General features: G+C 41.6%; 1 protein-coding gene across 3 annotated transcripts; it reads left to right on the plus strand.

Annotated features, from left to right (window-relative positions):
• Nucleotides 1–7,288: 7,288 nt before the first annotated feature.
• On the plus strand, nt 7,289–88,101 carry TBC1D30 (TBC1 domain family member 30; the record flags this gene model as incomplete). Of its 3 annotated transcripts, XM_082667000.1 has the most annotated exons (13): nt 7,289–7,727; nt 12,329–12,493; nt 43,121–43,182; nt 43,709–43,774; nt 46,242–46,367; nt 48,225–48,410; nt 59,424–59,592; nt 61,528–61,696; nt 66,053–66,158; nt 79,241–79,353; nt 81,145–81,284; nt 83,686–83,892; nt 87,121–88,101. In XM_082667000.1, 13 exons carry the CDS (start codon nt 7,289–7,291, stop codon nt 87,906–87,908), a joined length of 2,736 nt encoding a protein of 911 aa, XP_082523126.1. In that variant the 3' UTR covers nt 87,909–88,101. The 3 variants fall into 3 exon arrangements, with proteins under 3 accessions (XP_082523126.1, XP_082523127.1, XP_082523128.1); XM_082667001.1 differs by lacking the exons at nt 7,289–7,727; nt 12,329–12,493 and adding an exon at nt 39,940–40,126; XM_082667002.1 differs by lacking the exons at nt 7,289–7,727; nt 12,329–12,493 and adding an exon at nt 39,940–40,126 and having other exon boundaries at nt 87,193–88,101.
• Between the last annotated feature and the right edge of the window lie 30,492 nt (nt 88,102–118,593).

The following is a 118,593-nucleotide window of genomic DNA, read 5'->3' on the forward strand; positions in this document are numbered from 1 at the left end:
CTATTATAACCATATGTCGTAATAGAGTTTAAACAGATCTGGACATCCTGCAGAACATCATATCCATCCATTACATTGATGACATCATGCTGATCAGGCAGGATGAACGAGAGGTATCTAACATGCTGGAATCTTTCATATGACACGTGCTCCAGAGGGTAGGAGAGAGACCCTATAAAAATTCAGGGACTTGGCACTTCAGTAGAGGATCTTAGGGGTCCAGTGTTATGTCAGGACATTGCCTCCAAAGTGAAAACAAATCGCTGCTTCTTGCATTTCTTATTGCAGAAACGGAGGCACAGTGCTTGGTAGACCTTTCGGTATTCATAAGCAACCCATTCTACCTAGGACTATTGCTCCAGCCCATATACTGAGTGACAGGAAAGGATACCAGATTTGAGTGGAGCCTGGAGCAGAAAAGCACTCTGTAGCAGACAGGCCTGGTTACATAATCTGTAGGGCCCTGTGTGAAATAAAAATGTGGGGCCCTTTGTTAAAAAAGCAGGAAAAAAGTGCCACTGAAAGTGGTAAAATATAAAGTTTTTCATTAAAAAATATTGAATTACTTACAAAATGCAATGGGTGTTATAGTGATACATGAATAACACTGTAATCTTACAAACTGCAGAGAAACTTTTGGTGTTATAATTTATGTAATACAATAAATAATGATTATTAATGTGATATCTTGATTGATTATATGATTTTTCTGGCTTGCTTTCCTATTAATTCATTTTGTAGGCCTATAAATTCACAATTTCCTACAAATTCATTTCAAAATCAGAATGTGTATTTTTAGCAACTTCATTTTCAATTGATATAACTAAAAGTGATCTCGTGACTCTCAGCAAATGCCTGATTGCAAATAATTTTTGATAATTTTTAATTTTGAGGAGGATCTTCTGATATAACTGTTACTGGAGCTGTTAAGAGTATTTTATAGGGTGTATAACAGTGGGATAAACTTTTGACAGATTATTTCAAAATACAAATTTCAGCACAGGTAGAGCTGATGATTGTGGAACAGTTTTTCTAAAAACATTTAAATCTCTCTACAGATCAGTTTTATTTAGATATGAATTTAATTTCAATGTAAATCATAAATTATTATAATTTTGCAATTGTAAAATTGTAACTGGTGTAATAGTTACATTGTAATATTTCCTCCAACATTTCCTGTAACTTGTGAAGGGCCTACAAGAAACTTCAGATGGCTTCAAGTTTTTATATAATTCGGAGTGCCTGTTTTTGCATTCTAACACTGCATCTTCAATTATAAGAAAAAGTTAAAATTTTAAGTTGTTTTCATCATTACTAATTGGTTTATCTGGAGCTACATTTAAAAACAGTGTTCTTTTCCATCAAATGCATTGATCTTTAATTTCTTTCTAAGACTGTGGAAATTTGATTTGCCGCATTGCAGAAGTTTTCAAAACCAGAGACTCAACTCAGTGAAGAATTCTAATAATTTTCTGATATGCTTTATTTCAATATCCATATGTGTGCTTATATTTTATAATAATTTACTGACAAAATGTAATGCCTGAAAACTGGCAGTTCCTGTCCCAGATCTCAAAGATTTGTGCAAATGTCACAAAGATGGCATTCAGGAAACAGATGGGCAAGCTGGATCCCCACAGCAGGTCCCAGCACCAGTTTTAAATAGAAAACCTTTCTTTCTTACTGCTGTTGGCCACCACTGCTGCTTTTCCACTACTCTCTCTACAGTTGCTGCCACCAAGCTGGGTTCTGGTCTCTGCCTGCCCACCTGGGGGCCCTGAGGCTCCCTGGACTGCCTGGAGGTACGCACATGTGACAATTTCTCAGTGCTTGGCTGCTGCCTGCTCTACCCCCCAGTCCTGGCTCATCTCTACTGCTCCTGCACACCTTCCATTGTCCCACTGGACTTCACTTACAAAACACAAGTTCAAAGAAAATGTTGTTAATAATTTCAAGATGATGACAACAAAGCATTAGGCCAAGTGTGGTGACATTCTGAAAGTGCAGCTCTGTACAAGTGCAGAGGTCACATCTTGAAGTCCATCCTGGTGGCAGGTCCAACCTGTGATGCAGGTAGCCCTGCTGCTTGGGGCATACCTGCAAGCAGACCCTATGGCATTCCAGATGTCAGTGGTGGGAACAGATGCCATGTCAAACACACTCCAATAGGAAAAAATCACAACACAGACCCCTGTGGTTTTGGAGCAAGGTCATGATACCTATAGCAGGAATCATGCATCTTTTGAAAAACAGCTCCTAATGTACTGAACCCTGAGAAAGATGGGACTCTCGACCATGAGGCACTAAACGATGATGCTACCTGAATTATCCATCACCAGTTGGGTCCTCTAGGATTCCCAAGTCATAAAGTTGGTCAGGATCAGCAGTAGTTCTATAGAAGATGAAACGGTACACCTGGAACCAAGCATGAAGAAGACCAGAGGGCACAAGCAAGTGCATGAAGAGATAGCCCAGACTCCCATATCACTCATCATGGTTGCCCCTTACTCCTATCTCAGCTCACACCTGGGAGGCTATAGACCAGCTGAAAGAGGAGGAGAAAGTCTGAGCTTTGTTTAAGGATAGAACAGCTTGGTATATGGGTGCAAAGTGGAAGTGGTTGATGGTTGCATTACAGCCTCACTCAGCTTGGCCTTGAATGACAGTGGTGAGAGAAAACCATCTTAATGGGCAGAGCTTTGAGTGATGCACCTGACCATCCAGTTTGTGTAGAAAGAAGTGACCTGAGATTAGAATATATATGGACTCACTGGCAGTGGTGAATGGCCTCTGCTGGCTGGTCATGACCCTGGAAGGAAAATGACTGGGAGATTGGAGATGGGGAGTTCTGGTGTGGAGGCACAGGGATAGACATGTAGGAATAGGCACAAAGTGTGAAGATCTTAGTATGATGTGTATACGTCCACCAGAAAGCATTCACATGGAAGAGGCACTAAACAATGAATTAGACCAAGCAGTTGAGGCCATCGATGTTAGTCAGCCCTTGTCAGTGGCTACGTAAGACACCTCACTTACTCTCAAAGAATATCACTTGAATATGGGTGAGAGATCAGAAGTTCAGTTCCCAGCTGATATGCATTGAGCAATCACAACTATTTCTACTCTTGCAAAGGAAAGGTTATATAATCTGTCACTTTGAAATATAGTATAATAATTAATTATTAAGCAGTAGTCAAATGAGATCTCCAAAGTTCTTCTAAGCACTCAAATTTTGTGACTTAAATGTCATTCAACATTAATAGCTCTTTTTTTTTTTTTTTTTGGGTTGCTGTACGCAGGCCTCTCACTGCTGTGGCCTCTCCCGTTGCCGAGCACAGGCTCTGGACGCACAGGCATGTGGGATCTTCCCGGGCCGGGGCACGAACCCGTGTCCCCTGCATCGGCAGGCGGACTCTCAACCACTGCGCCACCAGGGAAGCCCCAATAGCTCTTATTTATTGACTGTCTACTATGGATTACTATGTATTTCCCAAGGTCTAAGGTTTGGTGGCTTTTTAAAGTATGAAAATCCCCTTTTTACCTCTTATCCCAACTTTTGGGATTGAAAAATATGATTCTTCACGTATAGTTATTAAATTGAAAATAGAGATTGTATTGCATTCCAAGGATATAAATAAATTGTAACCAGCAATTAATTTTGAGAGTGGGCTTCTATGAGAAGCTGAAACCCAGCAATGACCTTGTGCATTTCTCCTGTGACTCGAGAATGAGTAATCCCTGAAAGATTAGAGTAAAAGGTTAACTGCTAGATTTTACAAATCAGCCATTCCAAGAATAGTCATAACTTTCATCATAGCAATTTCGTCTTTATGTGTGTTTGCACACGCTGAAAAAAATTATCAATAATGTTGAGAGTCTTAAGGTAGTTTTATTTTTTTAAATAGAATATCATTTATTAAATGGGATAGTAGGGAAAATACTCATAATAAAATGTTGAGCAAGAAAACAATATACAAAATCCATCTTATATAGGTTAAGGTAGTTTTAAATGACAGGTGACAGAAGGTTATTGGCAAGACCCTGATACAGGTTTGGAAATAATTGAAATGTTCATGGTCTGTATCTTGTACACAGATTTATATAAATTATATTCTACAGATTATAGTAAATTGTACTCAACTTAGAGATAGATGCTTCTTAGCTCCTTGTAAATATAATGCAATATTGGACCATATATCTGATACAAAGAATTAATAATTATTTAAATATTAAAACTAAAGTTCCAAACAAATTAAAATGCTGATTATTATTAGTAGCATAGTTAACCATAGTAAATTTACTTTAAGCTATTAATTAGTCGTGATCAGTTTGAAATCATATTCTGTCAGGCCAATGGTTCCCTCTCATATCCAATTAGTTGGCTTCAGACCTCTAGGGAACTCATTGGGGACCATCCCATCACCGGGCAGCAGTAATGTAGGGTACAAAAATGGGCTGCTCTTTGCCAACACCTCTTCTAGGACTCTGTTTAATGGAACTCACTTTTCTTAGGAAAGTAGGTAATTGGTTGATCTTTTCTCTAGTTTTCATATTATTCATTCAGTTAATTAATTCAACAAATATTTATTGAGTACATATAATGTGCTAGCATCTGTTCTAGGTGGTGGGCATACATCAGTGAACAAAGGAGACAAAAATTCCTGCCTTCAGGAGTTTATATTTTAGTGGAAGAAGACAGAGAATAAAATAAGTCCATAGATGGCATAATATGTTGGAAGGTGGTGAGTGTTATGGAAGAAAAGAGAACAAGGAGGGGGAAGAAGGGAATACTGGGGGTTAGGGAGCTACAATTTTAAATAGGGCGGTTAGGAAGGATCCACTGAGAAGATGACATTTTATTTTATTTTTTTAAATTTATTTATTTATTGGCTGAGTTGGGTCTTTGTTGCTGCGCGCAGGCTTTCTCTAGTTGCAGCAAGGGGGGGCTACTCTTCATTGTGGTGCGTGGGCTTCTCATTGCAGTGGCTTCTCTTGTTGTAGAGCACGGGTTCAGTAGTTGTGGCGCACGGGCTTAGTTGCTCCGCGGCATGTGGGATCTTCCCAGACCAGGACTCAAACCCATGTCCCCTGCATTGGCAGGCGGATTCTTAACCACTGCGCCACCAGGGAAGTCCTGAAGATGACATTTAAACAGAGACCTCAGCTGGTGAGAGGAGTCACGTGGATATCTGGGCCAAGATCGTTCCAACAAGGGCAAAGGACTTTGAATCTGCTTTCCTTGTTAGTTTTTATTTTGCCAATTTTCTGTCGTCAGGTGATTTGGTAATGATGGGTAACAGGAGATGATTTTGGAGTTTGATTAATTTAGAAATGTTGACTGTCAATGACCTACTGTTTTTCCTGGCCTCTTTCACCATTCATTTCAGCTAACTTTGAGTTTCTTTATAGGTCCTGATAGTGATACCCGAGATATGAATTGTGCTGAAGACTAGTAGTTATCACATCTCTTACTGGAGATAGAGAGAAAGAGCTGGGAAGTCAACTAAGAAAAGAGATCCAATTTCAGCGTTTCCCTTTGTTTAAGTCCTGCTTGTTGCAAAGTTTGACATCTGAAGGAAAGACTTCAGGACTGTATTCAATGCTGGTGACAACAGAAAAAAAAAACCAAACCTCAAAAAACAAAACAACAATAAAATAACAAATAATTCCATTCCTTCTACTGCATACATTTTAAAGTTAAATGGATACAGTAGTAGTTAACACAGTTACAAAACCATAGAATACTATTTCTAGTATAATTTTAAATTCTGGATACATAAAGGAAAAGTTATAAAACTTCTGCTTCCCTTATAGTAACTTCAGTTTCTGAAAGGGTCCTATTGGTCTCACTCTACGTTTACATGTATTTTGGTGGTGATGCCAAGGGACACCAGGTTTCTACAGGCTCTATTATGAAAGTGCCTTGAAAAGTAAAAAGTGTGTTGAACAAAAAGTACCACCATTGTTCACTAGGTGCTCTGCTGTTCCTTTAAAAAATATGTCAAGTATTTAATAGCATTAGGAGATAGACAAATATATACGCATCTGTACTAAAACCAAACACTTTAAGCTTTAAAGAAAGTTTACTTTATTCTTTGTAAATTGGCAGTTATTCAGCCTCTCTGTGCTCCAGCCCCCTCATCTGAAAAGTGAGGAAAAAATAGTACTTACCTTTGTAACTATATGGTGACATATGTGAGCTAGACATATTGTGGTGATCATTTTGCAACATATACAAATATCGAATCATTATGTTGTACTCCTGAGACTAATATAATGTTATAGGTCAATTATGCCTCAATAAAAAAATAGTGCTTACTGCTTTATAGGGTTAAAGTGAGAATTAAATGAGATAATTCATGCAAAGAACTCAGAACAGTGCCTGGCACACAAAAAGTGCTCAAAAACATTGACAATTATTACTAAATTCACAAAAATATCTACAGTGGAGGGGCACCCAGTTCTTCCATTGAGGTGCAGGGTAAAGATACATCTCTTAGGAGATCAGGTAAACTTTGATTTTACTGATAGAATCAGCTGCATCAATTTATTAGTTTTGCCTTCTCATGACACGTATTAAATCCTCATTCTCTGTTAGGTCTTGCGTCAGGGCATTAGTTGATTTTAATCCAGTACTTGATCTGTCACCGAAGGAAAAAAGTTCACAGCGTTATTAAATCTCAAGTATATGCCAGGTCTTCAGAAAAGTTATTGTCAGAAACTAAACTAAGAAAGCCTTTAAAGGCGCCCAGATCAGGTGGGAAGGTGAGAAGGGCTGGGCATTGTGCCCGGAGTAGGTGAAGGAGGGAGCTCCCGGCCTCGGCCTATTGATGGGCGCTTAGAACCGGCACTATTTCGAGCCGGTGGCTGAATAGGATGCTACAGCTGCCCTCTTTTTGAGTTAATCACGTTCATAAACGTGAAGGTGGCAGCAGCCAGAGCGACCTTCCCCCTCCGGGCTAAAAGCTTCATCCTGATTCGTTCTGGCCACATCCTGCTCCTGGACGCTCTTCAGAGATCGCTCCCGGGCGTAGGCTGGGCTCACCTGCTGCAGGTGTCCCCAGTTATCGAGCGGCGTGGCCGCCGCCCTATCCTCCCCGCCCGGGGCCGAAGGGCGGCGCCGCGCGTACAGACCCGGGGGGAGGTCGGGCGCTTGGGGTATCCGGAGGCCGCTGGCGCTGCGCCCGGCCCAGGACACCCCCGGTGGGGCTGAGGCCGCGCCTCCTCCCGGAACTGGCCGGCGCGGCGTGGCGCCGCGGGAGGAACGGCGGGAGGAGCGGCGGGAGCCATGGAGGTCCTGCCCGCCGGCGGGGGCCGGACGGGGCTCCCGCAGCCTGAGGTGAGGCTGGAGGACGCGGGCCCCAGAGCGCCCCTGGTTGTAAACCTGCGAGGGGCGCCCCCGGCGGAGCGAGCGCGGGGCTCCAGGGACTCCTGGGAAGGCGAGGAGGACCCGGAGCCCGGCGAGCCCCGGGGCAGCTGCACGGCGTCCCTGGTGAGCGGGTTGCTCACCGAGCTGTACAGCTGCACGGAGGAGGAGGAGGCGGCCGGCGGGGGCCGCGGGCCCTGGGGCCGCCAGCGGCGCCGAGACAGCCTCGACAGCTCCACGGAGGCCTCGGGCTCCGACGTGTTCGTGGGCGGCCGCGGCGGCGCCGGCGACTCCCGTGTGCTACAGGAGCTGCAGGAGCGGCCGAGTCAGCGGCACCAGATGCAGTACCTGTGGCAGAAAGGTGAGGACCGGGGGAGGGGGTTCCCGGGAAGCTTCCCGGAGCCGCGCCCCCGCTGGGACAGTCCGCGCTCTCCGGCTCACCAGCGCGCACCTGTGCTGATGGGCCTTGCGCCCAGATGTTAAGTTTGGGACGTCTCTTTTGACCTGGCACGGCTGGCCACAGTGTCACGGATTCATGACTGAGTTCTTATTGTACCCCCATCCCTTCTCGAGTTGTCGAGTGAAGCATCAGTTATCGGAATGGTACCAACGGGCCTCCCCCTCCCCCCGTCCCCCATCCTCCTTGTGTTTGTGGAGGCCCAAGGGGAGAGGCAGTCCAGGTTCTAATTTCACCAGAACAGCTGTTAAGACAGGTTTGGAGTTTCCGATTTGTCTATCTGAAGTTATCTAGAGGGCCCTGGGAGAATAGAGGCGACTCTTGGGGCTGGTTTAAAAAAAAAAACAAAATCCACTTTTTAAAAATTTTATTTTACATCCACCTTCCTTGGCCACACCACTGGGAGAGTGTTTAACTAGTGAGGCAGAATAATTCAGTAATGCAGTTTCTAAGCAGAACGTGTGAAATCCATTTCGCAGAACGTCTGGTTTCAAGAAGCTCACTAGGTGGATTTTTTTTCCCCCTTGGATGGAGGATTAGTGGAGGGCCCTAGGGCGTTGTCATTATCACAGCATTTAACTACCAGTACCTTCAGTTGGAGAGGTCGATCCCAAAAGGGCCTTGGCTTTGGGGGGAGAGGCTAATTTGGTTTCTTTTGTTATCAGACTCTGATGCTCTGTCCTAATTGAGATTTTTTTTTCCTCAGCTGTTCATAATAGATTTCCTTTCAGGCACTGACACAGTTATTACAGTTGTCTTTTTGTATAGATATATCAAGACCTCAATTTACAAAATGAAGTCAGGTGTGGAAAAACATGCTAAGCCACCATAACGTTTCTTGAGTTAATGTCCTTGTGGTAAATTACCAGGAAAGGGAGGAACAAGACTACTATGGATGGGTCTCCTGTCTCCTATTTGTAAAGTCAGTCCAGCTGGTGCGGGGATGGGGTGGGGGTGGGGGTGGGGTGGAACCTAACTAGAAAAGGAATAAATTTCCCTGCTTTCTGAAATCTGTGTAAACAGCTTTCAGCTTCCTCTTTTGGCTTCCTGGTGAGGATTTTTTCCCCAGCTGATTGTTACAAATGGCTTCCACCCCCCCCCCCCACGCCCCACCTGGGACTTTAGCTGGAGTTGTGCTGTTTAATTTTATACAATTATTTGGCTGTTCTCAGGGTGTTTATGCCAAGAGTTCTGCAGGGTAATAGTTCTTTCAGAATCAGTTTTGAAGACTTATGATTTGGCTTTCTGTTTTTTACAAGGTTATTTACTTTTCATTACGGAGAGAATTTTGTGGATTAGTGATTTCCTTTTGGAAGAGGAAATTTGGCAAGCTAAAGTTTAGGGAAGACGTCACAGTACAGCTTTGGAAATACAGATTTCAAATAAGCGACCACTCTACTAATCATTCATAAGACCTGTAAGAGTCAGTTTTGCCCAAGTCTCAGTCTTTCTGCATGGTTAGCTATCTGCTGATCTCTTCTTTCCTTGTAGTCGACCCTATTAGAATGTACATGATGCCATATTATGATAGCCCTACACACGCAAACACACACATATATCCCTTTTCCTTCATCGATAAACATCATTAGAGTACTAAGAATAAGGAATCAGGTAATGGAAACAGCTGTCTACTTAAATTATTTTACAGCTTATTAGGTTATTTGATTGTTTTCAGGGTCAAAAAAATATCCCTCCTAACATAATATGTAGTTAAGACTCTATAATGTAGATAACCTGTGTATTAATTTGCTCTTCCCTCTGATACGGATTTTGTTGTAGCACCTATTTAGATATTCAGCATGCGTGGGTTGTTTATTTATGTGAGGCACCAAAATGGTTTCTCAGGAAATCTAGGCACTCTTTTCACTGTTGTCATTAAGGGCCTGAACTTTGGAGTTAGCTTGAGTTAATATCCTGCCGCTGTTCCTTACTAATTGTGTGACCTTGGGCAAGCTCTTTAACCTCTCTGAGTCTCATTTTCCTCACCTACAAATAGGGATAATAATACTACTACTTCATAGTCAGGCAGAGGAAAAAAAATATTATGTCACTTATATGTGGAATCTAAAAAAATAATACAAATAAATTTATTTACAAAAGAGTAACAGACACACACAGAAAACAAACTGATGGTTACCAAAGGGGAAAGGGGGTGGGGAGGGATAAATTAAGAGTATGGGATTAACAGATAGGCACTACTATATATAAAATAGATAAACAGCAAGGATTTACTCTATAGCACAGGGAACTATATTCAGTATCTTGTAATAACCTATAATGGAAAAGAATCTAAAAATATATATAACTGAACCACTTTGCTGTATACCTGAAACTAATACAATATTGTATTACAATACAATACAATATTACAATTACAATACAATATTGTAAATCAGCTATACTTCAGTAAAAGAAAATGCTACTACTTCATAGGGCTGTAGTGAGAATTATGTAAGTTAATGGGTGTGAAGTGCTCAGTAAATGTTAGATATTGTTTTTATTATTATATACACTGGAATTCCTTAAAGAGGAAATTGTTCAGTTTGTCAGTTGATGATCTCATTTTTCCTCATTTATTGAACACTGTGTTAGGAGCTATGGCTGATGCTGTGGGACATAATAAAGATAAAGCAGACCTTATTTCTGTCTTCCAGATATTTATATACCAGCACATGTTGCTGTAAAAGACATTTTCAAGTTCAACTCTGAAGATTTTTCCTACATTGGACAGTACATATCATTCAGAAAATCATAGAGCTCTAGGTATCTGAAGAGTCACCGAAAATGACTCTTTTGTGGAAGGAAAGTGTAATTTGAATATAAGATGATGATATCCCTGTCCCTTTTGTTTCTGTTAATAGAGGGAAAAACTTTAAACATTCGAATTTGCTCTATTTGAAGGAATCTGGGATTGAAGGGTCTCTGGTGTCTTCTTGTTGCTCGATTCCACCTTTAATCATCCTCAGAACCCAACTGTTTTCAATTAACCTAAGTGTGTTCTTACTTCTCATTATATCTCACCACATTTGAACTCAAGGTGAGAGAAATAGCTGGCTGTTTTTTTCTTCCTAACAGTAATTACTTATTCTTACTTTAGTGCTCTTTATATTAATGTTTATAAAGGCTATTCACATCTGTTTTTCAGAATAATCTTGTAGAATTTGAGACTTGGAGCACTGCCTTGCCTGAGATCACACAGATAAGTGGATTGATCCAAAGGCAATTCTTTTTAACTCAAGGTCAAATGCATTTTCCATAATGAGGTCAATCCAGTATGACGGCTGTTAAAGCAACCCTCACCCACTTCTCTGACACAGACCCCGACAGTTCACTTCCTGTGATCTCTGGAATGTTTTTCTTACTTTTGCACACTTCTTTTGTTCTCTTCTGATCCTCTCTAGTTTCTCCAAATCCCTTTCAAAATGAGTAGATCCAAACCCCACACAGGACCCCTAATGAGGGCCTAGCCTGTGCCACGCCAAGTGGAAGGCTTTGCCTGCCTGACAGGTCACAGTATGGTGACTAATGAAGTGCGACATTAGTCATACTAATATGCAGTATGACAAACAAAACTCCCCAATTGTAATGATTATTCATATAGATGTTGTGGTCACTTCTGATTCCCAAGTCTTTTTTCATTTGTAGAAAAACTGCTGTTGAGAATATTAGTTTTATAGATGCGAACTGTCTTTTACTTATCTGTTTGAAGGACATATTTTCTACCATATTTGAAAATGAAATGTTGTACTCAATGTCAAGCTATGGGAAGGCTGTATATTTAAAACAAAACCATTATCACTACATTTATCTATATTAGAAAATGTGGTAATATTACTTTGATCATTTACAAAAGTGAGTGCTTTTAAAAAACATTTGTTATCAGCTGTTAGATTTATCATTGATTTAACAGACTAAAGATTCTTTTTCTGTAAGCTTACCGTCTGAGCACTTTAATGATAGAAAAAAATACATGCCGGGCTTCCCTGGTGGCGCAGTGGTTGAGAGTCCGCCTGCCGATGCAGGGGACACGGGTTCGTTCCCCGGTCTGGTAAGATCCCACATGCCGCGGAGCGGCTGGGCCCGTGAGCCATGGCCGCTGAGCCTGCGCGTCCGGAGCCTGTGTTCCGCGAAGGGAGAGGCCACAACAGTGAGAGGCCCACGTACCGAAAAAAAAAAAAAAAAAAAATGCCAATTTTAAGGCAATGAAACAAATTTGAAACCAGAGCTGGATATCATAAGAGTCTTTGCTTACATGTTACAAGTAGCCTCAAGAATAAAATTATCTTACAGTCTTTGCATGGACAGGGCAAGAAATATTAACAGATGAGTGACTTATTTCATCAGAATCTTTCAGCTGAATGTTTACATGTAATCCTGGCTGAGAATCCAGGATTACTTGGTTTAAATGGTTGTTCCAGAGATTTTTCTCATGATTGGTATCACATTGGAATTTGTATTCCTCTCAGGGTATTTATTGTTCTATTTTCCTTTTTCTTTACTGATAGACACAAATGAACTGAAGATGATCCTTCGAGAGCTAAAGTACAGGATTGGCATTCAGTCGGCGAAATTACTTCGGCAGCTGAAGCAGAAAGATAGGCTTGTGCACAAAGTACAGAGGAACTGCGATGTTGTGACGGCGTGCTTGCAGGCTGTGTCTCAGAAGAGAAGTAAGTGCTGGATTGGGGTAAGCCCTTTTGCCACGTGGGACCGGAATGTTAGTGAAGCCACGTCAGTAGTCATTATGCTTTTGAATATATGTATTGAGAAGTTTTAAATGGAAGTCTATACCTTCAGAACTAAGAACGATGAACAACTCAGACAGCTTCCTGTATTTTTCAGTTAAAATGTATATTACATGTCTGATGTTACAATGTAGTTAGTTTTATTATTATAGATTTGAGGTAGCACTTCACTTTGACAATGGTTATTTTTGCCTGATGCTACATAATGACTAAAATCTTTACTTTTAAAACAGCAGCAAAGAGACACAACCTAAAAGGCATGTCTCTACTTTCTTATGCTGTGTTGCTCTAATAAGTGAATTAAACAATTGATTTAAAAGAAGGAGACTCTTGGAACAGGATCTTACAACTTGCTCTGAAATCCGAAAAGGACAACATAGTTTAACAAATTAAACCTGTCTCGTGGGTAATCCATTCATAAGTAAGAGATGCATGGTTTATTAACTGAGTTAAAAACAAAATATTAACTTACTAATCCATGTTAGATACTGGATATAAAAGCTTGTGAATTGATTTTTTAATTCTCCATGCAAGAGTTTTATGTTTTATTCTGCTAATGTTTCCCTATTTTTGTTTTTTATTTTTTATTAACATGCAGCGTGGCAGAACAGGTATGGTAAACAGAGGCACGATAATGTGTTTTGACAGAATGCCCGTGGCAGCTTTTTAGGTGCATGTGAAAGTTGCCTTTTCTTTTTCCTTTACCCTGTCACATTTTGTATGTAAAGTGACACTTACTAGAGTTTTTTTTTTTTTAATTCCAAATGAAGATGTGTCTGTTTTCATAAAACAATTTTTAGGGCTTGATTAGCTTCAGATAATAAAATTAATGACTTAAATTCCATTCTTACGTTTGTTATTAAAAGAAAATACTGTTTGCTTCCTCTCCTTTTATTATATCACTGTTATCCCCAAATTATTATTATGCTGTTTACTGAGGAAGGTTTCAACCTAATGTGTATTAAACGGAATACTTCTTATTGTTATAATGATGTAATAGTCCATACAAGAAGCAGGAATATAATTGAGTAGACTGGTTTTGAATAGGGTTTTCTGCAGAGCCAGACACTTGTCTGAAATAGGTAGAGAAGGAGGGTAGAGATATATAGATATACGTGTACATATATAGATATACATGTATAGCATATAGTACATGTATATCTATATATGTGTATGTATACAAAAAGTTGTCGTGTGTTATAAGTATTTGATATTTTTCCATGGATTCTGGTTGATTTCACTAGCGTCCAGTAAAAATGGTATTATTTTCCCTTTTTATTTTGAAATGTTTTGATTTTTCTCTTCTCAACTGTGTTTTCATCTTCCCATTATTATTGTTTGTACCAGAAGTTAAAAGCACAAAGTGGTAAATGCATGGATTTGGATGTGTGGGAAAGTATAAGGGGGGGCGTTGGAGCCAGTGTCAGGAGACAGAGAGGAGTGTCAGGCTAGCACAGGATCACAGGCTGGTAAGTACCAGAGACTGATAATCGTTTAGAGTTTCACTTTGCTTGACTGATGAAAGGACTGGCTTTTATGTCTTTTTAGAAAAATGTGTCCACACGCCCCCAATTTAATTTGTGGATTTGTGGGTGCAGCATTCCTATGTATTTTAGATTTTTGTCTCTTTAAGTCCAGAGTTTTGCATGTCAGAGAATATGGGGGTTAATGGCTCCTTTCCTTGGATTTCAGTTTTCACCTGGGTAATAAGACTCTATTAAATGGAACAGAATTTTTTGTTGAATTAAGAAATAACAGTGTATTAGAATTATCATTCTCATCATGTGATAAAGTATTATGATGTAGACATTGTTAGAAATTTGACTAAATGGTTATTTATCCATTTGAGAACTCCAGAGGTTAGATTTTAAAAAAAATTAATTAATTTTTGGCTGCATTGGGTCTTCGTTGTTGCGCGTGGGCTTTCTGTAGTTGTGGCGAGCTGGGGCTACTCTTCGATGCGGTGCACGGGCTTCTCATTTTCGTGGCTTCTTTTGTTGCAGAGCACGGGCTCTAGGCACGTGGGCTTCAGCAGTTGTGGCACATGGGCTCAGTAGTTGTGGCTCGCGGGCTCTAGCACGCAGGCTCAGTAGTTGTGGCACGGGCTTAGTTGCTCCACGGCATGTGAGACCTTCCCGGACCAGGTCTCGAACCCGTGTCCCCTGCATTGGCAGGCGGATTCTTAACCACTACACCACCAGAGAAGCCCCAGAGGTTAGATGTTTAGTGACTAAATGCCTGATTCCAGTACTTACCCATTTGTCCTCTTTCCTCAGTCAACTAATAACAAATATGTTTAATTAGATTAGTCACTGAACTTTCAGTTTAGTAGTGACTGTCAGTGATGCATTGCAATACAGCATATGTGTTGAATTGTTTGCATTTAATGTGCAAAAGTCAGATAACCCCTGTTTTCCCCTCCATATGGATTCAGTGCTTATGATTCTTTCTATAAGTGACTTTTTCCCTTTTATAACACGCTGTAGAATTAAACAATTTTTTTTACATATACATGAAATATTTTTATTGTTGTTAGGTTTACAAAAACAGGGTCATATTATAGAATTAAACAATTTTAATCTTTTATTAAAATGGATTATTTCCTGTTGATACCCCGAAGGGGATATATTAATTTTGAAATAAGAATCACAAGTGGATGATGATTCAGAAAGTGTGAAACAAAATGACTAGATCATTTCTATTTCTAACACAGGTGATGTAACTGCTTAGACTTTTTGATTTTCTACACCAAGCCTTACGGCAGAATCCCTTTATTTTCAAACGGGTGAGAATAAGAGCAGGATCAATATTTGCCTTATAGCACAGCAGATTTTTCCCGTAAATTTTACCGTTTATCTAAGGGTAACCATAGTATAACCACTTCAATATTAATCTTAAAATGAATAATAAGAATAGTATCAGCAGCTACTCTTCACTAAGTATGTGCTTTATGCGAAAGTGTTGGTTTTATCTCTCATAGCAATTCCCAAAGTATATTGTCTTTAGGCACATTTTATTGGGAAATTGAGATTCAGAAAGTTGAGGTAATTTGCCTAGTGGTTGAGAAGGAATTTGAAGATAGGTATCTCAAAACTTCACTCTTTAGACCGTAAACATAAGAGGGGTCTGCTTTTTCTTAGCAATTAGATTGATACTTCTCTAATACTGGATTACTGTTGGAGCAATAAGAAATTTGTAACATACGAAGGATGTAATACAGAGTTTCAGGTTTATTAGAATATACTGCTTTAGCTCAGTTGGCACGTGAAGTAAATATCTTTTCTTGGCCATCTGGATTATGGAACAAATGTAGTGTGGTGTGCAGGAAAATCTACCCAAAGGCATTAAGATGATGGGAAGAATAAGGTGAATATTTGGCCGGGAGTTTGATTCTGATGATAAGATTTTTAAGTAGTTTGCTTATCCCGTGGTGTAGCTATTTTTCCTGAAAACAGAAGGGAGGCCATCTTAATGATCAGCGTTGCCTAGTTCTACAGTTTTCTGCATTGGTGTATTAAATGTTTGTTCTGCTGGTTGAGTTTGTGAAAGGTGTTATAGATCAAGTGATTGATCTAGATGATTCCAATCTAGTGGTGATTGGAAAACTGTGAAAAGAGAAAAGCATGAAAAAAACGTGAATGTAAATGGAAGTATTATCTTTATTTTAGTCTGGTCTCTAAGTACAGGAATTTTAGGCAGCTTATAGACTCATTTTATTAATGTGTTCACCCTGGCATCCTGATAATGTAATTAAATCTTGCTATCATAAATGCCTGGAAGAGACTGATACTTTTGTCAAACAGTGAGTGGCCTTTGTTCTTCTTTTTCTATGGGTCTCTTCTCTACAGTAGTACCTTGTCCTCTGCGGCAGAAGAAGGAATTTGTGTGATGCTGAGTTTGGTATCACTGGCATTCAACATTTTCCACTAAGAAACAATTCTCATTGTTTTTTAAAAAATTATAAAAAGTAATGCACCTAACCAGCCATCTACTCCTAGGTATTTACCCAAGAGAATTGGAGATGTATATCCCCACAAAAATGGGTACATGAATGTTCATAGCAGTTTTTTTTTATAATAGCCAAAAAATGGTAACAACCTGAATGTCTGTCAATGGATGAATGGATAAACAAATGTGATACATCCATATGATGGAATATTATTCAGCCATAAACAGGAATGAAGTTACTAATTCATGTTACAACATGGATGACCCTTGAAAACATGATGCTAAGCACAAAAGTCCACATACTGTATGATTCTATTTGAAATGTTCAGAATAGACAAATCCATAGAAACAGAAAGTAAATTAGTCATTGCCAGGGCTTGCGGGTAGGGAGAATAGGAAATGACTGCTAACGGCATGGGTTTCTTGCTGGGGTGATGAAAATGTTGTGCTGTCAGATAGTGGTGATGTGCACAATTCTGTGAATGTACTAAAAGTCACTAAATTGTACAGTTTAAAAGGGTGAATTTTATGGTATGTGAATAATATCTCAACAAAAAATGTTAAAATATAATAGTAAGGAAACTTTGGAAAATACAGAAGTGTAAAAAGAAGAGGAAAAACCATTTTCTAAAGACAGTCTCTTAATGTTTTTGAATTTTTATTCAAGTGGTTTTTTTTTTTTTTTTTTTTTTTTTTTTTTTTGCGGTATGTGGGCCTCCCACTGTTGTGGCCTCTCCCGTTGCGGAGCACAGGCTCCAGACACGCAGGCTCAGCGGCCATGGCTCACGGGCCCAGCCGCTCCGCAGCATGTGGGATCCTCCCGGACCGGGGCACGAACCCGTGTCCCCTGCAATGGCAGGCGGACGCTCAACCACTGCGCCACCAGGGAAGCCCTCAAGTGGTTTTTTAATATGAAGTTTTTCCAAAGTCGGTGTACTGTATAATATTTCTGTATCCTGCCTTTTTCATGTAACATATTATAAGCTGGTGCCATTGGCATAAATTATCATAAACATAATTTTGAATGATTAATGCACTACTTTTCAGTCTACCATTTTATTTTGTCACCACATTGTAATAGTGATGAATCTCCTTTCAGTTGTGAGTACAGAAACACAACTCAAACTGATTTAAGCAATAAAGGAAGTTGATGGGCTTACATAATTAAAAGTCCAAGGATGTGCCTTCAGGTGTAGCTAAATCAGGTAAATACAGGTGCTCAGAGAGTATCTTTAAGAATATGACTTCATCTCTTAGCTGTGCTTTCCTCTGTATTGGACAACACCAAAATGGCCAACAGCAGCTCCGAATCAGCAAACGTACCAGAAAGAACATCTTTTTCCGTAGCTCCAGAAAGTCCCATAATTTACTTTCCTCGACCTAGTTGGGTCACGTGCTTACTAAGACTCAACCCTTTTTTAAATGTATGTAAGAAGGGGTTAAGGTGATAAGTGCCATGGGGAAAAAAAAACCAACAGGAAAAGGCAGATTTGGAGTGGCCAACAATTGGTGTTTGTGTTGTCCTTTAAATTTTAACTCTTCTAGTGAGTGTTTTAGTGGCTGCGTGATTTTCATTTTCATTTTGCTGATTACTAACGTGGTTCAGCACCTCTTCATGTGTTTAATGACTAATTGTCTCCTAAGAAAAGGATTGTCTCCTTTTTCTTATAGATTTGTAGGAATTCTTTATGTATTCTGAATATGAGTCTTTGTCAGATACATGTGATGCAAATACTTTCTCCCACTTTTTTGGCTTGCATTTTCACTCTCTTAAGAGTGTCATCTAGAGGGCATCTATGAACATTCCATTGGGAGTCATCCTTTCCTATCAGGCATCTCACCTGCGGCTTTGTATGTTTGGTCAGACTTCTGGCATGTTTCGTTTCCTGTTGTTTAGTAAAGGTGCTGTTCCTGGGATGTACTAAACCAGGTGATTTTTCTTTTTTTTGATTTTTTCCTTTTGATTTAATATACTGAGAAAGAATTGGGGCTGTTAAGATCAATTATAGGAGTGGTGTGTGTATTAAATAGTTATTCATTCTGGAACACAAGGACAGGATTGTAATAAAAGGAGATGGAACAGTTTTAAAAAAAAAGAGTGTCATTTGATGAACAAGAATTCTTAGTTTTTATTTAGTCCAATTTACTAGTCTTTTAGCTTCTTGCAGGGCCAGCTTCACGGGCATGTGATCTGTGCAGTCACTTGGGGCCCATGCTCATCAGGGCCCTACAATTGGTTTAATGCTCTGCTGTTGCTTTTCTTAGTGATTTTTGAACAAGGGGTCCCACAGGTTAGGTAACCAGTCCTGCCTTTATAGCTGGTGCTTTCTGTTCTCCCATTATATTTTCAGGAAGCTTTATTGTTTTGTTTTCAGATCAAAAGCCACCTAAAATTGATTCATTTTGTTCACATGAAATGAGAAAGGAGTCAAATTTCATTTTTGTCCAGAAAAAAAAAATTCATTTTTGTCCATGTGGACATCTAATTGAATCAGCACGGTTTATCAGAGACCATCCTTTTACCACTGCTCTGTGGTGAGATTTTTATATAAATTTCTATATGTGTGTGGGTCTATTTGGGGTCTCTTATCCTATTTTATTGTTTTATTTGTCTATCCTTGAGCCAGTGCAACACTGTCTTAATTACTGCACTGTTTTGGTTTTTTTTTTTTTTTTTTTTTTGCGGTACGCGGGCCTCTCACTGTTGTGGCCTCTCCCGTGGCGGAGCACAGGCCCCGGACGCGCAGGCTCAGCGGCCGTGGCTCACGGGCCTAGCCGCTCCGCGGCATGTGGGATCTTCCCGGACCGGGGCACGAACCTGTGTCCCCTGCATCGGCAGGCGGACTCTCAACCACTGCGCCACCAGGGAAGCCCTAATTACTGCACTTTATAATAACTCTTACTCTCTGATAGTGTAGGTTCTTACATCTTGTTCTTCTTCAGGACTGTTTTGCTTATTATTGGCTTTTAGGGGAGAATTGACAACTTTACAATGTTGGGTCCTCCAATCCATAACTATGGTATTTAAAATTATTATTCAAATTTATTTGAATAATATTTTACAGTTTTCTATGCAGAGGTCTTACATATCTTTTTACTATATTCTTAGGTAATTGAGTTTTCTTGATGCTATTTTAAATTGGTATCTTTTAAGAAATTCATTTTCTATTTGTTTCTAGTACATAGAAGTATGATTGTTATCTGCATATTGGTACTATATCCAGTAATCTTACTTTTCCTTTTCTTGATTCTAATAATTTATCTGTAAAATCATTTGTTTTTTCTAAGTATATAATCTTTATCATCTGTGAATACTGTCAGTTTTATGGATTTCTTTACCATCCTTTCGTTTATTTTTCTCGTCTTATGTACTGGCTAGGACCTCCGGTTTAATCTTGAATAGAAGTAGTGAAAATAAGATGAGAATTTTTGTCTCGTGTACAACCTCAGAAGGAAAGTTTTCTTTTTATCATTTCACCATTAAGTACAATGTTTGCTGAAAGTTTTCTGTAGAAATCCTTTATCAAATTAAGAAAATTCTCTTGTTCAATTTGCTAAGATGCTGAATTTTATCACATACTTTATTGCTATATTGAGATAATATGTTGAATTTTATATTTTTGTTGAATTTTAAAACAACTTTGTATTCTTGAAAAAAATCCTACCTAGGTCATTATATATATTTATATATGTATATATATATATACACACACACATATAATATACACATGAATATATACACATATATACACACACACAATATGTATATGTACATACATATATACATTGCTAGATTTGATTTGCTAATATTTTGTTTATGATTTTTTATGGCTATGTTCATGAGTGAGATTAGCTTATAATTTCCCTTTCTTGTAATGCTCTTGTCAAGTTTTGGGAGTCTCATAAAAGAAGTTACAGAGTACCCTCTTTTTCCATTCTTTGGAAGAGATTGTATAAGACTGGAATTATTTCTTTCATAAAAGTTTGGTAGAATTTACTGGTAAAATATTTGGGCCTGAAGTTTCCTTCATAGGAAGGTTTTAAATTATGACAACTTAAAAAATTATAGGATTATTTGTATTTTCTATTTCTTTTTATATCAGCTTTGGTAAATTACATACAATTTGCCCATTTCACGTAAACTTTCACATTTATAGGCATAAAAATTTTAAGAATATTTCTTTGGTTCCTTTAGTGTTCCACAATATTAAAACAATATCACTGATTTAAATAGAAATTCACTTACTATTTAAGATATCTATTATAGAATGCATCACCATAAAGAAGAGTATTCTAATACATGTATATATATTAAAAATAAGCAAAATCTATGTATGATATCTACCTATGAAGATTGAGTAATAAATATTACTGGCACATTAGAAGCCCTTGTGTGTTCCTCCCTGGCTGAAATCTCCTTTCTCCCCTGCGTTTGTGTTAATTATTCCCTCGCTTCTCTTTATAGTTTTTCTGCCTCTTGTACATATCCCTAAACAACATATAGTTTTGAAAAGCTGAGTAGCAAACCCATGCCTAGTTGTGTAGGGAAAGGGTAATGTTGCTGCCTCTGTTAGAGAAAAGCTCTCAAAAGGTAAGCCAAACCGTTTCTGGGTCACAGTCTGATGTTGGGTTCCTCAGAGAATTCACAGGAGCCCCTTCTGGGGGAGTCAGAGGGCAGGTCCTGTGGCATCTGCCAGGGCTGTGTTTTGGACTAGTTGATGAATGATCAGCTAAGCTGGAGGAGTGGACTGCTGCTTATTTTTGATTTGAAGCTCGCCAACATGGCCTTGCTCTTTCTCTCAGAAGTAGGTCCAAGCAGAACACTTTTGTGGGCATGGAGGGGAGTGGAGAACAGGCACTTTATCAGCACACTGTGAGATAAACAAGCACAGATGAGAATCTGGACCAGCTCACCTGGGCATTCTCACTTCGAGTTAGAAAAAGGGTCCAGTAGCAGGAAGCATCTTGTGTTGACTGCAGTCAACACAACTGTTGCCGGTTGTGCCCTGTCTGATGCACACCCGTGATCTTGGGATCTCTCTTCACTCTCAGCCTGGAGGCTCTGTTTTTCTCCTGTGTTGGATCTGTTACTTCCTGTGTCCTGTGTTTTCTTTCTTTCTTTTTTTGAAAATATCATTGCCCATATCTCCTTGAGGAAGGGCGCCTGTGAGGTAAATTTTTGGAAATTGTGCAGGAATGAAAATATCTTTATTATATCCTTGCTTTAATTGGCATTTCTACACCTGTTTTATCGCCTTGTTTTATTGCTTTCATTGTTGGTCTAGAGAAGTCTAGAGTCTTATTCCTTATCCTTTGTACTGGACTGTTTGTTTTTCCTCTTTGAAAGCTTGTGGGATCTTTCTTTGTTCTTGGTCTTCTGGAATTCACGATCATGTTGCTTGGTGTGGGTCTATTTTCACCCACTGTGCCTGGGTCTAGACGGGCTCTTTTGATCAGGCAACTATGTCTTTCAGCTCTGAAAAATTTATGTGAATTAATTCTTTGATGCTTTTCCTCTCTCCTTTTATTTTTTCATTTTTCCTCTTTCTGGAATTCTATTGTTTGGCTGTCAGAACGTCTGGACTAGTTCTGTAATAGTCTTGTCTTATTTTCTATATCTGTTGTTTATTTTCTTGTTTTTGCTTTACTTACTCAGAGATTATCGCAACTTTATTTCCCACTCCTGTTACTGAGACCTTTTTTTTAAGTTGTTAGTTGACTATTTCATGCATATATATGGTATTCTGTTCTTATTTCATAGATGCAATCTATTTCCTTGTTGCTCTAAGGATATTAATGATAGAGACTAAAACAGACAAACAGAAAATAACAATTTGGAGGAAATAGATTATCCAGGGAGGAAAGAAACCTTCAAAATGCTGTTATACTTCAAGTCTTTCCCCGGATATCCGGTGATCCTTGACTGTCTGCTCATAAGTGTGAGAATCTAAAAGAATGAGTTGAACTCTGAGCTCGCCCAGTAGAGCTTGTGGACTTTGAGCTTTACTGGAGTGTCATCTGGATGGGCCCTTTCTTATAGGGCCCCCAGGTCAGTGTCTCCAGGTTTTTCTTGTGGAGCTGGTCAGAGTCCTCAGGGAAGAGTCCTCTGACTTCCTGCCCGGATGGTGAAGGTCTATGGAGCTAAGAGCTGGGTCTCTGCATTCAGTATTCAGTGTGCATATGGTCACTGGATTCCCTCTGTTTTAGGTAAGGTTCCCGCCCTCAGCTGGTTGTCCAGCCAACTCTCTGTTTTACCCCTTTTCAGAAATGAAACCTTCAGTCTTTGGCAGGGATGGAAGAGGAGTAATTGTCCAGCCTCATGAAGTAGGGGAGAGGATATAGGGATCCAACTGCTTCTCAACAGCTGTCTCCCAATTCTCCTTATGAAGCCTGGCCGCCTGTCTCTGAGTCTTTTGTGGAATATGTGGTGTAATAGAGGTTGGATTTCCACTTTCCCGTGCGGTTTTGGGATTTGGCTTTCTAGGATCTGCTGAGTCAATTTCTACTTGTCCATATGTTTTTTCATCTTCAAAATTCTATTGCTGTTGTCTCTGATGCTTTTTTTTTTTTTTACTTCTTGGTCCTTGTGGGTTATGATAAACAAAAATCTCTTAACTGTATTTTTCAGTGTGATTTTAGTGGGGACCAAAATTCGATGGAATTTTTTTTGAATCTTCCTTCTTAACCCAGATGTATGTATTCCTTTTTCATAAGCTCATTTGTTTTGCTGGATGGAAAGTATTTTTTCAGCTTTATTGAGATATCATTGACATATAAACAAGTTAGCATTTAGATTAAGGTGGATGTGCCTTAACTTTGGAACTTGGTTGCAGAGTTGGGACTTTTGGTATAAATTTGTTAATATTGATAATCGATTTAGGTTTGTTTTGATATATAATTAGCAGCGTGGTCTGCCCTAAAGTAAGACTATGACTAGGTGAAAGAAATTGGGTTCTTATTGCTTACAACATATTTTAGCAACAGTTTCCTCTCATTTCCTTTAAACTTTTAGTGTCTTGCAGCTGAGTTTTTTTTTAATTTTGTCATAATTTACTTATTCTTATCCTCACTGCAAATTTGTGAAATATTTGAAAGTACTGTATAGCTTTTGAACCTCTAACTTCCGAGAGATTCTTTTTTTTTTTTAAATACATTTATTTATTTATTTTTGGCTGCATTGGGTCTTCGTTGCTGCGCGCCGGCTTTCTCTAGTTGCAGCGAGTGGGGCTACTCTTTGTTGCAGTGCGCGGGCTTCTCATTGTGGTGGCTTCTTTTGTTGCGGAGCATGGGTTCTAGGTACACAGGCTTCAGTAGTTGTGGCACGTGGGCTCAGTAGCTGTGGCTTACGGGCTCTAGAGTGCAGGCTCAGTAGTTGTGGCACTTGGGGCTTAGTTGCTCCATGGCATGTGGGATCTTCCCAGACCAGGGCTGGAACCTGTGTCCCCTGCATTGGCAGGTGGATTCTCAACCACTGCGCCACCAGGGAAGCCCCTGAGAGATTCTTGTGGCTTTGGAAAACAACAAAACAGTAGCTGTTTCTTGTGCACATTACAGAGAGAACTGGTTTTTAGAGAAAAACATCTGAATCTCAAAGTCATGGTAATTTAGAGCTAGAAGAGAACTTAAATCTGATTTCTGTTTACTCCCAACCTTAGGGCTGGGCAAAGTGAGGTGGAAGAGTTAAGAGTGTTGCCGAATATAATCTGCAAAACAAAAAACGAAAAACTGAATCACTATGATGTACACCTAAATCTAACCCAGTATTGTAAACCAACTATACTTCAGTTAAAAACAAAACATTGCGGGAACTCACTCTACTGGTTGGTGACTCAGTCAGGGCTCCCCTGGTTGGTGGTGCCCTTGCTATCAGTTGTGACAAAAGAAAACTGTATATACAGCCAGCAGGGGGAGTTCTCTTTCTCTTTTAAGCTTTCCTAAGAACTGTGTTAAATTTACATTCTCTGTATTGTCACAGCTTGAATCCTGGTTCTGCCACTTCCTCAAGGTGCAGTCTCATGTAAGTTCTTTGACATCCCTGGGCTTCATTTTTCTCATCAGTTAAAAAAGGGACATGGGGGCTTCCCTGGTGGCGCAGTGGTTGAGAGTCCGCCTGCCGATGCAGGGGACACGGGCTCGTGCCCCGGTCCGGGAAGATCCCACCTGCTGCGGAGCGGCTGGGCCTGTGAGCCATGACTGCTGAGCCTGCGCGTCCGGAGCCTGTGCTCCGCAACGGGAGAGGCCACAGCGGTGAGAGGCCCGTGTACCACAAAAAAAAAAAAAAAAAAAAAAGGGACATGATGATAATACCCATGGTTATGAGAACTGAGTGAAATTATATAAAATGCTTATAGAACAGTGTCTGGCCATATTACTTACTATTATTGCCATTATTTCTGCTGTGGGGAGGTTTAGAGGCTGCCTTTTCTACCAGCATTTGGATACTACTAGCATTTGAAGGCAATTGAGAAGGTTGGAGTTGGGGTTCCTCACATTTAAAAAAATTGATGGGATGGGATTGTTGGAGGAGGAGATATTAGATGATCATAATTAGGGATTTTAGACTTCTTTAGCTCTTTGGGAAAGGATGGCTTACTCTTGTCCAATAACATGCAAGGAGATTGCTCCTCTTTTATGTGATTCAGTTGAAAAGATGACAAGTAAACACATTATATCTGAAAGTAGGCAACTGCCTGTGTGTACAAGGACAGTAGGGTCCAAGGTGAGAATCACCCAAATCGTCCTTGAAGCACTTCAAAAAAGAACTAGAATGAGAAGAATGACAGGAATGTGCTACGTAGCTAAGGGTAGGTGGGCTGGGGCAATATTCCAGGCAGAGATAATGGCGCAGAGGCTGCGAGGACATCAGGTACTTAGGATACTTTTAGTAATCTAGTATTTCTGGATATAAAATTAGAGCTAGAGGGAACCTCAGAATTCATCTGGTGTAACTGCCTCTTGAACATAGAACACTAGTGTCTGGGAACTGCCTTCTCAACTAGATTGAAAGCTGTTTGAGGATATGGCTATTTGACAATAACTACTTGATAAGTGAACATTTAGTACATAATACTAACCGATAATGAGAGTGCAGCCTTATCTCTACGTGAGGATGAAGTGAGTAGGGAAAATTAGATGATATCACTCTCGTTAGAAAGAAAGTTTGAAAATGTATATACCAGGCAGCAGGAAAATAGCAGAGACAGATAGTTCAGCTGTGTTGTCTTTATAGAATATGTCCTTAACGGCGTTGTAAAATTGTACCTACTCAGTTCTAAATATGGATCTGACCTATCTCCCTCCCCAGACTGCAGGAGCTTTGTTTTCCTACCTGCTTCTTGGCATTTCTGTCATGATTTTACTTTCGAGGTCATTGAACAATAATGTAATATTTTTTTCTGGGGAGGGCATGAACAAGTAGATGTTTATAATGGACTCTGTATAGAAATATATTTTAATATCTTATGTTGGAAGAGAATTGTTTCTAATGAATGCTCATCGTTGCCCATGCCTAGTCTTTTAGATGGAGCTCTTTTTCGGTCTCATCCAGTATTGCCTTCTCAACACCATTTGCAAAAAGGAATGTTCCAGGACATGGTTACTAAGGCAACATCAAAGTTTGCTCTTTGGCCTGCGATGTCTTCCATAAGGTTTCTGCTGTGTATGAAAGTTGCTGTAGCTGGGTGTCTTGGTTTTTTTGTGTGTCTAGTTCCTCCAGCTAAAGGTGGAGATCATCTCCTCACATCTTACTGCCACTACCCAGGATTGCCAGCAGAGGGCAGGCTTGCTCCTTTCCCTGATCTGGGACCTGCACTGCCTTCTTCCGGCCCAGTCTGTCGCCTCTGATATCCAGCAGTTTTCTGATTTGTCAGATCACACAGTTTCTAGAATCAGTTATAATATAATTAAAAACTAGTGGAAAAGGGACACAAACGTCATTCTTGTTTTCTCCATACATCTTGATTCTTTGGGGCAGATGTCTTTTAGCCCACGTTGGTGGCCCTCTCTGAGCTTTTTCTGCCCATATTCTCCCAGGATGACGCACGAAAGGTATAAGGGACTCAACCCTCAACGCTTGTAATGTGAGGAGGTTGTGGTCTTCATGTTGTTGTGGCCTCTCCCGTTGCGGAGCACAGGCTCTGGACGCGCAGGCTCAGCGGTCATGGCTCACGGGCCCAGCCGCTCCACGGCATGTGGGATCTTCTCGGACCGGGGCACGAACCCGTGTCCCCTGTATCGGCAGGCGGACTCTCAACCACTGCGCCACCAGGGAAGCCCTGGAGGAGGATTCTTAATAGGTCGTTAAGGAGGTTTCTCAAGTTTGATTCCCACATCGAGGTCCACAATGTTGCAGCGTTCCTACAAAAAGACACAGATTTACATGGAGCTAAAGTCTGTACACATCCATATTAATAGATTTTTTTGTTGTTATTCATGGAAAGATGTGATAATAATAATTCTCCTTTTTAGAGGAGGAACTAAATTTGCAAACAGTATTGGGCTGTGAGTTCGAGAGTCCTGGATTCTGTTTTTGATGTTTCTGGATTTTCTGCAAATCATCTTGCTAGCCTTTGTTCACCAGTTTGTAAAAACAGTATTCTTCTTGGGAACTTACTGGTGACTTTTCTTCAGGGTGTCTCATTGAAGAAAATACATTTTCTCTTTCAAGTTTTAGCCATTGTATTTGAGAGTGGGGAGGATTCACCCCACATCAGAAAAACATGACAAGTTTCCCAGGGAAATGACCATCTCTCTCTGCCCTCCCAGCCTGACCATTAAAAAAAAATTTAGTTGCAATCAATTCATCCCTTTATATGAGTGAAAGTGAAAGTTGAACAATGAGTAGAAGGCGTCCTCATTACAGTTGTTGCTAATAATTAACCCACCTGTGGGAAGACCCGTGGCATGTGAAATTTGCTCCACTTGTGTCGACCAGTCGCCTTCAGCATCCAGTGGTATCCGTGTCCTTGCCACGGATGGCTGGGACCAGCCTCTCTTAAACTTTCCCATTAAGTTAATGCTCTTTGCACTTGAATTTCAGTCTGTGTTTTACTTGAAACCACATCCAGAGGGGTGTCAGTGATGTGACTATAGTTAGGGAATGTGAGCCTCAGAATGAGTAAATGACCTGAGTTTTCCCAGTAAATCAACCTAATTCTCCTCTCAATTCATAGAATCATGAAACTTGAGCTCCTTGGGGATCATCTAGTCCAACACACTCCTTTTACAGATGAGGAAATTGGAGGCTCAGAAGCGCTAATAAGATGGTTGTAACTACCTCACATCCATTAGGATGGCTGCTATTAAAAAAAAAAAACCCAGAAAATAAGTGTTGGCAAGAATGTGTGAAAAATTGAAACCTGTGTACACTTTTGGAGGGAAAGTAAAATGGTGCTGCTGCTATGGAAAATGGTATGACTGTTCCCCCCCAAATTAAAAATAGAATTACCATGAGATCCAGCATTCTTCTGGGTGTACAGTCGTCTCTAGGTGTCTGCAGCATATGGTTCCAGGACCGGCTGTGGACACCAAAATCCACGGATGCTCAAGTTTCTCTGTATCTACAGCTCCACATCTGTGGAATCAATCAACTGCAGATCGTGTAGAACTGTAGTATTCATTGAAAAAATCTGTGTATAAGTGGACCAGCACAGTTCAAACCCATGTTGTTCAAGGGTCAACTGTATACTGCAAAGAATTGAAAATAGGGTCTGGAAAAGGTATCTGTACATCCACGTTTATACCAACATTATTCGCGATAGCCAAAAGGTGGAAGCACCCCAAGTGTCTATTGATGGATGAATGGATAAACAAAATGTGGTTTACACATATGGTGGAATCTTTTTTAAAAATTTTATTTATTTTTGGCTGGAGTATAGTTGCTTTACACTGCTGTGTCAGTTTCTCCTGTACAGCAAAGTGAATCAGCCATACATATACATATATCCCCTCTTTTTTTGGATTTCCTTCCCATTTAGGTCACCATAGAGCACCGAGTAGAGTTCCCTCTGCTGTACGGTAGGTTCTCATTAGTTATCTGTTTTATACATAGTAGTGTATATATGTCACCCAATCTCCCAATTCATCCATACGTTTGAGAGTGGTATCCATACATTTGTTCTCTACGTCTGTGTCTCTATTTCTGCTTTGCAAATAAGTACATCTATACCATTTTTCTAGATTCCACATATATGCGTTAATATACATTTTTTTCTCTTTCTGACTTACTTCACTCTGTATGACAGTCTCTAGGTCCATCCATGTCTCTGCAGATGATACAATTTCATTCCTTTTTATGGCTGAGTAATATTCCTTTGTATATATGTACCACATCTTCTTTATCCATTCCATTCCATGTTGACGGACATTTAGGTTGCTTCCATGTCCTGGCTATTGAAAATAGTGCTGCAGTGAACATTGGTGCGCATGTATCTTTTTGAATTATGCTTTTCTCAGGCATTCTCCTTATGCCCAGGAGTGGGATTGCTGGGTCATATGGTAGTTCTAGTTTTAGATTTTTAAGGAACCTCCATATTGTTCTCCATAATGGCTGTATCAATTTACATTCCCACCAATAGTGTAAGAGGGTTCCCATTTCTCCACACCCTCTCCAGCATCTATTGTTTGTAGATTTTTTGATGATGGCCATTCTGAGTGGTGTGAGGTGATACCTCACTGTAGCTTTCTTTTTTTGATTGTTCACATTTATTTTATTTGGCCTCACCCATTTCTCAACATTTAGGACTAGGGTTTTGTTTTTTTTCAATTAATTTTTTTTAGAGTATGGTTGCCTCATTGTAGTTTTGATTTGCATTTCTCTAATAATTAGTGATGTTGAGCAGCTTTTCATGTGCTTCTTGGCCATCTGTATGTCTTCTTTGGAGAAGTGTCTATTTAGGTCTTTTGCCCATTTTTGGATTGGGTTGTTTGTTCTTTTGATATTGAGCTGCATGAGCTGCTTGTATATTTTGGAGATTAATCCCTCGTCAGTTGCTTCATTTGCAAATATTTTCTCCCATTCTCAGGGTTGTCTTTTCATCTTGTTTATGGGTTCCTTTGCTGTGCAAAAGCTTTTAAGTTTCATTAGGTCCCATGTGTTTATTTTTGTTTTTATTTTCATTACTCTAGGAGGTGGATCAAAAAAGACCTTGCTGCAATTTATGTCAAAGGGTGTTCTGCCTATGTTTTCCTCTAAGAGTTTTATAGTGTCTGGTCTTACATTTAGGTCTTTAATCCATGTTGAGTTTATTTTTGTGTGTGGTGTTAAGGAGTGTTCTAATTTCAATCTGTTACATGTAACCATCCAGTTTTCCCAGCACCACTTATTGAAGAGACTGTCTTTTCTCCATTGTATATTCTTGACATAGGGTAGAATCTTATTCCTCCTCGAAGGAAGGAAATTCTGACATGCTACAACGTGGATGAACCTTGAGGGCAGTATGCTAAGTGAAATAATCCAGTCACAAAAAGACAGATAGGTACCCCTTATATGAGGCACCTAGAATCGTGAAATTCATAGAGACGGAAAGTAGAATGGTGGTTGCCAGGGGCTTGGAGGAGGGAGGATGGGGAATTGTATAATGGATGACAGAGTTTCAGTTTGGGAAGATGAAGGTTCTGGAGACTGGTTGCACGACAGTTCAACGCTACTGGACTACACGCTAAAAATGGTTAAGATGGTAAATTTTATGATACGTGTATTTTACCCCCCGCCCCCCCCGCCCCTCACCAGAAGAGCTTATGTCCACATGGATAGTTGGCGTTTCATTTACTCTCAACTGTTCTGTGCTTGTCCTAAAATGCCATTAATGATATTCTTTCCACAAAATTAATCATGGATCGGACGCTAAAGCATCCTTCCCCCAACCGGTTTGTCACTGCCCAGAAAAATAATTTTCACTGTTGATGTGTGGATGCTGTTTGACTCTCCATCCTCCTCTCTTCAGATCACACCTTCCCACTCTGTGCTCCAGGCAGGATGCATTACAGGTGGTACTTAAAGTTCACCGCATTCTCTCTCGCCACATGCTCTTTGCTTTGGTACTCTTTTCTCTGCTATATGGTAACTTCTACTTTTAGGATTCAGCTGAGGCATCATTCCTTCTGGAAAGTACTTTTGACCCCAGAGTCTGAATTTGGTGCTTCCTCTGGTCAGGCTTGTCCTGGCCACGTGGAATTGTCCTGCTCTGTTTCCCGGTCTGCATCTCACGCCGGACTGTGTCTTACTTACTCGATGTTCCCAGTGTCTAGCACACCGCTTGCACAGGGTAGGGGCTCAAAAACCTTTGCCAGAAGATGAACTGTGTCTTGGAAGATACTGCTGTAAGAGAGACATATTCAGAACTGCCCAACACCAGTCGCTGATCTGCAACTCTCCGGCTTTTTTTAGAAGTTCATTTTGAATCATTGTGGTAAAATACATGCAACATAAACTTTGCCATCTTAACCATGTTTAAGAGCTTAGTTCATTGGTATTAAGTAGAGTCATATTGCTGTGCAACCGTCACCACCATCCATCTCCAGAAGTCTTCATCTTGCAAAACGGAAACTCTGCACCCCTTAAACAATGACTCCCCATTCCTCTCTCCCCTCAGTCCCTGGCAACCACCATTGGGTATGTGTCCTTTTGTGACGTGCTTATTTCATTCAGCATAATGTCCTCAAGGTTCATCTATGTAGTAGTAGCATGTGTCAGAATTGCCTTCATTTTTAAGGCTGAATAACATGCCACCATATGTATGTACCACATTTATGCATTCATCCATTGATGGACACTTGGGTTGCTTCCACCCTTTGGCTATTGTGAATGATGCTGCTGTGAACATGGGGTAGCTCTGACTTCTTAAGCATGACAGGTCTGTCTTTGTGCCGTCCATACAGCACCACATAAAAAACACACCTTTTAGACCCTGAATTCTTACATCCTCCATCCTGAACCATTTTTCTCCATCCATCTGCTTTCTGTCCTCTTCCAGTCTCCCCAGCGTTGACCTTGTGACTTATTTTCTTCACTTAGAACTGCGTCTGTGGTTTCAGTCTGGGTTCATACACAACCCCTTGTCTGTGGTTTCGGATCAGTCATGTTACAGGTCCAGTCAGAAGACTTGCTTCTCTACCTCGTGGAGTTTGGGATCTCTTGACAGAATGTCTCCCCCTCCTCCTACCCCTCTACTTTCTCCACCCCACCAGGCTTTTCTCTTCCGCTTTGCCACCTATTCCCATTGGAGAAGGGAGGCTCCACTGGCAGCAGCCCTCCCATGCTCTGTTCGGCGTGAAGCCCCCCTTCCTTACCCTTGGCCCCTACTGCTCCCCCTTCCCCCATTTCCCATGATTGCAAGGCCTTGGAGAAATGAAAAGTGACCTCTTGAACTAAAGACAATTGCAAAATATAGCCACCACTCCCAACAGCCCTTGTTAGTAGATTGGGTGGGAGAGTGGCTAGTTTCACATCTGTCCTGACTGGGGCCATCCTGCTTCTCCTCTGTCATGTGCTGTCTGTCCCTGCAGCACTGTCTTTTTTTAAAAAAAATTTTTGTTGGAGTATAGTTGATTTGCAATGTTGTGTTAGTTTCAGGTGTACAGCTAAGTGAATTAGTTATACATATAGCCACTCTTTTTTAGATTATTTCCCCATAAGGGCCATTACACAGTGTTGCGTAGAGTTCCTTGTGCTATACAGCAGGTTCTTATTAGTTATCTATTTTATATATAGTAATGTGGATGGACCTAGAGATTGTCATACTGAGTGAAGTAAGTGAGACACAGAAAGACAAATATCATATGATACCACTTATATGTGGAATCTAAAAAAGGGTACAAATGAACTTATTTACAAAACAGAAGTAGAGTCACGGATGTAAAAAACAAACTTATGGTTACCAGGGGATAAGGGGGGAGGGATAAATTGGGGGATTGGGACTGACATATAAGCACTGTCTTTTCACTCTAAACCTGAACACTTAGGTTGCTTCCATTGGAGTGCGTGTATTTTTTGCGAATTAGTGTTTTTGTTTTATTCAGATATATACCCAGGAGTGGAATTGCTGAGTCATATGGTAGTTCTATTTTTAGTTTTTTGAGAATCCTCCACAGTGGCTGCACCCGCTTACATTACCACCAACAGTGTACGAGGGTTCCCTTTTCTCCAGATCCTTGCCAACATTTGTTATTTGTGTTCTTTTTGATGATAGCCATTCTGACCAGTTGTACACCAAATTTTGTAAAGCAACTGTTGGACATACAGCAAGGAAGCATCTGAAGCATTGAGTCACTGCATCAAATCTTTAACATCAGTGAGTGGTTAATGAGAATTTTCTGCTGTCTGTGATATTGTGCAAGAGTTTTCAAACACTTTTAAAAAAATTAAAAAAAATTTTTTTATTTTTGCAGTACGCGGGCCTCTCACTGTTGTGGCCTCTCCTGTTGCGGAGCACGGGCTCCAGACGCGCAGGCTTAGCGGCATGGCTCACGGGCCCAGCCGCTCCGCGTCATGTGGGATCTTCCCGGACCGGGGCACGAACCTGCGTCCCTTGCATTGGCAGGCGGACTCTCAACCACTGCGCCACTAGGGAAGCCCTCAAACACATTTTTAAAAGTCTGGGCAACTTAGTTTGAATCATCTTGAATGTTATCCTAACTCTGAGATACAGTGATTGTGACAACTGGCCCCTGCACAAGAGGGAACACAACAATGGCACAAAAATTATTTGAGACTGATTATACCCCAAGTCCTCATCATTTAACATTTTCTCTCTATGGAGAGGGTCTTTGGTTTGTTGCTTTCTCAAATAATGAACCAGCTTCCTGTCTCCTGAAAATTATTTTCAGAGACAAATCATATCTGCAGTCTCTTGGGGGAACTTCAAGGTGGCCCAGATTTTTCCTGGATGAGTTATAGGGTGGGTTGATGCAGAAAGAATTGCCCCATGAGGTCTCCACCAAGCCCCATCTCGCTGTGGGTTCTAATGAACTCCTGCATGCCCTGCCACGTATCCTATAGGACACAGCTGGTCTTCTGTAATCCTCACCTAAGAGCTTCACTCATTTGCTCTGGCATCATGGAATCTTTCTGTTTACCTGGCAGTGCTGGGCTGACCCTGTTGATGCTGCTCCTCAATCATCTCTACCAGTATCTTGTTTGTTTTAGTAGGTAAATAATAAGAGGGGAGTTTGAGGAAATTATGGATGTTTCATTCACTTGGTAACATCAATGAGACTGTGAACAAGTCTCCTTCCAGAACTTCCAAAGTGTTTTTGATCCTGCTCAGATCAAAAATACCTGGCTATATTTTATTGGTTTGGTGTGGCTTTGCAGTGAGATAGACCTGGGTTCAAATCCCAACTCCACCACTTATTAGTTATATGGCCTTGGGAAACTTATTTAACCTCTTTGTTTTTTCCTTCTTTTTTTCCTTCCTTCCTTCAGGAATAAAAAAAAAAATCAGAAAAGTACAAGGAAAAATACAATAAATTCCCATACTCCCACCACTCAGAATTAACTATTTATATTTGAATATATCTTCTTGCCCTCCCCCACCCCCATGCTTAGGAAAAAATTACCCTGATAATATAGGTGTACACTCTCCTTTTACTCCCCATTTCTTGGGGAATAATGTTTACCTTGTTGGGTTAAAATGAGATAAGATACTTAAACACCTAGCCCAGTGCCTGATCCACAGCAGACAGCTGGTACAGGTAGTTGTTACTTATTTTTCTCCTCCCATGCTTACTTTTCTCCTGGTGCATCTCCATTAGAAAATTTAGTACTGGAACATTGACAAACTTAGAAAAATTATTTTTTTGACAAACTCTTTCTCCTTCTAGGGTGTATTTGTAACCCCCCCCAACCCCAACTCGAGGAATTGATGTTGATGCATGTAGAAATGGATAGAATACACCATACAACTTATTTATATGGCAAATAATAAAAATACATTGAGGGCTTCCCTGGTGGCGCAGTGGTGGAGAGTCCGTCTGCCGATGCAGGGGACATGGGTTCGTGCCCCGGTCCGGGAAGATCCCACGTGCCGCGGAGCGGCTGGGCCCGTGAGCCATGGCCGCTGAGCCTGCGCGTCCGGAGCCTGTGTTCCGCAACGGGAGAGGCCACAACAGTGAGAGGCCCGTGTACCACAAAAAAAAAAAGAGAAAAAAAAAAAACACAACGATTTTACTGTTAAACGAAAGTAACATCATTAGGAAACCACAGGAATCCCAGACCTGATTCCCTTCTGGAAGCCCTGTGGGACATAGCTTTTATTTATGCTGGACTTGCTTTTTCTTCTGGCTTGTCCCCTTTCTCCATTAAAGGAATAGTTTGCTCTCAAGGAAGCCTCACTGCCAGCACATAAGCCTGAAGATGCAGGGGTAGCTGAATGACCCCTACTTCCTTGTTTTGGCCTGGGAGCTTAGATCTCTAGGGATGTCCCATGGGTATTGGACTCTCTGAGACATTCAGAGTATTTCCTCAAAGCACTCATTTTCTTTAGCAAGCCAGTAACAGATTCTCATCCGATGTGAAGTTTTCCTTTTCCCAAACTCAGCTTAAATCATAACTGCTCTGGACCATGCCAAGGTACGATTTGCCCAAATGTGAATTCATTGATATTATTTGATTAGTAAAAATCACTCAGTGAAGAGTGATGGTAAGTTGGCTTTGGCTGGAAATCTCACCAGCTGAGATCCTCAAGCAGAGCTCATGCTGGCATTGTTTCCTCTGCAGGTTGACTTCAGATGACTTCTTTTGCGTTTGGAAAACAATATTCCAGACACGAATAAGAAACTATGAGTCATACAGTAAATATAATGCTAGGCTTGTGCCATGGCTGTTTTTAGAGCATTGTATTTTAGTGCTTAATTATCTGTTTGCTACGAAAGTTGGCAGTCTTGGCTTTCCTCTCCAATGTAAACAAAATAATATTATTTAATTCCTTCATTATGTATTGCTTTAATAGTAGAAACTTAAATTTTTTTGTGTGAGTTTCAACTTCTATGTAGTTTAGCATGGGAAGTTTTCAAGAAAGCATTTTTTTTTTAAGTCAGTTTTTCCTTGTAATAAATCTGAGTGAAAGAGAATTTTTATCTTGAAAGTAAACAAGCCCCTGTCACTAATAGTAAGAAAAATGCTGTAACTGAAGAATTTCAGAGACAGGCCTTTTTGTCAGCCGTGACACATCTGGGTGGGTTGGCAATCTAGGGTCTACGCTTCAGCTTTGGCGGCCCAGAAATTTGATTTCTTCAGCTCACTGAGAGTTGAGCAAACTCAGGGATATTGACCGCTGTTAACTGGTCAGCGTGTCCTCTCCTCAGCGGCAAAGTCTCTATGGGAAGCCAAATGACAATCAAAAGTTTGCTTGGTGAGCAGGGAGTCCGAGCCAAAGGGTGTGGGATGGTCTGAGTGGTGGATGTCAGCCAGGCCTGTACGTCCTCCTTTCTACCCCAGAGGCAGTGTTGTAAAGCAGAGCCCATTGCTCCTCCTCTTGGCCGGCGAGGCTGTCTTTCCTGCTGGCCCACTGCTAAAACTGAGCATGAACAGCCTTTTTGTTAAAAGAGAACATGAACCCTCTATAGTTTGAGAAGGTGAGAGCTCTGGAAGACGATACTGTGCATGCACTTACCACCTTGGTCTGGATTTTCCCTCTCCTTCCAGTTTTCTTCCTTTAACTATGGGTGTTCATCACCATCTTCACCCAGGGGTCTGTGTTGCCCTCTAAAAAACTGTCCAAAGCCAAACAACAGATATCTTTCAGTTATCGTTCTCAGGCCAGAGCAGTCAAGGGACATCTTAATAAAATTAAGAGAAAGCTGAAGGAGAACAAACATGTACTGAAACTATAAGCATCGGGCTGAATAAGTGTAGATTTCTGTACCTGAGATTGGTGTGAAATGTTGGGAAATCTAAGCTAAACAGTTCATCACAACCAGGCTCAATAATGATTTTATCTTCTAAAGTGATGAGGCAGGCTACTGCCTGTTTCAAGGCATCTTTATCTCAGTCAGGTGGGCATAACTGAATAGCTTCTATATCCCTATCAGCTGGCTTTACTTTTGCAGATGACCAGTGTCATTTTAACAGATTTTTATATGTGAAATGTATATTTCATGCTTAGTGTTATATCATTTCTGACATTGTCCTCAAATTCTGAGGGCAATTCACAAAGTCCAGAATGTGCTGATTACAAAATAAGTGTGCCAGAGTTGTGTGAAGGACTTCTTTTTTAGTTCTTTCAGAATATCATAAGAAATGCATTTTTTAAAAAGTTAATACTTTCAATCAATAGCAGCCATTGTTTTTTTAAAAGTTATTTATTTATATGTAAGTATAGTTGATTTACAATGTTGCATTAGTTTCTGGTGTACAACAAAGTAATTCAGTTATAAATATATATATAAAATATTCTTTTTCATATTTTCTATTATGGTTTATTACAGGATATTGATTATAGTTCCCTGTGCTATACAGTAGGACCTTATTGTTTATCTGTTTTATATATAATAGTTTGTATCTGCTAATCCCAAACTCCTAATTTATCCCTCCCCTACCTCCTTTTCCCTTTGGTAACCATAAGTTTGTTTTCTTCCTTTTCCCTCTGGTAACCATAAGTTTGTTTTCTATGTCTGTGAGTCTGTTTCATAAATAAGTTCATAAGTTCATTTGTGTCATGTTTTAGATTCCACATATAAATGATATCATATGATATTTGTCTTTCTCTTTCTGACTTACTTCACTTAGCATGATAGTCTGTAGGTCCATCCATGTTGCTGCAAATGGCAAAAATTTCATTCTTTTTTATGGATGAATAGTATTCCATTGTATATATGTCACATCTTCTTTATCCATTCATCTGTCGATTAGCAGTCATTGTTTTTGATGCTCAAAGTGTTCCCTCTTTGGCCAATAGTATCCTATTTGTGTGGCTCTCATGTCTTTTTTTTGGTACGCGGGCCTCTCACTGTTATGGCCTCTCCCGTTGCGGAGCACAGGCTCTGGACGCGCAGGCTCAGCGGCCATGGCTCACGGGCCCAGCCGCTCTGCGGCATGTGGGATCCTCCTGGACCGGGGCACGAACCCGTGTCCCCTGCATCGGCAGGCGGACTCTCAACCACTGAGCCACCAGGGAAGCCCCTCTCATGTCTTTTTGACATGACCCCATTAGTCTTGGAGCACATCCTTCCTTCCTGAATTCATCAATATATTTCAGGCTCATCTTGTACTTTTTCTGGCCCAGAACTGGAATCAGTTGCACCTCAAAGGAGCCCTGGTTCCTTTTAGTGCGGAACGGTTTTTAGAGACCACATCCTGAGTGATGGGGGTGTTCACTGCTGCTGGGTTGTCTTTAGTTCTATACCTATTCAGTAGCTTTATATGTATTTTTGAAAAGAAAAAAGGATGAGTTCATACAATTATTTCCATTTAAAATATACTATTGCAGGAATAAAAAAAACTTAATTTCTTTGGTTGCACACCTGTATTTTCTGTTACACTGAAAACATCTTGGTTTCTTTTGACCTTAACATATTTATTTATTTTTTCATTAAGAAAACATGTAGACTTTAATATTCGAGTAAGAAATTCACAGAAAATATCATATAACTGCTTAGTTAACATACCAAAAAAAGTTCAACTGCACTACTAATAAAAAAATGCCAATAAAAACAACAAAAATGACAGTTCTCTTTATCAAAGCAGCAAGTGTTTAAATGATAATACTGAGAGCTGTTGAAGATGGAGGATGAAAATGTGTCAATCAGACTAAACTGGTATAATCCTTTAAGATTTAATTTAGCAATATATGTCATATAGATGATTATGCCTTTAGATCCAATAACCCCACTGTGGAAATTCATTTTAGGTGTTCAAAAATCTAGTAAAGCTTAGTCAACAAAGATATCCATCACAACATTACTTAGTGAAACATTTAAAATCACCCCAAATTAGCAGACTGATTATGATGTTAACATAATTATTTATTTAGGTTATCCTATAGTGTACATAAGAATTAAGAAATAACACCAATATTATTAATAACAGTAATGCTACTGAATGACATTTAAGATTTCTTTGCAGCTCTTTTTGCCCTTGGAGTCTATACCACCATTGATACGCAGGCATAACACTACACTCTAAAACAACTTACTCATCTTTTCTGTGTTCTTATGCCATCAACAGGATTTCTAGTTAGGTTCATTTGTTTCCATTCATTTTCAAATTTTAGGGTTTTCTTTTTGCTTGATTTATTAATATTATTAATATAAGATGTTATTCCAGAGTCAAAACTACATAAGGCACATCTAGAGAAATCTGTTTTCTATTCCTTTCTCTTCTACACTGTTCCCTTCCACATAAATACTTTTTAGTTGTTTTTAATCCATCTGGTGTTCCTTCTCTAAATATTAGCATATACAAATATCTTTGTATTTCCCTCCATATGCTTTCCTTTCTTATGACTTATTCATCTTTATGATATCCACTGGTGAATGTCATAATGTCGTAGTTTAAGAATGATTTAGAAAAAAAGTAATTATCACTAACCATTCTGCCGGCTGAAGTCTCTGGCTGGAGAGACGGGGGAAGCACTTAAAAAAAAAAAACTCTGCTTTTAATGGAACACTTTTATCTTGAAGTCTACTCTTCCAAAAGAAACAACCATTATAATAATAATAATTATATTATAGATTTAATGTACAAAGTATATATTAATAGTAATATATAATAATAATTTTAACGTGCTTCCTATGCCTCTCTAAGATGCCAAGAAAAAGAGTTTAACACAATTTGGGATGAAGCTGGTGCTTCACCTTCCACCAACGTTCCCGCCGCGCTGCTAGATTCTTCCTGCGGTCTGTTGACCGACTCTTGCAAGACTGCTCCGATGAGGTGGGCACTTGCATCTCGCTGGCGTTCTGCACCTGAGACTCGCTCCCTTGGGTGCTCCCTCCTGCACCTCCCAGATCTTGGGAGAGGCACGGAAATCTGTCACTGCTTCTGGTCCCCGGGCGCAGTTGCTCAGCCCCCCGCTCCTGGGCTCCGGGTCTCTGCGGCTGCCCAGTGCAGGTGCCGCGAGCTGGCGGGGCGCTCGGGAGCTAAGGCAGCCCCGCCTGCGCACGGTGATGCCGGGATTGGGGGCGGGAGCGTTGCCTCCGTCTCCGCGCGCTCGCTCGCTCGCTCGCTCCCGCCCTCCTCCCCGCCCCAAGTCCTCTCCTGCCTCAGCCTTGCAGGCTCCGCACTGCAGATCCCTGCCGGCCGCCCCGCGCTTGGCGGCTCTCGCGGTGCTCCGCAGGGTCCCTTGACCCCCGAGCACTTTTGCTGCTTTCGAGAGACCCTTGACTAACCGGTCTTGCCGAGCCCCACGCGTGCGAAGCCGCTGCGCCGGCGGGACAGCGAGGACCCAGGCGGACGGCGGCCGCACGGGAGCCCAGGGCGCTCTCGGATGCGGCAGGACAAGCTGACCGGCTCCCTTAGGCGCGGAGGGAGATGCCTGAAACGGCAGGGCGGCGGCGGCGGCAGCGGCGGCGGCAGCGGTGGCGGCGGCGTGGGCACCATCCTGAGCAATGTGCTCAAGAAACGCAGCTGCATTTCCCGGACCGCGCCCCGGCTGCTCTGCACCCTGGAGCCGGGTGAGGACCCGGGGAGGCAGATGGGGCACTGGAAAGTAGCGTGGCGCCCCCGGAGCTGGTGCCTCTGCCTCAGCCGAACTCCGCGTAGGCCAGCGAACAGCCGCCGGCCGCCCGGTGCTGGGTACCGCGGCTGGGCACAGGCGGGGCTGGGTCGGCCTGGGAGGGAAGAGCGCGGACCGAGGCCTGGGCGGGGGCAGCGGCCTCCCACGGCGCGGAGGACCGGCTGCTCCCGCCGGCTGCCCGTGCGCCCCCATCCCACCGCCTGTGTGCGGTCCAGCCCTGCTTGTGCCGGGAGCTGCTGGCGAGCGATGCGCTCGGTTTTCTCCGAGTGGTGGGAAAGTGTTGGCGGCTACCCGGGCTATCAGAGGCCGAGCAACCAGTTGTGTTTCGGACCCACAAGAAGCCACACCTTGAAAGAGGTGTGTGAGGCAGGAGAAAGGCACAGGTCTGATGCTTGTTGTCAGAGGAGGAGGCAGTGACCGCGAAGGAAAAAATAGGGTGCATTTTCTTGAGGGTCCCTGCTTCGTGAGTGCCGGGATCGTCTCACCTGGAGCCTCTAATTTGTGTGTCCGGGTGGAGAGCGGGCAGGAAACACTCCTGCAAAGTAGAGATTCTTTCTATAGGTAAAGACTCAGAGTTCTCCTGGCTGTGCTAGGCTAGGCCCTTTCTGCTGTCAGCCTGTGTTTACACATCCCTGCTTCTCCAGGCTGCATAACTCCGCGCTTGCTCCACCACCCGGCATCCCTCCGCAGGGTTTTATGAGGCCGGCCCTGGCGCGCGGGCCCCTGGACATAAGGCTTTCCGGCTAGGGGTGGCCGCAGAGGGAGCCGGCTGTACTCGTACCCGTGCGTAGCGCACACTTGTCCCTGGAGTGGCACCAGCTGGCTTCCAGGTGGGTTTGTCCTCCCCCAACCCCACCCCATCCCGCCTCCCAGCGCCTTTGGGGACCTGCTGTCCTGAGGCTGCAGGGGAGAATCTGTCGAGGCACCGAGCCTCAAAGGGTGGAACACGTCGCTGCCTTTCCGAACCTCGTGGTTTCTTTGTTTTTCTCCCCAAGGAAGTGTCTAGTTGCAGAGACTGTAGTAGTTATTCACCGTCTTCCTTTAGCCTTAAAAAAAGAAACCTCCCTCCCACGTTAAAAGTGTTTTGTATTTCTGAATCCGGAACAGCCAGTGATTACCAGATGAAACATAAACCTTCTCCCCTCCCTTATTCAATTAGAAGAAAATAGGTGGAAATGACCTGATTTCAGCTTTTGCCTGCAGGCAGCGAATGATCAATTCCAGTTAAATCCTGTGACTCATTTTTGATAGTGAGAAAATAGTTGTGATTTTGACTAACCCTAGCCGGGTTTCAGCTCGGCAAGGCGATCGGCATCGTGCCCAGCAGGTACTTCTGAAAAAAGTCAAGGGAGCATATTCGATCGTACATGCAAGGAATCCGAGGCTTTTAGGTCGGTTGAAATAGGAGCGTGGGACCGAATTTCCTGGTCTTTGTTATAATAAAGCAAACGTCATGACTATACGCTCCTCCATTCAGCACCCTGTGTATGGACAGCAACCTCACAAAGAGGTCCGTTTTATCGTGTCTTAAATCATGCGCGCCAGCTGGAGGCACTCTTGTGGTCTTTGTATCATTGTGCTGCACTGAGGCAGGACTTAATTTAAACCATCTCAGAGAATTGGGAATCCGTCGGGGTACTTAATATACCTTCGAAGAAGGAAATCTTATCTATCTAGGCAGAGTATGGTTTTGGCCCTGAAGCTCTGAAGAGAATGATCAGGGCATTGGTTGGATGCCTGGGATTCTCTATCACACACAACTTGACTTTAGAAATCTAGGACCCAACTCATGTATACACAGTATTCTTCTAGGACTCCAAGAAGGACATCTTCATACTGTCACGGGCCTGGGCAAATCAGACACATCTCTTTTCAGCTTCTTGACTCCATATATGTTTTTTAAAAGACACCTGCATAGCACAGGGAGATCAGCTCGGTGCTTTGTGACCACCTAGAGGGGTGGGATAAGGAGGGTGGGAGGGGAGGGAGACACAAGAGGGAAGAGATATGAGGATATATGTATATGTATAGCTGATTCACTTTGTTATAAAGCAGAAACTAAGACACCATTGTAAAGCAATTATACTCCAATAAAGATGTTAAAAAAATTGTCATGGAATTTCACCTCAATAATAAAAAAGCCCAATATGAATATAGCGTATAATCTTTATATATTCTCCTATTTGGGATTTGAGTCAAAGAAGTTTAAAGTTGTAGATAACTTGGAATTAGAGTTCAGTTATATTTTTAGCTTGGAGCCTATAATTAAATGTGTAAACTTATCTTTAATGAATAAGTCTATCATGACAGAATTTAAAAATACATGAAAATTGCTAAATAGTCTTGTTAAAATGGATTATTCCACAAGTGGGAAGGCAGTGACATTATTTTTATAACTTTTGATATTTCACTGAAGTTTCCTTAATAGACTTAGTCCATGCAAGTGTCCTAGAAAACAAATTCTGTAAGTAGAGAATTCTCTTCCTAAGTTTCATAAATATTAATTATACTGTGCTAAGTGATTTACAGTTAATTATTGCAACAACTAACTGAGATAGACGTTATCCTCATTTTAAGGATAAAGAATTGAGACTGAGACAAGTTAAATAATTTGTTTGACTCTAGGAACCAAAGGTGAATTAAAGTGTGCATGACTCCAAGCCTGTGGTGTTATTTTTTTGTTTTTGCACTACTCCAGACAGCGGTGAAACCACCATTCTATGTGATAAGCTTCATTCTATTACCACAGGACATTTTTCTATCTTAATAATCAGTATTCTTTTTCTTTTAACAAAATTGACTACAATTTAGTAAAAATAAATGTTTTAAAAATTTTATGATGACTCAGTAGAATCAGGTTAATTTTTACTTTTATTTTTGATGTAACGTATTTTTCCCCCAAATAACAGTTATTTATGTATTTTTCTTTTAGGAGTTGACACAAAGTTGAAGTTCACTCTTGAGCCATCTTTAGGTCAAAATGGTTTTCAGCAGGTAATTTTATTTTTGGTTTTGAAAATACCTTTATTTTGGGGTACCTACAGGGTACACTGAGGTATATTCTCAAAGTGGGAAAATTAACATGTGCTTGGATATGCCTAAGAAGATGAGTCAGTTTTAAAAATTATAGATAAAATAACTTGTGAAGCTATAAGTGACTTGGATTTATACTTGCAGTGAAAATTTTTGCACTTTTTTTTAATGGTTCAAGTGTGAAAAAATTTAAAAACCAAATGCCGTTATTCCGAATCCGTAACACATGTTTTGATTTCAGAGTTCCCAGCCTTTGTGTGTGTACTGCAGTTGGATCACGGGTGTGTTAAGCGTACCTAAGTGGGGGACCTTGGGTCAGTCATAGCCCTTAGACCAGTCATGTCTGGCTGAAGGAAGCTCTGAATGTTTACCCCAGTGTTCTGTATACATTTTCTCATGCTCTACGAACGTCAAGATGGGGAAAAGTTGACAAGTGCTTAACCAGGTCAGTATTATCACTTTGACAGCTTTTCTTCTTTGTTTCTAGTGGTATGATGCGCTCAAAGCGGTTGCCAGACTATCGACCGGAATACCAAAGGAATGGAGGAGAAAGGTGAGGCGGATTTGTATGGCTAAAGTACAAAAGGACCATCACTTTGTCCCTCTTGAAAGTGTCTGGAATGTCAGAAAGGATATTCTAGATTTAGTCATTTGAAATCTGTCTCTCTTCATTATTCATTAATTCAGTAAGTATTTAATGATTATCTATGCTATGCCAGGTACTGTTCTGCCGGGTAATGGGGATACAGCAGTGGAAAAAAAAAAACAGCAGACCAAAATTTTTGTCCTCATGGAGTTTACAATGCATATAATATAAAGTAGGTCAGATGATGCTAAGTGCCATGCATAAAAATAAAGCAGAGAAAGGAATCAAGAGAGAGGGGAGTGGAGGTAAGGAGGTAGCATTTTAAATGGTAAGGTGACATTTGAATAGGGCCCTTAAAGAGGTGAGCCATTGACCACGTAGCTACCTGGTGGGAGAGTACTCCAAACAGGAAACACCCTCAGGTGAGAGCATCACTGAGGAGTATGCAAGCAAAAGCAAGAGGCCAGGGTGGCTGAAGCACAGTGAATAAAAGGGAAAGCAATGGGGGGGAGGGTCATAGAGGTAATGTGATGACCTTAGGGGAATGGCAGCTCATATAGGACCTTACAGGTCATAGTAGGACTTTTGCCCAATGTGAGATGAGAAGCATTGGGAAGTTTTGAGGAGGAGGATAACATGATATGACTTATATTTTAAATGGACCACTCTGGCTACTAACTTGAGAATATGAAGGACAAGGGCAGCAGCGGAGCGACCAGTAGGAGACTTGAGATAATTCAGGCAAGAGATGGATCAGGGTTGTGGTAGTGTAGATGGAGAGAAGGTCAGATTCTAGATATATTTTGAAGGCTGGGTTGACTTGAATTCCTACTGGATTGAATAAAAAGTGTAAGAGGGATGTCAATGACTTCAAGATTGATCTGAGCTACTGGAAGTGTAGAGTTACTGTTTTCCCAGAGAGGGGACAAGCAGGTGTGTGTGTTTGTGTGTATGTCTGTATAGTTGGGGTGGCGGTGGATTAGACAGTTGGTTTTGGTTATGTTAAGGTTGAGATGCCTATTAGATGTCTAAGTTGAAGATGTCAAGTGAGCATTTTGACATATGATCCTGATGCTTAAGAGAGAAGTATGGCTGGAGATATTAATCAGTGTTATTCCTGCTAAATTATGTTCAAATACCAAAACTTGGATTGCCATCTTATTAATTCATAAACGTAGTCTTTGTTTCCTTTTTTAAAAAATTTTATTGAAGTATAGTTGATTTTCAATGTTGTGTTAATTACTGCTATACAGCAAAGTGATTCAGTTATACATATACATATATATACATTCTTTTTTATATTCTTTTCCATTACGCTTTATCACAGAATATTGAATATAGTTCCCTGTGCTATACAGTAGGACCTTGTTGTTTATCCATTCTATATGTAATAGCTTGCATCTACTAATCCCAAACTCCTAATCTGTCCTTCCTCCACCCCCTTCCTTTTTGGCAACAACAATTCCCATTCCTTTTTTTAAATTTAATTTTTATTATATATTGGGGTATAGTTAATTTACAATGCTGTGTTAGCTTCAGGTGTACAGCAAAGTGATTCAGTTATACATATACATATAGCCATTCCATTTCAGATTCTCTTCCCATGTAGGTCACCACAGAATATTGAGTAGAGTTCCTTGTGCTACACAGTAGGTCCTTATTGATTATGTATTTTACATATAGTAGTGTGTATATGTTAATCCCAAACTCCTAATTTATCCCCCCACCCCACATTTCCCCTTTGGTAACCGTAAGTTTGTTTTCGAAGTCTGTGAGTCTCTTTCTGTTTTGTAAATAAATTCATTTGTATTATAAACCAGGTCTTAATACTCCTAGAATCTGAACATTTTGGTTCCTCAAAATGCACATTAGAAATAGCATTATGAAACAGCTTTTCCAGATAAGGTAATGAAAGGAGTAAAAATATCCAGTGATTCCTTTAAAAAAGTTATTCATTATAGGAACCCATCTGTCAGTTTTTTGTGTGTGTGAGAGAGGGATGATTTAAAGGCAGAAGCCACTTTATGGTAAAAACAGGCCCATACTCCACGGATGACCAGGGAGCTCTTGCCCAAGCACAGAGCGCCATCCAGAGCCAGGTATAACAAGCTCATCAGCTAATTTAGCTATTCCAATGAACTGAAATAAAATTTGAAATGTTTTCCTTTTCTTAACAATATCCCTAATGGCTGGATCATTGCTTGGTACATAGTAGGAACTCAACAATATTAATTGAAAGAATAAACGAAAGCCCCTAATTGGTACAGTTTAGTACAGCAAACTTTTCAGTGAGGTTCTTAGAGATTTCTACATGTAGGCTATATCTGTTCTAGTAACAGCTCTCATTTTCTTATTGGACGCAATCATTATCTCCTGATAAAGAAAGATGAAATTATGTATTTTACTTTAGCATTCTTTTTTATTAATATTTTAGGTTTGGTTGACCTTGGCAGATCATTATTTGCACAGTATAGCCATTGATTGGGACAAAACCATGCGCTTCACTTTCAATGAAAGGAGTAATCCTGATGATGACTCGATGGGAATTCAGATAGTCAAGGTAATGCCCCTAAGTTTGGCTTATTGTCCTAATTTAGAAGAAAGATTCTAAGAGCCATATGTTTCCTGGACAGAGGATCAAGCCTTATGGATTGAATGTCCGTGTATTTCCTGCTTCCTAATTTCATTAGTTAACAGCCTTTTTTTTTTTTTTTTTTTTTTTTTTTGGCGGTACGCGGGCCTCTCACTGTTGGGGCCCCTCCCGTCGCGGAGCACAGGCTCCGGACCCGCAGGCCCAGCGGCCACGGCCCGAGGGCCCAGCCGCTACGCGGCCCGCGGGATCCTCCCGGACCAGGGCACGAACCCATGTTCCCTGCATCGGCAGGTGGACTCCCAACCACTGCGCCACCAGGGAAGCCCAGTTAACAGCTTTTTAATGGGGAACTTGATGATGCCTTGTCCTCATAAATTTGTATGTTACTAGTAAGAAGAAAATGTTTCCATTCGTATTCAACTTATTTATTTTGCTCACATGATAGGAAATTGAAATTCCTTTTTTCTTTAGCATGGGTCAGTGCTTTTAACTGGATTTTAATGTAAAAGTCACTGAGAAATTTAAAGTTAAATCTATTTCATATTAGAATAATTGGGTACTTATTAGGATTTTGATAATTTCTTAACTGTCATTTTATGAAGATAGTTAGATTGACTGATGGGTTTACTTTAAACCAGATGGTCAAATGCTCAAGCCAGCTGTGGTTCACCTACCTGGATTATTACAGTTGATTAGAGCCTGGCACCGAAAGCCAAGGATGCTGATTTGATTTAATTCCATTATTCTTCTCTTACATAAGCCTCTAGCACATGCTTTTTATTTTATATGAGTACATTACGTGTGATGCTAAACTGAGGTTTTAAAAGGAAAGTTGTTTCATCTAAATTTCGGTCACCAGAAGTTGGCTAATGTTTTGGCAGATTTGAAGATATGTTTTTCAGGAGGAGGTCCTAACTAAAATGAGCTATTTTCTCATCTAACTTGGTCTGTTTCAAGCATATAATATAAAAAAGGAACTTTTATATTGTATGCTTGAAAAGCCTTTGCATGGTCCACACTTGAGCTGTTTATTTGGAATTTAGGTGTATGTTTCCCAGAGATGAAGTATTCCATATTTGAAATACTTTCTTTCTATTTAAGTTGTGAATTAAGGCAATGCACATTTTATAACTATCATGTTATTAAGAGAAGTTTTTTTCTCATTGAAATGAATGATATGTCAGTAAAATGACTTCAGCTCCTGAAAATCATAGTCTCTGTTGGGTAATTAAATTATAGATATTGCCCTCATTAAATATTAAAGCACAGTAAATGTTTCTGCCTCTTTTATACAAATTTATAAAACAACTTGGAGAGAATGGTTTTTCTGTCTCTTTACAGTACCGGTTACATTTTTTTATTCTTTTCATTTGGCTCCTTAATACTATTTGGAGTTTTGATAGCTAAATATTATATCATTTTTTATAGAAAGAAATAATGTTAACATCTATCATACATATGTTAAAATGACTTGTTTTATTTGAGATGTATGATTAAAATAAACTGTCAATTTATTTGGAATTATAATGCAATATTAATTCTGAGTCCCTTTCTGTGTTAACTCTGGAAATACTTTTGGTAGAAAGTTTGCCTGACTGAAATTCCTCTTGAAAATGCCTCAGCGTATTAGAAAACTAAAAAAAAAAAAAAAAAAAAAAAAAAGTTTTGGTTCATGTGTTTAAGTTGCATATACATTTTTGAAAACTAAAATCCATGTTGATACTCTGACTCTACTGAATGCTGAGGCAGAGAAAAAACTAAAGTTTTTTTTTTTAGAGAGCTTAAGGAGGTATTTTAAAAAATGTTGTTTCCCTGTCATTTTAGGATCTTCACCGCACAGGCTGCAGTTCTTACTGTGGCCAGGAGGCTGAGCAGGACAGGGTTGTGTTGAAGCGGGTTCTGCTGGCCTACGCCCGATGGAACAAGAATGTCGGGTATTGCCAAGGCTTTAACATCCTGGCTGCACTAATTCTGGAAGTGGTGGAAGGCAACGAAGGCGATGCTCTGAAAGTGAGTATCAGGCTCTGAAGAAGGCAACTAAAATTCTTCAGAGAGTGAAATACTGGAGCTATAACTTCTCTTCCCTGGTGCTCCACCTCCTTCCAGGGTTTGACTACATCTTTCTTATTATCCATGACACCATTTCTCCCAGGTTAAAGCCTAGTCACATGACAGACTTACGTAGCTGCCAAATTTGAGGAGAATGATTATGTTTTTAGTCTCACTTATGAGACATCATATTTTTTTAAATTTAATTTTATCCTTTTAACATCTTTATTGGGGTATAATTGCTTTACAATGGTGTGTTAGTTTCTGCTGTATAACAAAGTGAATCAGCTATACATATACATATATCCCCATATCTCCTCCCTCTTGCGTCTCCCTCCCACCCTCCCTAGGTCCCACCCCTCTAGGTTGTCACAAAGCACCGAGCTGATCTCCCTGTGCTATGTGGCTGCTTCCCACTAGCTATCTGTTTTACACTTGGTAGTGTATATATGTCCATGCCACTCTCTCACTTCATCCCAGCTTACCCTTTCCCCTCCCCGTGTCCTCAAGTCCATTCTCTACGTCTGCGTCTTTATTCCTTTCCTGCCCCTAGGTTCTTCAGAACCATTTTATTTTAATTCCATGTATATGTGTTAGCATACGGTATTTGTTTTTCTCTTTCTGACTTACTTCACTCTGTATGACAGATTCTAGGTCCATCCACCTCACTACAACTAACTCAATTTCATTTCTTTTTAGAGACGTCATATTTAAAGCAAGCTAAATACTAACTGTACTGATTTTCCAGAGATGCCTAACAAATTAGTTGCTTCAAACAGCCAACGTGTATTACCTCACAGGTTCTTTGAGTCAGGAATCTGGGTGCAGCTTAGCTGGCTCAGAGTCACATTGTGGATTCAAACTCTCGGCTGGGGCTTTAGTCTCATCCAAAGGCTCGATTGAGTAGGGAGAGCACACACTTTCAAGTTCATTCATGTGGTTGTTGGTAGGATTTCATTCATCACAGATTGTTGGACTGAGAGCCTCAGTTTTTCTGCTGGCTGTTGTTCTTTGCTATGTGGACCTCTCCATTGTACAACGTGGTGGCCGGCGTCCCTCAGAATGAACGAGAGAGTAAAAGAGAACTGCAAGTCAGAAGAGATTACATTACAGATCTGTAGCCTAATATCAGAAGCGACATTCCATCATTTTTGCGATTTTTTTTAACATCTTTATTGGAGTATAATTGCTTTACAATGGTGTGTTAGTTTCTTCTTTATAACAAAGTGAATCGGCTATACATATACATATATCCCCATATCTCCTCCCTCTTGCGTCTCCCTTCCACCCTCCCTATTTTATTTATTTATGTATGTATTTATTTATTTTGACTGCATTGGGTTTTTTTTTTTTAACGTTTTTATTGGAGTATAGTTGCTTTACAATGATGTGTTAGTTTCTGCTTTATAACGTAGTGAATCAGTTATACATATACATATATCCCCATATCTCTTCCCTTTTTTGTCTCCCTCCCTCCCACACTCCCTATCCCACCCTTCTAGCTGGTCACAAAGCACTGAGCTGATCTCCCTGTGCTATGGGACTGCTTCCCACTAGCTATCTATTTTACATTTGGTACTGTATATATGTCCATATATACACTACCACTCTCTCACTTTGTCCCAGCATACCCTTCCCTCTCCCCATGTCCTCAAGTCCATTCTCTAGTAGGCCTGCATCTTTACTCCCGTCTTACCCCTAGGTTCTTCATGACCATTTTTTGTTTGTTTGTTTGTTTTAGATTCCATATATATGTGTTAGCATATGGTATTTGTTTTTCTCTTTCTGACTTATTCACTCTGTATGACAGACTCTAGGTCCATCCACCTCACTACAAATAACTCAATTTCATTTCTTTTTGTGGCTGAGTAATATTCCATTGTATATATGTGCCACATCTTCTTTATCCATTCATCTGTCGATGGACACTTATGTTGCTTCCAAGTCCTGGCTATTGTAAATAGAGCTGCAATGAACATTGTGGTACATGACTCTTTTTGAATTATGGTTTTCTCAGGGTATATGCCCAGTAACGGGATTGCTGGGTCATATGGTAGTTCTATTTTTAGTTTTTTAAGGAACCTTCATACTGTTCTCCATAGTGGCTGTATCAATTTACATTCCCACCAACAGTGCAAGAGGGTTCCCTTTTCTCCACACCCTCTCCAGCATTTATTGTTTGTAGATTTTTTGATGATGGCCATTCTGACCGGTGTGAGATGATATCGCATTGTAGTTTTGATTTGCATTTCTTTAATGATTAATGATGTTGAGCATTCTTTCATGTGTTTGTTGGCAGTTGTATATCTTCTTTGGAGAAATGTCTATTTAGATCTTCTGCCCTTTTTTGGATTGGGTTGTTTTTTTTTTTTGATATTGAGCTGCATGAGCTGCTTGCAAATTTTGGAGATTAATCCTCTGTCAGTTGCTTCATTTGCAAATATTTTGTCCCATTCTGAGGGTTGTCTTTTTGTCTTGTTTATGGTTTTGTTTGCTGCGCAAAAGCTTTTAAGTGTCATTAGGTCCCATTTGTTTATTTTTGTTTTTATTTCCATTTCTCTAGGAGGTGGGTCAAAAAGGATCTTGCTGTGATTTATGTCATAGAGTGTTCTGCCTATGTTTTCCTCTGAGAGTTTGATAGTGTCTGGCCTTACATATAGGATTTTAATTCATTTTGAGTTTATTTTTGTGTATGGTGTTAGGGAGTGTTCTAATTTCATTCTTTTACATGTAGCTGTCCAGTTTTCCCAGCACCACTTATTGAAGAGACTATCTTTTCTCCATTGTATATTCTTTCCTCCTTTATCAAAGATAAGGTGACCATATGTGCATGGGTTTATCTCTGGGCTTTCTGTCCTGTTCCATTGATCTGTATTTCTGTTTTTGTGCCAGTACCATACTGTCTTGATTACTGTAGCTTTGTAGTATAGTCTGAAGTCTGGTAGCCTGATTCCTCCAGCTCCGTTTTTCTTTCTCAAGTTTGCTTTGGCTATTCAGGGTCTTTTGTGTTTGCATACAAATTGTGCAATTTTTTGTTTTAGTTCTGTGAAAAATGCCATTGGTAGTTTGATAGGGATTGCATTGAATCTGTAGATTGCTTTGGGTAGTGTAGTCATTTTCACAATGTTGATTCTTCCAATCCAGGAACACGGTATATCTCTCCATCTATTTGTTTCATCTTTAATTCTTCTTATCAGTGTCTTATAATTTTCTGCATACAGGTCTTTTGTCTTCTTAGGTAGGTTTATTCCTAGGTATTTTATTCTTTTTGTTGAAATGGTAAATGGGAGTGTTTTCTTAATTTCACTTTCAGAATTTTCATCATTAGTGTATAGGAATGCAAGAGATTTCTGTGTATTAATTTTGTATCCTGCTACTTTACCAAATTCATTGATTAGCTCTAGTAGTTATCTGGTAGCATCTTTAGGATTCTCTATGTATAGTATCATGTCATCTGCAAACAGTGACAACTTTACTTCTTCTTTTCCGATTTGGATTCCTTTTATTTCTTTTTCTTCTTTGATTGCTGTGGTAAAACTTCCAAAACTATTTTGAATAATAGTGGTGAGAGTGGGCAACCTTGCCTTGTTCCTGAACTTAGTGGAAATGGTTTCGGTTTTTCACCATTGAGGACATGTTGGCTGTGGGTTTGTCATATATGGCCTTTATTATGTTGAGGTAAGTTCTCCCTATGCCTACTTTCTGGAGAACTTTTATCATAAATGGGTGTTCAATTTTGTCAAAAGCTTTCTCTGCATCTGTTGAGATGATCATATGGTTTTTCTCCTTCAGTTTGTTAGTATAGTATAACACATTGATTGATTTGCGTATATTGAAGAATTCTTGCATTCCTGGGATAAACCCCACTTGATCATGGTGTATGATCCTTTTAATGTGCCGTTGGATTCTGTTTGCTAGTATTTTGTTGAGGATTTTTGCATCTGTTCATCAGTGATATTGGTCTGTAGTTTTCTTTTTTTGTGACATCTTTGTCTGGTTTTGGTATCAGGTTGAAGGTGGCCTCGTAGAATGAGTTTGGGAGTGTTCCTCCTTCTTCTATATTTTGGAAGAGCTTGAGAAGGATAGGTGTTAGCTCTTCTCTAAATGTTGGATAGAATTCGCCTGTGAAGCCATCTGGTCCTGGGCTTTTGTTTGTTGGAAGATTTTTAATCACAGTTTCAATTTCAGTGCTTGTGATTGGTCTGTTTATATTTTCTGTTTCTTCCTGATTCAGTCTTGGAAGGTTGTGCTTTTCTAAGAATTTGTCCATTTCTTCCAGGTTGTCCATTTTATTGGCATATAGTTGCTTGTAGTAATATCTCATGATCCTTTGTATTTCTGCAGTGTCATTTGTTACCTCCCCTTTTTCATTTCTAATTCTATTGATTTGAGTCTTCTCCCTCTTTTTCTTTTTTTTTCTTTTTTTTTTGCCGTACGCGGGCCTCTCACTGCTGTGGCCTCTCCCGTTGCGGAGCACAGGCCCCGGATGCACAGGCTCAGCGGCCATGGCTCACCGGCCCAGCTGCTCTGTGGCATGTGGGATCCTCCCGGACCGGGGCATGAACCCACTTCCCCTGCATCGGCAGGCAGACTCTCAACCACTGTGCCACCAGGGAAGCCCTCCCTTTTTTTCTTGATGAGTCTTCCTAATGGTTTATCAATTTTGTTTATCTTCTCAAAGAACCAGCCTTTAGTTTTATGGATCTTTGCTATCATTTCCTTCATTTCTTTTTCATTTATTTCTCATCTGATCTTTATGATTTCTTTCCTTTTGCTAACTTTGGGGTTTTTTTGTTCTTCTTTCTCTGATTGCTTTAGGTGTGAGGTTAGGTTGTTTATTTGAGATGTTTCTTGTTTCTTAAGGTAGGATTGTTTTGCTATAAACTTCCCTCTTAGAACTGCTTTTGCTGCATCCCATAGGTTTTGAGTTGTCGTGTTGTCATTGTCATTTGTTTCTAGGTGTTTTTTGATTTCTTCTTTGATTTCTTCATTGATCTCTTGGTTATTAAGTAGTGTATTGTTTAGCCTCCATGTGTTTGTAGTTTTTACAGATCTTTTCCTGTAATTGATATCTAGTCTCATAGCGTTGTGGTCAGAAAAGATGCCTGATACGATTTCGATTTTCTTAAATTTACCAAGGCTTGATTTGTGACCCAAGATATGATCTATCCTGGAGAATATTCCATGAGCACTTGAGAAGAAAGTGTATTCTGTTGTGTTTGAATGGAATGTCATCTAAATATCAATTAACTCCATCTTGTTTAATGTATCATTTAAAGCTTGTGTTTCCTTACTTATTTTCATTTTGGATGATCTGTCCATTGGTGAAAGTAGGGTGTTAAAGTTCCCTACTATGATTGTCTTACTGTCGATTTCCCCTTTTATGGCTGTTAGTGTATGTTTTATTTATTAGAAGCCCTAGTCCAGCTTGTATTCAAGGGGAAGGGCATATACAAGGGTGTGACCTGCCAGGAGGTGTAGACCCTGAGAGGTCACGCTGTAAACTGCCTTATTTGTTATGCTTAATTCTGGTTGGATCTTGTTAATAGGTTGCTTTCACATCTGGGGCAAGGTATGAATGAAGTAGGCTGAGAGTGAATGTCTGTTATGGAAGGTGTTTGAGTGGAGAAAGGTTATGGAAGTGAGTTATGTTTCTTATCTTTTAATCTTTGATGTCTAGGGCCTTTTTTTTTCTTGTGGTTTGTGGGCCTCTCACTGCTTTGGCCTCTCCCCTTGCGGAGCACAGGCTCTGGACGCTCAGGCTCAGCGGCCACGTCTCACGGGCCTAGCCTCTCCGCGGCATGTGGGATCTTTCCGGAATGGGGCACGAACCTGTGTCCCCTGCATCGGCAGGCGGACTCTCAACCACTGTGCCACCAGGGAAGCCCTCGGGCCTTTTTTAGTAAAAAAATTCTGGAAACACTTTGAGATGGGTCGCTAGCAAGTTAAACGTATAGGTCTGAATATGACTCAGTGAGTCACCACAAATAGTCTTTATGAGAAATGAAGCGTTTCAGATGTAGAGGTTGGCCACTGCCTTATTTGCTTGGTGTAGTATGGGGTTGCTTATTCATGTTGGAATCCTGAAGCTGTTTTTGATTGCAATGTTGTGTGGTGGATGGGATGAATACTTAGTCTTTGTATTCAAGATCCCCCGCCTCCTCCCAATTCTGTGTTTGATTGCAGCAAATAACTTAGTGATATTCTTAATCACTCACTTAATGTCATATGGAAAAATAAACACATTTTCCTCCTGGTTTTATACACATCGTGGTGTAATTAACTATAAATCCAGCATGACATGATCTAAATCTGTATTCACCCTCTCGATTTTTCCATTCATGTGTTTAAGGAAACAGCTTTGAAGGTACTCGTTCATCAAATAGGCAGGGGTGAAGGGGAGGAGGCAGTGACAAATCAAATACGTGAGTTTAAAACATTTTTTATTAAGAAGCAATTTTGTTTATTCAGTCTATCAGCTTTAGTCGTCTTTTTTTTTTCTGGTGTAATTTGCATGACTATGCAATGAGAGCTGTCAAGTTGAAATGTTGAAATAAACAGGTTTGGGAAAGGGGATATAAATGCCAATCAAATCACAAAATCTCAGTGATATTTGAGAAACTAAAAATTCACATAAAAAGATGGATTATTCAAAGCTGAGAAACTGAATATTTATATTTCTGCCTCTAAGAAAATGAACTGTGTGGAATGAAATGACATCATCATCATTTAGGAATCTTGTGTTTAGACATTTAATATGCAGAGGAAGTTTGGGTTTATGAAGACACTTCCAATGCTAAGGAAAATATTGGGTGTCATTGTTTTTCCAGCAGCTCTTTTCGCCTCTGCAAGTTGTAGTTATTAGGGAAATGAATAGTTTATCAGAGTAGGTAAACCATTTTCCCTGCTTTTTTTGCGTTTACTGTTTTTTCTTGGTAACTGTTTTGTTTTTAACTATTTGTTAAAAATTTGAAGCTTCCCCATTATTTTTTGAATACTTCATTTTTAAGAGCAGTTTAGATTCATAGCAAAATTGAGAGGAAAGTACAGAGATTTTCCATATACCCCTTGGCGCCCCCCCCCGCCCATGACAGCCTCCTTCATTATCAGTATCACTCACTAGAGGGGTACATTTGTTAAAATCGATGAACCAACATTGACACTCCCTGCCCCCCTTCCACTAATCTTTTTACTACTTCCATAGTTTTGCCTTTTCCAGAATATCATATCGTTGGAATCATACAGTATGTTGCCTCTTCAGATTGGTTTCTTTCATTTAGCAATATACATTTATGGTCTCTCCATGTCTCTTCATGGCTTGATAGCTGGATTCTTTTTAGTAATGAATAATATTCCATTGTCTGGACCTACTGGAGGACATCTTGGTTGCTTCCAAGTTTTGGCAATTATGAATAAAGCTGCTATAAAAATCCACATGTAAGTTTTTGTGTGGACATAAATTTTCAACTCCTTTGGGTAAACACCAAGGAGTGCAATTGCTGGATTGTATGGTAGGAGTATGTTTAGTTTTATAAAAAAAAAAAACTCATCAAACTGTCTTCCAAAGTGACTATACCAGTTTGCATTCCTACTAGCAAAGTCTGAGAGTTCTTGTTGCTCCACATCCTTGTCAACATTTGTTGTTGTCAGCATTCCAGATTTTGGCCATTGTAATAAGTGTGTAGTGGTACCTCACTGTTGTTTTTATTTGAATTTCTCTGATGACTGTGATGTGAAACATCTTTTCATAGCTTATTTACCACCTGTATATCTTCTTTGGGTGTCTGTTAAGGTCTTTGGTCCATTTTTTAATCAGGTTGTTTGTTTTCTTATTGTTGAGTTTGAAGAATTGTTGTACATTTTGGGTGACAGTCCTTTTTTCAGATCTGTCTTTTCAAATATTTTCTCCCAGTCTGTGGCTTTTCTTCTAATGCTCTTGGCAGTGTCTTTCACAGAGCAGAAGGTTTAAATTTTAATGAAGTCTAGCCTACCAAGTATTTCTCTCATGGATTGTGCCTTTGGTATTGTATCTAAAAAGTCATTTAAAAGTCATACTAAAGGTCATCTAGGCTCTGTTATCTCCTAGGAGTATTATGGTATTGTGTTTTAGATCATAGGTCTATGATCCCTTTTGAGTTACTTTTTGTGGAGAGTGTAGGGTTGTACCAGCACCATTTGTTGAAGAGACTGTCAGTTCTATTGCCATTATGTATCCTATTTTTTTTTAAAGATCTAATGTTTGGTCTTTGGAATACAGTAGTAGGTGACGTAACATAGCTGACATAGTACATAGCTGGCTCTTCTGTCTTATGTCAGATTTTTTTTTTTTGTACGTGGGCCTCTCACTGTTGTGGCCTCTCCCGTTGCGGAGCACAGGCTCCGAATGCACAGGCTCAGCGGCCATGGCTCACGGGCCCAGCCGCTCCGCGGCATGTGGCATCTTCCCAGACCGGGCACGAACCCGTGTCCCCTGCATCGGCAGGCGGACTCTCAACGACTGCGCCACCAGGGAAGCCCTTATGTCAGATTTTGAGATGCGTTTGGACAGAGAATTTCATTGTGTCACAAGAATTACTGTGACAATTGGAATTCTTTTTCTTGTTTTCATGTAATTTTGAGGGATTGTGATGCCTCATAAAAACTTATAAATTCATTTAAAAATCTTTCTTGGTATTATATAGCTTATTCTAGATGAAAAGTGCAGTAATAGACTGTTACCTTTAAATTTTGCCTTCAGATCCCATAAATCTTCTCCTTACCTGTAGAGCGCGAGGTCCCTGACAGTGCTCTCTGCTCTGCTGACAATTTGCTCTCCCCTCTGCTGGCCTGTGTGAGGGCTTCCTCCCTCCACAAAGGCTGAACGTACTGCTTTTACTGCTAAGCTCCTATTTTCAGGGTGATGTTGCATTTACCTGGTAAATTCTGACCCTGTGTCAGAAGGCTAAGGCGGTTCCCTGGGCCTGTTCACTCCTATAGTAAAGGCCGTGGGGGGCCTTCTTGAGAGTATGTCCCCAGTCTTACTGACTTAGTCAAAACTATGACCCTAGGGCTTCCCTGGTGGCACAGTGGTTAAGAATCCGCCTGCCAATGCAGGGGACACGGGTTTGAGCCCTGGTCTGGGAGGATCCCACATGCCACAGAGCAACTAAGCCGTGCGCCACAACTACTGAGCCCGTGTACCACAACTACTGAAGCCCGTGCACCTAGAGCCCGTGTTCCTCAACAAGAGAAGCCACTGCAATGAGAAGCCTGCGAATCGCAATGAACAGTAGCCCTTGCTCGCTGCAACTAGAGAAAGCCCATGTGCAGCAACGAAGACCCAACACAGCCAAAAATAAATAAATAAATTTATAAAAAACAAAACAAAACAACTATGACCGTAAAAGTAGAAGTTACAAGCCAAGGATGAGGGGGAAATGGGCCCTTGGCAGGTCTGGGAGATAATTTTTTTTTTTGAAAATAGTGTTTTGTGATATGCTGAAAATCAAAATATGAGACAGCTACCTCTCTACCAACGTATAGAACCCACTATGATTTTGTTCTTTTATTTTTTAAATGAATTTATTTATTTTTGGCTGCATTGGGTCTTCATTGCTGCGCGCGGGCTTTCTCTAGTTGCGGCGAGCGGGGGCTACTCCTTGTTGTGGTGTGCAGGCTTCTCATTGCGGTGGCTTCTCTTGTGGCGGAGCACGGGCTCTAGGTGGCGGGCTTCAGCAGTTGTGGCATGCGGGCTCAGTAGTTGTGGCTCGAGAGCTCTAGAGCACAGGCTCAGTAGTTGTGGCACATGGGCTTAGTTGCTCCGTGTCATATGGGATCTTCCCAGACCAGGGCTTGAACCCGTGTCCCCTGCATTGGCAGGTGGATTCTTAACCACTGCACCACCAGGGAAGTCCTATGATTTTGCTCTTAATTTTGCTTTTTCTGTGCTCTAGGGAAAGAGCAGGTCTTCTAAGGAGGAGGGCGTAAACAGAGCATGCAAGCTGACATATAGAACTCACGTGTGTTTTGCTGGGTCATTCTGGTGGTCCTTGACATCTTAGAAAAGATAGAAAAATCAGATAGAAAAGTCAGAATGAAAATAGTAATTTGAAGAGCATGAGCCAATCTCATGAAAGAAATCCCAATTTAAAAGTACCATTTGCTCAAACAAAACCTTGTTGCACTCCCCCAGGAGAGGAAGTGGACAAAAAGCCGACATCAGTTGTCCAAATAACCCAGGTTGATGGTCAATGAATCTTGAGACCGGCTGCAGTTGGGATGTTCCATGACAGGCCAGCTCTTGGTTTTCAGGTTAAGGTTGTAAAACTGTGCTGATATCAGGGAGCCGACATTGAGATTCCTGCCGGCTGCTGAGAAAGCACGTGCTCCGTGGCTTCTCAGAAGGAGGCTGAGGGGTGTGTTTATCATCACAGCTACTTATAGGATGAACTCAGGTCTAGCGGCCCAGCTAGAAGTTTTAGACATTGGCAGATGTGGGGTCTGAGGTACTTAGACAGTTATGCCGCCCGCTCCTTACCCAGGGGGAGAGGAGCCTTGAAAATCCAGAACATTTAGTTCTGACATATGTAAAGGATAGTGTGCTTTGGCTAACTGCATTTTATCTATTTGAATAAGTTCTATTTAAGATATGTGAATATACTGGTTTTTATGAAGCAATCTTCTTTTTTTAATAGATTTATTTTGTTTATTTGTTTTTTTGGGGGCTGCATTGGGTCTTCATTGCTGCATGCAGGCTTTCTCTAGTTGCAGCTAGCAGGGGCTACTCTTCGTTGTGGTGCATGGGCTTCTCATTGCGATGGCTTCTCTTGTTGCGGAGCATAGGCTCTAGGCGCACAGGCTTCAGTAGTTGTGGCACGTGGGCTTCAGTAGTTGTGGCTCACAGGCTCTAGAGCGCAGGCTCAGTTTTTGTGGTGCGCGGGCTTTGTTGCCCTACGGCCTATATGAAGTGATCTTATTCTTTATCTTTTTCTTCAGATTATGATTTACCTTATCGACAAGGTACTTCCTGAAAGCTATTTTGTCAACAATCTCCGGGCACTGTCTGTGGATATGGCCGTCTTCCGAGACCTCTTGAGACTGAAGCTCCCGGAATTATCTCAGCACCTGGATACTCTTCAAAAAACTGCGAACAAGGAAAGTGGAGGTAGTGATGATTCAATGCTATTTTACCTTTGAAAATACTTTACTTCTCTGGTTCCACTGTACATAAGAGCCTAAACCTTGAATGGAAATATGTGTTTTCAGATATTTCTATTGGTGAGAGTTTAGTGCAATGAAATAGATTTCTAGAGAACAAAAACAAAACTAAAAACAAAACCAAGAACAAAAAACAGAGGGGCAAATGTTGAACCTCTAACTGGTTATGGTTAGGAACTCAGACAAGAACCTAATACTTCACCAGTGCCAGATCACCAAGTATATATTGTACTCTAGGTAAAGAAGGGTATCCGTGTCTTGCCATCTAGTTAAACTGCTTTAAGTTGGCACCAAAACTACAGGAGTTCTTTAAAACTGAGCTACAGGTACAACTTAGCACAGACTGTGGTTTTGCCTCAACCATTGATGTTACGGAGAGTGGAATATGTATTTTCATAGAGTTGTAGGAGATAAAAGCAGTCCTTTGGACTGAGTTCCTTTGATTCATTCATGCGAAGGGTATTTAGATTTACTTGAGATGAATGGGCCTGGTCTTGCTGGAGAAGGGCTCTTCTGGACCTCTGTTTAGAACCTGAGCCCTGCAGGAATGGACTGGGCTGAGTGGGGCGGTGATGGAGACAGCTCTGCAAGCAGCTCTGCGTCTCCTCCATCTAGCCGGCTTCGTCCAGCTTCCCAAGTACCTGAGCTCGTAGCTGTCATTATACCCACTGCTTGCACTTCCCCGGCTGTGCTCAGGATACCAGAAATAGAATAGTCAGAAGTTTGCTATGTTTCCTTTAAATGGTTGCCAGTTCCTGATCCATGCATCTAAATCTGGGAAAATACGAAAGGATTTTGAGGACCCTATCTATGATTAAAATACACTGGAAATTTTAGTGACACCTGAGCGTCTCTAAGCATTTTCTTCTAACTCATTTGAGCAATCTTACTTAATTTGGCTGTGCAGTATACTTGTGAACCGATGGGGATTTCATAAAGCTTCCAGAGAGACCAAACTTTTCTGTCCCGGAGTCAGACACACTTTTACTGGGCTCCATGTTTCCCCTAAATGCCCTGTACTTGCTTAAGTGGTGACCTCAGATTCTAGTCTCTGAACAAAGATATTCCTTTGTTCATAGGTAAGAAGCAAGAAAATGAGTGCAGGAGAACAGATCTTGTTTTGCTTGTACTTGGGTAACTGCACCTTCTGACTGTAATTTGGAGGGAGGATTAGTCCAAATATCTAAATTTTTATATTTCATTAAAATACACGCTTATGTGATCACAGGAAATGGGAGGGGACTCTTTTTTTAGTGAATCCAGAAACTTCAAAGTGAGCTGGATCCCAGGTCTTTAAAACTGGGTATAGTTTAGTTAAAAATATTGTAAAATTTCACTTTGCTTGATCTCCGAGTATTTTGGGATTTTCCAGCTTTATTTCTGTTACTGATTTCTGGTTTAATTCCATTGTGGTCTGAGAACTATGTATAAATTAAGAAGTAGACAGGTAACTGCTAATGAGCAATTTTATTTTTATCGGCAGCATTTGAATAAAGGTAGGCTTTAGGAGGTTTTGAAAATCAACTTTTACCTTTGAGAGGTTAAAATCCTTTTTATCCTGTTTTCGGTAAGGAAAACATCCTCCTTAATTTTCAGCACCCCACAATAGGTAGAGCCAAATTAAATTTTAGGTTAAGATTTCTCAAATATCACAAAGAATCTGTGAAGTTCAAATTATTGAGATTTTAATTAAACACACCAATGTTCTTCAAAAAAAAAAAAAAAGGAAGGACAAAAGGAGGAAGGAAGCAGAATTTAGAGATATAAAGAAATCAGTCAGGAAATAACATATTTGGGTGGACATGGGAGACTGAAAGAGGGTATTTTTATGTCTTACAAGTTGTCGATTCTGGAGAGATGTAGAGTGTTTGTTTTATTTCAGGTGGATATGAGCCCCCACTTACGAATGTCTTCACGATGCAGTGGTTTCTGACTCTCTTCGCTACGTGCCTCCCTAACCATACGGTTTTAAAGATTTGGGATTCAGTCTTCTTTGAAGGTTCGGAAATCATCCTAAGGGTGTCGCTGGCTATCTGGGCAAAACTGGGAGAGTAAGTGATTTCCCACTGCTGTTCTTTTCTGTGGTGTTGAGGGCCTTACACCATTTTTGTGCTCTAACAAGTAAAGGATTGCTATTTAGGTTTGAGGAGGAGAGAAAGTTGTGAACTCGGTGCAATTGCTTCTGCCTTCTGAACTCTCAGCTGGCTCTTCTGTGAATGTTGGGGGCAGAGAAAATCCATTTTACTGAAGGAGGCAAGCTGTTTCCAGCCTGTAGGTCTCCTCCTCCTCAGTGCTGGTGTCCTGCCTGGTCCGAGCTGTCAGCATCTTTCCTGACACTGGTTGGGGAGAGGGAAAGGAATGTAGGTGGAAGAGAAACAGGCAGATCTGGAGAGGACTGGGTGGGTTTGTTGGTTAAGACTGCAATTTGGCTTATGTTTGAATTTTTATAATTTATTTTGTGAGCTGTGATAAAATCAAATGAGATAATATGTGTAAGGGTATCTAGCATGGTGCTTGGTACCTAGTCAACAGTAAAACTTATTTCATTTCATCAAGAGTTAATTCTAGGGGCTTCCCTGGTGGTGCAGTAGTTGAGAGTCCGCCTGCCGATGCAGGGGACACGGGTTTGTGCCCCGGTCTGGGAGGATCCCACGTGCCGCGGAGCGGCTGGGCCCGTGAGCCATGGCCGCTGGACCTGCGCGTCCGGAGCCTGTGCTCCGCGGCGGGAGAGGCCATGGCAGTGGGAGGCCCGCGTACTGTAAAAAAAAAAAAAAAAAAAAAAAAGTTAATTCTATGTTGCAATCTATTACTACTAAACAGCTTTTACTTACATCCTTGTCTAGTAGCAGAGCTGAAAAAACTAGGGTATTTTCACCTATCTCTAATATATTATGACTATTACATTAAAATTCTGCCTTTGGGGTACTGGAAGAGACATCAGGATGACGTCGTTGCAGTTTAACTGAAGATGCAGAGGATTTTTTAAAAAAAATTATATTGGAGTATAATTGCTTCACAATGCTGTGTTAGTTTCTGTTGCGCAACAAAGTGAATCAGCCATATGCATACATATATCCCCATATCCCCTCCCTCTTGAACCTCCCTCCCACCCTCTTTGTGGTCATAAAGCACTGAGCTGATCTCCCTGTGCTATGCTGCTGCTTCCCACTAGCTGTCTGTTTTACATTTGGTAGTGTATATATGTCAATGCTACTCTCACTTTGCCCCAGCTTCCCCCTCCCCCCACCATGTCCTCAAGTCCATTCTCTATGTCTACGTCTTCATTCCTGCCCTGCCACTAGGTTCATCAGTACCATTTTTTTTTTAAGTTTCCATATATATGCGTTAGCATACGGTATTTGTTTTTCTCTTTCTGACTTCACTCTGTATGACAGACTCTAGGTCCATCTACCTCACTACAAATAACTCAATTTCATTTCTTTTTATGGCTGAGTAATATTCCACTGTATATATGTGCCACTTGGAGATGCAGAGAAGTTTTTAATTTTTCTTTCCTAGAGCTGTAAATGACTTGATTGGGTACCCCTAGACGACACGGATCAAAAACTTTTTCAGTAGCCTTTTTATCTATGACCAGTTGTTTCCTTGGAGACTTGCAGTATTTTTTACTTTTTGTAAGAAAGATCCACTGACTCTCAATTCAGGGATTAAAAAAAAGTCATTGTTGTGTGGAAGTATTTTTAAATATCATATAGCTATCTCCTTTGCCTTTGTTTTATTGTACATAGCTTTTCAGCTAGGCAAATAAATTCATCTGTGCGGGGTTTGTTGTGCTATTATCTGATTACTTTCTTCCGATGTCTACCTCTTTCTGCAGTCACATATTTCCAACCCACTCTACACCTCGTAAACTCTTTGAGCTTTGATAATTTCTCTATCAAACACTGTCACACTCTAACTGGTGTGATAGTTACTGAGTAATTAACTTATGGGGTTAAAATGCTAAAGCACTTTACTGTATGCTGAGTCAGTTGCGGTCCCCTTTTTGTTAGTGCTTAATTATGGGGCAGGAGGAAAAGAGGTGGTTCTCATTTTATTCCCATCTATCCATTATCTGTAGGATCAGAATTTATTCATGTGGTCATCCCAGGGATGGCACACTGTTGAAATAATAGTAGCTACACTTAAAATCCAATATTCATGGAGTGCTTGCAAAGGACAGGCATGGTTCTAAGCACTCTAGATGTAAAATTAACTCATTTAGTCCTCACCATCATCCTATGAGGTAGGTACTGTTATCATCCCCATTTTATAGATGTGGGCACTGAGGCACAGAGAAGTTAAGTAAATTGCCCCAAAGCACCGAGTTAGTAAGTGGAAAGGCCTGATTTTGAACCTAGGTACCTTGGCTCTATAATCTGTGCTTTTAATAATGTGAATCTATTGCTTATAAATAGCTCCTGTTTATGAAGTTCAGGGATCTATGAATCAGACTCGTAGAATTTTAAATGTTTCATAGTCTTTGCTTATTATAATTATACACGTTTTGAGCGTGCAGCTTGTTAAACGAAAGGCAAGGCAACCAACATGTATACAACATCAAGTACCTGCCGTGCCGTCATTGTGTTAGGAAGTTTACACACATCATCTCATTCGATTCTCCCCACAACCCTGTGAAGTAGGTAGGATTATTCTCCCTGTCTTTTCAAGTGAGAAAACTACCCCAGGAAGGCTAATTAACTAGCTCATTGTCCCACAGCTAACGAGTAGTGGAGCTGGGACTTAATCCTGGATCTTTCTGACTGTAATCAGTCAGACTCCAGGGCCTGTAATCTTGTCCACAAACTTTCCATTGGAAAAATCGTAAACAGTATGCAGGTGATCTCCAGCTTATGTGTTCCTGAGTAACATATGTGCCTTGTGTATGGTTATCCATGGGACCCTTCCCATCACCCTGCTTCTGCAACGTGAAATTTCCTCCTTTGCTCATACCAGCGGTACTTTTGGAACGTGTAAGCTGTAGACCATCTACTTAGCCCCACTGGCATCTCTTTCACATGTCCTTTCTTTTCTGATCTGACTGCCTTGATTCCCTCCCTCGTTGCCTCATGCCTGGCACTGTCCTCCCTGGCCTCCCCATCGTACCCCGAAATCGCCATGCCACCTCCCGGGCAACCTTGCCAAGGGCATGTCTGTTCCCACACTCCATATTAAAGGCCTTTCAGTGACTCTTGTCCCGAGGGGGCTCAGCAGGCAAGGGAGGCCATTGCGATCTGCTCTCTGCACCTCTCTGCCCTCAGCTCTCCCTGTCGCCCCCAGCTGTGCAGCCGCTCCCATGCTGGTGGTGGGGACCTACATGCATTTCCCCCGGTAGTGCCTTCTGTCTCCTGTATCCACATCTTTGGGATGCTTTTTCCACCTTGTCAACCTGCAGAATATTTTTCAAAACTCATCTTAGGCATTACTTCTCTTCCTCGCTCTTCCTGCCACTCACAGGATAAACTTAACCACTTTATTTATGCCCACATGCTCGGTATTTTTCATTAACACATCAGCCGTTTATTTCATTTATTTATTTACATGATTGTGGCAGTGGGATTTGAACAGCACTCCAGAGCATGGAATTTTCCCATCATCATATTGGTTTTGGATGGCTCTATGGAAATCCCCTAACCTTAGTGTATGCCAAAGAGCATGTCTTATGATTGGTGGGCAAATAGAGTTATCTTGCTATACAAAGAATGTCATAATAGATAAAACAAATACACAGGTCTCTTTGCTTTGGGTTATTCCTTCCCCCTCTAGAAGAAGGATTAAAGTCTCACCTGTCTCACAGGATGGGAGGTGACATATTCTTTATTTACATGTCGAACCAAACACAAGAAACAGGGTGTAATTTCCAACTAGCAGCAGTGTCCTGAGAAGGGCTGAAAAGACTACCTGTGAAAATATCCTGTGGACTGATGAAATATGCAGATAAAGTTTTTGTATATTTCATCTTTCACTTCTACTGTGGTTTGATTTCAGTCTGTCAATGCCACTGCAGTTTGCAGATCCAGAGAAACAGATTCCCTCTAGGGAATAATTGTACTTGGGCACCCAATTTCCTGGTTATAATTGCTGATCCGTGATGGGTATTCTGATGTGTAGAATGTGTCACATGGAAACAATAAAGATGCCACAGATGGGGCTGTGAGTCAGCGGAGCAGCATAGCAAAGGTGGGAACTCATCCTAGAATAAGTACCTTTACATTGTCCTTCGAATTTTTAAAATCTTTTCTCTGCCTAAACCAGGCTGTCCTGTGAGTGTATCATAGGATTTTGACTTTTGTTGGTTGCTAACTTGGTCAATTTGATGGCAAGAGAAAACATGTCTTGTTGCGCCTGCAGCATGTACCTGATAGCGTGGGTATCCTAAACAGTTCCTTTTTCTGTCCTTTATCTAGGCAGATAGAATGTTGTGAAACAGCAGATGAATTCTATAGCACCATGGGGCGCCTTACCCAGGAGATGCTGGAGAATGATCTCCTGGAAAGCCATGAACTCATGCAGGTGAGTGGGCAGTGCCACCCCCCTTGGCTCGGGGGACCCTGGTACCGTGGGAGCAAGCAGTGCGAGAGCAGCGATCCTGGGAAATGTATTTTCCCAGTCCTCAGATGTAGTTTTTCAAATGACCAAGAGTCTATATATAATTTGTTAAGCATCTAACTGTGTCACAAGAGGAAGGAAGAAATGGATATTCGTTACAGCTTTCGTTCCAACTGTGTTGCTTAAAAATCATAACGTGCAATATAAAAACCAAAACACCACCAGAACACCTCCTCCCTCACCCCCCAAATCACCAGGTATTTGTTCTGAATCTGATTCTTAGCTGCAAAGGGAGACATGTGGGGAGAAATAATTATTTCTGAGAAGGGATTATTGAGGATAAAAAGGAGATTATTCTAATCAGCATTTTGGTTTATTTGTTTTGCCCACATTTGCAACTCATGTTATTACATATGAATCATAAATTTCAAAATGGAAGACTTGAAGGGTTTGGTCATTTTTCTGGCATGTTGCTGTATCTCAAGATTACATTCTCCAAATCATTAAAATTGGCAGTGAGTATAGAAGAGATAACGGATTTGTCAACACGCTCTCTTCCATTCGGCTCTATAACATGAGTTTTCTGCAGTCTCCTCCCGCTTTTTTTTTTTTTTTTTTGCGGTACGCGGGCCTCTCACTGTTGTGGCCTCTCCCGTTGCGGAGCACAGGCTCCGGACGCGCAGGCTCAGCGGCCATGGCTCACTGGCCTAGCCGCTACACGGCATGTGGGATCTTCCTGGACCGGGGCACGAACCCGTGTCCCCTGCATCGGCAGGCGGACTCTCAACTACTGCGCCACCAGGGAAGCCCTCCTCCCGCTTTTGACCACTGCTTCTCTTGCTAGTTCTTCCTTCATCCTGCCCACTGACCAACAGTTGGTCTTGTCCAAGGTTGTCCTTGGGCCTTAGTTCCTTCTTTCTCTGTGGTTTCTCTCTCCTTTTTTTTTTTTTTTTTGGTGTCAACTTTCATGTTGGGTTCCATGCCTGAGGTCATTTCTGGGTGGTGGAGCCCAGTCAACAGGTTAGAAAACAGAGACTCAGGCCCTGATTTAGGACTTGTCAAGTGAAGAGGTTCCAGTTCCTTTGCTTGTATCCTGGTACCTCCAGCTCTTTCTCAGAATCCCTCACTTTTAGCAGACAGCTGCCCGATTCACTGAGAATACTGACCACCTGGTATAACTTCCCTGAACATTCGTATTTTGTATTTCATGTTTTCTTTGCATTGTCATCTGGTCTTTCTTCCTTCCTGTCTGTCTCAGAGGTGGAACGCTCTATCTGCCCCTGACCTCTGTGTTCTGATTTCAACTCCTCTCACACGTCCTGGACTGCTGCTTCATTGCTCATTCTCTCTCTTAGAGGGAAGGGCCTTTTATTGAACATTGTTGTGGATGTGAGGTCCAAGCTTGGCATTTTCCACGTGTGAGATCCTTTACATCCTACAGAATTGCCTGGTTCACATGCCCCAGGCGGGACTGTGAGATCTCATCCCTTCTCCCTCACTCATGAGACTACAGTGACTACTCACTGCCTACAACACAAAGCATGGCTTTCTCAGCTTATCCTCCAGTGCTCTCGACTGTCCGGCATTAACCCATCTTTTCAGCCATAGTTCCTATTCCTCCCTTTTGTACCCTTGACCTCGTCTAGTCAAGTCACACTGTCTTCCCTGTTCCCAGAAAGGCCTCCTCTACACCTTTGCTCTCTCTGTTCAGTCTTTCTCTTCTCCCTTCACGTGTTTCAGGCCTGCTTCCTTGTGAAATGTCCAGTTCAGATGCCATCTTCTTTGTGAAACGTTCTGATAGTCTCGGCTAAAAGCGTCTCCTTTGCCTCACCACATTTTCCTTGTACCTCTTCTGTGAGCCTTCATTATATTCTACCTTGAGTTGAGGTTGTATCTTATTTCCTCTGTAAGTTCCTTAAGGACAGGGACTGTGCTTTGCTATTAACACATAGCACTTTGCCTTTTACTGGTGCTGCACAATAAATGTATTAATTCATTAAGCAAATATCTATGGAGAGTCTGCAACTAGTTTTCTGCCTTCTCTTTCTCAGTAAATGTTTGCTGAATTAAACCACACTCAGAGATGATGGCCCTCCTTCTAGGGTCCGCCTGCTCTAATACAATCCTCACTTTGCTGCCAGAGCATTTGTCCACACTTACTGCTTTGGTCATTTTATTATTCTTCATAAAACCTTCTGTGCTTCCTTGTTATCAACTGCAGTAAATAAAATGTTTCAGCCTAGTTTTCTAGGCCCTGTATTAACTTCTCCAAATATTAAAAGAACATCTCTCTCTGTCAGAAGCCTTTCTTGAGGGAATTAATATCTGGTTTTACCTTTTTTTTTTTTTTTTTGCGGTACGCGGGCCTCTCACTGTTGTGGCCTCTCCCGTTGCGGAGCACAGGCTCCGGACGCACAGCCTCAGCGGCCATGTGGGATCTTCGCGGACTGGGGCATGAACCTGCGTCCCCTGCATCGGCAGGCGGACTCTCAACCACTGCACTACCAGGGAAGCCCTGGTTTTACCTTTAAAGATGGATAGGAGTAGGTCGGGCTCTGTGTGTGTGTGTGTGTGTGTGTGTGTGTGTGTGTGTGTGTGTGTGTGTGTGTGAGGCAGTGGTGTAGAGCAGACAGGTGAGGGAACAGCATGAGACAAGGCATTGTCAATGAAAACCTTTATGGTGTGGGAAGGAAGCTACAGGGGTTTGGTATACAGGGATGGCTCGTGGGAGACCACAACCCATGGTTAGGAGTGTGGACTTGATCCTGGAGGTCAGTGGTTGTGAGGTTGTGCTTGCTGGAGTTCTTGGGCCTCTGTGGAACCTTTGGAAAGAGAAGAAGAGCTGTGGGCCTGAGAGGTTTTAGGGAGAAGAGGGAAATGGTCTCAGTTGTGTCTGATGTTGATTACAGGGGCAACTCTGTGAAGGGTGGACTTGAAGGGGTCACCATGGGGAGGCAGTGAAGGGTCGAAGCAAGAATGGAACAGAGGCAGTACTTAGAAGGTGAAGTTGACAGGACTTGGCCGTGGGAAGTGGACATGGGGTGAGGGAGAAAGACAGGGAGAACCAAGGACAGCCCCCAGGTTTCTGGCTTAGGAAGAAGAGGAAAAGTTCACGGGGGAGGAAGGTGGATTTGTCTTCACACTGGTTGCATTGGAGGTATTCTGTGGTGGCCCCATTTCTTACCTATCCAGAGGCGCTCCCCACTACTTCACAGCCAGCACCTATTGCACTGGCCATAGCTCTGTCCCCACCCAGTCCTCTGTGGGCCTTGCTCATCCCCATGACAGGGCTTGTGGTTCCCTCTGACACCCTATCTGGGCAGATCCTTTCTGTCTACCGGATCCTACTCAGTCTGTTCTCCCCTCCCCTCAGGCTCTGTCATCTCAGCCCTCGTTGATGATACCTCTTCCCTACTCCTTCAGTACTTAAGATTGTCAGCAATTGACTTAATGTTCATTACAAATTATTTTATATTGTTTGGTATTTTTTCAAATATGTTAATCTTATCTAGCAACTTCCTTAATGACAAGGGCCTTGTATTACCCTGTATTCCCATAACATCTCATGTAGTGCTAAGAACCACCTGGTTGCTCAGTGCATACACAGAATTATAGACCATTAGAACTCGAGGCAGTGGTTTTCAAACGTGACTGTGTGTAAGCGCCATGTCAGGAGTGTATTAAAAGGCAGATATTTGGCCCGTGGGTGGCTCTGATGCAAGTGGCTTTGAGCTAACACTTAGACAAACACTGGTTTGAAAGAAGCTTAACAGTCCACTAACCTAATTCTGTCATTTTACAGAGAAGAAACTAAGACGTGGAGAGTGAGCATCTTGCCATATTCTTAGGTTGTCTAGTGGCAGACCCAGAACTGGGGCCCAAGCTCGACACCTGGCCAAGTGCTTCTCCTCACCACCCAACACAGGGCTTCCACCTTATTGAAAACATGACTTTCTAAAAGCTGAAATCCCTTTTAGAAGAATGAGGAACGTTTTATCTCACCTAAAGTTTAAACATTGCCAGAAGGAATGATAGATATGTTGAGGTACTCCATCTTTGTCCTTCAGGAATTTCCAGTCATAAGTATTAAGAGATGGGCTTCCCTGGTGGCGCAGTGGTTGAGAGTCCGCCTGCCGATGCAGGAGACACGGGTTCGTGTCCCGGTACGGGAGGATCCCACATGCTGCAGAGCCGCTGAGCCTGCGCGTCCAGAGCCTGTGCTGCGCAACGGGAGAGGCCACAATAGTGAGAGGCCCACGTACCGCAAAAAAAAAAAAAAAAAAGAGAGAGAAAAGAGCACCCCTTCTTTACTCTGCTTTAAGAGAATCCTGGAAGGAAAAATGTAGGCTGTGGCTTGATTGATTAGAATTCCATTTTAGCAGCATTTCTCCTGCCGAGGGAAACATCTGGTGAAGATGAATTGAGCCTAATTTTGTACAATTTATGTTTTCATGTTTCTTTTAAAGCATGTCAATAATGAAAAAGAGAAATACAGCTCCTTTTCAGCAGTGCCTAAATATAAATGTCTATTTAAATGTGTGTTGGTAGTTTGGGCAGTAAATAGACTTGGTTTTCCTTGACATCGTAGAGTATTAAGGAGAGAAATGCTGAATGTCATTTCAAGCACTCTCTTTTCTGTACTCTTAAAAAAAATTAATTCAATGGCTGTGATCCAATTATGGTAGACTTTTAAGTCTGTCAGCAAACCTGAAATGACTCCAGATGAAAAATTTGGACTGCATACAGATCTTTATTTTCGAGCTGAAGAGATGAAAACGTTCTCCCTGTTTGGTCTTCTGTATTTTTTTCTGTTCTAGGGGCCATACGCAAAATAATCTACTGGGTTTTTTCCCCCTGCAAATTGCATCACTCTTATTTTACTAGTAATGGCCATTTAAAAAAAAAACAATGTTAGAAAAAGATATTGGGAGAATGCTGATAAAATAGTGTATATGGATTTCAGTAAGACTTTTGACAAAGTCTCTCATGAATTCTTTAAGAGTAATATAGAGAAAAGTTAGTTAGATGCTGTTTACTAGATGCGTTTTAGGTGCTTAGGAAAACCTAGCCCAAAATGGTTGTCAATAATTTACTGTTAGCTGCGGGGAGCTTTCATGTGCCATGAGGCAGGACCTGCCCTTGGACGGTTCCCTTTTTTGTATCAGTGATGAAGTAGAAATTACGTGGATGTGAATGCTTGTCCAGTAGAAGGTTACTGTTTGATTAATTAGTGCTGTCAAAATGAAACCGTCTGCCTTGCAGAATTGTGTGTGCCCGTAACTGCAAGTGTTTAAGCAGTGCCTTTATGATCATCTGTTGGAGATGCGTTAGAGGGAACTCCTGCTTGGGACGGAGGTTGAACTAAATTATGTTTAAATTTCTTTCTAACCCTGAGACCCTATTCAGGTACTATACTTTGGCTCTAAGATGATGAGTAAAATTCCTTTCTTGAAATCTGTTATAAATCTTTGATTTACACAGTTGGAAGTCTACAGTTTCTCAGGTATCCTGAGGACTGTGGTGGTGTGTGTGGTGTACCTTCATGGGATAAACATGCCTGCCGACATGTGAGACCTTTAAGTGAGTGAGTATATGCAGAGTACTCTTAGCACATTTGTTTCAGGAACACCGATGTATGCTTTGAAGGGCTAACTAAAAGTAAATTATAGAGAAAGGAAGACCAGGAATAGAGAATGCAGCTCAGTGGAGCCAGTGTTCTTTTTGGTCCAGTGTCTTTAGCTGAGTCGCCCTTGAAGGAAGCTTGGTAAGACCCCAGACTGTTTACCCTGGAGCAGGATGGGACAGAGTAGGGGCAAGATGTACTTCCCTTTCTTTCTTTTTTTTCTTTTAATATTTATTGGAGTATAGTTTATTTACAGTGTTGTGTTAGTTTCAGGTGTACAGCAAAGTGAATCTGTTATACATATACATATATCCACTCTTTTTTAGATTCTTTTCCCATATAGGCCATTACAGAGTATTGAGTAGAGTTTCCCATGCTATACAGTAGGTCCTTATTAGCCCTTTCTTTTCTTATACACTTCCTTCATGAGGCTGGACAAAGGAGTTTTCTGATAACTTTTAATAAAACTGGCAAAAATAAAACAAGTGAATCTTCAGCTAGACATCCCACTAATTGTCTCCAATGAGGCATCTTACTTTGTAGAGAATTTTGAAATTCCTAGCATTAATAATTTCATCTTTTAAACTTGAATCCAGATGGTGTGGGTTTCTCTTTTTTTTTTTTTTTTTTTTTGCGGTACGCGGGCCTCTCACTGCTGTGGCCTCTCCCGTTGCGGAGCACAGGCTCCGGACGTGCAGGCTCAGTGGCCACGGCTCATGAGCCCAGCCGCTCCGCGGCATGTGGGATCTTCCCAGATCGGGGCACGAACCCGCATCCCCTGCATCGGCAGGCGGACTCTCAACCACTGCGCCACCAGGGAAGCCCGGGTTTCTCTTTTATTGAGATATGATTGGCATATAACATTACACTAGTTTCAGATATACAACATAATGATTCGATATTTGTATATATTGTGAAATGATCACAGTAAGTCCCGTCAACACCGATTACCACACACAGTTACAAATTTTTTTTCTTGTGATGAGAACTTTTAAGATCTACTCTCTTAGCAACTTTCAAATACGCAATATAGTATCATTAACTATAGTCACCGTGCTATTCATTGCATAGTATGTGTTTCTTTTTTTTTTTTTTTTAAACATCTTTATTGGAGCATAATTGCTTTACAATGGTATGTTAGTTTCAGCTTCACAACAAAATGAATCAGTTATATATATACATATGTTCCCATATCTCTTCCCGCTTGCGTCACCCTCCCTCCCACCCTCCCTATCCCACCCCTCCAGGCGGTCACACAGCACCGAGCTGATCTCCCTGTGCTATGCGGCTGCTTCCCACTAGCTATCTACCTTACGTTTGGTAGTGTATACATGTCCATGCCTCTTTATTGCTTTGTCACCGTTTACCCTTCCCCCTCCCCATAGCCTCAAGTCCATTCTCTAGTAAGTCTGTGTCTTTATTCCTGTTTCACCCCTAGGTTTTTCATGACATTTTTTTTTTTCTTAAATTCCATATATATGTGTTAGCATACGGGTCTCTTGTAGACAGCAAATATATGGGTCTTGTTTTTGTATCCATTCAGCCAATCTGTGTCTTTTGGTGGGAGCATTTAGTCCATTTACATTTAAGGTAATTATCGATATGTGTGTTCCCATTCCCATTTTCTTAATTGTTTTGGGTTTGTTATTGTAGGTCTTTTCCTTCTTTTGTGTTTCTTGCCTAGAGAAGTTCCTTTAGCAGTTGTTGTAGAGCTGGTTTGGTGGTGCTGAACTCTCTCAGCTTTTGCTTGTCTCTAAAGGTTTTAATTTCTCCATCAAATCTGAATGAGATCCTTGCTGGGTAGAGTAATCTTGGTTGCAGGTTTTTCTCCTTCAACACTTTCAGTATGTCCTGCCACTCCCTTCTGGCTTGCAGAGTTTCTGCTGAAAGATCAGCTGTTAACCTTATGGGGATTCCCTTGTGTGTTATTTGTTGTTTTTCCCTTGCTGCTTTTAATATGTTTTCTTTGTATTTAATTTTTGACAGTTTGATTAATATGTGTCTTGGCGTATTTCTCCTTGGATTTATCCTGTATGGGACTCTCTGTGCTTCCTGGACTTGATTAACTATTTCCTTTCCCATATTAGGGAAGTTTTCAACTATAATCTCTTCAAATATTTTCTCAGTCCCTTTCTTTTTCTCTTCTTCTTCTGGAACCCCTATAATTCGAATGTTGGTACGTTTAATGTTGTCCCAGAGGTCTCTGAGACTGTCCTCAGTTCTTTTCATTCTTTTTTCTTTATTCTGCTCTGCAGTAGTTATTTCCACTATTTTATCTTCCAGGTCACTTATCCGTTCTTCTGCCTCAGTTATTCTGCTATTGATCCCATCTAGAGTACTTTTAATTTCATTTATTGTGTTGTTCATCGTTGCTTGTTTCATCTTTAGTTCTTCTAGGTCCTTGTTAACTGATTCTTGCATTTTGTCCATTCTATTGTCCATTCTATCTCCAAGATTTCGGATCAACCTTACTATCATTATTTTGAATTCTTTTTCAGGTAGACTGCCTATTTCCTCTTCATTTGTTAGGTCTGATGGGTTTTTATCTTGCTCCTTCATCTGCTGTGTGTTTTTCTGTCTTTTCATTTTGCTTATCTTACTGTGTTTGGGGTCTCCTTTTTTGCAGGCTGAAGGTTCGTAGTTCCTGTTGTTTTTTGTGTCTGTCCCCAGTGGCTAAGGTTGGTTCAGTGGGTTGTGTAGGCTTCCTGGTGGAGGGTACTAGTGCCTGTGTTCTGGTGGATGAGGCTAGATCTTGTCTTTCTGATGGGCAGGTCCACGTCTGGTGGTGTGTTTTGGGGTGTCTGTAGACTTATTATGATTTTGGGCCGCCTCTCTGCTAATGGGTGGGGTTGTGTTCCTGTCTTGCTAGTTGTTTGGCATAGGATGTCCAGCACTGTAGCTTGCTGGTCGTTGAGTGAAGCTGGGTGCTGGCGTTGAGATGGAGATCTCTCGGAAATTTTTGCTGTTTGATATTATGTGCAGCTAGGAGGTCTCTTGTGGATCAGTGTCCTGAAGTTGGCTCTCCCACCTCAGAGGCACAGCACTGACTCCTGGCTGCAGCACCAAGAGCCTTTCATCCACAGGGCTCCTTAATTTGGGATGATTGGTTGTCTTTTCAGGTATTCCACAGATGCAGGGTACATCAAGTTGATTGTGGAGCTTTAATCCGCTGCTTCTGATGCTGCTGGGAGAGATTTCCCTTTCTCTTCTTTGTTCTCACAGCTCCCAGGGGCTCAGCTTTGGATTTAGCCCGGCCTGTGCGTGTAGGTCGCCGGAGGGCGTCTGTTCTTTGCTCAGACAGGACGGGGTTAAAGGAGCCGCTGATTCGGAGGCTCTGGGTCACTCAGGCCCGGGGGTAGGGAGGGGCACGGAGTGTGGGGCGGGCCTGCGGCGGCAGAGGCCGGCGAGAAGTTGCAGCCTGAGGCGCGCCTGTGCGTTCTCCTGGGGGAGTTGTCCCTGGATCCCGGGACCCTGGCAGTGGCGGGCTGCACAGGCTCCCCGGAAGGGCGTGTGGCTAGTGACCTGCGTTCGCACACAGGCCTCCCGGTGGCGGCAGCAGCGGCCCTAGCGTCTCATGTCTGTCTCTGGGCTCCGCACTTTTAGCCGCGGCTCGCGCCCGTCCCTGGAGCTCTCTCAAGCAGCGTTCTTAATCCCCTCTCCTCGTGCACCAGGAAACAAAGAGGGACGTAAAAGTCTCTTGCCTCTTCGGCAGTTCCAGACTTCTCCCCGGACTCTCTCCCGGCCAGCCGCGGTGCACTAACGCCCTGCAGGCTGTGTTCACGCCGCCAACCTCAGTCCTCTCCCGGCGCTCCGACAAAAGCCGGAGCCTCAGCTCCCAGTCCCGCCCGCCCCGGCGGGCGAGCAGACAAGCCTCTCGGCTGGCGAGTTCCGGTCGGCCCGATCCTCTGCGCTGGAATCTGTCCGCTTTGTCCTCCGCACCCCTGTTGCTGTGCTCTCCTCCGCGGCTCCCAAGCTCCCCCACTCCGCCTCCCGAAGCCTCCACCCGCGAAGGGGCTTCCTAGTGTGTGGACACTTTTCCTCCTTCACAGCTCTCTCCCGCTGGTGCAGGACCCGTCCCTATCCTTTTGTCTCTGTTTAGTTTTTTCTTTTGCCCTACCCAGGTACGTGGGGGGTTTCTTGCCTTTTGGGAGGTCTGAGGTCTTCTGCCAGCGTTCAGTAGATGCTCTGTAGGAGTTGTTCCATGCGTAGATGTATTTCTGGTGTATCTGTGGGGAGGAAGGTGATCTCCGCGTCTTACTCTTCTGCCATCTTCCCGGAAGTCCGAACTTCTTTCTTTTTTAAGGCTGAATAATATTGTATGTATATAACACATTTTCTTTTTCATGTTTTTTCAAATTGAAGTATAGCTGATATAAAATATTATATGTTATAGGTGTACAATATAGTGGTTCACAATTTATAAAGGTGAGTGCCGGTTGGCACCGATTCTCTGTGCGGGAACCTCTCCGCTTTGTCCCCCGCACCCCTGTTGCTGTGCTCTCCTCCGCGGCTCCGAAGCTTTCCCACTGTGCCACCTGCAGTCCCTGCCCGTGAAGGGGCTTCCTAGTGTGTTGAAACCTTTCCTCCTTCACAGCTCCCTCCCACTGGTGCAGGTCCCGTCCCTATCCTTTTGTCTCTGTTTATTCTTTTTTCTTTTGCTCTACCCAGGTATGTGGGGGGTTTCTTGCCTTTTGGGAAGTCTGAGGTCTTCTGCCAGTGTTCAGTAGGTGTTCTGTAGGAGTTGTTCCATGTGTAGATGTATTTCTGGTGTATCTGTGGGGAGGAAGGTGATCTCCGCGTCTTACTCTTCCGCCATCTTCCCGGAAGTCCGGTATGTGTTTCTTGAAATCTGAACCAGGTTTCTAAATTGTTAAGGAAGAAAAGTCTCATGAGTGAGGGACAGGCTGACTCTTGGCCCAGCAGTGGGACCAACGTTTGATGTGTCAGAGACTGATGCTGCTGTACTGAGGCCCAAGCAGAGGTGCCGTGCTCTGCACTTAAAGTTGGGGTGCTGAGGTTTTCACATCTCTCCATTCCCCTCAAAAGGGTATGTGGAGTTAAGACAGGTCACAGGATCAAGGAGGGAAGACTTCCATACTGGCAGTAAAGCAGGTTCTCGGGCGATGAGCTGCTGGTACACTTTGTGGGATCAAAAAATGTGAGAGTGTACTCTGACCATGTTATTAATGAAATTATATGAAGTATTTCAGGCATACAGAATGCATTAAAATAATGAAACTTACAGACCTACGACCCAACTTAAATAAAACATTAACAGCACAGGTGAACTCCGTCATACCCTTCTCTCTGATCCCGCCACCCCCTCTCCTCTCAGAGGTAACCAGCATCCTGAGTTTCATGCCTTCATTTTTTCAGATGAGAGAAAGGAGGCCTAGAGAGGTTGGGAACCAGCTTAGTCTCACACTCCAGACTAGTGGGAACCACTGGGCGCCTTCTGCTTCTTCCCAGTGGGGAACAGTTCACTGTTAGTAAATTTGTGCTGCTTCTCAGCCTTTTGGGTACACAGATCCTCCTGGACTTCCGATGGGGTTACATGCAGATAAGCCCTTCATACATTGAAAATGCATTTAATACACCTAACCTACCAAACATCACAGCTCAGCCTGGCCTGCCTTAAACATGCCCAGAACACTTACATTAGCCTAGAGTTGGGCAGGATCATCTGACACGAAGCCTATTTTATGATGAAGAGTGAATAACTCACGTAATTTATTGCATACTGAACTGCAAGTGAAAAACAGAACGGTTGTCTGGGTCCAGAATGGTTGTAAATGTATTGGTTGTTTCCCCTCGTGATCCCGTGGCTGATGGGGAGCTGCCTTGCCCAGCATCACGGGAGAGGACCTATGGCGTATCGTAAACCCAGGAAAAGTTCCAAATTCTAAATTCGAAGAAGGGTTTCTACTGAATGTGTATCACTTTTGCACCTTCGTAAATTGGAAAAATCATTTAAGTTCAACCATTGTAAGTCAGGGACTGTCTGTAATCAAGTATGTGTGAGATAATACGACTTGGAGATGACTTTTGTGGTCCCAATAAACTGTGTAACTTTGCCTAATAAGCAATGGAGAATCAAAGGGAAGGAATTTTAGTCAACACTTCCTTGTTTGGAATCTTGGGATGTTACACTAAGGTGTAAGCGGATACCACAGAAGTTTGGGGACAGTCAGATGTGCAGACTGTTTAGAATCGAAATTGTGGTGGACTGTCCCGGTGGTGGCTCTGAGCTGTGGGGTGAGGCTGCAGTGCTAGGAAGCCCCTTTCAGAGCCCTCCTTTTCCTACCTGTGCAGATATTAGACATCTCCTAAGCCTTCAGGAAAACAGTACTGTTGAAATGAAAAATACCACTTCAAAATATTGTCCTAGAAAAGTGTTATCAGGACATTTGAATGGCTTCCTGGAAGAAATGAAAGTTAATGTGATTAATATACATTTTCTGGTGAATAAGAACCCGAGAGATTGAAGAAATATGTTTGGAGCAGTTAAATTTTCATAAAATTAAGAGAACAAACAAGATTTTCCTCCTGCTGGTAGAATGATACATAATCTTAAAATCCTGGAGGAAGCACAGGTGCTTTTCCCAATTGTATTTATAGATTTTTAACAGCCTGTGCTTTACACCCTGTCACTTTTTTTTCTTTAAAAATAACAGTTAAGGGGCTTCCCTGGTGGCGCAGTGGTTAAGAGTCCGCCTGCCGATGCAGGGGACATGCGTTCGTGCCCCAGTCCGGGAAGATCCCACATGCTGCGGAGCGGCTGGGCCCGTGAGCCATGGCCGCTGAGCCTGCGCAGCCGGAGCCTGTGTTCCGCAACGGGAGAGGCCACAACAGTGAGAGGCCCGCGTACTGAAAAAAAAAAAAAAAAAAAAATAACAGTTAACAATTTTCACCTAGAACTGATTCACAGACATTTGAAAAGGTGGTATCTTTGGAGAAAGCTTGCAGGTGATCGCAAGATTGTCCCCCGGACATAATTGTATCTGGAAGGCTGACATTTGATGCCTATAACAATCATCAAGCAAAGCTTTGAGAAACGAGTGGTACCTATGAAGAAGATTGATGGGTTCACGGCGAAAGAAGTAATAGGGAGCTGGGAATTTCTGAATTAGCTCATCTATCAAATGAGCAAGAGAACGTCAGACTGTCCCCATTTGCCCACCCATGTTCACCAGTTGGCGTGCCCAGTCCCAGCTGGGTTGATCTGGGGACTAACTGTTGTTTTATCGGTATTCTTTTGTCTTTCTCTAAAACGATACTGAAGTATATTCTCTCCACCTGCTGTGTAAGGAGCAGTATCTACCTCTTCACACCCAAATCATAGAACTTTAATGTCTTTGCAGGATTGATAAGAGCTGTTTAAGGCCACCATTTCAGACTTGGCATTTTTGTTCTTGTTTTCCAGACTGTATATTCTATGGCTCCATTCCCTTTTCCACAGTTGGCAGAGCTGAGGGAAAAATACACCTACAACATTACACCATTCCCAGCCACAATTAAGCCCACCTCAGTTTCTGGGTAAGGTCCTTTTTTTTTTTTCTTCTTGTTTTCATGATGGAAGACTTAATACCTTAATTTGTTATTAATATTTGTTAAACCCCAGAAATACATTTGAAGTAGTTTGGTGCTTAAAATCTGAATATCTCTTTCCCAAAGGTTTTGATTTAAATTCCAGAGGGAGATTTTTGAAAGTGTACTTTCCACAGAAGGTTGGAACATAAACTGAAGGGATATTTAGCAACCCCACAACTTATTTAAAAATATCAAATATTAAAAATCTCAGTAATTAAAAAAGGGTAGAATCAAAGAAGTGTAGACAGATGAGCTAGTTTAAAATACTGTGGAGACCAGAAATTAACAAATATGTATACACACACACACACACACACACACACACAGGAATTTAATATATGAAAATGTAAATCAACACTGAAAAGATATACTATTTAGTAAATGGTGCTGGGCCAATGAGACTCAGTCTGGAAAGGAATAAAGTTAGAGTCATACTTTACACCATACATCAGGATAAACTCCATAGAGATGAGACAGTTAAATGGAAAAAACTGAAATAATAAGCAGAAGAAAATGTGGAAGGATGTCTTTAGTTCTTTGGAATTGGGAAGGCCTTAATAACTGACTCAAAAAAAACAATAAGGGATAAAAAATTAAGTACTTTAAAAATAATTTTCTGCATGACTAAAACCAAAACAGAGCAAAGGAAAACCTCCATAAGCAGACACAAAAATATTTGTGAAAAAATATTTGTAACTGATTCCTCTCATATATAAAGTTCTTAGAAGTCAATAAGAAAATGACCACCATCTGAAAAATGATGAAAGTATGGGAATAGGCAGTTTACATAAAAGGCAGCTTCACTTGGACTAAGAGAAATGCAGCTTAAAGCAAGATTGAGATTCTGTTTTTTTCACCTATCAGGTTGACAAAAATTCAAAAGGTTGATGTGCTCTCTGTTGATAAGGCTATAGGGAAACGGGCACTCTTACACTTTGCTCACGAGAGGTTAATTACCATGGGATTTGGGGCAGGCAATTTGACCGTATTTTCCCACATTACTATTGCATATATCCTTTGACCCAGCAATTCTACCTTTCTGAATTATCCAACAAATATATTTGTACACATGCAAAACACAGTAGGTATAAGGTTATTTATTGCAGTGTTGTTTATAATAGTTTAATATTGGAAACCACTTGAGTGTGCATCATTTAGCAGCCTGGTTCCATAACATGGGCTACATACATACAATACAGTGCACACATACAAACAATAATGTATACATACGGTACAGTGCAGACATACGAACAATAATGTATACATACAGTACAGTGCAGACATTAAGAAAAGGATGAGGAGGAAGCTCTCTGTGAATATGGAGAGATTTTTTTTTTAGGTGAATAAAAGCAAGGTGCAGAAGAGTGTACTTATATATAGCATGCTAATACTTATGAAAAAGAGGTGAAAAATGAGACTGTATAGTCATATTTGCTTATTTAACTGATAAGGAAGCTGAAGAGCACATCAGAAACTAGTAACAGTGGTCACCTGTGGGGATTAAGTGGGGCAAGAACAGGGTAGAAGTTGGACAGGGATGGGAGATGGACTTTATATATATATGTATAAATTATAAAAATATAATATATAATTATATAAATATATAAATATGTTATAGAAATTATAATCATGTATATACCTTATATATATGTCATTTAAGTCATGTGGCTATATTACTTATTTAAAAATAATACCACTTTTTGGAAAAATATTCCTTTTTCTTTTATGTTTTCCAAGACGACGTGGTAAGGTCAGAGACAGCGATGAAGAGAATGACCCAGATGATGAAGATGCTATTGCTAATGCAGTGGGGTGTCTCGGACCTTTTAGTGGGCTCCTGGCACCTGAACTGCAGAAGTACCAAAAGCAAGTTAAAGGTAAAGAGGTGGCATCTATTAGATACTCACAATGTGTTGGTTCACTATAGCAAGGGTAGTATTATTGTGTCCTATAAATGCCTGTTGTTTCCCGAACTGATTACCACTATTAAAGGTCTTTATTAAAAGTAACTTCTCTGTTACTTTATCATTTAGGAGGATCTCTCTGTTATGTGTTACATGCATAATACATATTTCTTTTTCTTTATGATTCGTTTTGCCTCCCACTCGTCTGATTTAAGTTTGTGTGCTCAGTTCCTTAGCACCGAGCCTGGCATATAATAGATGCTTACTACATTCTGTTTGAGTTAAATTGAATCCATTATAGACTGGCTTCTTTTCCACTATAGAAGTACTCCCTAAAGCCAAAATATTATGGTACCTCTACTTGAATTTCAGTGACCAGAAACTCATTATCTCATAAGGCATTCTGCTAATTCCTCTGCTTAGCCCAGCGTTTCTAGTTTTGAAGAGAGAAACTCCACTTACTAGTTCTATTAATAGTTCTTCTCTTCAGAACAAAATAGAACAAGTCTGCTCCCTCTTCTGCTGGATGTCTCCTTTGAATCTTGAGGACAGTCATCACGTCCCCCAAAAGTTTCTTCATGGTCCAAATTCAGAATTTCTCAAAGATATGTCTTCCAGAACTTTTAAAGTTCTATAAATTCACCTCTAAATGTCCTGCAGTTTGATAGTATCCCCCTTAAAAAGTGGTGCTCTGAATTGAATGTCATGCTATGTTTGTTTTTTTCTTGCAGAAAATAGATTGGACATTATTCATGTAATGAACTCTTTTGAAGCAGTTCGCGGTTCCCCCACTGTGATCTTTCTTATCTTTGGTGGCAGCTCTTCCTTTATGACATTTATTCTAGTTTGAAGACCATTCTCCGTGCTGAAAGAGGACAGAAACAAAAGATGTCAGGCACCTCTGCATTCTCTTTGCCATCTGCTAGCTTTATACTGCCTTCTCAAAGTCATGGGGCTATTTTCTTGTTTTTGTTCCTCTTGCTTAGAAGGCTTCCTTTTTGTTTGTCTGTTTGTTTTGTTGTTGTTTTGGTCGTGGTAGTTTTGAGTATGTTCTGCAAGCCTTAGCTTGTTTTGAGTTTTAACCTGCTTAATGTTCGGTTCATGTCATTTTGTGTGTGTGTTCTTGGTATGCACTCCCCTGTCATCTTTTTAAATGACTTAAAAAAATCTGAACTCAACAAGAGTTCTGTTGGTTTTGTAATGGTTTCTATCTCCTCTTTAGTTGCCTGAATTTTAGCTTTTGGTTTCTAGCTACGGGATCAATTAGTATTTTAACTCTAATGTTTTTGAATCTGCTTTCTGTCATCTGGGTCTACGTTCCATTTTTTTCCCCCCTGTTATTCTTTCTGTGCAATTATAGGCTCTGGGATGACATGGTCATTTTCTCCTAAATTTCATCCTTAGTCTTTCTTGTTGGTTTTACTTTAGTTAGATTAGAGGTCCTCTTTTAATTTTCTTCTCCTTAGAGAAGTATTTTCAATAAAAAAGAAAGTTTACCAGATGTTCGGTCTTTATCTGAATAACACTTTCAGCAGATGTTAGGATACTTGAAATCCCCTACTAATCTTTTTTCTTAAGCTTGTCCCCAGGCAAGTTTTACATATCGTGTTAGAAAAGCCTAATTTTATCCCCTGTTTACCTGTGTGGCATGTGAGTGTATTTTCACACAGTACTTATTTCTGTTTCTTGGAGGTAATCTCAAATTTATTTGAGGGATAAATCTACTAGTTGTTGGTGTTAACAGGAGCAGAAACCACGTCAGACATAACACACATAGTAGACAGTCAGGAAGTGCTTGTTAAATGAATAAAAACATTTCGTTTCTAGTGATACCATGATCTAAATTCTTGATAATCTTATAGAATGTCTTGCTGTTTTTAACTTAAGAAAAACTCACTTTTAATGACTGACTAAACCCTACAGTGTAAAATTTACAAATTTATAGTTGTGAGTCCTCGTGCAGTTAGTTATGTGGAACCTTGTAAATCCTCATGTGGTTATATGGAAATCTGTACCCTGACTTTAGAAAACTAGAGTGATATTTTTCTAAGGGAATTTTAGAAAATGACAGTGATTTTTTATCTGGAAACAGCGGACCTTATGTCCATATAATGAACAAAGGGGTCATAAAATCAAACAATGAACCCACACAGCTCGTTTCAGACTCACAGTTAGCCTAATAAGAAAATGCAGAAATGTTTTCAGGACCAAATAAAAACAAGTACTAGACAAATTCTAGTGTACATGTTTTTTATGGTTCAGAATTTCCTGGCGGTTAAGATACTACCCCAGGTTATATAGTGTAAGCAATTCCCAGTTAGTCCCGTTCTCCTCCTGTGATAGTGTCTCCTTGTCTCTATTCCTTGGAATATAGAGCCAAATGGGGACCAGAATCTGAGATCCAATAACATTGCGGAGCTGAGTCCAGGAGCGATCAACTCCTGCCGAAGTGAATACCATGCAGCTTTTAACAGTATGATGATGGAACGCATGACCACAGATATCAACGCGCTGAAGCAGCAATATTCTCGGATTAAAAAGAAGCAGCAGCAGCAGGTTCATCAGGTGTATATCAGGGCAGGTAATGTACTTCTTTGTTTGAGTCAATTTCAGCTCCCTGTCAACTTGTGAAAGGAAGACCAAGTATTCCCAGGATGTCCTGGGAATTACTGCTCACTCTGGCTCGGCATCCACCAACACAGCTGGCAGGAGACAATAACATCTTTATCTTCTCACTTTTTATTTTATCTTATCAGGCTCTAAATAAGAGAAAGGTCCCAAGGACCAGGCAATTGATGGTATTCAATACTTCTTTACTCTGTATGCTTGTGGAGAAGGCTTTACAAATGATTAGAATGTTGCAAAGCCATGCAGTCCTTGGATTTGAGACATTTGGGAGCTATTGCCTCTTAAATTTCAGGCATTTGGAAGTAGAATTTAGTCATCTGTATACTGGTAAATAATATTGCTACCAGTCATTTAGGTAGTAATGCAACAGATGTTGTGATCAGAGGAAACGGAAAAAGCCATTACTGTGCCTGCTGACTGTGGGTTAGCAGTGTCTTGGGAGTCTGCTGAGAAGAACACAATTGTACTGCAGTTGGAAATGCTCTTTTCCAAGGATTGTCAAGCTTCCTTTTTCCTTTAAATTCCCCAAATCCCAATGAACAGTCTGATTTATTGTTTAATATATGCTGATTTGGGAATTGGTTTGTCTTATTTTAAGCGAAATCCTAATGAAAATGATGCCGATCCAGGATTAACCAAGATGTAAATTTGACATGTTTTTAAGAGGCTTGTGAGCATGTGACTGATCTTGCAAAAAAACTGAATTTACCTTTCCCTTGTTGGGGAGGAGTAGGCAACTTCTTAAAGATGCTTACTTTATCCTGAATCATTAAAAAAGCAATCACAAAAGGAACTAACAACTCTAACACTTTAATTTTCAAAACATTGGCATATACATATCCTCATTTGTCCTCAAATCTATGAGAAAGGCAAGGACAGATATTCTTCTGTCCTTTTAAAAAATGAGGAAATGGTAATTCGGGAAGGCTGAGCAACTGTCTAGGATTATATAACTATAGTGAGTGGTCAGGCCAGGGCTAGAACCCCCATGTTCTGATTCTTTATGTAGTTCTTTTCCAACCACTTTCAGAAGCTTTAGGTGGAATGGTGAACAATTGCCACTGGGTACTAAATCAGCCCAGTGTCTGTACTCTAGTCAGGGGTCAGCAAACTATGGTCTGTAGGTCAAATTCTGCTCACTGCCTGTTTTTATAAATAAAGTTTTGTTGAAACACAGGCATGCCCATTTGTCTACATATTGTCTATGGCTGCTTTTGCACTACAGTGGCTAAAATATTTATAGTCTGGTCCTTTACAAGAAAAGTTTGCTGACCCCTACTCTAGATCCGGGTTTATGTGGTTATTTTTAGGGAGAGATTGCTGCTCAAGGGCAAAGTTTGAGAGCATTGTTTCTCAAACTTTAGTGTGAATACGCATCACTTGGGGATGTGTCAAAATGAGGAATCTGCTTCAGTAGCTGTGGGTGGGACTGAGATGATGCATTTCCAATAAGCCTCCAGGCGATGCCACTGCTGCTGGGTGGGGATTGCACTTTGAGTAGCGGGGGTTTTAGAGGAGATGGTGTAGGATAGGATCAGCAGCACAGGCAGACAGATTGAACTTGTGCTAGAGGCAAAAGTCCTCAGCTTCTGAGATTTAAAGAAAGGTGGTAAGGATGGTGGTTGAGGTACCAGCTTCCTAGGTTAGGGAGGACGGGAAGTTAAGGCTTTTCAGTCCTGATAGCTTCTGTTTGTATGGAGAAATTGGAGGAAAAGTTGTTTGCTTGGGAGTAAGTTGAAGGTTGGGTGGGAGCTTAAAGAAAGTAATGAAGATTTGGATCGGCCGTCGCAAGCAATGGGAGAGGGAAAGAAAGTTTGTTCAGCGGCATTGCGGACCTAACAGAAATAGGAAGTTATGAATTTAAGGGATATCAATCCACATGGCTGTGTGATTTCCCCCCACCCGCATCCCCACCCCCAGCAGCTATTAGCAGCTCCTGTTTTGGAAAGGAGAATGTGAATTGTGGATCTAGAGTGGAGTTTTGCCAGGCCTGTGTGATAAAGCCATAGGGATGCCTGGATGTGTGGTTATTGGTGAGGTGTGGTCCAAGGGATCCACCGTGCATCTAGCAGGGTAGGGGTGTAATTGAGCCGAGGAGACGGTGAGAGGTTATGAGAAGATTGAGGGATCAAGGAACGGAAATCTTTATGGTTTAGTACCAAGTATAGTTACATCGAGAGTCTGAGAGCTGGAAGAGTCAAAGAGAGGAATATGAGAGTTAAATATTTTTCACAAGAGGCAGATCCGAGTGATGAGGTTTAGGATGGAACTGGGCAGGTGGAGGATGGGTCAGTCACCGAGGCAGTAAAGTAACCGAGGTAGGTAAGAGGACATAGAGCGAAGAGGAAACAGGTGTCAAAATTTCAGTGAAGATTGGACTGTGACCAGAGGTAGGTAGATAGGAGCAGTCGAGAAGCACAGACGGGAGTTCAGCCACGTGACCTAGATATCAGGAGGAAGGCTGTTCACACAAAGGCGGCGGGGTCTGCTCTTGATACTTCTGCCTGCAGCTGTGGTCCCTGGGGCCATGAATGTTGAAGCTTCATTGGAAATAGGGGCTCGGTCAGCCGCAGGATGAGGACGGTAATACGGTTAACAGTGCCTTGCAGGAGAACACAGCTTTTGGTGCTTTCCTGTTTTCAATTTGCTTTCAAAGTCAATTGAGGACACAGGAGTGGAAGTAGAGCCAGGCACTGGATAGCTGTGATGTCACCGCATTTTTACCACCTTCTTATCACTTCTCTCATTCTGCTGTCTCTCAGTAATATGCAGTGTGTTGTTTTTCTACCTCTCAGAAGCTGACAGCTGGTAATCTATATGGTCATAGTGTTTGACCTATTATTTTAAAAAAAAATCCTCAAAGATTTCCTAGATACAAGACCTCCGAGGTTGCTTCTCAGACACAAGGCTCTCTGTAAAAAACATTAGGGAGGCTGGGCGGGTCAGAGTCTGTTCCTTTTTGTATCCTCAGCCGCTTGTCTCCTCCTCTTTGAAGAGGAGGGAATCCGTACCCCAGGCTCTAGGATCGAATTCAGTTTCTGCTGCCTTCAGTTACATGACTCTGCCAAGACCTGGGAAATATGTGGGCAGGGTCCGGGCACAACCTGTGTGTGACTCCTGTTCTGTGCTGGATGTCTTTCTCTGTGGTACCTTTCACACGACCTTTCAACATTTCTTTCAGACAAAGGGCCAGTGACCAGCATTCTCCCATCTCAGGTAAACAACTCTCCAGTTATAAACCACCTTCTTTTAGGAAAGAAGATGAAAATGTCAAACAGAGCTGCCAAGAATGCCGTCATCCACATCCCTGGTCACACAGGAGGCAAAGTATCTCCCGTCCCCTATGAAGACCTCAGGACCAAGCTCAATTCTCCATGGCGAACTCACATCCGGGTCCACAAAAAGAACACGGCGAGGACCAAGAGTCAGCTGGGCTGTGGGGACACCGTCGGGCTGATAGACGAGCAGAACGAGGGCTGCAAGACTCACAGTCTGGGGGCAGTGCAGGCATTTTCCTCCGATTGTGCGGGGGCAGCTCAAAGGGAAGGTGGCAGCTCTGATGGCGGCACTGGGAGGACCATCGAAGGGCAGTCTCCAGAGCCACTGTTTGGGGATGCTGATGCCGACGTGTCTGTGGTCCAGGTGAAGTTAGAAGCCTTGGAACTGAACGCAAGGGATGCTGCTGCTGAAACTGATCCCAAGGTGCACCTGCCCTGCCAGCAGCACCTCCCGGAGCCGCCAGACACACCTGGAGGAAACAAGGCCCCTGGCAAGTCTCCCCAAGGCAGCCACCCGAAAACTCCCATCTTTAGCCCCTTTCCCAGCGTCAAGCCACTGCGGAAGTCAGCCACTGCCAGGAATTTGGGATTATATGGTCCTACAGAAAGAACCCCAACCGTGCACTTTCCTTACATGAGCAGGAGCTTCAGCAAGTCCAGCGGTGGAAACAGTAGTACTAAGAAACGGTGACATCTTTCAGCAACTGTGTATCCACATTCACCTCTTCACGGTGGCAGAAGGGTTCCAGCTGGATGGCTCCAAGAGAGCTTCAGTTGTCCATTGAAAACGAAGAGATAGGTTCAGAGATGAGCAACGGTTCATAAAAATGGGAACTGGAAATTTTATAATGGGTGCTAGAATAGAGATGTCTTCAGATGATCGATACAGTGGGTTCTTGTGGCAAAATAAATATTGTGGTTTTAAAGTGTGAAGTTTTCCTAACTTTTCATTGTGAGCTGTTTAGAAAAGACTTTGTATCTAGGCTGTTAACCCCTCTTCCTTCCTCCTGTTCTGAGGGCCTTCAGGGTGCCTGTGACAACCCCCCCACCCAACCTTCCAGTTCTCTGGGTGTTATTAATACTCAAGCATGCACACACTAGCTTGCTAGAACAGAAACTGTAAAAAGAAAGTAAGTTCCTTAGTTGCAAAGAACTTCCCAATTTCCCTCTTCGTGCCCCCCTGGGGAGAATGTTTGTACGTGTGAGTTTTCCTTCAGTAGTTTCTTTCAGCCGGTCTCAAAACTGGGTTTTATTCTTGTGCTAAAATGCAGGAGAAAAATCTAGATAGCCTTTCTTTCACTTTCTATTTCTACCCACAAAAGGAAGAAAACCTTTATCTGTTGAAATGTAGCTTGATCATCAGCTGGAAGATCTTATGAAGAGGACACAAATGGGTTATGCCTTAAGCAATTGCTCTCAACAGCTGCTGACTCCACCGAGCTTTCCTCGAGCTTCGTGTTCGCTTCTTAAGCAGAGTTTTGGTCCTCGTTGGTGGGATGATCCATGGGCTCTATACAGAGCTTGTCTGGCCTCCACCATGCAGCTCATTTACCTATCAGTTCTCCACTGCAGATGCGAGGAGCCTCTGCTCAAAAGCCATGGCACCTGCAACTCTGTTACTTGAATTTTGTGCTTTTTTTAATGGGTGGGAGTACTTTGTTGAGTACTTTCTTACTTGAACACTGCCTTTCCCTGGAGAAGGCCCCAGTGCTTTCTAGCTCTGTCTCGCCCATTCCTCCCCAGAGACAGCACCTGTTATCTCCACCATGCAGATGGGAACTCTGAGCCACACAGAGGTGAAGTAGTACTTCAGATACTCAAGGTAAATACTCCCGATACTCAGTGTGACTCAGCCACATTGCCTCCAGTGCAATAGGTGGGTTTTATGCTCCGTGTACCCAGGTGCATTGGCTACATAGGTTCTAGAAACCAAGACTGGGAAGCTATTCACTGCACTCCCTCCTGACTCAAAGGACCTTTCTCCAGATGGTACAGAGTCCTGAGATGACATTTCATAAAACCAGCTTTGACCTTCTTATCCGAAAACGTAGTTCATTTAAAAAATGCTTCATGCAGCTGTCATTTTGGCTGGACAAAAGGCTCACTCCTCAATCCCCTTCTCCCACCAACGTTAGAAGATAGACTTGGCATTTTTATCCTCGTTCCCTGGAAGACCTCGGCTAGGCTTGCCGGCATTTTGATGAGGCAGTCAGTATTCATTGGAGCTAATTGGATTGCTAATTCTGAAACCAAAGCTATAGTTTTAGAAAGAGTTTTTACTATGAGAGGCACTAATTTTTATAATAAAACAGAGAATGCGGCTGTGTGGGCTTTTTTGCACAGAAAACACAAGAATGATATATACAATGAGAAAAGTTATCCCTTTTGTGGTATTTTTACCCTCCAAAGAACTGAAGATGGAAAATATGACTAATAAGTTATTGCAGTTTGGGTCTTGCAGGAGAATTCTGTGCCATCTGAAGTTAGCATGCAGCTTCTTAAAAAGCAGCCGCTCCCACAGCCTGTGTCTTGGGAAGGGTGTAGGTGGAGAGTTGGGATTACTTCGCATACCACCCCCAGGACGAGACCCACTGCATTTTCCAAAGTTAGGGCAGTGATACGATTTTCTTCCATCTGCTGAACTTTACATTCCACCTTGTATTCTTTCCTCCTCCCCCTTCCCAAGTGAGTCAGAATAGTCATTTCCCCTTGAGGGATGTCTGACTTGAATAGAGAATTTTTCTTTTCTCTCTTGAGTCAGCTCCCAGCTCCCGGAGGGTCTGGGTCTGGGGAGGCGGGTGAGGCGGTGGAGGGCACTTACTGCAGTTCTTAGGCGTGTACCATCGCTGTCTGCCACCTGTCTTAGGGTTAGTAGCACATGCTGTATCTGTTTCCTGGGGTTGGTCTTCCTGAGAAAAGAATGGATGTGACGGCACACGGCTTGGGATAAGTATCTGTTGAATGAATGAATAAACTACTGAAAGGAAAATAGTCCTTTGAGGTAAAAATGACCTCATCAGGATTTCCAAACCTGACAGATTCCTGTCAAAGCACTCTGTCCTGTTAAAGTGCATGCGTTGTACCATGTAATCACCATGTGTATCGGTCAACTTGTGAGCTTTGCCTACTTTAGAAAATAAAGGATCTGTGGTAGCCTGTAGCACACAGCATGTACGAAGAGACCAGTATGGACTTTTATCTTCTTTGTATTGGACACTGTATGCCAGCACCAGTACTTACCAAGTAGCGGTTTCTTCATTTTTAGATATGTCTGTACCCCGTCGGCACTTAGGCCGGAGCCGACTCCTCATGTCTCTGCACCTCGGTTCTCTTACAAAAGCCTCCAGATACTTTAAACCTAGTTTGTAATGTCAACCTATGGGGCTGTAACTGTTTGGAATATTGTATTCCCTTTTTCAGTCTCTCTTGTTCTGAAGAACTGTACTGATTACAAAGATATATGCATAAAGATTCTCATTATTGTAGCTATTGTGACGTTGTTTATCTGAGCGCCTGCATAGAACGCTGTTGTGACCTTCCCCACCCCCTTCTCTTACCCTGTCAACTTTACCCCACCTTGGTCACGTGAACCAAGAGAACAGCCCAATAAACTCCATCTCCGCCAGTCTAATCACTGGGTTGCTGGGTGGCCTATGACCTGCCAAGAACTTGGCAAAATGGCGAGTTCCCAAATATGAGTAAAAGAGTTTATTCAGGAATGTGTGTGTGTGTGTGTGGAAGTATGTGTGTGTATAAAAATAACCTGTGGATCTGTCATTTTTCTTTGTTTTAATAAAATAGAACAATAAGAATGCCATTTAGCTTCCTGGTCTTATGGATTCTAGATAACGGAGAGCCGTGGTCAAGTGTACAGCCTGCCATCTCCCCTCATAAAATCTCCCTTTACTCTTTCTGAGCCACTTTATTTTTTTTTAACATCTTTATTGGAGTATAATTGCTTTACAATGGTGTGTTAGTTTCTGCCGTATAACAAAGTGGATCAGCTATACATATACATATGTTCCCATATCTCTTCCCTCTTGCGTCTCCCTGCCTCCCACCCTCCCTATCCCACCCCTCTAGGTGGTCACAGAGCACCGAGCTGATCTCCCTGTGCTATGCGGCTGCTTCCCACTAGCTATCTGTTTTACATTTGGTAGTGTATGTATGTCCATGCCACTCTCTCACTTCGTCCCAGCATACCCTTCCCCCTCCCCGTGTCCTCAGGTCCATTCTCTACGTCTGCGTCTTTGTTCCTGTCCTGCCCCTAGGTTCTTCAGACCATTTTTTTTTTTTTTAGATTCCATATATATGTGTCAGCATACGGTATTTGTTTTTCTCTTTCTGACTTGCTTCTCTCTGTATGACAGTCTCTAGGTCCATCCACCTCACTACAAATAGCTCAATTTTGTTTCTCTTTATGGCTGAGTAATATTCCATTGTATCCATGTGCCACATCTTCTTTATCCATTCATCTGTCGATGGACACTTAGGTTGCTTCCATGTCCTGCCTATTGTAAATAGAGCTGCTGAGCCACTTCTTTTTGCTACCTACAGCTGTCATTTGAGGCAGCATTTTAAATATATTAGTTTCCTAATTAGAAAAATGACGTGTTAAGAAAATCCGGAAAACAGAAAGAGCACGAGGAATCATTGGTATTCTGGTATGGGTCTCTCCACTATGTTTTTTTATGTGTGTTCGTGTATATACACACCACTATCTACAAAAAGATATACTGAGAAAACTAAGCTTTCTTTCCATTAAATGCTCTTTTACAGTATCATTTTCAGTAACTGTTATTTCATCATGTGTTTTTGCCAGAATTCACATAACCAGTGTCTCGTCCACGAGGTGTTTTTTTTTTTTTTAAATTGAAGTGTAGTTGATTTTCAATATTATGTTAGTTTCAGGTATATAGTAAAGTAATTTGGTTATACATATATGTATGTATAATTTTTTGGCTTCTTTTCCGTTATAGATTATTAAGAGATATTGAATATAGTTCCCTGTGCTGTACAGTAAATCCTTGTTGTTTATCTGTTTTATATATGGTAGTGTGTATCTCAAACAGGTATTTTTTGATTGTAGATAGTACTGGAGAGAACATCCTAATACTTATAACTTTGTACACAACCCTAAGAATTTTTTTAGGGTATGTTCCTCCAGGTGGAGTTGCAGGGTCAGAAAGTATGTGCATTTTTAAAACTTTATATTATGTATTGCCAAGTTGCCATCCTTGAAGATTGAACTTACTATATATACAAGCAGAATGCCTGTTTCTCTACACCTCCGGATGAGGCAGTAGTTTCTTTCTTTTTTTCCCTAGGACCTCCATCATTGATAGACGCAGTGATAATGGGCATTCATATCTCATTCCTGACTTTTAAGAAAACAATTAAGTAAGATGTTTCCTGAGATTCCTGGTAGGTATCTTTTTATCAGGTTAAGGAAAGTACCTTTTATTCTTTGCTCACTAAGAGATTTTTAAAAAATCAACAAATATTTAACTTTACCAGATGATCCCTAATTGCATCCTTTGAGAGGGAAGTGGTGCTTGAGATTTGGTATCTTTGAACTTGAGAAAATAGCCATTACCGGGTTTCATCGAAGCATATTAAGATATTTTAGAGTTGCAAGTGGTAGCAGTGAAAGTTTTATATGCAAATTTTCATTGCACTGTTAAATTTACTAGAGGAAATTTGGAAACAGTAGAAACAATGTAAACATCTGAGAATAGGGGTAATGGTTACATTAATTATGGAAGTGCAATGGCCCATAAGTGTTGGGGCCATTGAAATGGCAGTTCTCTCTTATCCACATGAGGCAGTTCAGATGAAAGTTTCAGTGAAGTCTGGAGTCATAGAATCACTAGGATACAGCTACGGATGGGAAGCCCTTACTGGATGATGGCTAAAGCAGAACTGTGCCGTGTAGCTCTTCCACAAAGGCAGCCTGGGCTCAATTAAATAGGGACCAAATGGGGACCCATAGACTCTGGGGGTTGGATCAGCTCCCATGAATTTCCTTGCTGCCTGTGTCCTGAATCTGAGTCTGCTTCTTTCCTGGTGCTCAGCTCTGATCAAACCCACTGACCTTTTTCAAAGTCACTCTCTATCCCATTCTCCTCATTCCTTCCAGCACAGGCAAGCCTTATCTGACTGCTATACCCTGCATCCCATGGGCCTCGAGAGTCTTCTGTTTAAGGTTAAAAAACCAGAAAGTTGACTGTTTCTTAATATTTGCATTCCTTCTATATATTCCTGTAGCACTTCTAGTTTTTCTTTAGGTGATGTTGATCCTCGGGGAGGAGGTGGATCAATTTCCCTAAGGGGCCAACAGCTTTCTGGGTGGGACTTAGCTGATATTTCAACCCAGGTGTCTCCCAACCCCTGGAGAGTTTAGAAATCTGTATTAAAACAAAATAAAGCAACAACAAAACAAAAAAACCTCCCCTAGAAATTTCGATACTGAACTAGATTTGACAACCGCTGGTCAGCCTATTTTAAATGTCCTTCAACTAGTCTCTCCCATCCTACCCCACCTCTCTGTTGCCGTGGCTACATACACATTGCTGCCAGAGTGATTCTTCTAAAATGAAAAACTGATCAGACCATTCCTCTGGACAAAATCCTTCAATCGGTTCCCATCTTCTGGAGTATAAAGGCTAAAACTCTTGTCTTAGTTTGATCTGGCCCGTAGTTTGATCTATCATCATCAGCAGAATAACATCAACCATTTGTTGAGATCCTATCTGCTAGGCACTATGCTAGCTCCTTTATATATGTTATCTCGCTGGCATATTCCTCCCAAGAACCCCACAAAGCATATTATTCCTGTATTAGAGATGATAAAAGTGGGGTGACTTGTTAAGTCCTTGACCACGTTTACCTCATGGCAAATAGCAGGGTCCTTATCCCTCTGACACGAGAGCTTAAGCTCTTTGCCCTGCACTGTCTGCACTGTGAGAACTTTGCATACAGCAACCTGAAATTCCCTGAAAGCTCCTTGCTCTCCCAACACCCTCGTAACTGTGTATTCATTAACCTCTGCCTAGAACACCCTCCTTGCTGCAGTCTGCCTGGGAAACACCCACCCATCCTTTTAGTTATATCACACACATCAATGGGGTCAGATCCAATCCCTGCCACTTTCCAATAGTATGATGTTGTGTAAGTTTCTTAACATCTGGGACCTTCTATCTCCACATCTGTACAAGGAGGATAATAATTTCAACCTCATAAGGTTTGTTGTGGGCTTCTGCTATTTTTGCTGCCTAGAATTAACTACCTTCCTTGGGCAACAGTGCCCTGGAGAGCTTTGTTTTCTAACTCTCTCCATGTAGTCTGGTGAAGTTGATGCCCCAGGAGCACAGGGACCAAGCCATTCAGCACTCTCCCTCTTCCCTGCTATGGTGTCTGACTCATGGTCAAGCACATGGGCAAAGAAACTCAATTCCTGGGCTCTTGTTCTGAACTCTTGGGGAAGCTGATTTGCTCGTTTTTTAGTGGATTTGAACCTAAAGGAAAAAGCCCAGGAGTTGCTGCCGGCAACCATCTTGTAACATCTCCCCATGAGAGGAGAGTTTCTTGGAGAAGTGAGTCAACACTGAACAAGCAGAGCTCAGAAACAGAAACCAGGCCCTTTTCATATCAGATGACCCCTGGATCAGGCCATACCTGAAGTTAAATTAATCTCTCTACACCATTTATTACATCAGCCAACATTCCAGTTTGGGGTTTTACCCTGTTTGGTTGGGTTTTCTGTCATTCATATTAAAAACCTGTCAATTGGAACAGGCATTTTATGAAGATTACAGGTTAAAAAGGCAAAATAGTGGTACAGTCAGTAAAAATTAGCTAATATTTTTAGTTTAGTGAGTCAAACCTCTCTTGAGCTCTGTTATTTTTGGGGGGCTCTGTCCTCCCCATCATAATAATAAATAGTGTAAGCTGGTGATAGAGTCAGGGAGAGTGGTTCTTGTTTTATGAAGAGGGTTCTTTCCTCCAGCCTTTGGATCTTCTTTGGCCTTGTATCTCCTTGTGGCAGAAGGACAAGTGACTCTGAGTATGAAACGATTTTCCACCAATCTTACCTATTGTTCCAGCCCCATCTGCATTCACAGCTGAGTCCTGTGAAGAGCAGAGAAACTATATGCAAAACATGGAAGGGTTGTTTTAACCGAATTCCATAAAATTTGGGGGTCCAACAGCGTATTTGTGGAATTGCTCTCACCGGCTATAATGGAAACAGGGCATTTCCCTTCCCTCCCTCAGGTGCTGATGCAGCTCTCTGACAGAGAAGGCTCTGGAGCAGCTCGGGTGGCATCTGATGGGAAGCAGCAGGGCTGGGTTGGGGAGTGGGCCTCTTGGGGAGCTGAGGCGTCCAGCAGAGTTGTAGGAGCACCTGCTGGGGAGCACACCTGTTTGGGGAAACAAGAGAAGCACCTCTTGAGGATTTCAAGAAAACCTTGCCCTGTGTTAAGAGGATAGGAAGACGTTATAGGCCCTACCTCAAAAGATGTATGTGAGAACAGTGGTTTGAGTTGTTGCTGTTACAGGGACCCTACCTGGATGAAAAATTTGCTGAGGTCTGTGAAAAGTCAGGTTACATGTAACTGTCACCTGATATACTCCACATATGTATATGCAACCAAACTAGCAGATGGTGAAAAGCTTAAAGTTTTTTTTTTTTTTGCACGTGGAACTATGGACCAGAGTTTCTAGTGCATTTTTTATGTGGGAAACAAATCACAGAATCATAGAATTATTTGACAAAAGTGTTTGTATTGGAATAATGGAATTACTAAATGTCAGATCTAGAGATCATGGAGCTCAGTGGTTTTCAATATCTTTAAGCAACAGGACATTTACAAAATTATTTAAACTTTCACTTTGCACATATTTGCACATGGTGAAAATTCAAAATGTACAAAAAAGCACATGGTAAAAACGAGGTCTCCCTCCATGCCTTGTCTCTTAGCCAACCAATTTCTCTACCCACTGGAAACCACCGCTACTATTTTCTTGCATACCCTTCCAGGAAGATTTTATGCATGTTCAAGCACTGTCACACGCACATATTTATAAGTAGCAGCATAATAACCTTCTGAACCTTTTCTTAAAAAATAAATTTATTTATTTATGGCTGTGTTGGGTCTTCCTTGCTGTGCGCAGCCTTTCTCTAGTTGCAGTGAGTAGGGGCTACTCTTCCTTGTGGTGCACGTGCTTCTCATTGTGGTGGCTTCTCTTGTTGCGGAGCACCAGCGCTAGGTGCGCGGGCTTCAGTAGTTGTGGCGTGCAGGCTCAGTATTTGTGGCTCGTGGGCTCTAGAGCGCAGGCTTAGTAGTCTTGGTGCATGGGCTTAGTTGCTCCATGGCATGTGGGATCTTCCTGGACCGGGATCGAACCCATGTCCCCTGCATTGGCAGGTGGGTTCTTAACCACTGTACCACCAGGGAAGTCTTGAACCTTTCTTTTTTTTGTTGTTTTTTTTTTTGCGGTACGCGGGCCTCTCACTATGGCGGCCTCTCCCCTTGTGGAGCACAGGCTCCGGACGCGCAGGCTCAGCGGCCATGGCTCGCGGGCCCAGCCGCTCCGCGGCATGTGGGATCTTCCCGGACCGGGGCACGAACCCGTGTCTCCTGCATCGGCAGGCGGACTCTCAAACACAGCGCCACCAGGGAAGCCCTGTTCTTTCTTTCTTTCTTTCTTTTTTTTTGGTCCTTATTGATACCAGTTCTTTATACACTAAGAAAAATGTCCTCGTCTGTAATATGAGTTCTGATATTTTTCTCATTGCTGATTATCTTTAAGTTTGTTTATGCTACTTTGTTTTATATTTTTTAACAACTTTATTGGAGTATAATTGCTTTATAATCGTGTGTTAGTTTCTGCTTTATAACAAACTGAATCAGCTATACATATACATATATCCCCATATCTCCTCACTCTTGCGTCTCCCTCCCACCCTGCCTATCCCACCCCTCTAGGTGGTCACAAAGCACTGAGCTGATCTCCCAGTGCTATGCGGCTGCTTCCCACTAGCTATTTATTTTACGTTTGGTAGTGTATATATGTCCATGCCTCTCTCTCACTTTGTCACAGCTTACCCTTCCCCCTCCTCGCGTCCTCAAGTCCATTCTCTACGTCTGCGTCTTTATTTCTGTCCTGCCCCTAGGTTCTTCAGAACCATATTTTTTTGGATTCCATATATATATGTTAGCATATGGTGTTTGTTTTTCTCTTTCTGGCTTACTTCACTCTATATGTCAGAGTCTAGGTCCATCCACCTCACTACAAATAACTCAATTTCGTTTCTTTTTATGGCTGAGTAATATTCCATTGTATATATGTGCCACATCTTCTTTATCCATTCGTCTGTCAGTGGACACTTAGGTTGCTTCCATGTCCTGGCTGTTTTAAATAGAGCTGCAGTGAACATTGTGGTACATGATTCTTTTTGAATTATGGTTTTCTCAGGGTATATGCCTAGTAGTGGGATTGCTGGGTCGTATGGTAGCTCTATTTCTAGTTTTTTAAGGGACCTCCATACTGTTCTCCATAGTGGCTGTGTCAATTTACATTCCCACCAACAGTGCCAGAGGGTCCCCTTCTCTCCACACCCTCTCCAGCATTTATTGTTTGTAGATTTTTTGTTGATGGCCATTCTGGCTCGTGTGCAGTGATACCTCATTGTAGTTTTGATTTGCATTTCTCTAATGATTAGTGATGTTGAGCATCATTTCATGTGTTTGTTGGCAACCTGTATATCTTCTTTGAAGAAATGTCTATTTAGGTCTTCTGCCCTTTTTTGGATTGGGTTGTTTGTTTTTTTGATATTGAGCTGCATGAGCTGCTTGTAAGTTTTGGAGATGAATCCTTTGTCAGTTGCTTCATTTGCAAATGTATTCTCCCATTCTGAGGGTTGTCTTTTGATCTTGTTTATGGTTTCGTTTGCTGTGCAAAAGCTTTTAAGTTTCATTAGGTCCCATTTGTTTATTTTTGTTTTTATTTCCATTACTCTAGGAGGTGGGTCAGAAAGGATCTTGCTGTGGTTTATGTCATAGAGTGTTCTGCCTATGTTTTCCTCTAAGAGTTTGATAGTGTCTGGCCTTACATTTAGGTCTTTAATCCATTTTTTGTGTATGGTGTTAGGGAGTGTTCTAATTTCATTCTTTTACATGTAGCTGTCCAGTTTTCCCAGCACCACTTATTGAAGAGGCTGTCTTTTCTCCATTGTATATTCTTGCCTCCTTTATCAAAAAGAAGGTGACCATATGTGCGTGGGTTTATCTCTGGGCTTTCTATCCTGTTCCATTGATCTATATTTCTGTTTCTGTGCCAGTACCATACTGTCTTGATTACTGTAGCTTTGTAGTGTAGTCTGAAGTCCAGGAGCCTGATTCCTCCAGCTCCATTTTTCTTTCTCAGGATTGCTTTGGCTATTAAGGGTCTTTTGTGTCTCCATACAAATTGTGAAATTTTTTGTTCTAGTTCTGTGAAAAATGCCAGTGGTAGTCTGATAGGGATTGCATTGAATCTGTAGATTGCTTTGGGTAGTAGAGTCATTTTCACAATGTTGATTCTTCCAATCCAAGAACGTGGTATATCTCTCCATCTGTTTGTATCATCTTTAATTTCTTTCATCAGTGTCTTATAGTTTTCAGCATACAGGTCTTTTGTCTCCTTAGGTAGCTTTATTCCTGGTATTTTATTCTTTTTGTTGCAATGGTAAATGGGAGTGTTTCCTTAATTTCTCTTTCAAATTTTTCATCATTAGTGTATAGGAATGCCAGAGATTTCTGTGCATTAATTTTGTATCCTGCTACTTTACCAAATTCTTTGATTAGCTCTAGTAGTTTTCTGGTAGTGTCTTTAGGATTCTCTATGTATGGTATCATGTCATCTGCAAACAGTGACAGCTTTACTTCTTTTCTGATTTGATTTCTTTTATTTCTTTTTCTTCTCTGATTGCTGTGGCTAAAACTTCCAAAGCAATGTTGAATAATAGTGGTGAGAGTGGACAACCTTGTCTTATTCCTGATCCTAGAAGAAATGGTTGCAGTTTTTCACCCTTGAGAACCATGTTGGCTGTGGGTTTGTCATATATGGCCTTTATTATGTTGAGGTAAGTTCTCCCTATGCCTACTTTCTGGAGGGTTTTTATCATAAATTGGTGCTGAATTTTGTCAAAAGCTTTTTCTGCATGTATTGTGATGATCGTACGGTTTTTCTCCTTCAATTTGTTAATATGGTTTATCACACTGATTGATTTGCATATATTGAAGAATCCTTGCAATCCTGGGATAAACCCCACTTGATTATGGTTTATGATCCTTGTAATGTGCTCTTGGATTCTGTTTGCTAGTATTTTGTGGAGGATTTTTGCATCTATGTTCATCAGTGATATTGGTCTGTAGTTTTCTTTTTTTGTGACATCTTTGGTTTTGGTATCAGGGTGATGGTGGCCTTGTAGAATGAGTTTGGGAGTGTTTCTCCCCCTGCTACATTTTGGAAGAGTTTGTGAAGGATAGGTTTTAGCTCTTCTCTAAATGTTTGATAGAATGAGTCTGTGAAGCCATGTGGTCTTGGATTTTTGTTTGTTGGAAGATTTTTAATCACATTCTCAATTTCAGTGCTTGTGATTGTTCTGTTTATATTTTCTATTTCTTCCTGGTTCAGTCTCAGAAGGTTGTGCTTTTCTAAGAATTTGTCCATTTCTTCCAGATTTTCCATTTTCTTGGCATATAGTTGCTTCTAGTAATCTCTCATGATCCTTTGTATTTCTGCAGTGTCAGTTGCTACTTCTCCTTTTTTGTTTCTGATTCTAATGATTATGCTAATTTGTTGACACCTATATATATTTTAAAACATTTTTTATCTTTTCAAATTCATCAGACTTTTATTTTATAGCATCTGGGTTCTGTGTGATATTTAGAAAGTGCTTCCTCACATCTTTGTAATTATTTGAAAATTCTCTAATGTTTTTCTTCTACTTTTATAGGTTCCATTTTCAAATATTTTTTGAAAAATTGAAATGTAGTTTATTTACAACGTTGTGTTAGTTTCGGGTATACAGCAAAGTGATTCAGTTATACATATGTATGTATGTATATATAATATACATATTCTTTTTCATATTCTTTTCCATTATCTTTTATTACAGGATATTAAATATAGTTCCCTGTGCAGTATAGTACAAGGCTATACAGGACCTTGTTGTTTGTTTTATATATAGTAGTTTGTATCTGCTAATCCCAGACTCCTAATTTATCCCTCCCCAACCCCTTTCCCCTTTGGTAACTGTAAGTTTGTTTTCTGTGTCTGTGAGTCTATTTCTGTTTTGTATATAAGTTCATTTGTATCACTTTTTAGATTCCACATGTAAGTGATATCATGTAATATTTGTCTTTGTCCGGCTTACTTCACTTAGTATGATAATCTCTAGGTCCATCCATGTTGCTGCAAATGGCATTATTTCATTCCTTTTTTATGGCTGAGTAATATTCCATTGTATATATGTACCACATCTCCTTTATCCATTCATCTCCTGATGGACATTGTGGTTGCTTCCATTTAGGTTGCTTGGCTATTGTAATTAGTGGTGCAGTGAACATTGGGGTGCATGTATCTTTTCCAGTTAGAGTTTTGTCTGGATATATGCCCAGGAGTAGGTTTCCTGGGTCATATGGTAGTTGTATTTTCAGTTTTTTAAGGGACCTCCATACTGTTCTCCACAGTGGCTGCACTAATTTATATTCCCACAGACAGGGTAGGAGGGTTCCCTTTTCTCCACACCCTCTCCATGCATGCTTAAATCTTTGATCCAACTGGTATTTTCTTTTGTGTAAGGTATGCATTATTTTCCCTCTTAACATTTTTTTTTTGATGACAAAATTCAAGTTTATTATAAAAGTCTTCCTGTGTGGCTACATCTAGTGCATATTGAGTGTATTACAGTATGAGGCCACCTTAACAAAGTATCACAGACTGGGTGGCTTATCTACTAGAACTTAATCTTCTCCCAGTCCTGCAGGCTGGGAGTCCAAGATCAGAGTGTGGACTGGTTTGGTTCTTTCTGAGGCACTCGCCCTAGAGGTGAGAAAGGATTAGCACCAGGTAGCTGTGTACAAACTTCTTCCCAGTGAACCAGCTGTAAGATTCTTCAGTTGTTTGACGTTAAATTCGTGTTTTAATGAATTCAACCAGGTGCTTTCTTCTTGAAGTCACATAACCATTGCTAGACAGTGGACTCATTGAGGAGGAAAAAAAGCCTTCATGATCCTACACTATATGGGCAAATCTCGGACATTGTCACAATCAGATCTCCAGAAATAATCACCTTAACCATCAGGCACAGGGGTATACGAAGTATAGAAGGCTGTCATGTTGAGGTCACAAATATAAATGCGTCAGTGCTTCTTAATCCATCTGTGCTAGAAGACCAGTTTTGTTTGCCTTTTTTTTCACTTCGTTTTTGATATTGGTGAACTGATTTTTCACATTTTTTTCTAAATGGTTACCCAGTGGTCCGAAAACCATTTATTAAATAATTCATCTTCCCTTTACTGATTTGAAATGCCATTTTTATCCCATACTAAGTTCCTGTATGTTTTACGGTATATTTCTGGACTTTCAGATCCACAACAGAACCTTGTATTCAAAGCAAATCTCCTGAGCAATAACAGAGCTACTGTGGTTGGGGGTTGAGGGGTGGAGAGGCCAAAGCCTTCCTGACTCGCTTCCCCTCTTCTTGCCTGAGGTCACCCCCAAGCTGCTCTGTGGAGGCTTTGGGGTTCTGGAGAGCAGAGTTTGAAAACCACTGATCTGGCCTAGTCTTTTTCATGGACGACAACGGTACCATTGTACCATTACCAGAACACGGTTGTATGTCCCTTCCCTCCCCATGTGCATGGAGTGTACCATTGGCAGAGGAGCTGGAGAGAGTCACAGGAAGCTGGTCAGAGAGCTCATGTTGTGGACCACTCCATTGTCACAGGTGATCATGTCAGCGTTTGGGGGAGAAATGTCCCAGGTAGAAGGAACAGCAAAGGCAAAGTTACTGGGATACATGTGTGTAGATAGAGACATAGCTATAGGTATAAAAATAGGAATAGGCACAAGATAGATAATATAGGAGACAGAGATGGTGATAGATCTAGAGATTAGAATATGCTTCACCTAAGAGTAGGAAAATTTTCACTTAGTGTCCTATTTATATTAATACAAATGTGTTCCTGTGTTAAAAATCTCACAGCCAACAATTGAAACATCATATTGTTTTTATTTTCATAGCACTCCTGAACTGAGTGGAAACACTGCAAGTGTTTTCAATAAATGAGCATCTCCTTCAGAAATCCCTCTCCACTTGAGCCGCTTTGCTTTGGGTTTTGCTGCCAGCAGCTCAAGGTGTTGACAGATAAGGTAACTTTTCAAGTTTCTTCAACTAGTGGGGCTGGGGTGGGGGAAGATAACCTGTGTTTTAGAGCCTTGAAGAGGATGAAATGTAAGCTCTACCCCCAGAGTCAGTCCCAGCCTGGTTCTGCCCTCCTTTTGAAAACTCTCTTTGAGATTATCTCTGGAAGGAAGCCTCTCAGAGAGGAACCATCCCCACTGGGTGCAGAGAATAAACCATTGCTTGAGTTTGCCTCATATGGGATTTTGGGTATCACAGAGGGACATAGTAACTATGATGTCACCTCGTAGTTACACTGAAGTAACTTGAAAGGTCAAGAAAGGAAAGAATAAATAAAACACTTTGAAAAGGTCTCACTCAGCATCAAAATTTGTGTAAAGGCTTGCCACAAACAACAATTCGACCTGTAATGATGTAAAAATAACAAATTAATGATTAGGTCACACCCAACCACTGGATTTCCAGATTTTAAAAGAGATATTTTCTAGAAAGTAATTATACCAAGTGAATATCTTACTTTCCTTGAAATCACTCTCTTCCAAAAAAAAAAAAAAAAAAACTAACACAAACAAGAAACAAATAACAAAAAACAACTGCATACCTTGACCCAGAGAAATGGATGGATTCCTGTAATAATATTATTAGTCAGAGCCCAGCTTCATCTGTGCAGTAGAGAAGTGGGGATCTGGCCTTCTGCATGGCCTGGGTCTGAGCTTCTGAACCAGATGGTATGAGTTAGGCTTGGGATGAAAGGCCTTCCTGCCTCCTTTCAGCAGGGCAAGGTCATGTCTGCACCAGCAATTGTGTTTTCATGTCCAGGTCCATTGGCCTTGTAGTCTACAAAAATCCTCCCAGATTCTGACTTGTGACCAGTGATTCTGCCATACTGATCTTTTTTTTTAAAATGAATTTAATTAATTAATTTATTTTTGGCTGCATTGGGCCTTCATTGCTGTGCGCAGGCTTTCTCTAGTTGTGGCGAGCGGGGGCTACTCTTTGGTGTGGTATGTGGGCTTCTCATTGTGGTGGCTTCTCCTGTTGTGGAACACAGACTCTAGGCGCACGGGCTTCAGTAGTTGTGGCCCGCAGGCTCAGTAGTTGTGGCTCGTGGGCTCTAGAGTGCAGGCTCAGTAGTTGTGGCACATGGGCTTAGTAGCTCCATGGCATGTGGGATCTTCCCGGACCAGGGCTCGGACCCGTGTCCCCTGCATTGGCAGGTGGATTCTTAACCACTGTGCCACCAGGGAAGCCCCTGCCGTACTGATCTTGACAGCAGAAAATCTGGACTGGTGCTATGGGCTACAACTGCAAACCTCAAAGGGTGGTCTGGGGACCCTGTGGGTCCCTGAGGTCCTTTCATGGGGTCCCTGAGGTCAAAACTATGTTTATAACAACACTGAGATGTTATTTGTTTGTTTCACTCTCATTTTCTCATGGGTGTACAAGGAGTTTTTCAGAGGCTACATGATGTGTGATATTAGAACAGATTGAATGCAGAAGCAGATATGGGAAACCAGCTATCTTAATAACCAGACGTGAAAGAAATTTGCAAAAGTGTAAAGCAATGCCACTCTCTTACCAAATATTTTTGTTTTGGAAAATGAAGGTATTCTGTGTAAAATGTTATTTATGTTAATGGATTTATTGTCATTTAAAAAAGAATTCAAAGATTTCAAAATAACTTATAATACAGTAAATACCAAAAAGTATATATAAACTTTAAGCTCTTTAGGGTTCTTATAATTTTTAAGAATTTAAAATTTTTAAGAAGTTAAAGAGGTCCTAAGACCAAAAAGTTTGAGAACTGTTGGTCCACGGGATAGTGAAAGGAGATAAACACAAGATAACAATAATTATTTATTGAGCGCTTCCTGTTTGACAGGTTCTGTGTTAAGGGCCTAACGTGGATTACCTCATTCAACTCTCATAACCGCCCGAGGAGCGGGTACTAGTGTTCCTTCTTAGGTTACAGATGAGGAAGGAACCTGGGCTTAGAAAGGATGAGGAACTTTCTCATGGTCATAGAGTTCGAAAGTGGCAGAGAGTTGAGTTGAAGCCAGAAGTGTGGTTCCAGCTCTCACACCCTAAACTAACAAGTGATAGTGCTTCTAGAAGCCTGTGCGTTCATCTGCCCTCTTGCACCCCTCCCCCCAGTTAAAAATTGGATATGATGAAAGAGGCAGAACTAGGAGGCAACTGGAGAAGGGTACTATGGACACTGACAAGATCTCCCCACCTCTGAGTTAGGGTCGACTGGAACAGGGGCTGGCCTCCCATGGTGTGCGGGATGCCACATGGGCAACTAGCTCCCCAAATACTGAAATCCACCCTGGTGTCTCTCCCTTCTTAAGTTAGTTTTGGAGCTGAAGGGTCATGATTATAAAAAAAAAGTAATGAGAGACAACCGTAAGAGAAAAAACGCCACAAAAATCAGTGGAGGGAATCTCATTTCCCAAGTGTCTTAAGATTCTCAACTATTTAAATAAACAAAAAATGGATATTATAGATGATGTATGATGTTTGATTTATGCAACATAGAATAGCAATGACTTAGTGGATCTACCTTCAGGAAAGAAACCTTGGCTATACATCAATGGCTAAATGAAGGTGTAGTTAGCTATGTTAAGTGTTTAGGAAGCTCTTCATGCATCGTTTTAATGATTCTCTGTTTTACTGACTTTCTATTTTCCAACTAACTTCCCATCAGGTCTGGTTGGGTAAGAGGTACAAAGGGAGGGGGAGAAAGATTGGGTTTTTATTGTTTTTTTCTTGCTTCAGCTGAGCATGGGTGTGACTAATTTATGGAACCACTAGGTGCCACTGTTGCCTCATGCAATATCGCCAGATGCTTGAGTTCTAGCGATATGCTGGGAATTTTACTCTAAAGCGTTCAGGGTGTTTGTGTGAGGGAGGGACCAGGATGGCTCCTCCTGCTGCGCACCTGCCCCCCCGCCCCGACCCCATACTCCTATCTTATTAATTTTTTAAAGTATGTACAATTGGCTATTGGATAAGGAGAGCTCAGGTACAAAGTTCCCAGCCAAAGATCATTATTTCTTGCAGAATGACTTCAAAATCAGCTTCAAGTAGAGCGTGAAGCACGGCAAGGGAAAGCAAGTGGTATGGCCGGTTTAGGCATAGGGCAGTACCCAGTGTCCAGTGCTGGTGACTCTGTCACAACAAGATGCCCCACAGGGCGGCCGTCCTTGACTGTGCGAAGGGTAAAGTTGCAGCCTGGAGCCCAACAGCATCCCTCTTTGAAGAAGAGGACGAAGAGTGGAGACTCACAGTGGGGAGCGGAGCGAACTAGCCATGGCAATACCCTCTGTAGGCCCTGGCCTCTGTTCCAGAGACCCCAGAGCTGAAAGAGCTCTTAGAAGTCATTCATTTCAATCTCCCACTTAGTACAAGTGGTTCTTGGGTAGCACCCCTGGTAGATGAGCTGGAATACCTGCTGAGATACTCTCCATACTAAGATTCTTACTTCGTTGGGTGTCTTGTTTCATTGTGGGGCAGCTCTGTTAGAAAGTGCATTGTGTTAAGCTAAATAAAGCCCACCTCCTTTCGACTTCCCTTAATCATTTCTCATGTGATTTCCAGACTCTACAATATCAGGGTAATACCGTACTTACCTGTTGAGCAGCTTTAGGTCCAAGGTCCTGTGCTAAGCCATCTAGGGCATCCTCTGGAGAATACTGGGGTTGCCAATGTCCTTCTTACCATGTCTTTCCTGGAATGAAACAGAACATTCCAGGTGAGGTCTAATTCATGTCAAGTATAGGGACAATTACTTCACTTGATCTGAAAGCTTCCATCTAATAAGATTGTATTAACTTACTATGTATTATAACAATGCTGGATCATTTGAATTTGAGTTGGATTTCACTCCCCAGGGCTCTTTTCCCAGGATCTGTGTCAGGGCAGTTTTTTCCATCCTGGACTTTTTTTCATAGACATTTTCACTAAAACCCAGGTTTTTATTCATCCAGTCATTCAATTAGTGGGTACTGGGGACCTCGCAGTTGTGCATGTCACTTGGCTAGGAGACGTGACAACTATTCTACCTTTTCTTTCATCTAGCATAGCTGACCCTCCCAGGACTGTGCCATTCTCAGATTCAGAACGTAGGTCTGCTCTGACCTCATCCTAATTGCTAAAACGTGACTGTTGGTGCTTGTTTACTCTACAGGAACTTTAGAAGGGCCTGAATTATTTTTATGAAGTCTGATTCGTCAGGGAATATGAATGGAACCTAGCTTGGGTTTGGGATTTATCCTTGTGTTGTAAAAACGGTGCTTTAAAAAATTTCGAATGGTTACTTAATTTCACATTTTAAGACCTTGAAGGCCCTTTTTAGTATATCCGCAAGAGCTTCTGATTTCAAAGGGTGATCAGAAGCTAAGAACAGGCAGTCTCCACTTTATGGGGGAGTAAATGTTTCCAAGAAGCCATCTAGAAATGACATCAGGCATCTCTTTTCTTGCAAAGACATTGACCTGAGTTCCAATTCTCGTTTCATTTGTGCCTTGCTATCGTAAGGTACTAATGCCACACTTGGCCAGATCAGTACTCACCTCTGTTGCTGGAAGAAATAACCAAGTCAAAGTGGTTCCAACACTCACTAAGTGTTGGGCTACACCTTTGAAATTAACTGACTACTTAATATATTATCTGAACAAATACTACATTGATTATTAAATGTTAGCCATTTTGTGTTTAGAGGGTTTTGTTAGGATGAAGTTTAGAGTTAGGAACAGCTCTTTCTCCCAGTTTTGGTCCTTAGCTACTCATTTTGATAAATGACACGATTAATAATTAGGTAATGTTGCAATTATTACATTTCAGATGTTACTCATACGTGTTGATTCGGTATTTCTACATAAATATGCCCTATTCACGTAACACCTAAGCTTTCAGTTTATTTAATTAGACTGTGATACTGTCATAAATAGGAAAACAGATGGAAGTTAAATGGAGACAAGACTTTGAACCATAAGAACTGTATGTAATAACTTATTGAGCAATTAAGCATAGTGATGAAAGAAATATTTACATTGCCCACTGCATTTTGTTATGCAAGTAGACTATAATTTCCTAGAGAAGTCCCTGAGATGAGTTTAGGTTTGGAAAGAAACCTTTGACTGACAGATTCTAGTTCATTGATAGACTGTTTTCACTTAGCTCGCAGGACACGATGCTCTCTTGGCTTCCCTCCTGCCTCACTTATTGCTGTTTTCCGTCTCCTTTCCTGGATCCTCCCCTTCTTTCCACTCATTTAATAGTGGGGTGCCCCAGGGCTCAGTCCTTGTTTCTCTTTATCTATATCTACTCCCTTGGTGACCTGCTCCAGGCTCATGTCTTTAAATGCCATCCATGTACTAACAGTTCCCAAATTTATACCTCCAGTCAAGAATCCCTCCGAATTCCAGATTTATAGATCCAACTGCTACACAACATCTTTGTCTAAGAACATCCAAACGTGAACTCCTGGTTGTCCCTTCCAAACCTGCTCCCCTCAGCTTTCTCATCTCAGATGGTGATAACTGAAAGTAGCAGTTTATAAGATCAGCGAGGTAACAAGCAGCCAGATCTCGTAAGAACTTGTAAGGACTTTGAGTTTCCTCTGAGTAAGGTGAGAGGACAGTGGAGGGTTCTAAGCAAGGAATGAAATGATCAGACCTAATATTTTAAAAGACTCATTCTGGCTGCTTTGCTGAGAACAGACAGTAGGGGTGCAAGGATGTGACCAGGGAGACCAGTTAGGAGGCCTTTGCAATGACCCAGGTGTGAGATCATGGTGACCTGGATCGGGGGGGGAGTAGTGGAGGTGATGAGAAGTGGTTGGGTGCTGGATGTATTTTGAAGGTGGAGTTAATAGGATTTCTTGGCAGGATGCAGGGTGTGGAAAAAAGAGAGAAGTCAAGGATGGATCCAAGATGTTTAGTATGAACAAGGGGGAGGATGGAATTACCTTCAACTGAGATGGGAAGACTGTGTATTGAGTTTGGGATATGCATTAGACATGGAAGTGAAATATTTGAACGCAAAAATGAATAGTCTGGAGCTCAGGAGGGAGGTCTGGACTGGGTATAAAAATTTGAGAATCAGGGCTTCCCTGGTAGCGCAGTGGTTGAGAGTCCGCCTGCCAATGCAGGGGACATGGGTTCGTGCCCCGGTCCGGGAGGATCCCATATGCTGCGGAGTGGCTGGGCCCATGAGCCATGGCCGCTGAGCTTGTGCGTCCGGAGTCTGTGCTCTGCAACGGGAGAGGTCACAACAGTGAGAGGCCCGCGTACCGCAAAAAAAAAAAAAAAAATTGAGAATCATTGGCACACAGGTAGCATTTAAAGCCTAAAGACTGGAAGAGATCACTAAAGTCTAAAATATTTAAAAGAGGAACTTCCCTGGTGGCGCAGTGGTTAAGAATCTGCCTGCCAATGCAGGGGACACGGGTCCGAGCCCTGGTCTTGGAAGATCCCATGTGCCACGGAGCAGCTAAGCTCGTGTGCCACAATTACCGAGCCTGTACTCTAGAGCCCGCGAGCCACAACTACTGAGCCCACGTGCAACAACTACTGAAGCCCGCGTGCCTAGAGCCCGTGCTCTGCAGCAAGAAAAGCCACCACAGTGAGAAGCCTGCGCACCGCAGTGAAAAGTAGCCCCCGCTCACCGCAACTAGAGAAAGCCCGTGCACAGCAACGGAGACCCAATGCAGCCAAAAAATAAATAAATAAAAAATAAATAAATAGAAAAAAATCACTTAAAAAAATAAAGTAAAATATTTAAAGGAGAATTTCCTATAGACCTAGGTTCTCAACCAGAGGTGATTCCCCACTCCACCCAGGGAATATTTGGCAATGTTTGGAAACATTTTTCATTGTCACAATTGGGGGGAAGGGTTGCTACTGGAATCTAGTGGATAGAGGCCAGAGACGCTGCTGTATATCCTACAGTGCATAGGATGGCCCCCTACCACAAAGAGTTATCTGGCTTCAAGCGTCAGTAGTGTCAAGTTGAGAAAGCATTGTGTAAATGGAAAAGAGAAGACCGAGGACCAAGCCTGGGACATCCCACAACTTAAAAGGTGAGGTGGGGGGCTTTTCTGGTGGCACAGTGGTTGAGAGTCCACCTGCCAATGCAGGGGACACGGGTTCGTGCCTCGGTCCGGGAAGATCCCACATGCCGCGGAGCGGCTGGGCCCGTGAGCCATGGCCGCTGAGCCTGCTCATCCGGAGCCTGTGTTCCGCAATGGGAGAGGCCACAACAATGAGAGGCCCGTGTACCGCAAAAAAAAAAAAAAAAAAAGGTGAGGTGGAAGAGGGAGACAGCACAGGAGACTGAGAAGGGACAGTCAGGCAACTAGGACAAAACTAGAGGTGAAGGACATTTATCAAGAAGGAGGAGGAGGTCAAGTGCATCCGATAATTCAAAGATGAGAACCGAAAATCAATCATTGTGTTTAGCAATATGCATATCTTTGGTGATCTTGACAAAAATTTCAGTGCCTGTGGTGGGTGGGTTTGAGATAGAATGGAAGGAAAGGTTTTGGAGACAATCAGTACTGAGAAGGGTTTGAGGAGTTTTGCTGCAGAGGGAGCAAAGAAATGGGGCAGTTGGGGCTTCCCTGGTGGCGCAGTGGTTGGGAGTCCGCCTGCCGATGCAGGGGACACGGGTTCGTGTCTCGGTCCGGGAGGATCCCACATGCCGCGGAGCGGCTGGGCCCGTGAGCCATGGCCGCTGAGCCTGCGTGTCCGGAGCCTGTGCTCTGCAACGGGAGAGGCCACAACAGTGAGAGGCCCGAGTATCAAAAAAAAAAAGAAATGGTGCAGTGGCTGACCAGAGGATGTATCAGAGAATTGGGCATGAGTTTTGAGAGCTAACTATAAAACCATAAGCAGGAAATGAGGCAGGAGCCCCAGAACAAAGGCCAAGGCAGATTCAAGTTGAACTGATTCAGGACACAAGTCAAGAATGAGGCAAAAGTCTAGGGATTAATTATTTTGAGGTGTTGGCTTCATGGGTCAGAGGCAGACCTGCTGACTTGGGCTAAGCCATACTAGTCAGTTCTGTGCTTGCTGTCCTTTCAAATAAAGGACTGGAGTTGGCTACATGAATTTTTCACAATTACTCCACCCAAAATTCCCTGTTATCTCTGACTTCTTGGGGTGGACTTATTTTCTATTGCTTTGAATGTGGAGGTAAATTTCAGGGCAGTGGATGTCTAGACTATTGTGGCAGCCCTTTATCCACCTCCAGCTTTCTCCCCTTTGCTCCCTTCTCTACTTCCAGTGTGATCTTTCTAAATGCTAATCCAACTGTATCAGACCCCTGTCTAAAAACTGTTTATAGCTTCTCACCATAGTCAGGATAAAAATTTAGGCTCCCTTGTGTGGCATACAGTGTTATCCTGGATTTAGTTCCTACCTGTTTTCCAGCCTCACATCCTGCTCTTCTCTGCCCTGTAATGTGTACTGGAGTTCTTACTGTCTGCTTCTCCACACACCATGCAGTTTCACACCTCCATACCTGTGCTCACGCTGTATGTCTTTCTGAAACATCCTATCTATTTTTCTGCGCTTTGGCCAACCTTTGTTCATTGTTCAAGATTCATTTCCTTTAGGAAGCTGTATTAATTCGAATTATGTTTGGTCGCAAGCAACTAAAAATAAGAGTGGCTTTCCTACTGCTCTGGAGTGGGAAGATGAGGAAGACAAGGCTATAGAGGTCCGTGGAGAGGAATATCAGATGCTCCCACAACTATTTCAAGATAGTAATGTTGAAATAACTATCGCCTAACTGGGACTGGCAAATCCCTACCTGGACTTTCTTAGATTCTGAGTCTGAGGTATTGTTGCCCTCTGTTATCTGCCTTCAGCTCTAGGGGATCAAATAGTCATACATTTTTGTTTCATTTTGCCTTAAGATTCGTCCTGAGCCTTGTTTTAGATGAATTCATTAGTTCATTAATTCATCAATGACTGTTTGATTCACATGCTAGTTCACTGTAACTTCTTATCCAAAAAGCCTGTTTCTTTTGGCTTAATCATCAGGGTTGTGGAGGTATAGAATAGCAGACCAGTTATCCCTCTGTAATCGCTTATGTTCTTGAGATGAATTACCTATAGCTTTAATTCTTCTCTGCTCATTCATATGATTATTTGTTAAAAAGTAATTATTGAGCGCTTGTCATTTGTCAGGCACAGTGCTTGGTGCTCAGGGTGCAGAATGAAAGAAGGAGCTGTAGTCTAGTGAGGGTAGGCAAGAGAAGCAACAGACTGGAGTGTGGTAAGTGCTTGGATCAAGGTTTACCCAAAGTGTTATGAGAGTCCAGGAGAGGGGCATGTGATCACGACTAGGGTGTCAGGGAATGACCTCTGGAGAAAGTGATGCTTGAACTGAGTGATGAGAGACTGAGTCATGAGGAGTTAGCAGGAAGCTAAAGTGGAGGTAAACCAGGGGTGGCCTGATGGGACTAGAATGCCCCATAATTTCCATCAACCCTAATTCACACCACCCAAGGGAATATACAATCAAATTAAAACCATTGTGCTTGGTGGGCAGACACTATTTTATTACAACACCCCTAATCTGCATCACCCTACCCCAAGTTATCCAAAATTAATATAGAATACAAGTTCCCCAATTTTAACTAGATTTCTACCTGAATCCCCTCCTATAGAGACTTCTGGAGGTGTCGCTGCCCTATATCCCTCACCCAACCCACCCCTCTACTTCATCCCCATCCCTTATACCTACAAACCAGGTATAACCAAATCCTTATGCTCATCCAAAGAGAAGGAAGAAGAAAGAGTGGAGTGGAAGGACAAGGCAAGGCTTAGGGGAGGAATGGGGCTTTGGGATAAGTAAATACCAGGAATAGGGTGGGGATGACTACTTCAGATGTTATGTGGTATTACATGGCATGTCTCCTCTGCCTTCTACTTCTGAAGAACTCTTTCTGTGTCTGGTGGTGGTGTAGAGGTGAAAGCGGAGAGAGTCTTATTCACTAGTGAGGGAGTTATGGAAATAGTTCCTGTGAAACATGATTTGTGGAGGGGGTCTTGCTAAAGGCTATGGTGAAGAAGGGGCAGATTTGAGAAGTATTATATTATTTTTTACTGAATTCTTCTGATTGTAGAAGAAATACACACTCATTATACAAAATTTGGAAACTATAGGAAATTATAATAAAGGAAAATAATTACCAGAAATTTCAATATCCAGTGATAAGACCTGTTCATATTATAGAATATTTTCCAGTTTATTTTCTGTGCATATGCAGGTGAATTATATGTGTTAGCTGCCTATTCTATATAATCAGGATCAACTTTATGTACATTTTTCCCTGGTACTTCTTTTTTTTTATTATTGTGGTGAAATACACATCACATAAAATTGACCATTTTAATCATTTTTCAGCGTACAGTTCTGTGATATTAAGAACATTCACATTGTTGTCCTTTCCTGGCACTTTTGAGTTCCTTCTACCTGCAGACATTGGTCTTCCTTTAATTCAAGAAAATGCCCTTCTGGCCTTTCTAGATCATTTCTTTGGTTCCAAATGTTGTATGTGTAAGTGTGTGTGTGTATGTGTGTGTATGTGAATCTACATGTGGAGGAGAGTGCAACAGTATGGATTCTAGTGGTTTCTCCATTTTTGTCCTTTTGGGCTGCTTCAGAATGTAGGTGTTTACTTTGATGAGGGTGAAGACCTTTATTTGGGAGGCAGGTCAGCAAAATGTTCTGCAGGTAAACCATGGACTTAGAATGCAAAAGGCTTTTGGTAGCCTGTGCAAAGAACCAGAGCCCTGCAAGGTGTGAGCCAGTGCCCACAAAAAGAATATCCTTGCTTTCTCGGGTCACCTGCAGGGAGAGAAATACTGCCTCTCAACAGGGAATCATCCTTCTGTTTCATGATGCTTGCATCTTGGCATCTGGAATTTAATCAACTCTTCTCTGTCTTAGAGCCAAGAATCTGGAAAGTGGGTGAGAACTTCAGATGTGATTCGGTCTTTTACAATGGCACTGAAGAAAACTTATCAACACTTGGTTCACAGCTTAATGGCACGATGATGAAAACTGGACATGTGTGAGGGTGCGGTGAGGAAGAGGCTGGGATGGGGTTGCAGGAGACTGTGGCGATGCCTAGCTCAGTGCTGGGCACATGTTCTTGCCAACTCTAAGCTGGGTGTTTCCTTAGTGAGAGTCTGATTGAACCTGATTTTAAAGCAACTGTTTGCTTTGTTCTTCTAATTCTTTGTTTTTTTTTTTTTGGTTGTGTCGCATGACATGTGGGATCTTAGTTTCCTGACCGGGGATTGAACCTGCACCCACTGCAGTGTAAGCGAGAAGTCTTCACCACTAGACTGCCGGGGAAGTCCCTAATTTTGTTATTTTTAATAGATTTCTGGGAAAATCAACCAAATGCTAGTCATATACATTGACTAATCACTTTATAGATAATAAAAACACAAGCATTAAATACTTGTGTGCTCCAGAGATAACCAATTAATTGTAACAATATTTAGGCTAAAGGGATAGTTTGAGACCAACAGAATGTTGGGAAGAAAGGATTTCTTTTTTACTTTTTCCATAGAACTTTTTTAAAAATTTGAAGTATAGCTGATTTACAGTGTTGTGTTAGTTTCAGGTGTACAACACAGTGATTCAGTTATATATATATATATATACACACACATATATATACATATATATATATATCTGAAAAAGAATCTTTTTCAGATTCTCCTCCCTTTGTAATATGGGTTATTACAAAATACTGAGTATAGTTCCCTGTGCTCTACAGTAGGTCCTTGTTAGTTATCTATTTTATATATAGTAGTGTGTATATGTTAGGAAGTATTTTTTTAAGTTAAAAAGTAGATTTGATACTCAGGAGACAGCATGTTATGAAGAGAGGGCTAAAGCCTGAGATTTGGAACATTTGAAATTATAAATGTAGGTTGAACTAGATACCTTGAAAGAGGTCTTTTTTCTCTAGGATTCTTGAAAGCCTCCTTTTCTTTTTCTTGTTTGGGTCAATGGCATCACCACCTGTCTAGTTCCCTAACTAGAAATCATGGAGCCCTCCCTGAGTTGTTTCCCGTCCTCACCTCCCGGCAATCGAAGCAGGTTTAGAGGAAAGAGCCAGGTTTGGACCCCAGACAGGCTCGGGGAGACCCAGCTTTTCTGCAGACATGGAGAGCTCTGTGACCTTGGTCACATCACATATGTCTCAAGTCTGTTTCCTCTTCTGTTAAAAGCACTTGCCATTGTGGGTAGAGAAAATGTATGTAAAGCGTGGAGCTCAGCAGCGGGCTCAGAATCGAGCCTCCATACATGTTAGCAATTATTATCGAATAAGGGCTAAAGCTTAAGAACAGCTACACACGAGCTCTTCCTAGATGCTAGGAACCATGTTACATGCGTGTCACATATATTTACTAATTTAATTTTTGTAACAATCTTTTAAGATGGATACTATTATTTCCCACATATTTTTTGCAGATGAGGAAACTAAGGTAGAGAGAGGTCAAGTAACTTGCCCAAGATCACATAGCCAGTAAGTGGTAGAACCAGGGTTTGAACCTTGAACAGTCAGGCTTCAACATCTATGCTCAGCTACCAAGTTCTTTTGATTCTGTCTCTGAAAATATGTCTTTTGTTTTGGTCCATCCCTCTCCCTTCAATGCTCTAACTTGGATTATTGTCGTAGCTTTCAGACTGGCCTGTTTCCAGCCTTATTACTCCAATCAATTCTCCTTGCTGCCCCAGAGCTGTCTTTCTAAAATACACATCTGTCCACATTTGACCCCAACTTAAAAATTGACAGCTTCGGGGCTTCGCTGGTGGTGCAGTGGTTGAGAGTCCGCCTGCCGATGCAGGGGACATGGGTTCGTGCCCCGGTCCGGGAAGATCCCACATGCCGCGGAGCGGCTGGGCCCGTGAGCCATGGCCGCTGAGCCTGCGCGTCCGGAGCCTGTACTCCGCAACGGGAGAGGCCACAACAGTGAGAGGCCCGCGTGCCGCAAAAAAAAAAAAAAAAAGGACAGATTTCTATCCGCTTACAGGATTAAGCGGATAATGCTGTGTGTGCATTCAAGGCCCTGCCCACGTTTCCAGCCTTATTTTCTTCCAGACCCTTTGCTGCCCTCTGTGTGCTTTTGGGTGCTTGACTGATTCTGTTGCCTGGACTTGGAATTCTCCTCTCTATTTTGTCTGATCATCCTTTAAGGTTTGATTGAAATATCCTCCTCTCTAAAGCCTCTCCCATCCTCCCAGGCCCCACTGTGATCCCTTCCTCAGTGTGGCCAGTCTTCCGCGTGCCCTCCTGGCACTGCATGCAACTGCACATTTACCTGCGGCAGGGAAAGCCACCTGATTTATCTTTGTACCCTAGCATGTAGTAGAAGCTCAGTAAACCCTGATTAGGTTATAATTGAAATTTCAAAAGGTAAAAGAAAAAGCTTTACTGTTTTTGCTCATTTTACAAGTAACCAGACTCATTGGGATGGAATCATACACCCTCAGCCCACCACTTAGAGATAGCCACTCTGAATACTTTAGAATATTTTTCTCCAGACCTTTTGCTATGTTTACAGGAACATAGAGGTAGAAATTTTTCTAAATAAAATTGGGATCACACTGTGATTCCTTCTTTGTAAGAGGATCTTTTGGTTCAGTGTGCCGGAGGCACCTTTCTGTGTGAATAAATATGGAGCTGGACCATCATTTGTTTAACCAATCACTGTACATTGGAATTTTAGGCTTTTTCCAGTTTTTCCCACTACTATAAATAATACTGGGCTAAATATCCTTGTATCTGCATCTTTGTGCCTTTTTTCAGTTATAGTTACCTAATCACTGTTTTTAAAAAAATTTAGGTATTTCTAATATTTTCCTACTACTATAAATAATATATACTATAAATAATACTTGGATAAACCTCCTTGTACATACACCTTTGTCCTCTTTTCAATTATTTTCTTAGGATAACTTATTATAAGGAACCTCATTGCTTAGCATTTGGTCAAAGGGCGTGTACTTTGTAAAGATTTTGGACGCACATTGCGGAATTACCCTACAGTAAGGTTATGTCAATTCACACAAACATTATCATTACCCTTTTACCTCTCTTTTGCTCACACTGGGGTTTATGAAAGTTTAAAAACTTTAGGTATATTTTGTGGACTGGTGTCCAGCCTTAACCACAAATAGCACAATTTCCCTAGGAAAGTGTATAGCCTCTCCTGTAAGGAAGTCTTGTGACATGCACCCCCATGACAAACATTATCATGTTGTTCTAGGGGATATTTATTATGCATTTGTGAGGTAAACAGGTCAGTGGTATTTAGAACTGTACCCAAGACCCTTTGAAAGGATTCAGGACAGGAGATTAATTTGTGAGGTCCTTCCAAAGATGGCTTTTAGTCTGGCAAATTATATTTAGACAACCGGCATGAGAAATACGTAGACAGATGGAGAGAGTTCAGAGAAAAGCAATAAAAATGATGAAGCAAATGCGGGGGGGGGGGCTGATTTATGAGGAGAACTTAAAGACACCAGAAACACAGAGCTGGGACCCAGAAACGACTTCAGGGAACATGATAACAGACAGAAAATACTTGAAAGGTATAACCCACCGAAGTGAAGACTTATTTAGCTTGATACCCAAAGCATAAGCAATGGCAGTGAGGTGAAATGAAAGAGAAGACTTGGACCCGCTAATTTACTCAGGAGTGTCTCGAGAGAGAGGTTAGAAGTTCCCTGACTGGAAACATTTAGCACCAGACAGCACTTAGCCCCCCAACAAGGAGAGGGTTCTAGACCGGAAAGCAGGAAAGTAGACTTGCAGGTTAGATCATGCCAATCTTTGGAGCCCTTCCATGTTGTTACCTCATGGTGACCGTAAATATACTACCTGGGGCCCCAAAGGTAGAGTAATACGGCTCATCTCTTTTTCATTTCCTGCCTTTGATGCCTCTTGAAGTGCGCAGGTTTAATCATGTCTGAACATATGCTGCTTCCATCAAGTCTGTCCACAGGGAGCCTTAGTGACAGAGGTGGGGAGCTGAAGCTATTGTTCAGGCAGACAATGGCGGTAGCCCTCGTGTCCTTCCCTGCCTGTTTGAAATCCTGAAGGAGGACAAGGGAAAGAGCCCAACAGTCAGACATGGAGCCCACCCTCCCCAAACCAGAAAGGATGTCTCTCACCAGTTAGGCCTCATCATTTTTGTCCCAAAACTTACCCTCATAACAGAAATGTAGGGGCTTTGTCTCTTCAAGATTCTCACAGGCTAGCTGGTCCCAGGGGAGGAGGAGAAAGCGTGTGAGGACCTATTTGGGGGATATGGTCCTGATTTTGGTCTCCTAGCTCTGCCGTCAATAATAGAAAGTTAATTTGCTTGGATTTACTCCAGCCAGTACTCAATTATTCATAAAATGGGGACCAGAACTATAAGGATCATTGAAAAACACAATAACACACACACACAGAGCCCATTGTTTAAAGCATTTTGCCCCCCATGGCAAACCAACAAGTGTTTCGTAAGCACTTTTCATGTGCTCGATGCTGGCATGGCTCTGTGAGTAAAGCTGAAGCTGCTTTTTGTAGAGTCAGCGCCGGGACAGCTAGAAGTGGCAAAGGAAAGTGAGGAGGACAAAGGCAGACTGTGCTGCCACCTCTCATGAGAGAGAGAGAGGGAGAGGGAGAGGGAGCAAGCCAATCTCCGAGGTGTTCATGTTAGGAGCTCCGGCTTTGACCCTAGACAAGTGCCTCGCTGCTTACTAATTGTGACCTGGGTCAAATGATTTAACCTCGCTCAGTCTCCATTTTTTCATCAGGAAAAGCAGAGCTAAGAGCAGCACCCAGCTCATAGGATTTGGGAGGAGGGTTAAGTAAATAAAACATACAATGTGCTTAACCAGCCTTGTACAAAGACAGCACTCAATAAATGTCAGC

The sequence above is a fragment of the Grampus griseus genome (assembly GCF_964374135.1).
Source record: "Grampus griseus genome assembly, chromosome: 11".
NCBI lineage: Eukaryota > Metazoa > Chordata > Mammalia > Artiodactyla > Delphinidae > Grampus > Grampus griseus.